Source organism: Mytilus galloprovincialis, chromosome 8 (genome assembly GCF_965363235.1).
Source record: "Mytilus galloprovincialis chromosome 8, xbMytGall1.hap1.1, whole genome shotgun sequence".
NCBI lineage: Eukaryota > Metazoa > Mollusca > Bivalvia > Mytilida > Mytilidae > Mytilus > Mytilus galloprovincialis.
This window is the reverse complement of record NC_134845.1, coordinates 34,340,795-34,463,128: the sequence shown is the minus strand read 5'-3', so window position 1 is coordinate 34,463,128 and position 122,334 is coordinate 34,340,795. Positions and strand designations below refer to the sequence as shown.

At 32.5% G+C, this 122,334-nt stretch overlaps 3 protein-coding genes across 9 annotated transcripts; 2 read left to right on the top strand and 1 right to left on the bottom strand.

The window, feature by feature from the left end:
- Positions 1-15,278: 15,278 nt before the first annotated feature.
- LOC143085631 (uncharacterized) lies at positions 15,279-43,129 on the top strand. 5 transcript variants are annotated; one of them, XM_076262099.1, is made up of 18 exons: positions 15,279-15,412; positions 20,535-21,407; positions 23,612-23,682; positions 24,814-24,955; positions 26,351-26,425; positions 26,931-27,019; positions 28,111-28,184; positions 28,688-28,776; positions 29,302-29,319; positions 34,228-34,379; positions 34,927-35,004; positions 36,027-36,087; positions 36,586-36,691; positions 37,072-37,169; positions 37,982-38,281; positions 40,570-40,704; positions 41,925-41,993; positions 42,556-43,129. In XM_076262099.1, exons 2-18 carry the CDS (start codon positions 20,589-20,591, stop codon positions 42,781-42,783), a joined length of 2,604 nt encoding a protein of 867 aa, XP_076118214.1. In that variant the 5' UTR covers positions 15,279-15,412; positions 20,535-20,588; the 3' UTR covers positions 42,784-43,129. The 5 variants fall into 5 exon arrangements, with proteins under 5 accessions (XP_076118214.1, XP_076118213.1, XP_076118215.1 ...); XM_076262098.1 differs by having other exon boundaries at positions 36,586-36,703; XM_076262100.1 differs by lacking the exon at positions 29,302-29,319 and having other exon boundaries at positions 36,586-36,703.
- Positions 43,130-55,468: 12,339 nt separating this feature from the next.
- LOC143085630 (uncharacterized) lies at positions 55,469-78,252 on the top strand. The gene is made up of 5 exons (XM_076262097.1): positions 55,469-55,548; positions 59,764-60,415; positions 62,452-62,490; positions 76,316-76,358; positions 77,271-78,252. Exons 2-5 carry the CDS (start codon positions 60,368-60,370, stop codon positions 78,056-78,058), a joined length of 918 nt encoding a protein of 305 aa, XP_076118212.1. The 5' UTR covers positions 55,469-55,548; positions 59,764-60,367; the 3' UTR covers positions 78,059-78,252.
- Positions 78,253-96,119: 17,867 nt separating this feature from the next.
- LOC143085629 (E3 ubiquitin-protein ligase RNF181-like) lies at positions 96,120-106,415 on the bottom strand. Of its 3 annotated transcripts, XR_012981391.1 has the most exons (10): positions 106,329-106,409; positions 104,647-104,790; positions 104,149-104,269; positions 103,556-103,627; positions 100,456-102,540; positions 99,686-99,841; positions 99,041-99,169; positions 98,418-98,529; positions 97,857-97,925; positions 96,120-97,595 (listed from the first exon to the last, which is right to left on the bottom strand). XR_012981391.1 is itself a non-coding variant. In XM_076262095.1 (5 exons), exons 1-5 carry the CDS (start codon positions 106,332-106,334, stop codon positions 102,440-102,442), a joined length of 444 nt encoding a protein of 147 aa, XP_076118210.1. In that variant the 5' UTR covers positions 106,335-106,409; the 3' UTR covers positions 102,082-102,439. The 3 variants fall into 3 exon arrangements, 2 of the variants coding, with proteins under 2 accessions (XP_076118210.1, XP_076118211.1); XM_076262095.1 differs by lacking the exons at positions 96,120-97,595; positions 97,857-97,925; positions 98,418-98,529; positions 99,041-99,169; positions 99,686-99,841 and having other exon boundaries at positions 102,082-102,540; XM_076262096.1 differs by lacking the exons at positions 96,120-97,595; positions 97,857-97,925; positions 98,418-98,529; ... (1 more) ...; positions 99,686-99,841; positions 104,647-104,790 and having other exon boundaries at positions 102,082-102,540; positions 106,329-106,415.
- Positions 106,416-122,334: the final 15,919 nt, after the last annotated feature.

Here is a 122,334-nt window from a genome sequence, read left to right as displayed (position 1 = left end):
GCCAGCATGTCCTTTTTTTATTGAAAATATTGAATCGTAAACAAAATTCAGGAGTTTTCATACCTCAGACTGACTCATATAATAAAATTATTTGTCCACAACAACCAAAACTGACCATATAAGCATTCTATTATGTAAATTTATATAGCCGCATAGTAAATGCCATTAAAGTGCGAGGTTTGGCATGCCATAAAACCAGGTTCAACCCACCACTTTTATTCCCCTTTAAAAGTGTCCTGTACCAAGTCAGGAAGATGGCCATTGTTATAATATTGTTCGTTTCTGTGTGTGTTGCATTTTAACGTTGAGTCGTTTGTGTTTTCTCTTATTTTTTAGATAAGACGTGGCACGGTACTTATCTATCCCTAATTCTTGTATTTGGTTTTGATGTTATATTTGTTATTCTCGTGGTGTTTTGTCTGTTGCTTGGTCCGTTTCTGTGTGTGTTGCGTTTCGGTGTTGTGTCGTTGTTCTCCTCTTATATTTAATGCGTTTCCCTCGGTTTTAGTTTGTTACCCCGATTTTGTTTTTTGTCCATGGATTTATGAGTTTTGAACAGCGGTATACTACTGTTGCCTTTATTTATATATCAATGTAAAGATAGCAATATTTGAACATTTTAATTGACGAGATGGTACAAATGAACATACTTATATTACACTTTATTGATATCCCTTTCAATATACTGTTCAATTTACGTTTTTTTTTATCATTTGTCAAAACAGAATCTTATCATGTTAATCCAAGGCAAACAAGGTGAATTTCGATTAAAAATTAATGTATTAAATACACCGAGTTATAGTTAGGAATTCGAAGAGACAATTATAAACGGGGAACGAAACAACGTAAACCATGATGTTTATATCCCATCATATAAAAATATTCTCCCGATGTCTCGGACAACCTTTCTTTCCGAATCAATATTTGCACATGTAACTTTTGAAAGGAAAATATAGAAAATCTGCCAATCAGTAAAGTTAATGGACTTTATGAAAGTGATTTTGTGTAATTTAATATTTCGAATTAAAAGAGTTTTTGAATTGTTCTGGTTTGAAACACATATACGTGAAATATAAAGACTAAAGGTCGCTTTTATAAAATAAATGTGCAAATGAACTTGAAGTTTATTTCTAAATTTACCCAATCAGTTAACGCGAAAAGTATACGTGCGTTTACTTTCAAGTGCACGTAAAAATACACTTGTAAAATCTGTACTAAACGCCCGTTTACTTTTAAGTGCACGTAAAAATAAATTTGAAGAATTCTGAAGTAAACGCCCGTTTACTACTGACTAAACGGACACATAGTAAACGCCCGTTTACTAGGGTAGACATTAGAAATTTCCATTTCGACCACGTTAACGTAATTATAGTAAACGTGCGTTTACTAGTAAACGGGAGATTTGAAGTTAACTAACGAAATATGTGCAAGCGGCGTTAACTTGCGTTTACTTTATGTAATGCTTGGTCTGCACCCAACTGTAAGGCTTCAAGAAGTGTTGATAATAAACATATTATTATCAATGATATACTTTATTACATTTCTCATCCTGATGGTGATTAAGTTAAGGCTTTATATTCCATTACAATTACGAAATGAGGTCATCATAAGTTATCATGTTAATCTAAGTCATTTAGGAATCGACAAATGTCACGATTCAATTAGGCAAAAATATTTTTGGCCAAAGTTATATAAAGAACTTAATTCTATATTAATTCCTGTGTAATTTGTCAATCTCAAAGTGCAGCTAAAACAAAACCTGTATTACAAATATCTGATATACCACCATTTCCATTTGCTAAGATAGGGGTAGATTTATCTGGACCTTATCCTACATCATTGTCAGGAAATAAGTATATTATTAGCTTTGTTTGGCATTACAGTGGGTGGCCTTTGGCTTTTCCTGTTCCAAATAAACCTAGAAGGAAATATGTAGGTGAAGATCCGCACAAGATTTTGTTAGAACAACAACAAAAATCGTTCATTTTAGTTCACAGAACTTTGAAAAAGTCTAAAGAAAAACAAAAACAAAACGCAGATAAAAATAAACAAGAAATTAATTTAGAAATTGGGGATCAGGTATATTACAAAAATCATTTAAGAAAAAGTAAATTAGACACTAAGTGGAAACCTTATTACAGAATAATTGAAAAAACTTCCCCGGTAACATTTGTCTTTAAAAACCAATTAGATGGGTCTGTCGCTAAGAAAGTCCATTTAAAACACCTTAAAAAAGCTAAGATTGATGAATGGGTTATTCCAACCAATCTAGAAGGTATGCAATTAAGGAAAACAAATTATGTTGTACCTCCCGAGGATAGTGACGATAGTGATAGTGAACTTCAGGTCGCTAATCCTCAAGAAAGACTCATAAATCGTTACCGACAAGAACGAGAAACATCTTCCGACGAGGATGATATTCCGCTCGCTGAACCTAAACAAAAAATAGCAAATAGAAACCGACGTGAAAACGAGGAAGACAAATCTTCTGTCACTTCCGGCTCAAGCGAAATGTCGGATAATAATAGTTCCGATTGGTATAATTCAGGCCGCAGTCAAAAAATGTCTGTTGATGAAGTTAGAATACCAAAGAAAACTAAGCAAACAGTTAAAAAGTCTGAAAAGAAAGACGAATTAATTTTAAGTTTTCTCTTAAACATTTCTTGTTATCTTAATAAAATAAACGACTAACATGTCGTAGACGTAGGCTTCGTGATGATTGTTTTTAAATTAATATATGTGTATATCAAATAATTTTGTTTTGATTAATCATTCTAATTCTCGCTTCAGATGGATCGCTGAAAAATTGTTGATTGTTTAGAAATCCTATAAATATCAGTAATCTCTGAATTACAGCTTTGTTTATGAAAAAGGAAGGAAAGTGTTGGTTGAATGTCAAACCTTTTAATTAAATAATTTTCCAATCCTTATACTAGAGACAAGTTTATATTATCAGTTTATTTTTTTATTTGGGTTTAATTTTTTTGGTTCTTATTTTTAATAGATAACATATCGATAATTTTAAATTTAATGCGTTAGAATTGAGTATGACTTTGAACTGTCGAATTTAGTAAATGCATTAATTCATTTTGTTGCTATATTTATAGGTATTTTGTTATTAATATATTCTTAAGTTTAAGAATAGGTGTTTAGCCAAGAGAATTTAGTAATGGAGAGGTTCAAATAGTCACACGATACCTTGGTGGAGATCAAATGGTGTCAACTAATGTTGAGGGCGATGGTACTGCCTCCAGAGATGTTTAAATAGCTTCTGCACCATTATTAGAATCAACCACTAAGAAGCATTATCCAGTACTCAATTTGTCAACCAATGATTAGTAGCAATCAAGTAAATTAACTACAAAAATGATGATTGGACAAGAACACTGGATATTGGCTTTGATCATTGGACACAACGCAGACGTTTAAATGTACATAAAACTTTACGATCACATAACTTTATATTGGTAGAGGGAATCGTTCTACAGCATCACCGGTAGATTTGCCTGTAATGTTTCAGCCGGTGATAGCTGAGCAACCTAGTCAGGGACTCTGAATTAACAGAGTAGGTAAGCTAGGTCAGTTAGGAGTAATATCAACGACAGATGGTGGATCACATGCAGGTCGGAGTTATCAACGACGGATGGTGGATCACATGCAGGTCGGAGTTTTCAACGACGGATGGTGGATCACATGCAGGTCGGAGTTTTCAACGACGGTTGGTGGATCACATGCAGGTCGGAGTAATTGCAGTACTTTTAAATGACGGGAATTGGCGTTGCAGATAAATAAATGGATTGTTGGAGTTGACAACGACGATCAGAGGAGCAGTTAACCGTGGATTCGGGGTTATGAAGACGGTCTGCAGTTGATGGTTGCGCCTTTTTCTAGAAATAAGAAGTTCCGATATTTGATGTTACGAACTTAGTTATTCACACAAGAATTGTATGAACTATACATTGCTGAACATTTAGATGTTGTTGAACTTTTGAAATGATTTTGTTTGTGAATATTTTTTTGTTGTTTTTAGGGAAATTTGCAAGCATTCATATTGTCACCGATTTTAACTTAAATATAAAATTATATTTCTTAAGAAAGGGAGGAATGTGACAATATGATGAGCTTAAAATATATATATAAATATATATTATATATATTTATATTTATATTTATGATTATATATTCTCAAAATGTTTATTAAATTGAATAAAATAAATACAGGGGAATATCTATTAAGAAAATCATGACCTTGTAAAAGGTTGTTCAATTGACCGCTACGTTGCACATAACATGTTTACATGCAGACCAGGTGGTGACATGTAGCAATAACAATTAGTTGTAACACTGGACATACGTGTATTCTTCAAACATCAATTTCCAGGTTGGTCAAAACATGTCAATTAGAGTCAACTTAATAGATATTCATCCCTGTATCTTTAGAATTAAAACTATAATGGTCAAATTAATAGAAACCTTGACACTGTTTATATTCTATATATATACTTGTGTATTTTATTGTATGGGACACATCGGCCTATGCAGCGTTAATAAATTTATAGCAAATTCCATCTTGTTATATTATTTGTAGATCTTACTTTGCTGAACATTATTGCTGTGTACAGTTTATCTCTATCTATAATAATATTCAAGATAATAACCAAAAACGGCAAAATTTCCTGAGAAGGATAACTGTTACTCTACCAATTTGTCTTTTGGTTTCACCATTGACTTTAAAAATGAGTCATTTCCTTTTGGTGATTTTTTTTTAAATTTTAAAACCATCATATACCTCCCAAATCATTAAAAATGTTTGTATGCATCAAAATGCAATAAAAAGTGATAAATCCTAATAACAAATGATATGAATAATAGTCATATTTCAGGTCTGAAAGGATTTATAGTAAAAAATAACAGTTGATTCTGGCTATATCCAATGGTTCAAGAAAACGTTAAGAATGTTTTTATAACATTTCATACTGTAAACTGTATATAGTGTATCATAACACATTCATATCTAACATATTCAAGTGTTATTGTGATACATTTTGATATATTTTCATGTCTTTTGACTTTAACATACCAAATAACATAGTTTTGCATGTTTTTTTTTATAACGACCCATTATACATATGACTTGTGGTCCGTTATACTGTTATCATAGAGTTGAGTGCCTTTTCTTAACTATTTTTTTTTGTATGTGCATCTATGTACCTTCGTAACTCAATTGATAGAGCTATATATAACAAGGGATAAGATTGGGACGTATAACATTAGTGTATGTGCCTGTCCCAATTCTGGAACCTCTGATGTGGAAATCATGTCAAAATTTGTTTACAATAGGAGTATCTTTGGAATTATTGATGCGATTTTAATTCACTGTCCTAAAAAATTGTATATGTTTGGTCTGCACGAGAGAATGACTTTTCAATAAACTGTCTTCTGTTGAGCCATTTGATAATGTAATGTATCATCCTCGTATTAACCAATCAAAATCTGGCAATTTAACGAGCCGTATAATAAGGTTAATATATGGCTATTGAACATTGTTACCCTTGGTGTATTTTTTTTATGTCGTTAGATTGCTGTCTCAATAACGTTAACCAAACATCTCATTTCGTTCATACTAAATAAGGATAACAAATAAAATCAAGAACATAAGGACTTATAGTTTAACTGCTGCTAAATAATTAGTTGTTACCGTAAAGAAAATTAATGTTAATATGTTTCAATTTTGATAGATATCCATAGAATCCTAAAACTTAAAGAATCGGACCGTTGTAGCATTCGCAGGTTGAAACCCGTGAGACAGTATTGGAACTATGTCAACGATAGCCAATAAATGGTTTATAACAGGAAAGATCACAGTCAAATTGCACTGTGCTTTTTATTCTAATCTAGGTTGACATTTTATAATAGATAAACTGTCTTTTGCACAAAACTCATACTTTGACCTCTAGATATTGTTACAGTCAATAAATGGTTTAAATGCAGATGTTTTCTGACAGTACAGTATACAGTCGAATTGCACTGTGCTTCTTCTCTTTTTTTTAATAGCTTAACATTTTGTGGAGATAAAATGTCTTTTGTACATATTTTGACCTCTAGATATGTTTTTGGCTACTTGTGTTGTTAGTCTGCTCTATCGTAAATGCTAACACTTTACCCGACATTTATGTTTTTTTTAAAATAAGTCGATCGAAAGGTTTTGTGAAAATGACCCCGAGGCTCTTTTGGAAAATAGGTGCCACCTTCTTGTGACCCTCATGGATGGAAATACAGGACTTGTACATTTGTTTGAAATCTTATTATTTTTAAGTATCTCTCCGTCAACATTCGGCCGTTTTCTGCAAACAATGCACATTTAAACATGAATGACAGTCTTCGTCGTTTCAATGGTAAATATCATCATCAGACTTTATTTCCTCCAATATGAGACCTACAAAATAGAACATAAAATTGAGAATGGATATGGGGAATGCGACAATAATACAAAAATCCTACCAAAGAGTAAAAAACAGCCGATGTCCACTTTTCATATATTGTGTACAATTATAAAGTTTTGGTATCATTAATTGACAGAAGTCACTGAATATTTTCGAAGGAAAACTATTTACATTCTGCAGAATTTAGAAAAAGAACTTCATTGAGGACTACCAAACAAAGGTCTAGTGTTCAAATGGCCCAGATCCGACGCGATATTCTTGAGTGCTCACGTCTTATTTTAAACACAATAGATAGTAAAAATCATTGTATTTATAGGTCTGTACTACGACCTTTCACACTGAAATAAGAGCGTTTTCTGATAAAAAGTATTTTGTTAGTTACATACGATAAATCAAGTCAATAGGGTGTGGTTGTTTTGGCGAGGGGGTAGGGTGGTTGAATAATTTTATACACATGTATATGTCTATATATGTCTAAAAGGGCGGTTGAAACTTTATATGTATATAGATATAGGAAGATGTGGTGTGAGTGCCAATGAGACAACTCTCCATCCAAATAACAATTTATAAAAGTAAACCATTATAGGTCAATGTACGGCCTTCAACACGGAACCTTGGCTCACACCGAACAACAAGACCGAACAACAAGCTATAAAGAGCCCCAAAATTACTAGTGTAAAACCATTCAAACGGGAAAACCAACGGTCTAGTCTATATAAAAAACGAGAAACAAGAAACACGTATAAATTACAAAAACAAACGTCAACTACTGTAAATCAGTATCTGACTTAGGACAGGTGCAAACATTTGCAGCGGGATTAAACGTTTTAATGGTACCAAACCTTCTCCCTTTTTCTGAACCAATAGTATAACATCATAACAAAGAAATATCAATAGGAAGGCTTAACTCAATCAAAAAACGTAGATTAACACACTATGAACGAATAAATTTGATCTGTCTATATAATGTGTTTAAGGTGGCGAATTGACCTATAACAGTATGTCTATTTGTTTTTTCTGAGTTTCAATCACCCCAAGTCAAGAAAAAAGTTCATTTTATCTAAGTTTAAAGGACAGGGTAAGCTAATACACTATTTAAAGGTACACAAAAATTAAGCTATTAAACTGTCATCCGATAAATCGTTCTGTTCCTGCTTATAAAATATAATAGTAGGTTATGTCAATTGTTTTGTCTCTAGCGAACATTAACCTTTGACCTAACGTCAGATTAGATTATGTAACATTTGTGTTTGTGTCTGGATGTACCTAATTACGGGGCGCCGTTTGGGACTCTTGTGGTTTTGTACAAAATTCAATTCTGTCATAACAAAATCATTTTTGTCTAACAAAACTTGTTTTATGAGAACTTCAATTTTGTGATGACAAAATTCATTGTTGTAGACAAAATTCATTTTTGTAGACAAAATTCATTTTTGTAGACAAAATTCATTTTTGTCATGACAAAAGTCAATTTTGTCAAAAACGTATGCAAATATAAACTATATTGACTTTTGTTACCTGATATGGAATTATTATGAACTGTTTTATGCATTTCAACCTTCAATGTTTGTGTTTTGGACAATAAAGTGAAGTTACAAGCTACTACATACATTAAATTGGGAAGTACCTCTGCCGCAGCAGTAAAAAGAAGATATGTTTCAGAAAAGGAAACATTTTCCGTGTAAACTGCCGGTTCCAAGTCCGAATAAAGGAGTATGGAAGTCATTTTTCTGCTAATTGGCGCAATCGTATGTTTTATTTTTGGCGCAAATAATACCATGTAGTTTTTTAAAACATGTGGCGCAAACGTAGCATTGGAGAAAAAAGTTGTGGCGCAAAAGGACGCATTTTTGGTGGAAATGGATCTCTCCCTTAGAAACAGTGCTATTCGTTACTTCATATATATAAAAGAATATGTAGTATGATTGCCAATGAGAAACTCTTCACAAGCGACCAAATTAATCAAGGGAGACGGATTTATATAAGTTCTTCTTGTTTCCAAATTCTTACTTTTTCTATGTTAATATAATTGTATTTTATATTTTGAAAATAAAATATTGTTTAAATCAAACTAAGAGACCAAATGACACAGAAATTAACAGCTATATGAGATATGACTTATTTGTTGTTATTATGATTGAGAACAAATTAAAGATAGTAAAACTGTAAATAGATTCTATGAACAAGGTTTTCAAAGTAGTATTTTGCAAACTGTAATTTTTTAGTCACCAGTTCAACTTCTAAACGAATATTCCTGTCCAAGTCAATTGTAATGAAATGTTTACTAGTTTCTCTGATGGTATGATGTACCCGGAAATGCCTTAATATGTTTAACCTTTACGGAAAATAATTATAGAGGTATTTAATCTTATTTTCGGAATTTCAACATTAATGGTTATTAAATATTCAGTGTAAAACTATTCATTTTCTCTACTTGTTCACTGTTTTTCAGTAATGATTTGGAAATTGGATTTTTAAAACGAATTAAGTTAAAGTTTAATTTGACTCTTTAATAATGTAATGTAATGCGGGGTTCACACATTGCCGATTATTGGTCCCGTTTGAGATCAGACAGCGATACGACTCGAAAAGTGAAAAAGTCGGATTACTATCCTCAATTATCTGGAATGTCTTATCATTGTCTGAACGCAATCGTTTAAGGTCGTAACAAATTCCTACGGGTCGGGAGGGATCCGAATAGTTCGGCGACTCACCCCGACAGTAAAGCTGGGGTCATACATTCACGATTTTTACTGCCGTCCTTGACAGGACCATTCCCGATTAAAATTTGTCAAAAGTCTGATCAAGATCGTGTGAATCGTGGATGGAAATTCGATTTGTATCTTTCGCCAGGTAAAATTCGACCGAGTCTGTCACGACTGTGTCCCGATTCTACCGAATGTAATCCGACAGAGATCAGATAGTGACAAGACAGTATACCGACGCTGACGGAAGTTATCCGTTCGAAAACTGTCGGCATAATCGGGATGATCGGGTACTGTCGGAACGTAATCCTATCACGGTCCGCTCTATCGCATTGCAAACGGCTTTGTCTGGTCTCAGTCGTATTGTATTCTGTTATTGTCGGGACTTCTCCAGATCATTCCCGTTCCACAGGACACCGTCCCGAATACACAGAACATTGTTAGGAATTCGATCCGATACAGCAGAATCTGTCACGACATAGGCACGATTGTAATCCGACTAGAAAAAATCGGCTGAGTTTCCCCGAATGTTACGGGACGCACCTAACTGTCGGGGTGCTTTGCCGAACTATTCGGACCCTTCCCGACCAGTAGGAATCTGTTACGAACTAAAACGACTGCGTTCAGACAATAATAGGACATTCCAGATAATTGAGGATACTAATCCGACTTTTTCACTTTTCGTGTCGTATCGCTGTCTGATCTCAAACGGGAGCAATAATCGGCAATGTGTGTACCCCGCATTAGGTCCGGGGTCTAGTCTTTGTCTAGATTTTGTCTAGTCGGATTACAATCGTGACAATATCGTGACAGATTCTGCTGTATCGGATCAAAATCCTAACAATGTTCTGTGCATACTTGACGGTGTCCTGTGAAACGGGAATGGTCTGGAGAAATTTTTCATTGCTGTTTTTCTGTCGATTGAGTCCAGATTGCATCCATGGCCAGATCTTGTCGATTGCGAACCGTTTTTGCCGAAACCATTACGGAACAGTCCCGTTATTAATACGAAATTCGTCAATGATATCCACGTCAGAGTCCCGACAATTAGAGAATACAATACGACTGAGACCAGACAAAGCCGTTTGCAATGCGATAGAGCGGATCGTGATAGGATTACGTTCCGACAGTACCTGATCATCCCGAGTATGCCGACTGTTTTCGAACGGATAACTTCCGTCAGCGTCGGTTCACTGTCTGGTCACTGTCTGATCTCTGTCGGATTACATTCGGTAGAACCGAGACGCAGTCGTGACAGACTCGGTCGAATTTTACCAGGCGAAAGATACAAATCGGATTGAAAGCGGATTGAGAACGGGATAATCGGGATAAATTCGCTTGGAAACGGTTGAATATCGACGCTTCCTGAACAATATCTGATTGTTGTCGTAATTAAAATTTTATTTTTTTAAATTTTAATTAAAGTTTGAATTTCCATCCACGATTCACAGGATCTTGATCAGATTTTAGACAAATTTTAATCGGGAATGGTCCTGTCAAGGACGGCAGTAAAAATCGTGAATGTGTGACCCCAGCTTAACGTAAAGGTTAGGTTACAACCAACTATAAACAAGCACAAAAAAAATCTACTTCTGATAAAATGTCGTGATGAGGTCTTCAAGATCGTGATGAGCGTCGCCAACTTTGAACATGTTCAAAACAATCGTGGTGCGGTCGTGGCGAAGTAAGGTCGTGGTAGAAGCGTAGTGAAAGCGCACTAAGGTCGTAGTAAGATCGCAAAGGTCGCTGTACCATCGTAGCGAGAGCGTAATTCTATTCGTAGAGACTGCACTACGATCTCACAGCGACATTATTACGACCTCACTACGATCATCACGTTCTCACCGCGACACAACTACGCTTCCACTACGACTATACCACGTTCACACCACTCTGTTCAAGACCATATTACGGTTCTAGTACGCCCTTGTCGTCCTCATTACGCTCTTCTTACGACCTGCCTACTACGATCACCATTCTCAGTCAAATTCATTTTCACATAGAATATATTATATATCTCCAGGTTTTGTTTGTCTGTATGTAGTTCTTGTCTATTTTCTCTAACGACTCAACCATGCTTCTCGTTTTGTTTTTTATATAGATTAGACCGTTGGTTTTCCCGTTTGAGTGTTTTTTACACTAGTAATTTTTGGGGCCCTTTATAGCTTGCTGTTCGGTGTGAGCCAATGCTCCGTGTTGAAGGCCGTACCTTGGCCTGTAACGGTTTACTTTTATAAAGTGTTATTTGGATGTAAAGTTGTCTCATTGGCATTCATACCACATCTTCCTATATCTATTGACACATCTGTGTCATCTCTGCTGTCGTTAACTAAAATCTCGTCATTTGAGCTTTACAATGATCGCAGTAAAAGCTTGGTCAGATCGTGTTGCAATCGGATAAATCGTGGTGTGGCGTAGTTAGAACGTGATGAGCGTAGAAAGATCTTTATAAACGTAGTGAGGTCGCAGAATATTAAAGAACATTTTTTTCGTGACACCCCTTAGGGATTTACGCTTATATTTCAGCTCCTTCTATCTACAATTTTATACCTTTACACACATAAATGTAGTTTAATAATTTTCAATCGATTATATCTCGCATGCGAGAAATTCGGAAATACAAGCCAGAAAATAGAGATGGATTGGTCACGCTTTTAGGAAAGACCACATAAAGTTTACTTAACTTAGTATCACAGAAATAGTCTCAGTGCAGGCGGTGTTGTCAAGATATCACAAAAGCAGGATTCGAACCCCGCAGAGGAAAGAACAAATATTTGCTAACACAGTAGGCTGTAAAAGTCGAATGAAGAAATCTAAATATTTGCATAACTCGATTGTTTATATGTATATCTATTGTCATGGTTTCTGCGCTGCTTATTTTTGTTTTTATTATTTTAAGTGCAATTTCAAATTTTAATACTCAGTAGAGAATATCTTTTTTCTGTGAACTCAAATAAAGAAGGCCGTATTCAAATATACTGTTCCTACAGGCTACTTTTATTCTTTAATCGATATAAGAGTCACTTATCCTTACAATGCATTTATACATTTATGAAAATGGTATGTTTTTTTCTTTCTTTGTTTATTTCGAGATGCAATTATCATGATGAATTGGAGATATAAATGAAAAACGTCCTCTTCCATTATGTTAAATCGAATAAAATAGTCGATGGTTGCTTTCAATTTTTGAAATATATTGTCCCGGTATTGTTTGTTCTATGACATTGGAATAAAGCTGATCGATTAAACCATTTTACTTTCTATACAAAAATGATTTTAAATCGATTGCAAATTAATATGTATATATACAAATAACTGAACTAAACCACGAAATATTGTTAAATTCGTATTGACTTAATAGTAATACCAAATGAATACGGAGACTGAAGAATGTGAGATTTCATAATTCTCGTGTGGTTTCACATTAGAAAGGAATAGCAATTGTTATAAAAGTCAAAGTCAAAGTTTAATTGTAATTGCATTGAAATTTGAATATTTTTCCTGTGTAAATTATCAAGTAAATTAAAGGTAAGATTTTTTTTTACAATTGTATTTCTTCTTATCTTAAATATTTCGTAAGTTTTTATTTGACTTGATACGGAAATTGACTGGTTTTCTTAATCTGCCGACGATGAAGCGGCTTGTTTCTAATAAAAGGTAATTCTGAAATAGCTTGATCCAATAGACATGTTTTGTTTGTAAGTGAACCAACTGTTACATTTGTTTATTATACTTGATAAAATGCTTGAAGACACATTGCTTTTCTTGGATGCTTCCACTCGCCAAATAAATGAACAGGAAAATATTTATAATGATTCTTCCTATAGCCATGCCTATTTTGGATCGAGATTGAAAGCGATGAGTACGCTTCTAAGTCCGAATGACAAAATGAAATACAATATGTATTATATATTATAGATAAGTTTTATAAACTCGTGTAAAACAAGAATTAACGAGATTGTGTAACTGCTCTGACAGGTCCTTACTCGTTTTGTTGGCGTGTGCTGATTTTTAGACGTCAGTTTTCTTACGTTGTGATCTTTGTTTAATAATAGTCTGATCAGATTTGACATTAATTTTGTCTATTAGCTGGTCTTAAGATATTGACTGTATGGACGTTTCCTCAAATTAAACAAATATATATTCCAACTTTATGAAAATAAGGAAATTCACGTGGTATAATGCATGATTGCTAATTACACAACTATCCACCACAGTTCAAATGAAGTAAATATATAAGCAATTTTAAACCACCATGTGGCCTTCAACCATGAAAAAAACAATTCAATCGTGAAAACTAGTGGCCTTATTTACAACAAAATAATTAACGAAAGTATGACAGACACGAACCAACGACAACCACTAAACTACAGGTACCTGACTTCACTTGGGACAGACACATACAAAATGCGCCGGGGTTAATAAAAAAATGTGAAATTTGTAAATTTCGTGTGTTTTGTAGAGCTTTTATGGATTTGCTTCCATCGGAAACGTTGAAACCTATAACAATTGACGAAAAGTGATAATAGTGTACAGCATATCGAAGTCGACGCAACATTTTACTTTAAATCACCTGTTACAATCAAGGGTTGTCATGTACTAAGTTAATTCCTTTCTATTACTTTTATAACAAAACATTAAGCAAAAAGTACTAATATGTTGTCAAAATATGACAAAACAGAAAGAGATTGTCAACATTTATGATACTCTCAATTCACATAATGTAAGCTTAATTGTCTGTATATAGATAATAAGCTGATTAACACCTTAAACCCTAGAACGACAATTAGCATTAAGAGTATTGACTATTTTTACATGACATAAATCATAATACATTTTTTAAAACCTAACATTCAAAAAAAAAAGAAAAAAAAGCTAAACAGAAAATTACTGCTGTAACCATATTGTGACTATTTTACCGATTATGTCTGTTTTGTTCACGCATCGTTGTAAAAATAACGGGATTTGATGTGACTGTCATAAAAGTGAGAGGTTTAGCGCTATAAAACCAGGTTCAATCCACCATTTTCTACATTTGAAAATGCCTATACCAAGTCAGGAGTATAACAGTTGTTGTCCATTCTTTCTTTTTATCCTTTGATTTTGCAATTTGACTAGGGACTTTCCGTTTTGAATTTTCCTCGGAGTTCAGTATTTTTGTGATTCTACTTTTTACAATAATGCGCTAATCTACACCCTGACACAATGAGGAAAAATTACCCGAATACACAAGAAGTTCTACCAATATCAATTGAAAAAAAAATAATCCCTATTTCATATATATGCTAGATATTATCAATGTCGTACTACTATCATATGCGCATTGTTGTTATAATACAATAATACTTTTTGCGGATTCTGTTATGATACAAAAATCTTGGAAGTGAATTTGGCTTGATCATATTAGACCATTAACAAGATACAAAATGTAATAGTCCGAAGAAGAAAATATGTGTAATATTATTAAATTGCAAATTCAAGATTTATTAATAATCTCTTTTTGTTTAAATCTTACAGAACAGCTTAAAAGAGCTTGATAACAGCCTAGCAGATAGATTTAAGAATATTTATTTGAATTATACAGTTATCACATGATTTGTGTTGTTCAATACTATATAAACAGTAGAATAGAATCAAAACTATTCGCATAGTTAGTGCACTCTCTTTCAAATACCTATGTTTCACATTTATAACCAATCGTCTTAAACTATTATTGAGACAACCACAAAATACTAGTAGTAATAATTAATACACGAACAAGGCTATAATTTATAAATTTAGTAATCCTCTCTCCATTACGATATGACCAGAACTTTTAACGACAGGAAAATAGAAGACGTCTTTACTCTTAAAATAGTGCCTATTTAAATCCCTCTTTTATGGTCTTTAAATCTGAGATAATCTTCTGTAAACCTCGATTTCTTAATTACGTTAATAAAAGTCCACCATTGGTTTCATTCATTATGTTTATATGACTTAAATTCTATTGTATTGTTATAAAAAAATCGACGGTATTTCGTTGTCAATGTTGAAAAATAAACGTTAATACCCTTGTGTATAGAATGTATATACTCATTGATTAAACTTCTTATAGAAAATGCTTTCTTTATGAATTTTCTCGGTGTACAATAAGACATTTTTTGTATTGTTATGATAGAAGGATGACATGTGTTTTCAATAGTATTTTATTTGGATTTTTATTATAAGAAACACGTGTTAAAGGATATTCATTTGCTGTTTCTGGGATGTAGTGTTAAAATTGAGGTAAGTAGAACAAGATTAATTTCATATGGAATGGAGGGAAAAATCTGGGCAAAATTCGAAACGTGATGTTACATTTTAAAAGTAATTTTCCTCCCACCGTTTAAATTGAAAATCTTAGTTCAATACGAAATTTGTGAAGTTGGAATGCACATAAGGAGGAAATATATTAAGTGAAAGACACTGAGAGTAGGAACTTTGTCATATATGAATAAGTGCAAAAATTCTTTTTTTTTTGTACATCATAAAAGTGTTCATCTATTGATTCCATGTCTAGTTTAAAACATTTATCGTCGCTGGGCTTCTAAAATGTCGTATATGACTTTTTTGGCTAAAAATACTTTTTGACACCAATGGTGTGGGCGGGAGGAAATCTTTGGTATCACAAAATAGCATACAGTTAGACCAATCAAAATGTGTGAAATAAGACATATTACAAAATTGCCAATGTCAGTTGTTTGTAAAGTTTGCTTCCAAAATGTTGTATGAAAACTTGAAAATCGTTGTAGAATGGCTTTGGGGGGAAATAATTGTACATTTCTGAAAATAATTTAAGTTCTTGGATAATCCAGAAATGTCAACGTTTTTATTTCACTGCTATTTACAAAAATGTTCAAGTTCACATATGACATTTTGGAAGTATGCATTTCGCGAAAGTTTTCAAAGCCTGTTTGTGAGAAATTTTTTTCTTGAAAAATTTGTAATTTACAACATTTTAGAAGCCCAGCGACGTTATGTTTATTCAATAAATACCATGATACTTATCTAAATTACAGATATTTCAATATAATAAAAGAAATTTTGATTTTTATCCAAACTTACTGAATCCCGCTTAGAGTGTTTGTGTTTAAGTCAAGTGGTTTAAAATAAAACCAATACAAAAGCTGAAGCTCTTATTAAAAGTAATATGGAATATATCACATGTACATGTATAACGTAAGTGTTATAACATTCAAAAAGGGGAACTTCGTAAAATCTGACAACATCAACACACAGAACGACTGAAAACAACTGACGCTTCAGACCTAAATATTGAGCAGACGACAGCAGAGATTTTACCATACATTTTGATCAGAACACTTGCAGTATAAACTGTATTTTTGAAATCAATTACTATCAAAACAGATTCGTTTCTGATTTCTTTCTTTGTAATATTAGCTGTTATCAAAATTGCTCTAAACATCACGTAAAAATGGCTATAAAATATGAATGAAAAAGTAATCTCTCAACATTGTTTCGGGTATTGTAATAATATTATTACTTTGAAATATTTTTGTTTAAAATATAGTATTTGGTATTTTTAATTTATTTAGGGTAAATCTTCAACAATGACATATGATATATAAAGTACCAAAGTTGTTTAAAACTTCAAATGAATTTGGTACGCTATTTAACTAAAGTGTTACTAAGATGATATATCACTCTGATTTTAAGTGACTCTTGGATTAGCCTACTCTTACCCTTATTACGTTGCCTATCTTTTTACTCTTAATCATCTAAGTTTGACCTCTGTAATTCAGTGGTTGATGTTTGTTGTTGTTTATATAGAATGTGTTTCGTTTGTTGTTGTTGTTTTGTACAGTTAATTTCTGGTTTTGTGCTGTTGCACGACTCTCAAAGGTTAAGAAGAGGGTTTGATACCAGCTAACATGTTTAACTCAGCCGTATTATGAATGCATCTGTCCCTAGCCAGACACCTGTAAATCAGTGGTTGACGTTTGTTTCTGTACATCTTAATTGTTTTTCATTTATAGTAGATTTACATTAACCAAGCCATAAGTTTTCTCTTTTGAATAATTATTCATTTGTCAATTCGTTTTTTTTAGATGAATTTCGATGCAGAACGTGTATTTGCCCATTGTTGCAGGAGTACTTTTATCTATAGCTTCTAAATTCTACGTCATTTTGTCTCTGGTAGAGAGGTGTATCATTGGCTATCATACCACATCTTTTTATATTTATATTGGTTACTTTAACCAAATTTCGAACTAACCGAGTTTATTTCTGATTGGCATCTGAAATACCGGTATGCAGATAATCGGTGCAATTAAGGTACGCATATTCGCTAGAGGTCGTCAACCCTTGACAAGTCTATACTTATCATTCAAAACTAAATGTCAATCTGAAAATCAGCCCCCCCTCCTACCAGAAAACCCGCACGAATTTTCCAACAACATCCAATTCCTGAATTGACAAAATAATATCAATTACTATGCGTTTAGACAAAAACAATAAAATTAGTTTGTAAAGCAAGCAAATTTGACTTATCTTCATTTTATAGAGTCAATGGACAGAATCCGTTTCAAGTTTCTTAAAATATAGCGATATATGAATGTATATGTCAATTGACAAAGGAATTAAAACCTTTTATTAATGAATTATAATAGGTGATTTATGGTATAAAAAGGATTAGACGTCTTTAGTTTGATAAAAAGGACTAATTGTTATATAATCATTTTACGTTAATCTTGAAACGTATAATAGGTGTTTAACAACGCAACTTCTGCTTTGTTTATGATTTAAATGATAAATAATTTTCTGTTTTATTACATACCTAATATCATTATTGTAGAAACTTTACTTATTATGCAACCTAAGTCCTTGTTCGATATCTTATTACAAAATGGATTAATTTAAAGACCTCAAAATGAAACTTATTTGGAAATAAGCATTGAAAGCAAGATGTTTCAAGCCCTAAAAAATGTTGGTTAACATTTAAAGAAAAACACATCAATAATATTTGACCAATGTCTGCAGAACATTTGGAACATACGGTTTTATAGAGTTTTATTACTGAATTCAATTCAAAGCGCAAAAAATCATTCCACCTTTTCATCATATCTCCATTCATATCAAACATATACGTCCGGTCGGAATTGGGACGTATAGCAAGGTCTTTTGGCATGCTATTAGACCATGAAATTGGAACGATAGGTTGATGGCAAAGCTAAACATCTTCCCCTAACCATTTTCAACCTACCATTTGCTATGGGAATCTTGCCGGACTGCCTACTTTTCAGAACCTTCCTTTTATTTGACTGGTTATTGTTAAAAACTAAATTGTTCTCGTCGCCTATATGCATGACATAATTGTAATTGATGGTTAAACAAGCAACAATAAATAAATCAATCATTTAGGAAATTTACATGTATATATATATCGTACAAATTTTTGTTTTATTGACATAATTAATGTGGAGTAATGTGATTTGATATTGGCCAACAAGAAAAAAAAGTTTAGCCAATTTGAAATCTTGTTATTTCACTTTCAAATATATTGATGATGTTCGACAAGTGAGTACTCACATCGTATGTGTAGCTGTGGCATAGCTGTGGCATAGCTGTTGAAGATACTTTACAGCGACAACTAATGCCGTGTCGTATCTAGGGGTTTGCCAACCGCGTGTCTCCATTTAAATGCATTGATCGGGAAAAAAGGGGGGTCTAACCCCCTGAACACCCCTCCCCCTTGATCCGCCACTAGTATCTCAGTTTAGAAGAATTGCAAGAGAGACTTAGTTTTCTCATTGTGGTCATTTCATAAATAAATGTACAAATATAAATATATTTTGGTTTTTTTTATTGACTTTTATTCACATCTAAACTCAAAACCTTCTACTATACCTCTTTTATTCTATACAAAAGTCGTCAAAAACCGGAAATATCTTTTTTGTCTGCGGGAATGCCGATTTTCGTTGTAATGGAAGATTCTTTGACAAATTATGTCCGAAAAAAACCCCATGTCTACAAAACAGAAAAGGAAATTGAGAAATGTTGAACAGCATGTTTATCAGGTCACATTACTCTGCTTATTAAATGACCCTGTTAAATTTAAACCCCTAACTTTTATCAACGAATAGATCTAAATGCACCCGCTTTATAATTATATCTTCGTTTTTACCATCCATCAAACTGGTAGTTTAAATGCCCAAAACGTATGATTATCTCTTTAAGAAAATGAAAAGAAATTAATGTGAAAATTTGAAGTAAATAATACTCATAGTTGACATGCTTTATGTTGCATTCGTATAATAGGTTACGATTTCGGGTATAAAAGAAGTCTGATATATAACTCGAGGTCTAAATAAATAGTTAATTTCAAAAATGTTTTTTTAAGATACAAAAACATTAATTCAATAAGAAGCATGAATATTACAAGTACATATTATATGCATTTGTACCTCCCTTAACGCAAACAAAACAATACATATATACAATTGAACGAACCGTGTGCATTTTGAGTGCATGACAAAACCGAATGTATGTTTGTTGAATAAAACGTAGCATTAAGGGTTTTTTTTAGTATTTCAAAAGACGTTTCTATAACCTCCACACTTAATGCTATGATTCTCATGTGTTTCATTTTATCCATCGTTCTTGTTTAATTGTATTTTTAAGATTCGTTTCTCGTGACAACATATAATGTGCTTTGTCTGGCATATATTTCAATGAGAGCAAACATGTGCTATAACTAGGCTTTGTAAATTTGGGTTTATATGCGATTAAAACCTTTCTCTTTTTATATCATTAAATTCTCACTGCAGTTTCCTTCGAATTTTTTTTTCATCTGCAGGTATTGTTTCTGTCGTAATCGTTGTCGAAATATACGAAAAATACGCTATTTTTTTTATGAAACAAGTGTGGACACAGATGAGTGTGGATAGTATGTTTTAAGAAAATATTGAGAAATTGTATGACTGACAATGAGGTATCCACCAACCCAAAAAAGAAAGGTTAAACATGTGAACAATTTCAGGTAGCAATACCACCTTCAACAATGATAAAAAAGTTCGTACCGTATATCAAAGTATAAAAGTTCCCTGGATGTGACAGAGTTTGAATTGAAAATTCACAAGAGAAAGACAGACTTTTTCGAATGAAGTCATAGTCGACATTGAACCTGTCAATTTTGAACATACTTTGAAGATATGATTTTTGTTACATAGTTTTATCTTTATAAATACGTCTAATTCAGTAATTAATTTTTCGAATTGAAATTATAAATGTTGCCAGTTGTACTATTAGATTGATTTAAATAATTTATTTCAATATAATCCAACTAAGATATTATCTTGTCAATTTTTCTTGACCTTGTTATATTGATTTTAACCTCTTTCGTTTTCAGGGACATAGTAAAGATTTTTTAATTTAAATCATATATTACTAATAAGGTTAAGCAATGGATATATTCAAGGATGGTAACGAAGAGACTTTTGATAAAAGATCAAGAATTAAGCAGAATGTTCGTGTTGTGTCACCGTCTATCAAACATAAACGCATACTGTCAAGACAACATAAAAGTTCCCATTATCTGAACAATCGCATATCGTCAGCTATGAGTTCTGATTCTAATAAGATTCCACCTAAAATAGACAACTTAAGAAAAGAAATTGCTCGGCGTGCATCTACAGTGCCAAACTTTTTAGATTGCTATGACTTAAAAACAGTGTATGATGAGGCTAATTTACGGAAAAAATTCAGAGAAGTTGTCGGAATCCGAAATCACACGTCTCCAGCAGTACATCAACGTATAGACCCAGGTGCGCATGTGAAAAATATTTACAAACACCTAAATATATCTCAGTACGAAGTTGAGGATACTTTGAATGGATTATCAGAAAAAGACGAAAAACAATTCGTAGAATATATGAAAAAGAAACAACATGCTTCATTATCAGGTCTTTGGAATATGGCGGCATGGTCTGTCTTTGAACACAGGGCATCACGAGTGCACAATATAGACGAGTTGACCATGGCTATATTATCTAAACAGATGGCAATAAAAAAGATGAGAGAAAAAATATCACGAAAATTAGAGTTACCAGTTGACAAATTTAAGCGGATTGCTCTACTTCGTCAAAATGTAAGCTTTATAGAACAAAAATTTGACAACATGAAACAGGCAAGACCCAAGAAAACACAATTATTGAAAACAATGCATTTGTTCGAACAAGCTGGTACCAGCAATATGCCATCTAGATTTACAAAACCAGGAGAGGTTAGTATGTATTTGAATAGGCTTTTATTTTCAAGAGGGTTCTCCCTGGCATGCATTACAGCTTTCTCCATTATCAAAAACTGATCCCACGAAATAGCACAATAGTACTAAAAATGGCGTTAAACACAAATCAATCAATCATGATTGTTTCAAACCTCTGATTATTTCACCTTATACCGTTTGCGGTAAAAATACATACCTACGCATGCTGCATCTGCGTATTCTGTGTGTGTGTATAAAAACATATTACCCCAAAGTTGTATAGTTAAATCTCTTTATAACAAAAATATAATTTGCTTTTTTCAACTTTAACTGCGTTCAACTTTGTGTTGAAAAAAGAATCTAAATATTGAAATAGATATTATTGAAAGTAATTCAGTTTGTCATAAAAGTTTTAATTCTAGAATGTTGATTGATTAATTCGAGACTAAACGGTATGCCAAAAAAAAAAAAAATTCATACAAAAGGACTACCTGTTTCTATTTAAAAAGCACTTTAAACAGAGTTTTCTATTCATTAGGTAATGAATTTATAGTCAAAGTCAATGTTTTGAAGGTTGTACAAACTTATATAAAGTTAAAACGCTTCACACAAATAATCACGAAAGAAGGAGGGAGTACGATAATATGAAAAATGTAATGGTTTTCTATGTGATTTTCCTTTTCAGTTAGGTCGTGTTTGTTTGGCTTCTTTTGTCTCATATCAAACATGAATTTCCGATAAAATCATCATAGACAATATGAATATGAAAAACTGAGAAATCCCAACGACTCGTTAATGATGCTCGATTAAAAAAAAAAGGTTATCAGGTCCAAATATAGTAACTTTGTGGTGCAGTTGATAAGTAAACAAGTGACCATCAGTTTTTAGTTAATTACTTTGAATATTGACTTTTATTCAATGATTAGGCTTTATACGCATACCGAAGAACCCAATGCCAAATTGGTTATTTTAGTGACATATATTTTACAATAATGATTAGATATAGAAGATGTGGTATGAGTGCCGATGAGACAACTCTTCATCCAAGTCAGACATTGTAATTTGTTAAGGAAATCATATAACATTTTTACCAATCAGCTATTGTTAACAAATAAAGCTTTAAATTTTGTTTAAAAATACACAGAATTAGTTCAAACATGCCAAGTACATGTATATAAAGAAAAAACATCTTTACTATTCTTGATCGATAATTTAACAATTTTATACATTATATAAGGGATTTTAATTTTGCACCTTTCAACAATGAAATTGAATTTGAATCACAAAAACAGCTTCCGAATCAGTATACAAAAATCGTAATTGTAATGTAATGAAAACGATGAGTAATCATAAATTGATAACAATTATGATATGAAAATGGAATCTTAACTATAACTGCGAAAATAATTACACGTTCAAGAAAGTTTGTAATTAGTGAAAGAAGCTGTACGTTTTTTATCTGCCGATGTAGAACAAATGCCATGTCCACTGTTATTTGCTTTTATAATTGTCTACCAGAAATTATTCATATTTTTGCATTTAATAAGTTGTTCGGATTTCATTCATGTATGCAGTTTCATCTAAATAAATGTAAAATTTAAAAACAAAACAATGTTTTAAATTCATAAACTTTACGAAAAAGGAACAGAGAAAATATCAATAAGATAACGAGAAAATATAAAGTTAACAGAAAAGACACAGAAAACTGGTGACAATACCATATGTTAAGGCATAACATACATTGTATCACCAACATCGCCCCCAACTTGTTATTAATAATTTTAAAAGAAATTTCGATATGCATAACTGATCAAATCAAACTATTCAATACCTTATCTTATGTTTACTGTTATAGTTTATTATTACAAACTTTTATGGACAGTGATACCAGTATTGCAATAACTTTAGTCTATTTTTTTATCAAAAAAAACCCAACAAAACATGCACAATATTAAAAAAGTAAGATGATAACAAGGGGTGAAAACAGAAATTAACAATTGAACCAACACATTTGAAAATAGCACTGCACAAACATTTATAACTAAACCAATGAGGTCTAAAATTGAAACTCAAATCTTCGAGGAATTCAGGAGCTCCAGAAGATATAGCAGTTCCTGCATTGTTGTAATTTCGTTATATTTCGTTACACTTAAGACATTGATAACTATTATGGTAAAACATTACAAACATAGTTTTCATCCATAAACAATTTTCTCTTACAGGCAAAAGCTTTTTTCAGGAAATTTGGAAGGATAGTTTTAATCGTACTAAACTGGATCTTTCTTATCATGGAGTAAGTTGTTTTCATATCAGTATTGTTGCAGAATATTTGTACATATTATCACTGTTTTGCAACCATTTTGATGTATTAAGGTCAAACAAACCCCTTTCAATGATATTTACCTACATGTAACAGTGTTTTACATCTTTCCAAAGTTTTTATAAGGATGCTTTAAGATATTTTGGACATTTAGAATCAGGTATAAGCGAACAAAATATTAAATAGAATGAAGTTACCTTGCGTCAAGAGAAGACAGTGCTTAATACAAGGATGATAAATAAACCTTTTCAAACAAAATCAGGCTCATCTATCATACATTATAGTTTTCTATAGTCAAATGAAAGGAAATTGTATTTTATATGTTGAAAACAGCGGAGGTTTGGTTTTTTGTGGTGTTGAATGTCATATTATACGCTTGTACAAATTAAAATCAAAACAATTACGAATGTTCTAAAAACTGCTTTATGCAGCTTGACGCTAGATTATATGTGATATTTAATTAGTTTATTGGTTGCAAGTTTTTCATGAACTGTCTTCGTTTATTTCCTTTTGGTATTCAAGTTAAAGTACTTTGGGTATGAGTTATAGACGATTCTTCTTTTTAAAATTTATTGATGCCCAGAGGTGGTATTGCTCTTGAGTTTTAAAGAGTGCATCATTGTGGTATTACTCTCGGTGCTCTGATAACTGGATGTTGTGTAGACTCTATCTGATAACTGGATATTGTGTAGACTCTATCTGATAACTGGATGTTGTGTAGACTCTATCTGATAACTGGATGTTGTGTAGACTCTATCTGATAACTGGATGTTGTGTAGACTCTATCTTATAACTGGATGTTGTGTAGACTCTAGACTTGCTTTTGCATCATCGTATTGTTTGTAAAACTGTGGTTGTGAGATCGAACTTTGCACGTGACATGTGGGTTCGATTTCACGATTAGTTCGACGGGTTTTCTCAGTTTTACCATTTTCCTGCACCAATAAGAACTGGCTACAACAAAATAACCAATACTGCTGGAAGTTGCATTAATCACATAAAATCAGCCAATCAATTATTTACTTATTTTGATACATAGATATGCAACAAGATACTTTTTGGCACAGATACAAAATGACACACATTTATTTTTACAATTTGCAGTAGCAGCGAAAGCTCAAGGCTAGAAAGAGAACTGAAATCCTTTGTTGACATAGCACAAGAAGCGGTGAATGCAAAGACATCACAGGCTATGGTAGAACAAGGACTATCGTTTGACAAACAGGCTTACAAGGCTAATAAAGAGGTAAGGTGTAAATAAACTAATTGTTTTACATTGTCATTTCGAGGCATTTTGTACCTCGCTATGCGGTGTGGACTTTGATCTTTGATCGTTGTAGGTGACATAAAGTTGTCATTTTCTGTGTCATTTTGGTCTCTTGTGGACAGTTGTGTCATTGGCAATCATACCACATCTTCTTTTTTATAATCATTATAGATACCCGTCTCAAAAGTTTCTTCAATGTGTATAATGTCGTAAAACCAAACACTTCAACTATACCAACACAATAATACTAGGAGAATTGCAAATATCTATACATTTTATGAAAATTAATTCTCTGTTTCAACCAAAAATTAATAAAAACACTTATTCTGTTTTGTATGTGTTACATTTCATATTTAAAAATATGCAGGTCTGTTATTAAACTAAATTTGATCAATTTGAAAAAGAAAGCTGTTAAAACGAGATTAAATATTTTTTGAAAACCATATCTTGTCACCTCTAAAGTTTGAGATGACAAGTATTGGGTAACGCTGACAGGTGTGTTTTGTTACATTGTATGCAGACCAAAGTTTTGTGAGAAATAAAGTCATTAATATAACAAGACGTTTTGCATATGATTGGTCAAGTTAATGCATTATTTAACAAATAGAATAGGCAGATCATATGGTGTAATAAAAGTTTAAACACATAATCACTTTGAATTCGTTTTACAGTAACGAGAAACAATTTAAAGAGAATACTTTTATGAAGTTTTTTTTACTGTGGATATGAAGACGCTTATTCCTGTTTTTCCTCAACTTTTGATCACTATTTCTCATGTCCCTCTTGTGATTTGAAGATTGTGATTTGTTAGAAAATGGTTATCTAACTACAGGCTTATGATACTAAAACTATTAATTACAAGCTCCAAAATCTACTGTCGGTCATTTAAGGCATGTGTTGCAAAATATTTGCAATATAACAAATTGTGCTTAATAAATTATTTGTAAGTTTAAATGTTATATTGATTTCATCTCCCACATTTGTAGGTATTTTAAGTCACATCTGATTATATAGTCTTTGGAGATTATTGTGTTATAAGAATTATTGAACTAATGCATGTACCATATATGAAGCTAATTCCTCTGTGGACGGGTTTTATATTTATTACGAGTCAACAACGTCTAATCGACAAACAAATGTTTTATTTTTTAATGATTATTCATTTAAACTCTTGTTTTATAATGTGTTTTACAAACAAAGGGCGTCATATTAGAGTCCCTAAAATAGATAGCGACGACATGTGAGCGATAGCAAATGGCATAGCACTAAGGATTTTTAGGAATTGATTATTATTATTTTTAAATAAACGATTATTGAATTTCGAGGTTCGTAAATAATTTGTCTAACAACAGCATTTTGTATTTATAATTGTAGATATCTTTAACAGTAGAACATAGAAAAACACTGACAACGAGAGCCAGCTTCAGGTCACCAGATATGATCAAACAAGTAATATATTTAACTATTTTCAAAATGTTAAGAGATATTTGGTAATTTTGAATAGAATATTGCATCTTCATAATTCGTGTATGTTTAGAACTCACTTACAATGGATGAGACTCCCGCTAAAAAAAATCCAAACTAACCAAAAACAACAAACAAACCAAACCAAAAACACACATACAACCATGGTGGATGAGACTAAAAAAAAAAAAGAGAAAAAAATATTCTCGAAGAAAAGTAATTTCGATTTTAGGTACAGTTGTACATGTAGTTAAATTAGAGACCTAGAACAAAAGACCTTAACTAGTATGTAGAATCTATGTTTTTGTCTTTACTTGTCTGAATGACGCCTTCCCAATATATTTTTTCATATATGGTGGTAGGCAGAAATTAGAAATAATCAAAAATAGTGAAAGACAAAATAGTCATTAAAGTCGAAAAACTAACGATAAAGAGCGAGAGCGTGGAGCAATTTTATAAGAATATGACATAGATTAATTTTTACCAACAGGTTATGCATGGTTTACAAGCTTTAAAATCATTGGCTGATTATCCTCTTCGAACACAAGAACGGCTATGCCAAGTCGCATGGTATCAAACGTATGTACTTTATATATTTTTTGGATAGATTAGAGCAAATAAAATATATGAAGATGTAATCTGCCTTTAAGGTTTGGCTATGGAAACATTGTTTTTCATTAAATGTTATTATTTTAATCGTAGAATAGATTAAGAGTAGATTGTAAACGGTTGCTTGTGCAGTCTAATGAGTCTAAAGAAGTTAGTTTCATTCGGTATTCACGCAACACGCAATCATGAAAATATTTCTTAAAAACACCTGTTAGAATTAGTTGTCATATGAGATGACTAATTTTCTATCAGCTTGGAATAAAAAAAATGTCCTTCAAAGCAGATAATATTAGATACAAAACATGAGGAGTACAAGTCCATCATAGGTTATCATGACCCGATCATTAATTGTGGATTCATGTCGACGTAATACTGAGAAGCACTCATTACCTTTTAGAAAGGTAAAAAAGAGGGACGAAAGATATGAGAGTGACATTCAAACTCATTGATCGAAAATAAACGGACAACGCCTTGGCTAAAAAAAGAAAAATACAAACAGACAAATAATAGATCACAAGATACAACATAAGATACCAAAGACAAAGCAACACGAACACCACCAACAACTGGGGGGTGATCTCAGGTGCTCCGGAAAAGGTAAGCAGATGTCACACTTGTACTTGTCTATAATTAACAAAGTTAAAGACAGCAGTAAGGCGATGGAGTATAGGCCCCGTACAAGAGGCAAGCAAGTCCCATGACTTTTTTTATATATTTTATGCTAAGCTCACAGTGAAGGTTTTAGGTCATTTTAGGTCATTTAATTTACCACATTTTTCGCTTGGATAGCATATTCAAATGAATGTATGAATTTAGTTAATCTGTTATCTAATTTAGGCTTTTATTCTGTAAAAGTAGTAGTTTGTCTTGGATTTTCCCGCTCACAGGCAAATACAAATCGATGATTTGATAAATAAAAAGGATTAATGGTCACAAAACATCATATCAAGTAAAAAGTTTCCTTATACAAAAAACATATATAATTTTAATTATAAAAGGGGATGTTTTGGCTTGAAATTTCTAACTCATGATTTTAAAATAAAAAATATGATTATTTTCAGACTTGGTCCAAAGAAAGTTATATTACGAGAAGGCCACAACGCAGAATCATTTTATTTCATTTTAGCTGGCACAGGTTTGTACTGTATATCATTTCAACTGAATATGAGTGACATTAGTTTATTTCTGACACCACAAAGTTGTTCAAATAACAAACTATCTATATTCCTTAATAGAAAATTACATGGAATATGTACAATATCTTTGCTATGTCCATAATATATTAGGGTAAAAGTTATAAGCACCATTTATGTAAGTTAAAAATTCAATTCAAAATTTCCAATTTCTGTATAAATTCTTAATATTGATTATATTTAAGTATAAAACTGCTTCTTATTTTCTTTGCAATGACTTTTTTAATTATTGTTGTGTTTAGAGAAATAATCGATTTTGAAATATAAAATAAACAGAAATTTGTTGCTAATCCTTGTTTTGTAAATAACGATGTAGTTGTCATATAAGTAGCAAAATACTTTTGTTAATTGAAAATCTAGTTCTAAGCTTCCTTTTGTATATATATTCCATAAAAAAAAAGATTTAAGATTTTGATACATTTATAGAAATTCCTTTTTTAAAAAGCTTTCGTGAAGAAGATGGTGAGAAATGAAAGAACTGGGGAAACAAAAGTGCAAGTGGCAGCCAGACTGACTAAAGGACAAAGTTTTGGGGTAATGTCAAGATTTTACACACTCATTATTTTCACCTGATACTAATATATCTCTTCCACAAAGATATCATATATTATTCTATTCGTATGTCTTATAGAATGTTGTCAAAATATATATCCTTAACTGTATATCAGATAATATTTGATTTGTAAGTCTTTGAAAATGCGGTCAGACAAATATATCCTAAACTGGTTATCAAATTATATTCGATTTGTATGTCTTTCAAATGCGGTCAGACAAATATATCCTTTACTGTTTATCAAATTATGTTTGATTTGCATGCCTCTCAAAATTCAAGCAAACATATATAAAAAAGATAAAGTTTGGGTAAATTGTTTCATAAGTTAAACATTCAGCACATTTGTTAAGACTTGAATTGAAAGCAATAAATTACCAGCGTACTTCTCATCTTTAGATCAATAGACCAAGTATAACTTGAGAACGTCAGCTGATCAGGACATTTTATTCAAAAGTAAACACACGTATTATAAGTCTAATTCGTTATTATTCATTTATTTATTACAGTTTTCTTGGGAAGATGGGGTAATGTTATAACACATCCTTAGACTGTGTAGTATTTTTTTATGTTGTATTCTTCCTTTGATTTTGTTTATTTGAGTAGCACATATAGAGCTCGTACCAAGATCAGTAAAACCATTTTAATTGTATATAGGCGACTTATTATATGCTGAAAAGAATTTTATTAATTTTATTATCAGACTTTAAAACTCAAGATTCGAAATGAAAGATTTACTATGCCTTATCCGAAATACTCTTGATATAACTGAAGACAGGATCTGAATGAAGTATCAATTAAAAAATATCAATTTTTATGATTTGCCAAAATTAGGTTCTACTATCGAGTTATCTTCAAAAATATGTAATACACGTATAAGTGTCATAGTTTGTTTTCAAGATACAATTTGTTTAAAATTGACACCAGGAGTATACACGGAAATGAATTAGTGTGTGAATAGAAAAACACTCAATGACATGATAATGAGATAAAGATAAGGACTATCGCATTCAAAATGTCCGTTCGATAATGGTTAGTTTCTATGGAAAAAGTATGGTAGTCTCACTACACCATTTATCGGATTAAGCGTAATAATTACCTTGGTTATCTCCTTATATCATAATTCACTCAATGTCAAATTTCAAATATTTGATTATCTCTTTATTGCACTTCTGTAGCTTACATGCTATACGAATGTAACGGCTTGACATAAAAAATTGAAATTGTTTTTAAAGAATTTGATACAGTTTAAAACTTTTCAATGTCCATTTTAATAAAAAGTACGAAAAGATAAAAACTCCTGTTTTTGACATGAGTTTCACAAGAAGACAAAATGATCAGTACTTTAATTAGCTTGCTCTTAGTTTATTTGATTTTATTATCAATTGCTTTGTCATTTAGAACGTTGATTAAACCGCATAACCTCGATTTCAATACTCGGATTTCACATTTCGTCAACTGTGAAGGGCAGTTAGGTAATTTGATGATAATGATACATGTCGGTATTTAAATGCTTCAATTTTCACCAATGATATCTCTTTATACATATACATATATTTGTATCAATGTTCTGCCGAATAGGTAATAGTTCCAACTTATAACATACCAGACAAAACGACCAATACATGATGAATAATCATATTTCTGTGTGTGTTTGAATGTCACCATCACGCTAGGTATCTGGAAACGTATTCAAAATTCCACTTCATAAATTCATTGCTAGTAATTCCAACTACTAGAAAAAAGTAAAATCACATAAATACTGGACTCCAAGGAAAATTCAATCGGAAAGACTCTAATCGCTAGCAAAATCAAATGACAAAACACATGGACAACAACTGTCATATTCCTGACTTTATACATTTTTTTTGCATGAGAGCATCTTAAGAATCGTGGTAATTTAGCATGATTAGTATCAAACAGAGTACAGTATTATGCAACATGAAATTTAAAAAGGAAGAATAATTTTTATTGCATGTAAAATGCAATGTTCGTACAAACCAATGGATCAAACATGTGTGTACGTTTGAATGGTTAAAGCCAGTGATGTAAGTTGTTTCGCAAGATTACTTTGTTGATGCTTATTGTTAATTGTTTAATTCCTTTCCAGTAGCTGTAGTGTCGTAGATTTAAAGAATTACAACTCGTAGATTAACTCCAATAGTAGTTGATTTTTAATATTATTCGTTTAAATCGACGATCTGTTTTTTTTTCTAGAATCATTTTCGTAGACGTTTTATTTAAATATCGACACGACTATACATTAATTTCTGCTATTTCATTCAGATAGCTCCATGATGTTGGACTTTCAATTTATTGTTTGGTCCGTTTAATAGGTTACTGCGTGCAGTCACCGTCGATTTCATTTGTTATTAACTTTGGAAATACCAGATTCATTTTAAAAGGGTTTAACCGATAAGGAGCTGTTAGTTACCCATCAATCATTTGAGTACGTTAATATTCTTAAAGCTTCAAGAACATTAAACAAATTATAAGAAATGATGCTGTGATTAGCACATGACGTGTCTTGATTACCGACGATCACACTTTTAATTGACTGATTCAATACAGGACTACATTATTGTTTTCTGATAATATTAGATTCTAAGTGTGCGGCAGATATCACTACATTAATACACTATTATGAACTATTAAAATATGAAATATGAAGAAACAACCTCATCAAAATTGATTATTTCTACTTAATTTGTCAAGATACAAAGTATTTGTCTACATTTCTGTTTTAAGATGAAAAGTACTTGTCACATATGAGTGCTTTTTTTTAAAACCTTCATATGGCCAATCATATGTAAAGTATATTTGTAAACATATATCTAAAGCCTCGGTCACACCTTAAGGGATAGCTCGAACGGAATCCTAACGGATAACTTTTATTCAATCCGTTCATGTTCGTTAGACGTCCGTTCTTATCCGTCAGACGTCCGTCCATATCCGTTGCATGTCCGTTAAGCGTATGTTTTATCCATCGACGTCCGTTTTGTCCGGTGGAAAATGTTGATCATGTTCAAAACTTTGAACGGACGTCCAATGGATGAAATGTCCGATGAACGTCCATTAGGCGTCCGTTTTGTACGGAACTCGTCCGTTTCATTTTCGTTTTGTATCCGTTACGTGTCCTTTATACATGCGTTGGAGGTCTGGCAGATAAATTCACCTACGGACTTCTGACGGACGTCTAACGGATCAAACGGATGTTGAACGAATGTGAAACGGACTTCAAACGGACGTATAACGTATAAAACGGATGATTAACGGATCTGAAACGGATAAATGCCAACTGAAAATTTCGCGTCAGAAATACCAATTAGATTTTTCAGGTACATGAATTCCTATTATTCATAATCGATCTTAGAGTAAGGGCACGTCTTCACAATCAAGCAGTTCTTATTCAGGCCAGACACAGCCCTTTGGCAGCATTATGAAGAAAAAACCAAAACCAGTTACACTGAAACATTTTGAATATTTATGCGATTTACAAGTGATATTATTGTCGCCTTTAATTTTTCCGTATATCTTGTTCATCCGTTTTATCCGGTACGCTTCCGTTAGGTGTCCGTTTTATGCGGAACTCGTCCGTTGGATGTACGTTCGACATCCGTTCTCGTACGTTGCATATCCGTATGCATTCGTTACGCGTCCGTTTTATCTTGTCAGTACATCAACGGACTCCAAACAAATAACATTTGTCAATGGAATTTTTTTATTTTCATCCGTTAGGCGTCCGTTCGTCTTATCCGGTAAGGTGTGACCAGGGCTTAATGTAAACACATTTTCCATTAGTTAGTTGTTTAATATAAAAGTGAAATTGTCGATTAACAGATAGCAAACATTGACATTGAAATTGGATGACCAAATGTTTGTACATTCGATTTTTTTTAATTTATGATTTTTTGTAATGACTCTTTTGATCTTAACGTCATCTAAAAAAATTTGCTCTCTTAAAAAATACCGTTACATCTTTTAAAGAATCTAAGTTACTTGAGCCTCAACCCAAACTAGGGGATCCTCATGTGCATCGGTTCTGTAAGGCGAATCTGCTCTACTGATGTAAATCTCTTATGGTGTCTGTTAAAGTATCGGCATGCATTTTCTATATATACATATAGCAAAGGGAAATCTTGAATACTCATAGCTGTGTTCCTGATTTTATTTCCATTAATTGATACTTTAGTTACAAAAGTGTCCGCTAACAGCATTATGATATATTACTTGGTCTTTCAAGTCTTTAAGAATTATTTACATCAATTCTATCAGAAATCAAAATCGGGCCTTACGCGTTTATAAGAAAACACAATGTGGTTGTCCGTTATTCAATATCTGTTTTTACAAAGACGACGAATATGTGTTTTTTCGTAAGACAATCACGCCCTGTTTTCGTCAAAGTGACATAACAGTATAAGACTTGTCAGCCAATTTGTACTTACATACGTAATAAAAACGGTGTAATGTGTAGACCAGGATCTGCTTTCCTTCCAGATCAGATATTAGACTCACCCCGGTATTGGTGGTGTTTGTGTTGCTCAGTGTTTCGTTTTCTTCGTTTTGTTCAATACACGTTTTGTTTTTTGTTCTGTATTTTTGCTATGGCGTTACCATTGTTAGTTTGTCGATAATAAATTTAATGAAAAAAATAATGCTTATCATTAAAGGGGCACTAACTACGAGATATATTAAAAATAAAGTAAGATTTGTTTTTGTTCAATCAATAATGAAAGTGAATAAGTGAAATAATAATTCGCTTTCAGCAGCCAAAATAGTTCAATTTTGTCAAATTAGGCGAAGAAACATTGATAATTACTCATTCACTTGCAAGTGAATAAGTCGACCTCATTAAATCCGTATTCATGTGAACTTCAATTTAACCCCTTGCTAGAGATTGACAACGCATGCATTGTGCGTGTACTGATTATTTAAAGAAAAAGAATGTCAACAATGAAAGTGAAACTACGTTAAATCATTTGATTACTGATTCGATCCATATAAAATCATTCTTATACGGTTAAAAACAATGAGAAACATATATTTTTAATCTATAAAATAAACTCAAACATACCTAAAAAAATCCAATTGCACGTGTTGGTTTAATCTATTCATCTATTCATATCTTTATTCCTGTTTACATCGCTTATATGGTCATCTGAGGTCAAATCGATACTTAATTAGATGGCGTCTGGACTAAAATACACACGAAACGAACCTACATATTATATACCCCATGCTCTGTAAACTGTTTATTTTATACTTTTAGTAGTTTGGATAAATGTTTTACATTATTATAAATCAAATATGAGTATTTGAGTCAAATCGGTGACCACGAATTTAACAGCTAGTGCCCCTTTAAATGTTTATCCTCTATGCAGATATCATATATCTTGGATAATATTGTAAATAATTTTACTTTCATTTCATTAAAGGAAATTGGTTTGATATTCAACACAAAAAGAACAGCAACTGTTGAAAGCACAACGCCAATGGAATTATTAGTAATCGGTAAAGAAGATTTCAATGCTATATTCATGCATGCAGATGACCTAGACGAAGAAGCAGAGCATGTCAAATTTTTACGGTAAGATAACTGCACATTTGTCATAAGATAGTATATGCTGTCTCAAATCAGATGCTTCAACACTTAAATTATCAACCCATGTTGACACTTTTACCTTATTTCCGTAAATATGGCTTTACTTATTATCCCCGATGATATATAAAAAAAGAAGATGTAGAATGATTGTCATTTAGACAACTCTCCACAATAGACAAAATGCGACAGAAATTAACAGCTATAGGTCACTGTACGGCCTTCAACAATTGGCAAAGACCATACCGCATAGTCAGCTATAAAAGGCCCAGAAATAAAAAAAAGTAAAACAATTCAAACGAGAAAACTAACGGCCTGATTTATGTACAACAAATGAACGAAAAACAAAATTAATATGTATCACATCAAGATTGTATATTAGATATATGTTTCATTTCTTCTATGTAGTTCAGATTTTCTTAAATAAAGTTAATTGGAACGTTTTATAAGGAAATATTCTATGAATTTCATAAGCATTTAGCTCCGTTACTGATATTTGAACTTTTAATTGTATTTAACATTTTTTTTTTTACAGACAAGTTCCCATTTTGTCACAATGGCCAATTGAATGTTTAGTCAATGAACCGGGGACGTGCATTCTGCATTATTTCAAGTAAGTCATTCATTGTATTATAGAACTGTTATTTCTACTTCGATATTTATCTTCTCCATAGATTCAAGAGATTTGAACATCGATAAATAAATGTCGCCTTTCAACAATATAAAAAAAACATGGCATTCTTTGACGACATAACATATTTTTATTTTTAGCAGATACATCAGTCTTTCAGCAAATTGACATCAACATGTACTGTAGTAGAAATCATTTATAAAGCAGATTTGTCAAAATAATTGTTTATTAAACCGGTATCTTAACCTTATATTGTACAATATCGCTTTTTGTTTCTGTCTGTCATTACATGGGTATAGTAATAGGACCAAGATCATATTCCTAGTAGTTACTATATGCATAAGTTATTTGAAAATTGACAAGATTTTATTAATTACAGAACAACTTTTTGTTATTATTATCAACGATAATCAAAGGCAACAGTAGTATACCGCTGTTAGAAATTCATAAATCGATTGAGAAAAAAAAAGCCAAAAACAAATCCGGGTTACAAACTTAAACTGAGGGAAACGCATCAAATATAAAAGGAAAAATACGACACACAGAAACACAACATTAAAATGTAACACACACACTTAAATGTAGAAACGAACTATAATATAACAATAGCCATTTCCCTGACTTGGTACAGGACATTTTAAGATTTTTTTGGTGGTTTTGTGGCATGCCAAACCTCCCGCTTTGGTGGCAATGTTAAATATAACATTAAAATTACAACATAACATGACAGGATTACAATAAAAATAAATGGGAGAAAATATAAGACAGAGAAACACACGAGTAATAGCTAAAAAAAGGTATCAGGTTTAAAATGCCATATACAGGTTTACAATTATGTCTATTCAACTATAGATATTGTTTAAACATTTTATCCATTTAAGTTCTATGCTATTATTGTTGATGCTTCTAATTTCATGCAATAATTTGTATGCGCTAAAGATTATGTATTAAATTTTTTAAGGTAAAGTTAGTGTGATACTTAACATTTACCTATATTTTAACAGGCGAGGGAGTCTGATAACACCAAATGGTAGAACAAGCGAATGGTTATATTGTGTGAAATCGGTAAGTATCGACATATGACAAAAGGGAAACAAATCTTTCACATTTAAAAAAAAAGTAAATACAAAATTTCAATCCTGGTATATTTAATGAGTTTATTTATGCAATGCAAAACAATGTGTTTTAATTAATAAACTGTCCGACTATGTAACCACGCAGTTTCCATTTGTTATACATTTGAATTTGTTTTCCTTTGTTGTTCATTTTAAGTTACTGCAATATAATAAATTAATGCGTACAGTTCATTTAGTCCTTTTAGCCCTTAAAGCCTATAGGTTCGTTATGTATTTTGCATTTTTTTTACTCGAGCGGCACAGATGAGTATTTTGTGGACGAAAGATGCATCTAATGTACACTTTGTTTTTATCCCGGTATCTTTGATGAGTATTGTAAATGAGTTTCACGTCCATGATTTTGAAAATCGATACTGATAGAAAACATTGTGATACCCTGAAGTGAACATTTATAACTTAAATTATTCATGACACAATTCATACACAGGGAACCTGTGAGGTGATGAAGGATTTGAAAGCAGCAAGAGCTCGGAAAGCTGGCCAGAGCTATATCCATCCTGATCCTGTCAGTGATATTATATTACCTGAATTAGGTATGGGTGCATGTAAGTGTTTGAATGTCTATTTTAAAGTGTTGATAGTTGTTAATTTATATTCCTGATTTATGTTGAAAATTGCAGTTATATACTAAATATAATATAAATTTGATACAATAATTAAGTTTCGAAATTATATGAACGAAACTATTCAACTAAAAAAAAACTAAAAATATTGATACTTAATGAATTTTGATAAAATATAACAACCGATACAATCATACAGACAATATCATCATTGCTATTTCTCTTAACATTTACATTTTTTCTTTCTGATATTATTAAAAAAGAAAACATCTGCATGAAAAGATACCATCCATAGTACTAATATCATTATGTTCAGTAATACATATCCAAACTTTTTCTTATATTTTCAGCACCAAGAGTAGACACTGGCATTGCACATAAACGAAAGTTTGTCATGACTCCAGAAGTATTTGAAGAAATGTCAAAGTATTATGAAAAATTGAAACAGGTAAATGGCTTAAAAGTCAATTTTAGATTTAGCTGCACAATTTGAACAATCAAAAAGCTAGATTCCCGATTAGATAATCACTTATTGCATGCTTCAAGTTTGAATCCAAATCCAAATATATTTTGAACCCCTCAATAAATGTATTGATATTGTAGTTGTGTTTTAGTTTAGCATTTGTTTTTATTGATTAGTTTTAGAGTTATTCGTATCCTCGGTCAATTAATACGAGTGTAAATATCATGCATGAACATTGTAACAATATTCCTGTCCAATCCCAATTTTAACACATTTTAAGTCGATATAAGAGCTAAACAAAAATAGGACAGTAGTTTATAGATTTTCAAATCTGTCGATGAATTTGAAAGTGTCCTATGTTTCCCAATTCGATGCATAATAGTTTAGGAAATCCTGAAAGTCATATATATGTTAATAAGAATTTTGATTTACAAAAATAATTCAAGAATGGGGGGGGGGGAGGTGAGTGGGGTGAACAGGGGTAAGGAAACATAAAAAAGATCGGACAGGAAGAGGGAGTCTGAAAGGGGAAACGGTGTAAGAAGGAAGTTGAAATAGAGGTTCCAGTCTTGGAGTAAGGGATACGGAAGTGGGACCAAGTGAAGGAAGTGGAAATTAGGGGGCTAATACATTAGATTCAGAGAACCCAAGTCAGAAATTGTAATATTGTTCTTAAATAAGTTCATACATGTATAAACATTTTTAGTATGTTTCAAATCTATATTTTGTCATCGTTTATTACATATCCCGCTGGTTCATGTAGTTACATTGTCAAATATATGACTTAAAATTACCAGACTTTGAAAGAAAAGAAGACAGGTGATCAGGAAGAAGAAAGAGATCGACAAATAAAACAGAAAAATGAGAAGAAAAAGAAAGAACAAATGGCAGCTTTACCTAGACTTGAGCTAAATAATCAATTAACTTGCATAAAAGACGAAACTGAAGACAACGGTACAACATATATAACTTCTGTTAAGAGTAGTGACGTTTTAATTATGCCTCCAGTACATTCAACAAATTATGGATCTAAAGGAGTTTCAGCTAGCACGTTTAATGACCGAATGTTATCAATGCTGAAGATGAAACCACACTACGTAGGTGCATAAGTATTATCGTGGGGAAATCTAACTAACCACGGTTAACCACTTTCCTATAACAAGGCTAGCATTTACCTGTAATTCCAACTCAAATCATCGTTTACCTCGTATACCATATAACCTTTAACAAATATTTAAGGATGTTGCATTTATTTGATTTTGCTTTATAATATCTGACTGCATGCTTACTAATTTCTAATTGCTTTATAGATTTTTCTTATTTTTTGTATGACTATCTGTTATGTTATAAAATTCTTAATTCTGTCGTGAAACTAATACGTTATTTCTTTAATTAACACATAATCTTATTAACGCACGCATTTCAAAATTAAGAACATGACATTTTTTTGAACTAAAAGTAAGTATATATGCTTTATTGCTTTTGTCGAATTATAAGGTACTGTACGAATTTATTTGATGTTTGAATTTATAGTTTTGTATTTTTTCTGGTAAAACATTTGATGTAAGGAGTCTTTTCAGAAACGCTTAAACAAATTAAGAATATATAAACGTTTCTAGTTCATTTAAAGATTGACATTACGATTACCGACAATTGTCACTTAGCACGTTAAGAAACAAAAAAGAAAATAGTTAACATAATTATTGTTTATTTTTCCAAGTTCTTATCATTGACACATCATACATGCATTTAAACCGGTTAAAGTCTGAAAAAGGCAATACTTGTAATCGATTGTTCTGAATTTTACTAGATCATTCTGAATTGGTTGGAATTGTACTTGATTTTCCCCGACTTTTGTTTATAACCATTCAAAACATCTAAACTATACACAACCAAGTCTGGACCATATTAGACCACGTCTGGACCATATTAGATCACGTCTGAGCCATATCCGACCAAGTCTTATGAATCCTCAATATACTTGAAATCTATCTCTCCAATTTTGGTGTCTTGTTTTCCGTTGGCTAGAAATTTCAGTAAGCTATATTTTTTATAACAAACTTCGAACAAAAAAGTGGTTTAGTGATGAATAAATTATAGTTATACATTTAAGATTGATAAAGTCAGCTGATTTGTCAAGTAATGTTCAATCTTTTATCGAGTATGATACAAGCGTTGTTCGAATTTGGTTCAGACTTTGGCCGAGTATGTTTCAGACATTTGAGTCCTTTCAAACAGTCGAATATAGAGCGATAGTGGTTTCAACCCACCATTTTTTTCTAAACATCTCATGTACCATGTCAGGAAAAAGGGCATTGTTATATTATAGTTCGTTTCTGTGTGTGTTACATGTTAATGTTGTGTTTCTGTTGTGTCGTAGTTCTCCTCATATATTTGATGCGTTTCCCTCAGTTTTAGTTTGTGACCCGGATTTTTTTTTTCTCAATCGATTTATGAAATTCGAACAGCGGTATACTACTGTTGCCTTTACTCAGCCTAGTCGAGTATGCGTCCAGACTCTTTAGTTTGTTGAAGATTAGGGTCAATTTCAAGTACGGACTGTTTTCTATGTTTCAGACAACAGTCGAGTAATATCGATTAAAATCCCGACCTATTTGAAATGGTCGGGAATTTGATTTGATAGTCGAAACAAATTGTGCATGTTTCAAACGTTAACTGTAGTGTTACTAGTAAGATACCGATTGTAGTCACCTTCAAAGTTAAGGTTAAATAATTTTCATTAATAACGCTAATGGTCGAAATTTGGAAAAGTCTAACTATTAATACAAAATTATAAGATACCAAAGTAATTTGGATGAAGATTGCGCACAAACCAGTAACGTTTTTCTGGGAAGCAGTGTTAGCAAATACCTAAAACTGTAAAAATATGCGGACAATTATAATTTGAAATAAACCAATAGAACACCAAAAACGGTTTTACGACAATATCTGATTATAGGAACTACTACTACATGTTATTAAAATTTGTATGCACCCGTCTTCTGTTGAAGACAGTGTGTTGACGTCATCAGATTTTTGTGTTGTTGTGATGCTGTTTTTTTACGCATTCCCTGTCTTTATCTCACGACTTAAAATTCTTTTATATTTCTTTAATATGTCAGTTTTATTAATACTCTTCAACGATGTCATTATAAGAAAGAGAGTTGAAATGATCCGTTCAAGTTCAAATGTGTTATACATCAAGCATTCACATTTTACATCTTGGTAATATTCTGATAAGGGAAATGCAATTACCTGTGTGGATACAAATGTATTTTAATAAATGTATATATTTTACATCATACTTGTTTCTTAATAAGGGTGTGTGCATAGATTAGTTTGAATACATATATGTTTTACATCAACTATATATTTTTGGTATCAGATGTTCCCAACAGCTTCAATGATTGAAAAAGAGGCTCCTTTGAAGAAAAATGTTCCAGAATCAGAGGAAATTTGCACAGTCAGAAAGAATTCTGTTTTTGTACATGTACAGTTACTTCAGGCAAAAGATGTATTTGTGAGTACTATTATTTCAATAGTGGGAGGTTAAAGAAACCCTCTTCAAGCAAATATATGTAGTAAAGTATTGATACCAACCACAAAATTACATTTATAAAGTTCTCATACTGACAATTCTCTCATATAATGTAAAAATCAATATCTAAACATACTGAGGGGGAGGGTTGAGATCTCACAAACATTTTTAACCCCGCCGCATTTATTGCGCCTGTCCCAAGTCAGGAGCCTCTGGCCTTTGTTAGTCTTGTGTTATTTTAATTTTAGTTTCTTGTGTACAATTTGGAAATTAGTATGGCGTTCGGCGTTCATTATCACTGAACTAGTATATATTTGTTTAGGGGCCAGCTGAAGGACGCCTCCGGGTGCGGGAATTTCTCGATACATTGAATACCTGTTGGTGACCTTCTGCTGTTGTTTTTTTCTATTGTTGGGTTGTTGTCTCTTTTGGATCGGAGTACATGCATTCACTAACTTTTAGTTCGAGCTCCCAGAATCAAATATTTAAAGATCAAAAGATTGCTAAATGCAAGCGCTGATCCGAACGTTGAACATTATTTAACAAATTTGCAATAGAAACATCTCGATAAAATATTGTGCATATTTAAATTGTTTTTGTATGAAAGTATTGCACTTTTCAATATCTAAATTAAAGTCTTAATAGTAAAACTGCTAGGTAAATCACTGCTCAGTGAAGGCATCTTATCCGACATTGGAAGGATATTTTACACCTCTGTTTGGATCATTCTTTTGTCTGTTTTCTTTTTAACATTAATTTAACATTCATTTCCACAAACACCATATTAAAATCATATTCGTACAATTTCTGCCCTTACTGGTCGCACTTATAAGTATTGACTGTTAAGAACTTGACAACTTATAACGTTCCTTGCTAATTTCAGTACTGTCATGTTTTAGTATCGCATAGTTCAAAATATCTGCAATAGAGGGGTTTCAAGCTGTTGAGACTTTACAGGCTTCTAAAAACCCAAGAGTCTTGCGCTATTTTGCACATGGTATCAAATGCCATCTTCTACTCAATCTCTTATTCCAATTGCTTCTAATTAATTTTGTGTCCATATACCATTAGTTTGTGACATTTGATATATTATGATAGCCATACATACACTCATGAAAATAATTAGTATTACTTAATAAATGATATGGATTCTATTATAAAAATATGATATCGACTTCATTAAACATTACATATATCTTCAGGGACTGAATACTTTATCAGGTTCAGATGACGTTGAGGATTTGATGAATGAAACGCCACCTTTATGCTTGGTTTGTACATTACTATTTATAACAGTTATTATGCTGTCGTACGTGTATTCAAAAAGTGACAAATTTCAAAGATACTAGGCTTATGAACCTTTGTACGCCATTTAACATATTGTTAACAAAGGTAACCAGTGACGTTTAACTCAAATTAGCGTAACAACTAAAGAAAAGCTTTTTCTTGGGTTGAAAATCCTTAGTGTTTGAACAATGCAAATTTTTGTAAACAGTTGAATTTTAATAAGGACAAATTAAAATCAATGATATTTCGTGTCGATCAACACTGAAGTACCGTCTACTGATATAACAATGAATTGTTCTAAATATTAAGAAAAAGAACAAAAATAAAATGCCAAACACACTTTCAGAAATTACTACAGTGTAAATTCATAGCAACGTCAATTCAATATCATGACTTTCAGGCGATAACTGTTGTATCACATAAAACTGCATTTTACCAAAAATAGTTCCAACATATCGCAAATAATACTTAGACAAATTATGATAGCGGTGATCATTTAAGAGACCTTTCAATATTTAGATAACATGTTATTTGTTTCATTGACAGGTCAGCCGAGGTGCTGAGATAGTAATGCTCTCAAAGAAAGTTTTCTTGAAATACGCCAATGACAGATTTCGAAGAACTCTCCGAGAAGAACTAAGGCCGTACCCAACGGAATCAAAGCTCCAAGACACATTTCAGACGAAGGTGGACTGGGACAAATATAAAACTACACTTTTAGAAGACGTTCTTAAACAACAATGTAGTCTAAAATATGCAACAGGATTGGTTTAAATACTAATTAATTTACATGAACAACTTTGAAGCAGGACATGATCAAATTCAATCTGCAGTTTGTACCCCATTAAACATATCATTTACTCTTGAATATCAGTGAAGTATGAGATCATCAACAAGCTAGATTTGTTTAATTTTCTTGTATGTTTTGCCATTTCAGAAATAATATTTTTTTTTGTGTAATAATGCATCATAAAGTATTGTTCGAAATATTTTGTTCAACAAATACGATTATTTAATTTTAGTAATCTATTTAAATTAACTATCTTCTTGTATTAGTTGTCGTTGATAGTAAGAATGTTAATCATTTTGTAATTATCATTAAAACAAACCTTTTTATAAAGCATTTGTTTCTTCAGACATAAACTTTTGTTAAGAAAATTCAATGAAGTAAAATCACTGCAGCCGAATCTATCATACATACTAATACATATTACAGACTATGATTAAAAATTGTTTTTAATATATAAGTATATACATTTTGATACACCGAAAACTCCTTGCACGAGTTCGATTCTTGTACGTAACTTCGTGTCTAAGAGATTTTAGTGAATTCATGATACTATTAATTCAAAATACAAATTATTCAAAGGCTAAATAGATATATATTTTTTGTTTACTGAACTATAATGAGCAATAACCCGTTTTACTTCTTCTGTTACAAGTTTTGAAAATATATAAATATATTGAACACACAGGAAATTCCTAATTTTTAAACGACAAAAATATATGAAGTTGTGGTTTACAAAGCTATAAAGAAGTGATTGATGATGAGGCTTATCTGTAAAAATGGACGATTCTAATTTCCCTTGTCGCTACTGACTTGTGTTATACAGAACATAGTACATAAAATATATAGAAAAACTTGTTAAACACGTTCCATTTTCAAGTCGCGGTGCTGAACGGGTGTCACATGTGGAACACGATATGCTTACACTCCAGAGCACATGAGACCACCCCCATTTTTTAGTGGCGATCGTGTTGCCAAGTCATTAGTTTTCAATGATGTGTCCCGTGTAGTATTTTTTGTCTGTTTGTCTTTTTTCTATTTTAGCCATGGTTGTTGTCTGTTTGTTTTCGATCTATAAGTTTGACTGTGCCTCTGGTATCTTTCGACACTCTTTTACTGGTTATATATACTTTGAAAAGACATTCTGGTTGCCACTAACTTACCACTGTGTCGACGGTTGAATTTTCCCTATTGGTTTTCAAATTGTCTAATATTGTTAGATTTGGTATTCGTTGTTGTTTTTATCGTTTTTACAATTAATTCGTCGTATGGCACATTCGTTTCCTACACAATAAATTTTTTTTTGTAAATGATTGTCTGATTTATGCTCAATGAAAGAAATAAAACATTCGTTAAAAGAGGGCCGCAAAACCCCAGGGGAACAGTCAAACTCATAGATCGAAAATAAACTGACAACGCCATGGCTAAAAATGAAAAAGACTAAGCAACACGAAATGATGATATAAACTGCATATGTCATGAAAGTTATCAAATACCAACAGTCGTCCTAGTAACAATCGAAATCGGAATTCGATTAATATTTTTAACTTTATTCAAATGTACAAGAATCATTTACAGAACTTAGTACGTAACAAATCGTAATTTTATGGTTATGATGTGTTTCGGAGGATTTCCCATTAATATCCTTCTAATCAGGGATGAACACGATTAATGATTGTTGCAATCGATTATTTATCGATTATGTACGGGATTTTGTGCAATCGATTAATTGATAATCGATTACTCTGAATTTTGTATGTAATCGATTGTAATTGATAACTTTAATTACTTTTCGAATACTGTCGATTACATGCTATAAAACAACGAAGAATGTTGTTAAAAACACAATAATATTACTAACTTATTTAAAATGGAAATTTAGAACTTTACAAAAACACCTCTAAAAGCATAATATTTCAAAATGTTATTTTGACAGTTGTTTTCTAGATGCATGAGACCATTGTTGAAATGACTTCGACCACTTTACTAATTGCTTCTTTATATTGTAGTTTTTCCAATTTATTTCTGTCATACTGACCTACGTTTGATATTTACATGTACTCGTTATTAACAGGCATATTTGAATATAATTTTTTAAAAATGTGAGAGGTTTCCTTTGAAAAGAATTATATAAAAAAAGAAAGAGAATCAGTTCAGCTAATTTTAAAAGATGGAAATTCAAAATTTATTAAAACATGAATAAATTTATCCTTTTGTTTGGATAATACCTCTTATAATTACAGGCTATACAACTGCCAATGGAGGACAACTCATAAAAATGAACTAAATCTTTCACTTAATAAGACCTAACTGAAATCAAAACAAAGTCTGTGTCTCATTGATTAAAAGTCTTTGTTCATTTGACTAGTAAAACAAGAAGGTTGTTGAGAATTCTTTCTTCTCTTTTCAAAACCATAAACAATATACATTTTAGTATCAAAATGAGATACATGTATCTATTACCGAACAAATATTTCAATGCATTGGTTGATTTTGTATTCCTGATTGTAATGTCATACCATTATGACAAATCAACATATTATCTATACAAAGCTACAATTCTAACTCTTATTGGAAATTTAGCCTTAATGAATTGTTTCTCTGTCCTATATTTTCTCCCATTTATTTGTATTTTAGTCCTGTCATGTAAAGATGTCATTTTAATGTTATAATTAACATTTCCATTAAAGCGAGAGGTTTGGCATGCCCCAAAACCAGGTTCAACCCCCCATTTTTATCTTAAAATGCCCTATACCAAGTCAGGGACATGGCCTTTGTTATATTATAGTTCGTTTATGTGTGTGGTACATGTTAATGTTGTGTTTCTGATGTGTCGTAGTTCTCTTATATTTGATGCGTTTCTCTCAGTTTTAGTTTGTAACTCGGATTTGTTTTTTTCTCTATTGACATGAATTTCGAACAGCGGTATACTACTGTTGCCTTTATTTATTATAAAATGATCATGATAACTAAATGCATGCATTTGTCTATTTTCATTTAAACTAGGTTTTATTTCATTTAACTATTTTACTTAAAGTAATCGAAATGATACTGGAAAGTAATTGATGATTTCATCATAAATTTTACAGTAATCGATAAAATTACGATTTTATGTAATCGTAAATATTGTCGATTACATTTAACAGTCGATTCATTGATAAAATGTAATCAATTACAATCGATTACGACTACAGATTATGAATACCCAATCCCTGTTACTAATAAAACTTACAATTGAGGCATGTCAATGCAACAATCCAGAATAAAACGTAAATTAATAACCCGAAAAAAGGGAAACAAAAAACAAACAAACAAAACTGAAAAGACCCTTTAACCCTTCTCCCCTCGACGAAATCCATACAAATAATCATATAAAGTATTCACAACTTTTAGGTGTATGTTAAACATTTTAACTTGTCTTAAAATGAAATAAGAAAATGGGATATTGTCATTGAGAAAACCCAATACCAAAGACGAAATAACATAGAATTGAGAGACCAAAGGTCAACGTACAAACTTTACAAATCAGTAAAAACTGCAACCGGATAGCAAGCTATAAAATGTTTTTGTTTTGATTAAAGACACTTTGTATGCATACCTGTTCTTGAAAGCTGTGTTGTGGTTGCTTATACATATAAAACCGGTAAGGCCTGTTGATTCTCAGTTGTATGATATCTCATTTTAGGCTTTCTGATTTCTGGATAAATAATTGACTATAATAAGAAAACATTATCTAGTAGAAGGATTTTTTTTATGTAAATTAAAATAAAGACATTGTATAAAATAAAATGGAAAATGGAAATGGTGAAAACGTCATATACATATATTGGAGTATGTGATCAACTAAATGCATGAATTGAAATCTTGATCTAGTATATAAGAAAAACAATCTTTTCCTGGCACCATTTTAACAATATCATAGTTCTTAGTTATAGTCAATGTCCCGCTTATTGATGCAGGACATTACTATTTACTATTCCTGTCTAAAAAAAAAAAGACGAAAATAGATACTCGTTAAGTTATCTAATTTTAGCGAAAAAATTCCAATTCTTAACTTCATATCGTTATATTTTTTTCTTTAAATTCCGCTTTGGTTAAATAACGTATGTTGAATATAGACCAGGGAATCTAACTAAAATTTAAGCATACTCAGTGAATCGAATTACTGACATCAAGCTGTTTTCTTTTTAGTCATTACAATGATAGTTTCAAATGTTTCATTTGTTTACAAAACATTATAAATTTTTATTCCTCATATATACATGACATTTTGAAAAATAAATTTAACTCCCTCTTAAATATAGCTATTTTCATTATACTCTTTTCGGTTATCCTCTACACTGCTTAATGTCACGGATCTAGGACCGTAACATTTATATTTATCCTTCAACATCACGTTTCGCTATATAGATGAGGTTCTCGTACCACGTACAATATAATTCAAAAGTTGGTGAGTGTGTTAAACTCATTTATCCAATCGAATTTGAAATAAAAGATACCGTTGATAAAGTTAAGTCTGCTTCATATCTCGACTCATATTTAGAAACTGACAGGAAGGGACTGAACTTAATGGCACAAGGGATAATTGATAAGGGACTTTGCGTTTTGAATTTTTGTTGTTTTTTTTGTTGTTGAAGTTTTACATTTCAGCTACCCATTGTGAGTTTTGCACTTATATAAAGCTATCTTTCAGCAGTATATACGATGTAAAAGACTTTTCTTTCCTATCACGAATTCTTTGATAAAAGAGTACACAACAATATCGGACTCGAAGATACATACAAAAATGGAGCAGTCCAAAAAAAAAAAAAAAACCCTACAAAATAAAACGATACTTTATCAACCAATGAAAGGTTGCTGCTTTACAAGGAAGCTATTGAATCAAGGATTTTTTTATTTGTTACCGGAGAGTCATTGCTTTTAAATTTTACGGACATCATGATCATTCGATTAGTCTTGATGGCATGTTTGTGTTACCTATACCAATTGTCGATGTTACAATTCCGTTCTTTTTCCATTAATCTTAACATCACATAATGTGACTTATCCGCGAATGTGTGCTAGAAATGATCAACAAAAGTTTTACTAGTCTTGATCAACACATTGTTTACTGTCCTTGATCAACACGATGGATGCTGTAATAAATGCAGGTTTTACTATTTTCATATGGCACATGAGATCATTCTCTGTTTTGTTTGGGTTCGTTTTTATGAGTCTTTAAATTTCTGTGTGTGTTTTTTTTTAGGCCTCCGTACTTCCGTGTGTTTTTCGTCGACTGATGGTTTTTGATTGTTGCTTTGGTATCAAATTAATGCACATTTTTATACAAGTTATATTATAAATAAAAAAAATAGTTGCAATTGATATGTATGAACAATTAGTTTAAGAAGAATAAAATTGAGAAAGGAAATGGCGAATGTGTCAAAGCGACAACAACCCGACCATAGAGCAGACAACAGCCGAAGGCCACCAATGGGTCTTCAATGTAGCGAGAATTCCCGCACCCGTAGGTGTCCTTCAGCTGGCCCCTAAAAAATATATAAAAATAAACAATACGCACATTAAAATTCAGTTCAAGAGAAGTCCGAGTCCGATGTCAAAAGATGTAACAAAAGAAAATAAATAAAATGACAATAATACATAAATAACAACAGACTACTAGTAGTTAACTGACATGCCAGCTCCAGACCTCAATTAAACTGATTGAAAGATTATGTCTTCATAATATGAATATCAGGCACAATCCCTCCCGTTAGGAGTTTTGTATCATACTATCATAAAATATATGAGAAGAACATAACCCGTGTGATGCCAACAACTGCTTTTAGAAATAAATGTGTTTAGTTCCGATGCAAAGACCCTATAAGTGAATCAATAAAGTCTGTTTAAAGTTTTAACTTATGTAAATGTATTATTTGCATAATTGTGGATTTCATAATGCCAACATTAATCTTTTAGTACAACATAACGGTAAATAGAAGAGAAGCAACCGGAAAAAAGTGATGCAAACCTTAACGAATATTACAGCATAGGCCATGTAAAATAACAACAAATCTATATGTTCACGTGTACATACTTTCTATATGATTTGGGAAAAACCTTGTCTAAAATGTATATTTATATCGTAGTCATGGGTGAACACATCTCTATATGTTACCAGACAATTACAGTTTTAACATTTTAAGTGGGAAGTCAGTGTCTGTGCAGTCACCTTTAATTAGGCGTTATCAAGGTAAATGCATTTATATATTTGATATAAGAATGTTATAATTGCTTGCAGTTTTGATATAGGTTGTTAATCTTTTTAATATCAAGTGTAATGAAAATGACATGCAAGGCTAGGAACACAAATATTTAGACACAAATCGTAAAAATAAATGTCAAAAAAGCTAACATTCGACGAATAGTTATTAATATCTACTGGAAGTTAATAAACGTCAACTACAAGCCTCGGTATCTACGTTATAATGTTTTGCCAATTTTTAGTATTTCTTAGTTTTCTATTGCACAATAGAACACAATTGCAAATGAACTAGTTCTTTATAAGAGTATTTATGGGTATTTAATTTGTACAAATTTTAAGTACAAATCTCCAACCTCAATTGTCTATAGTATGTCTACATGCCATTTTGTTTGTCTTTGTTCACATAGTTGTTTGTTATTATAGTTATTAAAACTATAACAAGATTTTGACTGATGTACCCTAATTGTGTCTTTATCTTTTATAACTCATCTTCCTATATTTATATAGGAAGATGAGTTATAAGTGCCATTGAGACAACTCTCCGTTCTAGGTCAAGATAAAGGTTTCAACACGGATCATTGGCTCATACCGAACAGCAAGCTAAAAAGGACCACCAGCGTCTTGCGCAAATATAAAATGTCAATCCTGGTATCTATGATGAGTTTATATCAAACATAGCGGTGTGTTGATGATTATGAACATCTAAAACTGTAAGTGCTTTATCATCTTGGTCGGAAAATCGCGTTTTGATTTACTGAAAGATTTAATTGAAATCAAAAACGTTTCTGAGATAAACTTTTTTTTAAATAGTTCACAATCTTAAGCTCATGTGGGTCGTTACCGAATATGGAATACATCTTTATTCAGTTGATCTTTGTTCCCTTCGATGTTCTATTTTGTACAAGATATCTGATGATTTTTAAGAAGTTATTGTGGAGCACCTGGCATTTAACTGCTTCTGCAAAAACCAACAACTGTATTTTAATGACATTAATATAACACAGCCGTCATTGTTTTGTTATTATGAGCTACTCATCAAAGTCATAGAGTCGCGCAAAGTTCTATGAATAGAATTTATCATATTTATACCTCTGCTACCTATTTCCAAATATCTTAGCTTATATCAAATTTGTTCCGCCACCATTATGAAATGCTTTACAAAAACGCACAATTACACGACAGTTTTTCCTTTCCTTGTTGCGTTTGAGAAAAAAATCGATAGAGCACACAACTTCATCAATGGTTTATTAAAAGGGTAGAAATCAAAATTTATTTACTAATTCTAATTTTAGTTTTCAGTGCATGTTATTAAACTCTTGGTCAAAATTGAAGGGAAATGTATGGATAATATACTAACATTTATGCTTGGACTAGACTATAATTATAATGATTTGATTAGCTATCTTCTCGGCACGAATATAGCCATACCATCACACTAAACCCAGTTTTGAACACAAACTTAGCTCCAGTTTATTGAGTGATTTCCATTTCAAACTACAGTTTGTTCCTATATTGTGCTGCTACACCATTATCCAAAGTTAGTGGTGGGATTGACAGGTCACACACAATTGTAACCCTACGGTTGGCTATACATCAGAACGTCAGATTTCTTTTCTGCATTATTTGATATTCTTATACCACATCACTTTTTTTATTTTTCAAAAACCTAGGCATTGTAAACGAACTTTTCTTCTTTTATCACACGTTTACTCAAACTTATGGAATAGATTTTATCATATTTATACCTCTGCTACTTATTTCAAAATATTTTAGCTCATACCATAATTTGTTCCGCCTACATTATGAAATGCTTTACAAAAACGCACAATTACACGGCAGTTTTTCCTTTCCTTGTTGATATTTTATTGTGTGTTTTCTGTGTTGTGTTGTTATACTATTGTTTCAGAAAAAGGGAGAAGGTTTGGTACCATTAAAACGTTTAATCCCGCTGCAAATGTTTGCACCTGTCTTAAGTCAGGAATCTGATGTACAGTAGTTGTTTGTTTATGTAATTTATACGTGTTTCTCGTTTTTCGTTTTTTATATAGGTTTTCCCGTTGGTTTTCCCGTTTGAATGGTTTAACACTAGTAATTGTGGGGCCCTTTATAGCTTGTTGTTCGGTGTGAGCCAAGGCTCCGTGTTGAAGGCCGTACATTGACATATAATGGTTTACTTTTATAAATTGTTATTAGGATGGAGAGTTATCTTATTGACACTCACACCACATCTTCCTATATCTATTAGACTTTTAACTGCTTGAATTTTGTCTAATTTACATTTTTGACTGACGCACTTATTACTGTTTTTTTTCGGAATTGAATTCCTTTCCTATAAATAGTTTTTCATATACAAACATGCATTATTTCGGTCAAGGTATTAACCGACCAGTTTGCGTCATAATCTATACATACATATTTATGTGAGTTGTAAAGGAAAGTTTTTTAAGACATGCATTAAAAACCCATTTAAACTGTATATTGTTGACATGGGTGAACACTTTTGTACATTTGGAAAGGTATAAGTTACTAGACAGTTTTAATAATTAAACATTTAATTCACTAGTCAATCACTAATAATTTGGCGTTGACAATTTTAATCATTTTGATATATGATTGCTGTGAAATTCATTATCATCGATTTTTCAAAGATTAAGTCAACAACACTGATAGAATAGAGGTGCTTTCAATATGTCAGTAACATTTTGTAATAATAGCAAAAAGTATGACCGATTGATGTTTAATCGTAATAAAATGAAATAAATTATGAAAAAATATGATTGGAATGTTAAAATCATATGAAACGAGTGGACGGTGAAAAATAATGTTAATCCAATTCTTGAATTAATGCGTACATATATCATAAACTTAGTCTTCTGTGCACTATTTCCTCATTTTTGAAGCATTCATTTTGTATTATCGTAAAAAAAACCCAATCTGTCAGTGTTGTGAAAATATGGCAACTAATTAATGGTCGTGTTTTAAAGCCGAAGTTTATCGATTATCACTTTTGTAAACAATCTATAAAGAAGCATGGATATTCAGGTAAGCACGCGTACTCATGTACAGTAAGATATATTTATTTCGATTACGGATTGATGTTAAGATTTGGTTTTCTCTTCTCCGGTTTTTTACGAGAAAGGCCATGCTGTATATGGATATGTGTCTGGGAATTGTTTGCTGTAAGCAAACAATTAAAAAAAAGTAAATTTATTTTGAATTTGGACAAATAACAGAATTTTCTGCAGGAAAAAGTTTATGTACATACGTTTTATAACAAAAACTAGACATTTAGTTATTAAAAAACATATGCATCATTTTTTTTAATTTGAAGTTTTATATGACTTTAAATACAATACATTTTCTCCCTACTAAAAGTAAACTGTTTTGCTATTGAGCAGTTATTTTTAATGAATCCTTTGCAATTCGATTCCAAGTGTAAACACCTCGTGTGTCTGAACAGAAAATTTAATTCAATCTTTTTATACAGTTATTATTCCAATTGAATTCCAATGGTATGATTGTGCAAATGTAGTCGTAACAGAACTATTTGCCTATTCTTAACATAAAGAAAAATCTATGTTTAGACCAGATTCGTCCCTTTCACAAAATCTTCTCAGGCTACACAGTCCTATTAATTCTCCATGTTAATGATAATTCTTTTATTAAATCAAATTGTATTTGTTTACCGAGTGCAAATATATGTAAGGACGCAAACCCTACATTTATTTCCAATTTTATTAGAATTTAAACCAGCATATATTCTATGGAAGTTGCCGAATCGGTTTCAGATTTTGCTGACTTTTAAGGATGGTCAGACAGATTATTCCCGCAATTTGTGTAATAAAAAATTTTATAGTTTCGTATATAAATACCAATAGAGGGTCACAGCTTTTCAAAACAAGCTTTGAACTAAGGGTTTTTAATTGATTCATTAAAATCATCTCTTTTAATTTTTTCCGACGCCAAAATTATTTGGTTAAACGTTATAGAATATTTGTGTCACATATTCAATGGTCGTTATCATGATCCCTCTTTACCTCAAATATGACATCACCATGCGCTATTATCATTGATTATTTACTTCCTTAATCAACACGATTTTCATTAACCGTTATCAACACGATGGGTGCCATTCGAAAAACAGGAATTGGTTACCCTACTTTACCACCTCTTCAGTTTAACGTTTAGTGTTATAGAGACGGATTTTTGCCCTTCGTTGTTTATATGTTTATGGCGTTGCATTGTCTTTGTTTTCCGTCGATGTATGATTATTGGTTGTTCCCATGATATCACAATAAAGCTAAAGTTGTATCGTATGTAACATTCCAATCACTTTACGTAGTAAACTTTTATTTCTACCATGTAGATTTTAGAAGTCAGTCCGAGAGAAAGTTAGCATAATATATAGTTGACAATGATTCAAACTAGAACTGATAACTAAACATTATATTGCATTTTAAAACTTAATCATTGTCCGTTTTGACGGCTTTCAACATTTCACACGGTTGGGATCTGTTTGGTTTCGGATTATTCCATCAAGAGACGTAGACAAATATCAACCAACAGTTTAGTTTTTTGTAAAGTGACCTAAATCATAGTTTAGAGGTATTACTGGAAAGACAAAAAGCGTTTTATTTTCTATAAAAGTTAGAGACTACCTCCTTGTGCATTCAAACAATCGTTAATTGGCGTGATAACTTATTTGTTGAAACGATTGTTTGAATGATGAAGGATCATTTTTCTTATTATTAATTATCTCCCTTCATCTAATTATTTTTACTGATGTTTCATCTAAAATACTACAATACATCTTATAAGCAAATGGAGTTAAGATATAACCTTACCTGTATTTAAGAATGGAGCAAAAAATATGTCGTACATTTCGAATTAGATATAAGAAGATGTGGTATGAGTGTCAATGAGAAAACTCCCCTTCCAATACACAGTTTGTAAAAGTAAACCATTATACTAGGTGAAAGTACGGTCTTCTCCGAGCCTTGGCTCACACTGAACAGCAAGGCCCAAAAATGACCAGTAAAACCATTCACACGGGAAAACCAACGGTCTAATCTTTAATTAAAACCAGAAACGAGTACACTTGTGAACCACATCAACAAACGATAACCACTGAAGCTCAGTCTTCTGAACAGTTGCAAACAAATGCAGGGGGTTGAAAGTTTTGATAGATACCAACATTCACTCTTAACAGAAACAATAGTGTAACATCACAACATAGACAGACTCACTAAAAATTTCGATTGAAATGGCGTAACTCAATCAGAAGACATACTAACACAAGTGAACGTTCACTGAACGAATAAATGTAACTAGTCTGCATTTTCATTTGTGTGATTGTGATCATTTGTATTATTTTATATTTTTCATATTGTGGTCTATAGCTGATTATTTAGTATCGGTTTTTCTCCTTGTTAAATGCCTTACAGCGACATATAATAGTAGTTGGTAATTTCTATATCATTTGGTCTCTTGTGGAGAAATTTTTCATTAGAAAGTATACATCTTCTTCATTCAAATGTTTTCATGCCTGTAGAATTTGTTCATTCTCTTTCCCTAGTTTGCGTTTTTCTCCATAAACATTCTTTTAACTGCTTTGTGGAATCTAGTTGATTCTGACTGTCCTCTTGTTTGGTGTATAAAGTCTCGATTTCCCCATGTCCACGTTTCAAAAGGTTTGATAATTCCGAAATCACTGCAATTTAATTTTTACTTGTATCAGTTCAAATTTCAATGGTACTGTCTTATCGAAAAAATAAAAATCATGATTACCGAATTTTGTACATTGCCGATTACTAAGCCACACACTTGAATAATATTTAAAAGAACGCAAATCAAAACATGTTGTCTGTTGAATTAAGAATGAAATTGTCTGAAAAGATTAAACTGAAACCGTAAAAATGTTAGAAAAAAGTCCGAATATCCGCTCATAGCGTAGGCCTTTTATGGGAAAGTGCAACATACATAAATAAAAGCGCGGTTCCTTTGCTATTTACGTTTTTGCCGGTGATGTACACATTATGAGTTATGGATGGCTACATCTTATCCTTTTATTTGCTATCATGTTAGAACACAACTGTTGAAGTCAATTGATAAGAGGTTCACTCATCAGATTGACACAAAAATTTGCAAAACATATTATACCTCGTTATATTAACATTCTAGATAAAATTTAAATATTACAGCTATGCTAAAATTAAAAATAAATATAGGTTGCATGAATCATTTCTGCAATATATAAACGATTTAATAAGGCGAACTTGTTGTATAAATAGTCACATAAATGAAATAGTATAGTTTTGAAAACTAAATTTGTTTTATGATTTGACAAAAACGTAACGCAATACAAAACGTGTGTATCTCGTAGTCATGGATAAACACAATGATCTCTACCTATTTGACTTGTATATTAAAGGCAACCTTCAATTGAAGTATTTAAATATTCAAGAAAAAGTTGGTATATGTGCAATCACTTATATTATACATTATCAAGGTAAATACACTTCTATTATTGCTGTAAGAATGTTGTAAACTTTCTAGGCTTGTTATTATTTTTTAAAATTAATGGTAATCAAGATGTTTAGTAAAACATTCGATGTCCAAAATAGTATTCACATTTCTTTGGACAAAAAAAAAGCAAACGGTATAATGGGAATATCTTAGGAACAGTTAGAGTAATCTGTTATAGAATTGTCAAAATCAGGTGTAGAACGTAACTGTTTAAATATTATTTTACGGCACGACTGTAATTTGTTTTCAAACGTAGAACAGTTCAAATGACTTAAATTATGTCATTTAGTCGATAGTATATGGATGAAAACCAAAGGAATAAAAATGATAATAGATTTTCATTTTTACAATACCTAACAAATTGGAAATATATTAAACACAACACCTATCTGTTTGATTAAGAAATAAACAAAACGACCATGTATAGCCTGGATCAAAAGGATTACACATTTTTTGGCATTAATCTTAAACACAAAGGTCTATAACTGCAAACTTTTGTACAAATCTACAAATAGATCATGAACCAATTCAATGTGTTATGCATGACGAAACTCGATAACTCAGAACCATAATTCATGATCAATCGGACGAAACTATCAAACATATCACATTGTTGTTTTGTTGATATATTAAACAGAGAAAGGGAACTAAAGAGCCCTGAAAGTGCATTATTATCTTGGTACAATGATCGATAAAATTGAGAATGGAAATGGAGAATGTGTCAAAGAGACAACAACCCGGTTTGGTTTGCTGATTTTCTTCAAGTTCGCTATAATTGTGATCATGTCTATCCGATTAAAAATTTAAAACCGTCTAGAATATACACATTCAGACCATACGCGAAGGGGCGCAGTTGTATACATAGATTTGATCCCATGAAATACGCTGCTACTTAATCCTGATTTAAAAAAAATCTTAATGCATACCAAAAGATACTGCCGTATAAATTGAAAAATGCTAAAAAAAAAAAGCACAAATACACAGAAATATCTTCGTTTCCTTTTCTCAGACATAATTCTGTTATTTATAGCGCACAAAAACATCAATGATTAGTTACGCAGTAGAACTGTGATAGTCATTTTTCAAATATAAAAGAATCTTGTATATGGTACAATGTTTATATGAAGGTATAAGGAATAATTTAAAAAAATTCGTCGTGTTTTCGTTGAATTTAAGAAATACTAAAGTAAAATTTGCAAACATTTTTAATTTACGTTTTGTACAAAGACAAAAATCCCTTCTTGGACGAAGTTTTATATTTTTGATCGGCAATCATGACTCTGATGTCATCGAATGAGCAAGGAGTTCTGTTACACAGCTGTTTGTAATATTGAAATTTTAATACTATAAAACGAAGAAGAAAAATACCAAAGGAACATTCCAAACTAATAAGTTAAAGACAAATTGATATTCCATTAGAGGAACAAATCTACAACATGCTACATGGAAAACTAGGTTAGTTAGTTTAACCATATTTATTTATAGTGGATTGGGAAACAAGTTTTGTAACTTATATTAATCCCTTTCCACTTTGCGGGTGCGAGTGCTGCCTTGTAGCGGCATTAGCCTGCTCTTTTTCGAAATCTACAAGAGTGTCTTTAACGTGCAAGAGATATGGCTCTCTCTTAAGACGGGTCAGCCATTTATCGTCCCCGTCCGACGGATTATCATCGTTTCCTCAAGACCATACTCGCAAATGGTGTCAAGGGAGAGCCGAAAATTCAGTCCCTGAAATTTTCATCCCAGAAAACTAGGTTGAGCAATACGAAAACTCGGGTGTGAACTCAAGTATTCTGTAGGGTATGTAGTTCCTTCTCACATTTGGCATCCACCAATAACATTTATTTTGATTTTTTTTTATGTAATATTGTAGAGAAAATAAACGGTATTCATCGGGTAAATATACAATTGTGTTGTAATGGATCATTAGATGGTTCATTAAGCATTCCTTTAAAGTACAGGAAAACAACTAACTCTAAAATAACGATATGAGTGATAACAAAAATACAAATACAGTGAAAATAATAAATACGAGTTCAATATCAAATAATTCTCGCAATTATCGTTCAAACGATCACAGATCTTAATTGGCTGATATTAAATGTATCGTCTAATTTTTCAATATATTTCAATCTCATTATGTTGATATGCTTTATATCATAAGATGCCAAAATCCAGCTGTACACACATAAAAGAAAGTAACGATCATGTGCAATGTAAAAAACAATCTCTATAGAATAATTATATAGAAAAAACACCCATGTAGGAATCTACCTGCTTTTTTAATGCTTCTTTATAAGGTCTAGCGATTTGAATACCTTACATGCTCCTCGCAAATGCTGCCGATTTTATGAGAAAGCGTTTATTTAATCGTCCAAGCTGTATTGTTATGGATTTTATTTTCTAAATTGGCAGTTTTCAGTCTACCATTGTAGCTACCTTGTCTTTAACAATACAAATGTTACAAGAAATTACCACAAATTGTGGAGAGCAAAACATCACAAACAAACAACACCCGAATACTCTGACATATGTACAGTTACACGAGCAACGGCAGCTTTCTATATCAACAAATAATCTTTGATTCTGCTTCCAAAATATTGTGCCGTAATGTATTTCCTTTTTTAGCTCACCTGGCCCGAAGGGCCAAGTGAACTTTTCCCATCACTTTGCGTCCGTCGTCCGTCGTCGTCCGTCGTCGTTAACTTTTACAAAAATCTTCTCCTCTGAAACTACTGGGCCAAATTAAACCAAACTTAGCCAAAATCATCATTGGGGCATTTAGTTTTAAAAATGTTTGGTGTGACCCTGCCAACCAACCAAGATGGCCGCCATGGCTAAGAATAGAACATAGGGGTAAAATGTAGTTTTTGGCTTATAACTCTAAAACCAACGCATTTAGAGCAAATCTGACATGGGTAAAATAATCTTTTAGGTCAGAATCTATCTGCCCTGAAATTTTCAGACAAATCGGACAACCCGTTGTTGGGTTGCTGCCCCTGAATTATTAATTTTAAGGAAATTTTGCAGTTTTTGCTTATTATCTTGAATTTTATTATAGATAGAGATAAACTATAAACAGCAATATGGTTCAGCAAACAAAGTAAGATCAACAAATAAGTCACATGACCAAAATTGTCAGTTGACCCATTAAGGAGTTATTGCCCTTTATAGGCAATTTTTAACCATTTTTCTAAAATTTTCGTATTCTTTTAGAAAATCTTCTCCTCTGAAACTACTGGGCCAAATTTAACCAAACTTGGCCACAATCATCATTTGAGTATTTAGTTTCAAAAATGTGTGGCGTGACCCTGCCAACCAACAAAGATGGCCGCCATGGCTAAAAATAGTACATAGTGGGCGAAATGTAGATTTTGGCTTATATCTCTGAAACCAAAGCATTTAGAGCAAATCTGACAGGGGATAAATTGTTAATTTTCAGACAAAACAGACAACCTGTTGTTGGGTTGCTGCCCCAGAATTAGTAATTTTAAGGAAAATTTGCAGTTTTTGGTTACTATTTTGAATATTATAACAGATAGAGATAAACTGTAAACAGCAATAATGTTCAGCAAAGTAAGATCTACAAATAAGTCAACATGACCAAAATTGTCAGTTGACCCATTAAGGAGTTATTGCCCTTTATAATCATTTTTTAACAATTTTCATAAATTTTTGTAAATTTTTGTAAATTTTTAGAATATTTTCCACTGTAATTACTGGGCCAAGTTCATTATAGATAGAGATAGTTGTAGCAAGAAGAATGTCCAGTAAAGTAAGATCTACAAACACATCATGATCACCAAAACACAATTTGGTCATGAATTTATCTGTGTCCATTGTTTAATATGCACATAAACCAAGGTGAGCGACACGGGTTCTTGAGAGCCTCTAGTTTCAAATTAGTGTTCATTCTTATGGTATCTGGTATTCTAATAATGAGTTTACTTTTTAAACTCATGGTTTTTCATGGTACGTAAAAATAGTTAAATCCGATACCATTGTGTGTTTGTACAAAGAGAGACTATCTCGACAAAGTGTCATTTAACGATATTTGACGTTTTGTAACTCCAGCGCCTATATTCGTGAAGGAAATGTTTTTTTTTATTTTGTTCATTTTTTGTTTTAGATCTGTTATGTGTAAATAAACAGATACAAACTAAATCTTTATAATGATAAACGCTTTATTTATTCACAGAAACAGTAATGGATAAGGAAGATAAAAGACGCTTTTTCGTCGTTATATCAGCATTTATAGAAGTTGTTATGCCAGCATTCCAAAATTTAATTAAAAGAGAAAGTAACACATTTGGATCATTCGAAGACTTCTTGAACAGTAAACGTATTCTCCACACATTATTTCATCTATGCTTTCGAAGAACGAGTTGTTGCACTAATGCAAGAAGCTGCTTTAGTAGAAGCACCTGTCCGATATACACAGAGCAGTGGAACACACTCTTTGTAGAAAATGCATCTGGGTGTATACGCCACTGTCATTGCAAGTATACAGCAAAGGCTATTCAGCTAAATGACATTGATATAACTCTGGCGGCGACTATTCTCCGAAATTGTTGCATTCTGTCTAAAGTAGAGGAGGATTCAGTAGATAAATTGAGAAAGTATAAGAATACATTTTTAAGTCACCATACAAAGGGCACTATTACTGAAAAGGAATCCATCACAATATGGTCTGATATTGATAATAACATTAAAAATATAGATAATACAAAGCGTGACGATCTTGACACAATACGTAGAAGACCGCTTGATGAAGCACTTTCCAGAAGTATTACATACAATGGATGGATTTGAAAAAATGCGTGCTTGACGTTTCTTTAAGCATAGAAAAGGTTAGACAATTTATAAAATGATAACATACAATAAAAATGAGAATGAAAATTGGGAATGTGGCAAAGAGACAACAACCCGACCATAGAGCAGACAACACGAGTTTGCCTTACCTCATGGTGTTCTCTTACTAAATAATTCAAAATTTGGTGACTGTTGAACGCATGTATTCCTTCGAACTAGATATAAAGGATACACCAGATACAGTTACGTTTGCTCCATATCTTGACCTACACGTACATCTTTTTACCGGATTTGTAATCACATAAGCAACACGACGGGTGCCACATGTTGAGCAGGATCTGCTTACCCTTCCGGAGCACCTGAGATCACCCCTAGTTTTTGGTGGGGTTCGTGTTGTTTATTCTTTAGTTTTCTATGTTGTGTCATGTGTACTATTGTTTTTCTGTTTGTCTTTTTCATTTTTAGCCATGGCGTTGTCAGTTTGTTTTAGATTTATGAGTTTGACTGTCCCTTTGGTATCTTTCGTCCCTCTTCTAGAAATTGACAAAAGATATGATTTTTGCTTCCAAATTGATAATTTCCATTTCTATGTAGCAACATTCCAGCAGCACCTGCATACATAGTATATGTATCCCAATTGATACGATATTCCCGGGCTTGTATTTCCTATCATCATTTTGTTGATAGAGGATTGCTGATCACATGGAAGCAACTAAACCAAGAGTTCCAGATGGTGAATTTGAATTCACTCCTTCGTTAATTTTACGGTCGCCATCACGAGTTTATTGACCGTTATGGACTTACCGTTTCACAGATGATATTGGATATGTTCCTTACGTCGTAGCTATAATCCCATTCCTTTTTTACGAATGTGAACTCCCGAATTAGACAATATCCGGGTTTGTAATAACATTCATATAATCAACACGACAGGTGCCACATGGAGCAGAATCTGCTTACCCTTCCGGAGCACCTGAGATCACCACAGTTTTTGGTGGGGTTTGTGTTGCTTAGTCTCTAGTTTTCTATGTTGTGTCTTGTGTACTATTATTTGTCTGTTTGTCTTTTTCATATTTGGATGGCATCATACTTTATTGATAAATTAGACATTTTTGGTCTTCTGGTACCTTCTCCCGCCCTCGTAAATGATTAGTGGTAAATACTACTTTAATTTCAAATTGGAAAATGTAGTTATAAACATAGACAAAACAACAAAGATTAACATAAAAAAAAAGAATAATTAAAGACATACAATGGATATCTTGACGCTGATAAGTGAAAATGAAAAGGTAGAGCTGGTGTACCTAGTACTTTAAAATACAAAATATACTAGTATTGCAAGCAAAGGTATCCCAGCAAATGTATGGCCATGTGAAAAGGTTATTCTTCTTTTCTAGAATTAAACAATCTTTGAGGTTATTTTTTAGTCTTTTAAATTGAAATTAATTGATCAAAGTTTTATTTATAAGTATTTTCTTTATCTACTTTAATTATTTCCTGTGTTTCCTAAATTTCCAAACAAAATGAATCCATGTTGAAATTAAAATTAAAAGTGCATCAATCTTACTGTTACATGAAGTTCAATACATTAAAATTTGAAATTTATCTTAAGTGCCCGTGTTTGTAAGAATCCGGCAAGTGAATGTAAAAAATTGTCAAAAAACAAGTAAACAGCCTACCGAAACATCAAATTTTGAATTAACCTCCATCCCGAGTTACACATTGTAGTCTGCTCTATGGACGGGTTGTTGTCGCTTTGGCATATTCCCTATTTCCTTTCTCAATTTCCTTTCATGTCTCGATTCCAGGTGATGCGAGCAATTTCTATATTAATTTTGGTAAGAATAGAAACAAAATTACGTAGATATCCCTCCTTAATTGTTAATTTCCAATGCATTTCTACCAAATTATATCTTTGAATACCAGATCAGGAAAAGGAACGTATGTGTTATTCGTGCAACATTATATATTTGGAACTCCAACTTATGTAAACTTGATCGGGTTTCTGTTTTACTCTAATCATTTGCTGACAATTAACAATGATTTTAATATAATTGTTATTTTTAAATTACAGATAGCAGAGAATCAAACACAGATGAACAAGAATATGAAAGTAAGCCATATGTCTTTATATAAGTACGTCTGACCCGTGACAACTCTGCGACATATTTTATCAATCGAATTGTCAGTGATGGTGATACAAGACAAGGCTAAACACACTTTATATAGATATAGGAAGATGTGGTATGAGTGCCAATGAGACAACTCTCCCTCCAAGTGACAATTTATAAAAGTAAACAATTATAAGTCAAGGTACGTCCTTCAACACGAAGCCATAGCTAACACCGAACAGCAAACTATAAAGGGCCCCACAAAGTAAAAGTGTAAAATCATTCAAACGGGAAAACCAAAGGTCTAATCTATATACGTATGAACTACATAAACAGACGACAACTACTGTACATCAGATTCATGACTTGGGACAGATGTAAACATTTGCAGCGGGATTAAACGTTTTAATGGTACCAAGTCTTCTCCCTTTTCTTTAACAATAGTATAACATCACAACATAGAAAAACACACTATAAAATATCAATTGGAAGGCTCAACTCAACAACAAAAAAACGCAAATTTACACACAATGAACGAATAAGTTTGATCTGTGATACCTGACTGCAAATACATAGTTAATAAAAATAATTAAGGAAAAATGTAAATCAACAGGTTTAAACAAAGTTGAAGTATGATACCATTGTGAAATGCTAAATAAAATTTGGAAAACCTTAATTTTTGAAAAACATATACATATATATTTATATTTTGTTTAAATAACAGCCTAACAAGTTTTGTGCTGTATTTAGACCCCTCTACAAAAAAAAATGTTTTGCACAAACAATAAAATCACAAAAACACTGAACTCCGAGGAAAAATCAAAACGGAAAGTCCCCTATCAAATGGAAAAATCAAATGATAAAACACATCAAACAAATGGAAAACAACTGTCATATTCCTGACTTGGCATCGGCATTGCGTGCACACGTATAACAGTTGTGTTTTTTTTTTTTTTATCTAACGCAATCATAGGTTTGAACGTTGTTTTCAATTTCAAACATGAGGTAAAAAAAAATGAGATGAATTGATTTTTTTTTTAAAGAAGACTAGTCATTTTCAATTACACGTTAGTGCTTGTGAAAAATATATGAAATTCTATCAGGCGGGTCGGTCGTCTTATCTTTTCATAGTTGATTTGATGCATGCTTTATACATATTTCGGTATATTTTTAACTTTGTAATTTCGTGTATGTACGAACTTGTGTAATGCGCTATAAAAATGCCTTGTAATAATAATCTTTATCTTCCATGAGGATCTTTCGAAATATTTCTTGGGCTTTATAAAAAGTTTCTGAGATATTGATGTTTTTGTATCCTTTTGATTTTAGTTGTTTTTTAAAGTTTTTACAAACGATAGGTAAGTTTGTATTCCGAAGAGCAAATTCCCTCGAGTCTGACGGATTGACTGTAAGAAATGCTGATGGAGCAGTGTTTCGGGTGACAACTTTTTGGAGAGAGAACCTGGTGTTTATCAGTTTTCTTTGTGTGGAGATCAGTTTTCATCAAACCGTTTATTACAAATGTGGTTGTGTCAAGGAAAGCAATTTTCTCGCTTGAAATTCAGATGTAAATTTTATTGAATGATGTAACTGGTTTCATTGATATAAAAAGATTTTTAAAAAATCTTGTAGATGTTCTGCAGAATCTTTTCAATTCATGTCATTATCATCAAGAAAACAGAGCCAAGACGAGGGTTTACATGTATATGGCACACTTAATAAACAGCTGCGCCATGAGCGCATGATACGCCCGTCGTTTAATGCAATAATCATAAATAGTTTCTGAGATGCAGCGTGACATGTGAAAACACACCTTTTTTTTTTAACAAAAAACTCAATATTTCTCCTATAAAATTTTGAATCAAAACCAAAAAGTATAAAGATCTCTTAAATTTTTTTTTGAATCATCACCAAAAAGTATACAGATCTTAAGATTAATATAATGAAGAAGTGTGTAAAGTTTTAAGCGATAGTCATAAATTGTTTTTTAGATACGGTGAGACATGTGACCCCCCCCCCTTTTTTTAAAACAAAAAACTCAATCTCCAGCATAAAATTTTGAATCAAAACCAAAAAGTATGCAGATCTTTTGATTAATATAACTTAGAAGTGTGTAAAGTTTTAAGCAATAATCATAAATTGCTTTTGAGATACGGTGCGACATGTACCCCCCCCCCCTTTTTGTTACAAAATACTCAATAACTCAAATATAAAATTTTGAATCATCACCAAAAAGTATACAGTTCTTTAGATTAATATAACTGAGAAGTGAGTAAAGTTTTTATCAATTATCATAAATCGTTATTGGGATATAACGCGACATGGAAAAAAAAAACCACAACCCTCTTTAGTAACAAAGTCCCGTAACTCAAAAAGTTTTAATTTAATTTTCACCAAAAAGTATAAAGATCATTTAACCATCATAAGAAACAATAATATTAAGTTTCATGAAATTTGGACAAGTCATTCTCAAGTTACGGTGCGACATGTTTACGCCGGACAGACGGACGGACGCCGGACATTTGTATACCATAATACGTTCCGTCAAAATTTTGACGGGCGTATAAAAAGATGCGTTCTTTAAGATCCCCAATGAAAATGTTGGGAAGGTTTAGTAGATCATTATAACCAGTTCCATCATTCAATAAATTCATAAAATTTACATCAGAATTTTTAAGCGAGAAAATTGCTTTCTCGACACCACCACATTTGTAAAACACGGGGTCATGTGGAATTTACGGACCCCATATATATCTTAGTAGAGCTTTCTTACAAATTGACGAAAGGTACGAACGAACGTAAAGGGAGCACGCATTTCATTTCCACAATAACAGTTAAAAGAGTCTTTGTTTTATCCAGTAAAACAGCATTCTTTTCTAAATCAAGTTTATTTTTCAAAAATAATAATATTGCAAATAATACACGATTTTAATATAATCAAACAGAGAAAAATAGTGTCAAATACACTTACGTCCGATACGTTACTTCCGTAATCCACGAGTACACACATTTCAGCGCGACTTTTTTAAGCACGAGTTTCACGATTAACTTTTCAATGGCATTTTGAAGTACGTTAGTCTAAATTTAACGACAAGATTCACATTTATTTTTATATTTTGTATAGTACACTTTCAGCAAATTGTCAAAGTGGAATATCGAGATTTGATAAAAAAAAAATATGATGCTACAATGTTTTTAAAAAGTAATGTTGAATAAATCTAGAAAAACAGATTTTGTATATCAAGAAAATAAATTTACAATTTTGCACAATATACATTGTGGATTTTAATATAATGACGATTTAACAGTACACATGTTTGGAAGATAGACGCGAAGTTGTCACTTTTAGGGGGTGCTGAATATTACCAGAGGAGAGGCGATGATTCAAAAGTTATTAAACGAGCACCAGCATATGGCAAAGTATGAAGATAATCTTTTTTGTTCATTTTCATTTTATTATTTTGAGCGTTGAAAATTTTGAATCAAGGAAGAATTTGTGTTTTATTTTTTTCTTATTTTTCTTTAAGTGAAGAAGACAATGTATTTGCTTTGACATTTTCTGAGGTTAAACAGAGCAACATTGTAATATTGAAGAGTAGGGGAGCGGTCGGTTTTTAGTCTTTTAGGGACATTTTATTCATTTGACTACTAGATGTATTTAGGATATTTTGTAATGTTACCTCCTCCGACCTGGTTGTATCATATTTTAACCTATCGTACGTCCCGAAATTCTAAATATATCTCAAGAAAAGTCCAATTTAATAAGTGTCGTTGCATGTAGGATAATTGTCCGAAATTCCACGACTATTATCTAAATATGTCAAAATAAAGGATCCCTAAAACGAGTCTTGCGTATGATTCGTCAAGCATACGTACCTTTCGTCAATTTGTAAGAAAGCTCCACTAGGTCACTAACACACCATGTAACTAATAAAATATAAGCTCTATGGAATTTATTGAACCTTATATATCGTATAAGGTCACTAACAACTGTGTAACACATTTACCTTTGTTACCAAATATCTTAATACTATGGGGTATTTCTACGTAGTAGTTAACCTTGATATTACAAATAATACAAAGAATTAAATTGTCATCGTGTCAAGGACAGGTTTTGTCTAAAAGCATGTAAACATATGACTTTTGTAAGATTACAATTTCTATGTAGTATGTAAATTAGAAGACTACACCTTGTTTTAGGAATATAACTCTTCTACCAACTAAACGCGTATTATAATAAAACTCGTTTACTGACCTTAGACTGTTTTTCTTATTATCTCTACTCTTTCGTCACCTAAAATGATTTGGTCGTATTATCCCTTCTCATCAGAAAGCTTCTAAGATATCGACAAAATTTTTTTTTTTTATAAATTGTTAGCTGCAACATGTGTAAATAAATGCAACAGTAGTATACCGGTGTTCAAAAGTCATAAATCGATTGAGAGAAAACAAATCCGGGTTACAAACTAAAATAAAGGGATACACATAAAAAATAAGATGAAAATAAATACACAACATGACCACTGAAGTGCAACAAAATAAATGCCAGCATATTTAGAACCGAACTATTTGATAAAAACTGCCGTAATCCTGACTTGGTGCAGGACATTTTAAGAAAAAAAATGGTTGGTTGATCGTGGTTGTAAAGTGAGGTAAACGTCCCTATGACAATGACAAATAACAATGTCACAAAATATCGCATAAAATGACAACACTAAAGGACAGAAATGCAGCACGCAAGAAAACTCATCACTGAGAAACACACAACAAATAATATAATGGTCGATGCAACATGCAAACCGCAGGACAACAACAAACATATCACATTAAACTTAGTAATACATTTTGTACATTTTGTACATACGTAACACATACATTTTGGTTGAAAGAGTACGTTGGCATTTTATGGTAGTTTTGCCCTCTTGATTATATAATTAGCTATATAGTAGTATATAACTCATACATAGAAGACCTAATGTTTTTTAATTTTAAAGCCCTGCTTTCAGACTTTGAAATAGATGAAACTTAAGGGTCAATGATAAATTTGACGTTCTGGTTTTGGAACTTTATTGTAACTGCTTATTGGTACGTGATAAATTCAAGGATACGTGATTTAGTCATAGGGTCTTTTACATCGGATTGCAGACATATGTTCCTAAAAGACGTGACCTTTTGTAACCGAAAATAATATTTTTTATAGTTTTATTCATCTAAAAGTTCCTCTTTTTCGAACTAGTGTGGACGAGTTCACCACTTGAAACTATCGATTCGACGTTACATGTAGAGTTTCAAGAGTCTCACGTGAACGTAGCCGAGTTGCTATTTGGAAAAACTCAGGGTAAAGCCCCGACCAAGCATACAAAATTATAGAAATCTGGTTTTACGCTATTCAAGGGTTACTCTAGATGAATCCTGACTCAGTGCGGATTGTAACTGGGCTAACTTGAGAGTTTCCCAAGTAATATCGGCTATATAAGCCACAGGTGTGTTCTAACGTTCAAATAAAACCGGAAGAAAAAGTTTGTAAGCTTGAAGTATAATGTGTTCACCAAATATTTTAGCGGAAGTATATTATCACCATATAGGTTTGGAATTAGCATACATTCGGCTTTTATTGGACACCTTTAATGACATTTAAAAACTGAAAGTGAGTATATGCGCATTTGGTGTGGAAAGACATGCCATTGTGCTCTGCACAATAAGTGTTTATTCTATGGGAAATCTTTTAACGTTAAAAACATGAACTTGCTATAATGTCATAAGATATTTTTTTAAAGTACCGGCATATACTAATTTACGTTTTGGCGATATTAAGGATCTCGATAGTTGTGTCCCTATTTATGAAATGGTCCGAGACCACAATTGTCGTCCATTGATTTTCGTTGTCCACGAATATAGTCCCTAGTGTTGACAGTGGGTTACTTCCCATTAATTTTTATATACCTTTGCAAATTTATTTCTCCATGTTTAATGCCTCAAACTGCAAGTAGGGGGGAATTTGGGTCCAGTATGTTAAAGGAAAGTAGTGATTTTGTCCAGCTGTAAAAAGATTTCAAGACGCCTTAAACATAAAATTGTCCATATTTTGAGTTAGAGCCGATGAAGTTTTCTATAATTTTGATATAATTTGTCCAGAAAGTAGTACAACACACTGTAAAAATTTCATTGAGAAAGCACATGTGGGATTTTTTAAATTTTCAGTTATATTCTAAAAGAAATGCACTACGATATAATTGTGGTCTCAGACCAAATTGCCTTTAAAAATGACCAAAAGTACTTATGCCCTAGACCCATACGAGTTTGTCAGCAGAGGGTTAAAATGGGAGGTAGAAACCCGGTTTACCTCGAAGAAAACTAAGGATTCTCCAAGTTGGTCATTACAAAGGGAAATGTAGGCATTTTCTTTAAAGGGACCATAGAACTTATGCCCAAGACCCTTACGAGGATGTCAGCAAAGGGTAAGGGGGTATCCTTATATATCCGAAAGTCGAAATGAACCATTGCAGGCTGGTCAAGGTCCGAGTTTCTCCAAATTAAACACGAGACAAAGGTAGTTATAAAATAACTAATCGAAGAATTCAAATAGAGAGAAATTTATTCAACGCGTGACCGAACAACACATTAATTCACGAATGCGCGTAGCGCATTAGTTAATTATCAGTGTTGTTCGGTCACGAGTTGAATATTTTTCGATATTGAATTCTTTAATTAGTTATTCTTTTTATTACATTGGCAAATGGCTTTTTTTTTAAAGAAATTAATGTTAAACATGTAAGGAACTATATCTTATTCTACGCATTCACAATTTGTTTTGATCCGCCGTTATTGGCGTCTTGACAACGCCTATTGTTGTATGACGTCAGAAAGTGAAATAACCACGTTTGTGAAATTATCTGTTTTTATCTAACTGGGAAATCAATGTAATTCATTGCAACCAATGTAAAGCCTGGGTCACACCTTACCGGATAGCTCGAACGGACGCCTAACGGATAAAAAAAAGTTATCCGTTGACAAAATTTTTATCCGTTGGGAGTCCGTTGGTGTACTAACGGAATGTAACGAATGCCTAACGGACACACAACGGACATTAAACGTACGTGAAACGGATACGTACCGGACAGAACGGACGTCGAACGTACATCCAACGGACGAGTACCGGATAAAACGGACACCTAACGGAAGTGTAACGGATAAAACGGATGAACAAAATAATCTGAAAATTAAAGGCAATAAACCATCTAAAAATTAAAGGCAATAAACCATCTGAAAATTAAAAGCAATAAACCATCTGAAAATTAAAGGCAATAAACCACATACACCTGACCTTAAAATGATTAAAAAGTTTCCGTGTGACTGGTTTTAGTCTATTCTTCAAAATGCCACCACGAGGTAGAGGGGGGGGGGGGGGGAGAGGAAGAGAAGAGGAAAAAGGTACCAGAGGAAAATTCTAATAACGCTGCCTGATAATGATTCGGATGCTGCGTCAAATACAGAATATGATGCCAATATATTAAACACACAAGAAGACATCCCTCCACAGGGACGTCCCTGTCCTCCATTAGAACCGAGAATAGAAAATAATGAAATACGTGAGGATCCACCCAGGGCAGAAACACCCATCGACGACGAGGAGAATCGCAGAACTCCAATAGAAGAGACTCCGTCTGATAATGAGGGCAATACTACAGAACAGAAATCAAAGAAACAAAAGAAAAGTTGCAGATTACGAGATGACCAAGAGGAAGCAGAAGTGCTTGAATGGGTTGAAGAGCATCCAATATTGTGGAACAAAAAGCACAAAGAATATAAGAATAAGTCGGTAAAAGATAGAATTTGGCAAGATAAAGGCAGATGAAATCGATACTGATGGTTTTATCTGTAGTAAATGAACTTTGAGTAAACGTGTTAATTGTGTGATACGTCAACATTTTCATTATGTAGAATGTTTCTATGCTCATTTAGACAGCAAACCAGGAATAAAAAAAAACTAATGAAAAAACGATTATCAGCATCAGGACTACGATGCGAAATGTACCCAGCAAAAAATGAGAAAATCATTTTGTTGCACTTCATAATGGACCGCTTTTTCGTGAATCAGTTTAGGTTTGCGTCGTCTTTCAGGACTAAGCCATGGTCGTGTCCACCATCTCCTTTGTCTTCTCCTTCTTCTCCTTTCGACAGCTATAAGGTTTATATTTGCTACATTTAAGTTGAGTCTAGCCTGAATAAGAGCTGCTTGGTAGCGAAGACGTGCTCTTACTCCAAGATCCATCACGAATAATAAATATCATGACACTCAAGAAAATCTGATATACCAATTATTGGCATTTCTGACGCGAAATTTCAATTGGCATTTGTCCGTTTTACATCCGGTAGGCATCCGTTTTATCCGTTATCCTTCCGTTAATGTCCGTTTCACATCCGTTTTATCCGTTAGGCGTCCGTTAGGCGTCCGGTAGACGTCCGTTGGTGAATTGCTCTACCGGATCTCCAACGGATGCATAACGGACACGTAACGGATACATAACGGACACGTAACGGATACAAAACGGACGAGTACCGTACAAAACGGACGCCTAACGGACGCCTAACGAATGTTCAACGGACATTTTATCCGTTGGACGTCCGTTCAAAGTTTTGAACATGCTCAAAATTTTCCACCGGACAGAACGGACGTCAACGGATAAAACGTACGCTTAACGGCCATGCAACGGATATGGACGAATGCCTAACGGATAAGAACGGACGTCTAACGGACATGAACGGATTGAAAAAAAGTTATCCGTTAGGCGTCCGTTCGAGCTATCCGGTAAGGTGTGACCGAGGCTTAATATAGGTAGTTATTACCTTTGAAATGGCACCTTGCACTTATGCCCTAGACCCTACGAGTTTGTGAGTAGATGCTTAAAAGGAGGATGTAGTAACTCGGTTTAATACGAAATCGAAATAAACTATAACTAGCTGGCCAAACTAAGAGATTTTCTACGTGGGCCATATCAGAGAAAGAAATAAGCATTGCCTCATCAATGGCCCATAGCACTTAGGTAGCAATACACAGTTAGGAGTTTAGTTTCGCATTTTGGCCCCGGTGGATTTTTCAAATAGGAAAGTTAATGTGTAATAAAATTCATTTTTAGAAAGCTGAGTGCTAACTTAGCCTTCAAAGGTGGTTTATAAGAGCATCAAGATTATTTTTTACATGTTTTATGGGCTATTTCCTGTTTGACAATCCGTATTTTCATAGCTAGACCGGCTATCGGTCCAGAAATTAATGTAATGTTTACAAACACGTTTTTTCTACACGAACTTTTTGACGCAATTTTACAAAAAAATGAGACGAAAGACATATGATTTTCATTGGATTTGCTGAATGATGTATGTACACAGGTTCAGAAAAGGTATTACTTCAAGCGATTGAAATTCTACTTTTAGCCAAATTTTGGGGAAATATGTGACATCTTTTCCCCCCTTTTTGCAATATTTTATAACAAATAAATGCAGATTGTTGCCATGGATACACCCAAAAGAAATTATATTTTACCATTGTATATACTGGATATAAAATCTATGGAAGATTCTGATTACATACATATGCACATATATGACACAAACAGCTAAGCTTGATATATTGCAAGAAAGCAATGAAAAGGGGATGGTAAAATCTATAAGGGCAAATTTTAATATTTTTTCCTAACTGTTTATTGCTACCTTATGCCCTATACCCGTACGAATTGTCCGGCAAGGGTTAAGACGCTTATGACCAACTTGGGTGCTTATGTTTAGTAGAATATTAGACATTTGCGGAAACTAGGTCTATACCTAGGATTACACTTTTGACTTACATTACAGGTGACAAAAACAAGGGGTCATCTCAAAAAACAAAAACAAACCAACAATACAGATACAAAACGGCAAATGGTGTCTTCCATAAAAAAATGAAATGTAAGCAACACGTTTGAATTTCATGTGTCCGAAGCGCTTTTCTGGATTTAATATCAGGACCGCACAAAACCGAATATTTGAAGACAAGGATTTATAAGGACCGAACGTGAAGATAGGTGTATGATATATATATTATCAGCAGGAGCAATAGACTTTCCCCGCAAAACAGGGTACTTTAAATGCAATGGTTAGTATACGAAAACCACCAAAAATATTGTTCAGAGGATACTCTACAAACTGTTTCATCTGAAATTGTGCTGTTTGTGTCGTTTTTGTTTTGCAAGATTACAACTTCGTATCCGCAACTGCAGCCTTCCCGCCTTACTTAGATTGATGTTTATTTAAATTACTTCTCGCCTGCTATACTCTCGCAGTTTTTATCCCTAACAATCAATTGAATAGATTTGCGTATATTAAACTTTGGGTTGAAGTGAACAACGTCGCAGTTAGGGATCACGGGCTGTTCCGGGGGTTGGAACACCCTTTTTTTTTTTAGCAGATCAGTACTTTTGAATAGGGACATATCATGGTCAGATTCCTTTAAAAAAAAAATCTTAGGTGGTAATCCCCTTTTGAAAATGGCTGCGTCGTCATTGCACTCTATATAACAATTCCATGAAAATAGTACAAGTGTCGGAACATGGTTATTTAAAGATAAAAACAAACGCGTAACAACATTCAGGATCGAAATTCTTTTTCATAAATTGATGTATTATTTTTTTATAAGTTGTTTTTGGCTTTGAACTAGCTGTCAGTAATTGCGAGTACTCTCACATCTGTTCTTAGTGTCTGTTTGTTGTGGGGATATAAAAGTACCCATCACGTCCACTTTGTGTTTGTGTTAGATGTATTTCTTTTTATATCCATCTTATGAGTTAACCCTTTTCAACCGATTTTTATAATTCGTTCTTATGTTGTACTGTAACACCACTGTCCCATGTTAGGGGAGGGTTGGGATCCGGTTAACATGTATGACCCCGCCAAATTCTGTATGTATGTGCCTGTCCCAAGTCAGGAGCCTGTAATTCAGTGGTTGTCGTTTGTTGGTGTGTTACATATTTGGTTTCATTATTTTTTTGAATATAAATGAAGTCGTTAGTTTTCTCGCTTGAATTGTTTTACATTTGTCTTTTTGGGGCCTTTTATAGCTGACTATGCGGTACGGGATTTGTTTATTGTTGAAGGTCGCACAGTGACCTATTTTTGTTAATTTCTATGTCATTTGGTCTCTTGTGGAGAGTTGTCTCATTGGCAATCATACCACATCTACTTTTATATATGTAAGCTTTCAATTTCCGTTTAACTAAACCTTGAACAAATTGGAAAGAATTTTTTCAAAAGAGAATAAGATACCGTGGCCGAAATCATATCTTTACTTGAAAACGAACCTTATTTAAACATTACAGTTTCCATTAACAATGTGTAAACATGGAAAATGTGTGCCTCTGCTTGTCATCATGATGAACATTTATCGTTAATTATAACTTGTAAAATATAAAGAATATATATACAAAGCAAAAAGTAAAATTACTAAATTATTCAATTTTTGGATCCTCAATGTTCTGCAACTTTGTACTTGTTTTGATTTATTACTATTTTGATAAGATCGTCACTGACGAGTCTTATGTAGACGAAACGCGCGTCTGACGTACTAAATATAAATCCTCGTACCTTTGACTGAAAGGGTTCGTAGACTTTGAATGGTGAAAAAAAAAAACACCCCAAAAAACAAGGTCAAGGTCATGTGATAAAATTTGATTTTGGCTTATTTTCAATTCTTTTCAGAAACCGTAAAAGATAGCGACAAATATTTTAACTAAATTGTTAGTTGCGACATGTTGTAACACATACATTTATGCTGAAAGGGTTCGTAGACTTTGAATGGGAGTTTTAACCCTCTAATATTTAGAATTATGTGTATAGTAATATAACTCATTAACAAGTATAATAAATAAAGATCTAAGGTCTATGGATTTGATGTCCTTGGATTATGACCTTGAAAACGGTCAAGGTCAGAGGTAAATTTGACGTTCTAGATTTTGACCTTTGCTTTTACTGAATATGTATGCGTTATAAAGCTATTGGACTTTGTGCATTACGTTGTAAGCCATATGACATAGAAAAAGGAATCGGAAGTGACCCTGTGTTAACTAGAAGTAGCTATTTTTTGTACTTTTAATTGTAAAAGTATATAGAACCATATATTTTGGGAATCAGTGTCAACTATCAAGTGAAACTGGAAGTGACATTTTCAAACCGGAAGTAACGAATTATCTCCCTCTTATTTAGGAAAATTGTAGAGAAACCATACATTTTTTAATCACTTCACAGTTAGATGTCATCCGACTCTGGAAATGACATTTTAAACTCGATTTTAATATTTTCGTATTGAAATTCATGTTTTTTGGTGGAAAGACCTTTAGTTGTTCTGTGAACAATTTGTTTTTAATTCTTTAAGTTATTGTAGTTCAAGTCTTCATTATTTCACTAATCAAAGAATTATAATAGATGGCTTATGGGTTTCATGTGTAATAATTCATTAACCTTTTTATTAACTTTCATTTTAAAAGACACGGACCTTGCAGAAGACACCTATTGATTTAAAATTTTATATTGCTACATATAGCATAACCATATGGGATATTTACAGCAAATATATTGCATTGTCACAATCTTTTAATTACCGACACCAATTCATCGCACGCGGTCTCATCTCATGAATATTATTGACGGCTTTGTATGATAGTTCAAATAACACAGTCGTGCTTGTTTAAATTAGCCATTCAAGAAAATATAGATATAAAAAAATGTGCTCCTTTGTTGTAGCCACAACCCAATCCTCCCTTCCTATGTTATGACAAAACCTGATACGGTTTGCACCGGATTTAATCATGAACAGAATTTGCTCACTTTCCGGAGCACCTTAGTTGATCTTTAGTTTTTAGGTTCGTTGTCTAATGATTATTTTTACTTGCTGTATGTTTAAGAATGTCTTTGTTAGGTTTGTTTTTCATTTGATTATTGTGTTGTCTGTCTGTCTTTTCCCCGCCCCATCGAAATATGTACACGTATCTTTTGTTTAAATGCATAAGACGCATGACTTAAATAGCAATAAAATATGAATGCAAGTATACTTTTAAATTGAAAAATATTACAAAAAATACAACAGAAAGCAAACGCGACATTCCAACTCACACTTTTAGTAGAAAGTCGTGTGAAGAACTTTTGGTTGACGCAACTGATCCCAACATGGTCGTCGTTATGATTGACGCTTGAATAACCCTCAGCTCTCAAATAGAATATTAATGACACAGTCAATTTATATATACAACCTGCTAGTAAAAAAACACAAGCCATGCATTTAAAAAAGATATGATTGGTCATAACATAAAAGTCAGTAACTACTCAACATTTTGTAAACTATACAACAAATTAGAACCTGATAAAAATGTTAGCGATCAAAAGATATATAACGGTTCATTTCTGAACGAATAAATTATTTTCCTAATTTCAGACAATAAAATTCCAGTTTTAATATTTGATTTTTATTTACTTAATATTCACTTTATTTAATTGTTTATTTATTCATTTCGGTGAGTTTCATGAAAGGTCTGCTCTTCTAAACTGAGAGGGTCAATTAAAATGAAGCCTATCATTTGAAATCATGGAAATGTTCAAACATATTTCAGAAACTCAGAATAAGTCAACGGTATTCATAGTTAACAGGTGAGCGAAATAAGCTCCTGCGAGCATTTAATATCAAGTAATTATAAGTAGAAATACATATATGATTTCATTCATGCAGGATCTATATATTTGAAAAAAATTGCATACACTATTCTTTTTTTTCTTTTTCTGATAGACAAATTATTTCATGTTTTGAAGGTTATGACACAAGTAATACTTAGAGGAATCCCACGGGATGGAGGTAAAGTACTTGATTTTCTTTACAGCCGACAATATACTTGAATTTATTGCATTTCGTGAGAATGATAGCTTATATTAATTGGCATTTGGGAATAGCTGTGCCTAATTTAACATAATTTCGTCAGAAACATCAATGTTTCTTGTCTAGAAAATGCATGTGTATCTCCGCAGACTCCGCCTGCCAACAAACATGAATTAGAACATAGGGGTAAAATGCAAGTTTTATCTATTGTTTTGAAAACCTTTATGAATAGAAAAATATACCACTGAGTAGATATGGTCATAATATTGAGTTCTCCAAATTGCCCATATACGCAAAAACTGTGAGATGACTTCTTGGTATCCTTAAAAGACAAATGTTATTTATTTTCATATACCAATTTTTGCCTATTATCTTGAAAACTACAATACTGAAGTAGGTAGAGCGAATTTTCAACTGCAAATATGATCAGCAAGATAAGTTATAAAAACGAATCTTTTGGCCGAAATTGTCGGTCGACTCTTTATTAGATCTAGAGTTGTTGCATTTAAATGACGATTAATTTATCATTTTTTGGCGTTTTTTCTCTAAATGTTTAAAATTGGAATAGATAGACACAATTTATATAATCAATATGATCAGCAGGACAAGATCTATAATTGAGACTAAGAGTGAATCGTCCGACGGCTCTTGTTGACGTAACCATTTGTTTGCGTTTTACCTTAATATAACAAAAATAGGATAGATAAATAGACACATTAAATCACAAAAATGACAAACAAGGCAAGATCAAGTAAAACGTTTTTCGATAAAGTTAATGGAGCGTCACTCTTTAAAGGAGAGTTTGTTCTTAAATGAGGGTTTTTGTTCCTTCTTTTGTGTTTTGATCAAAACCACATCTATATATATTTAATTTATAAAATTTATTTTCAGACAATCGTCGGCCCTCAATTAAGCATGCAAAGCTGTGTTTTGAACGGCATATTGATATATCGACACAGCTACAACGGCATGTGATTGCAGCTGGGTTGTTGAGAGATGATGGCTTAATAATTTTAGCGTCATCCGAGAAAAATACAATTATCACTTTCAATATGAGTGGAGCAGGGATAGATTTTATACCAGTTGAATTTTCCCCCTATGATATAACGGCAACGGATACAACGACTGTGGCAATAACATTGCCGGAAGCTCAACGAATTGACGTGTATGAAATTACAACCAAAAGTACAAAAGTTAAATCAATTGACATATCATATTGCTGCTTTAAATTAACTTGCATAAAAAACAAACTTATTGTAGCATGTAGTGAAAACATACTTCTCTTTAAGGATTTGATTCGTGATGTTTCTGTCCCCTTCGAAACACCGGTATCAGCGGATGACTCTCTGAGTTCTTCTGGCGACCGAATATACCACTCAAACTACGTTAGAAATACGTTAACATGTTACCACGATGATGGGATAAAACTTTATCATGTGGATCTAGGAGAAAAACCTCAAGGAATGACATGTATTTTCGATAACAGACTGCTTGTTTTAATGAAAGATGGCAAATTACGTCTCGTGTCATCAGATGGACATACCTTTAAACTTTTGCAATATGAGGATCATAAATTGAAAGATCCTCGTATAACCAGTTACAATCATAAGTTAAAAAAAATGTTTATTGCTAATCGTCATGGATTTTTGAATAGATACTGCGTAGGCGACATCTTATAAATACTACTAACTAAGATTATTTTATGCATATCAAATAAAAAGTTCAGTTCGACCTAACTTGGTAGCTACACAAATGTAGAATTAGCATAAGTGTGGATTAAAAGGCTCCCAATACGTAGAATTAGTTGATTTTTCTGGCATGCAATTAAACAAGTAGCTTTTGGAGCTCTGAAAGGGCTTAATTTATTTTAAAAACAAGAATGTGTCCCTAGAACATGGATGCCCCATTCGCACTATCATTTTCTATGTCAATGGACTGTGAAAATGGGGTAAAAATCGAATATGGCATTAAAATAAGAACGATCGTATCATTGGGAACACGTGTATAAAGTTTCAAGTTGATTGGACTTCAACTTCATCATAAACTACCTCGACCAAAAACTTTAACCTGAATCAGGACGGACAAACGAACGGACGCACGGACGCACGGACGCACGGACGAACGAACGGACGCACAGACCAGAAAACATAATGCCCATAAATGGGGCATAACAAATCGTATGAACCTTATTTTTTAAAATTACAAATATAAAGTCCGCTGATAAATATTTGTTTTAAAATTCACTTTGTCTACAAAAAAGTAACTTTAGGTTGAATTTCAAAATTGGTAAAATAATCATGCGGGTTTGACTTTTTTTTTAACCATTTAGAAAGATGTTTTTTGTCACAAAATGTTTAGTTTGAAAACCTCGATGATCGTCAGAATTTGATATCTCAGCAATCCTGAGGTACACAGACTGAAATTCATTTGACATGGGTTTTCATGTGCCTAATGCATCTGCTGTCATGATCAAATTGCGGGATTCACCGTTCCTGGCGATTAAAAATCCATAGGTGCACTTTGGACAAACCTTTAGAAAGAAAGGTTTTCATTTAGTCATATAACATGAAAGTATCTTAAAGATTGTACAAAATTTTTCTTTAAACAGTATCTTTTCTCTCTATCGATATATGACTTTTAAATGGCGGTATACTACTGTTGCCTTTATTTTGGACTTAACAAAATGTTTCTAAACCTGTTTGTTAGAAAATATTTTTTTTTCGGGACTAGCACTTCTTAAGGACTTACTACCTAATTATGTTGCTCCTTGGTAGAGAATAATCCACATGTCAAGATCATCCACGTGTACCCACTTTCTCCATCACGGCTGCAAAGTTTTTTGTAGGTGTATCTTGTAACGTACTTTTTACGCTATCCTTCTAGGTTCTACTGTAGGACTTGCTTTGTAATGATGTAATGTGGCTTCAACAGTGTGTGGCCTATCCATCTATACTTTCTCTCAACTGGGGATTGGTTGGTATATTGGCAGGCCATCTTATATTGGGGATGTTGATGAAGACTTGAAGTTTTTGAAGCAGGTTTGTTTTTGATGTTTTCCAAGTTTCAACTCCATACTAGAGTCTAGTTTTTACATTGTTTTTGAAAAGGCATACTTTGGTCTTTACATGACGTTCATTGCTTTCCAAATTGTACACCACACATTACATACAGTTGTAGCTTTGTTTATAAATCTGTCTCTCCTTGTCTTACAAAAGTGTTATATAAAAGATCCCTTTAGTTAACTTCGTGGAAGATCTTGCTCTGTATTCCTGTGTAGGTGTTTTTGATAAAAGAGGGACGAAAGATACCAAAGGGACAGTCAAACTCATAAATCTAAAACAAACTGACAACGCCATGGCTAAAAATGAAAAAGACAAACAGAAAAACAATAGTACACATGACACAACATAGAAAACTAAAGAATAAACAACACGAACCCCACCAAAAACTAGGGGTGATCTCAGGTGCTCCGGAAGGGTAAGCAGATCCCGCTCCACATGTGGCACCCGTCGTGTTGCTTATGTGATTACAAATCCGCTAAATAGTCTAATTCGGTAGGTCACATTCATGAAAGGGAAGGGGATTGTAGTTACGACATAAGGAACATATCCGATATCATTTGTGCAACGGTTATTCCATAACGGTCAACCAACTCGTGATGGCGTCCGTAAAATTTACGAAGGGATGATTTCAACTTCACCATTTGGAACTCTTGGTTTAATAGCTTCCTTTTGAGCAGTAACCCTCTATCAAGAAAATCATGATAGGAAATGCAAGCACGGGAATATCGTATCAATTGGGAGATATATACCCCGTATGCAGGTGCTGCTGGAATGTTGCTACTTAGAAATGGAAAGTTCACAATTGGAAAGCTGAAATCATCTCTTTTGTCGTAAAGTTTTGTTTTCAACCGACCATCATTGTCAATTTCTAGATGTAAGTCAAGATATGAAGCCGACTTAACTGTATCTGTAGTATCCTTTATCTCCAATTCGATGGGATAGATACGTTCCACATAGTCACCAAATTTTGAATTGTTTAGTGAAAGAACGTCATCTATATAGCGGAAAGTAGAGTTAAAGGATATTGATAACTTCTTATCTTTCTTCCTAAGAAGTTCCTGCATGAAGTCAGCCTCATAATAATAAAGAAACAAGTCGGCAAGTAGAGGGGCACAGTTTGTTCCCATTGGGATGCCGACAGTCTGTTGAAAAACACGTCCTCCGAACGTTACAAATATGTTGTCAATCAAGAAATCAAGCATCTTGATAATATCGGTTTCAGAGAATTTTTTGTTTGAATCAGAGTGATTCTTTACAAAGTATGATTTATCCCTCCCTAAGACAAGATACTTGTATCTACGTTGGCCATTCTTTTTTATGAAGCAAAGTAATACCAACTCTTTCAATTTGTCTTTTAGTTTGGAATGTCGAATACTTGTGTAAAGAGTAGAAAAGTCAAATGTTTTAATACTGTTACAAGATGAAAGAGAGTTAGATTGTATGTACTCTAAAAGATCTTTGGAATTTTTAAGTATCCACATCTGATTCACGCCACCTCTAGAATAGGCAGTTTCACAATAACTTTGAAGCCCGTCTTTGATTGCTGATAAAATAGATGTTAATAATTTAGAAAGAGGTTTCGTGGAGCACTTGGAAGACCCAGCAATATACCGTTGTTTGTAAGGACACTTATGTAGTTTAGGTATCCAATACAGTGATGGAAGATCCAGTTCTTCATCTTTGGTTGAAATACCAAAGGAACAAAGAACAGACCTATGATTATCCAGGATTTCCTCTTTGGTAAGTGTCGTGAGGGTATATGTTGAGTTTCCAAGTGAATTGTCTATACCTAATTCGTTTATCAAACAATTAATGTAGTGACTTTTACAGACAAAAACGATGTTATTTGGGGCTTTGTCTGCGGGGACAACAACATATTTATCATGGAGGTCGGATAAGTGTTTAGCAACATTTGGGTCTTTAAAGATTGACGTAGCATGGGCATTGATGGACCCATTCAGTTTCTTGATTCTGATTTGTATTAACGACCTCACTGCCTTAATCCATTCGGATAGAGTGTCTACGTCTTCCTTTTCACGTTTAGCCCATTGCCTGGCATAATCCTCGACTGAGTCCATCAAAATTTTAAAGTTGTATTTCCAATTGATGGATTTAGGCTCACGATATTTCGGACCTTTCGATAACACATTTCGTAGAGAAGTGTTATTAACAATGTTAAGGTCACCGGTAATAACGTGGCCAGCAGGATTATATATGAATTGGGAACTAGCACAAGTGCTATCAGGAGGTTTAGACTTGAAGTCGTCAATATCGAGATTCTGCAAAACGCGTTTGTAATTGAAAATTTTAGTTGCAATAGGTTTGGTATAGGTATAAGAAATTATTGGTACAGACTGGTCTTTGAAATAAGGAGGTATTTTCGATTGAACTAATTTATGATGAAGGATATTGCCTAGGTTGACGCCATCGAGACCTTTGTTGGCAAAGGAAAGATTTAGAAAAGATCTTTTCTCTTTTTCATCTTTTCCAATGCGAACTGGCTTGAAAAGTCTGTGACTTGCAATATCCGAAATTATAGCTTGAAGTTTGTATTGGTTTGAATGAGGGTTTGTAACAGTGGATTCCAAACATAAATTGAACAGAGAATGAAGTTTTGAAAGGGGTAATGAATAAAGTTTCGTGCGAATGTGATGAATACCTAACGGCTTTTGTATGAATGACAGCAAGTCATTAATAAAGACATCATGCAGAGAAGGTGATGTATAATGACGATGACCATGACTGCGTCTACGTCGAGGAGTCGAGTCGAGTTGAAAATATTCATCACATTCACCGAGTTACACGAAGGACTAGATAGAATACCTATACCATCAATTTTGTCATTGCAGCCATACGGTGTTGCAGTTCCCAATTGTCTAATCCAGTAGTCTTCTTTTTGTCTACGGAGAGTCGTTGAAAGATTAGGAATGTTAGAGCTATGGTATATCTTTTCGATAATGCGAACTGTCATAGAAACGATGGAATGATCGGGCTGATTGAAATGCTGGTATAGAATGTCGTTAGCATTGAGGTTAATGTCTGATCTATGACCGCACATACGTTTGTTTAGCCTTCCTTTCGTTCCACCGACGTATACCAATCCGCAAAGGTTGCACTCTAATTCGTAGACGACATTTATCGATTTACAATTCAGATCATCGTAACTTCTGGTAAAATATTACTTCTTGGTCAAATTGCTAGTGAATTCAGCATCTGTAATTAAAATAGCACATGTTTTGCATCCTTTGGTCTCACATTTTGAAATGCGACAGTGTTGTACTGTGTCATCAAAAACCAAAATGTCTTTAAGGAGAACTGAACATGGCTGTATATGTGTAATATTGCTATTGTCACAGGACGATGATCTGAATGAGTCGTGTTTGAGATATTTGTCATGTCTGGTGATGAGGGGACACCTGCCATATCAGACGACACCGTGTCCATGGTGACGTCTGTTTCGGACCTTTTTATACTGGGCGACGTCCGAGCCAGTTTCCTGTTTGATCTTCGTAAGTTCATGCAATTGTAGTTTTACTACTGGGCGTATGATGTCCTCGGGGACAAAATGTCCACCAGCAGAGATATCAACCCAGTGGTAATAAAAGAGGGACGAAAGATACCAAAGGGACAGTCAAACTCATAAATCTAAAACAAACTGACAACGCCATGGCTAAAAATGAAAAAGACAAACAGAAAAACAATAGTACACATGACACAACATAGAAAACTAAAGAATAAACAACACGAACCCCACCAAAAACTAGGGGTGATCTCAGGTGCTCCGGAAGGGTAAGCAGATCCTGCTCCACATGTGGCACCCGTCGTGTTGCTTATGTGATTACAAATACGGTAAATAGTCTAATTCGGTAGGTCACATTCATGAAAGGGAAGGGGATTGTAGTTACGACGTAAGGAACATATCCGATATCATTTGTGAAACGGTTATTCCATAACGGTCAATCAACTCGTGATGGCGTCCGTAAAATTTACGAAGGGATGATTTCAACTTCACCATTTGGAACTCTTGGTTTAATAGCTTCCTTGTGAGCAGTAACCCTCTATCAAGAAAATCATGATAGGAAATGCAAGCACGGGAATATCGTATCAATTTGGAGATATATACCCCATATGCAGGTGCTGCTGGAATGTTGCTACTTAGAAATGGAAAGTTCACAATTGGAAAGCTGAAATCATCTTTTTTGTCGTAAAGTTTTGTTTTCAACCGACCCTCATTGTCAATTTCTAGATGTAAGTCAAGATATGAAGCCGACTTAACTGTATCTGTAGTATCCTTTATCTCCAATTCGATGGGATAGATGCGTTCCACATAGTCACCAAATTTTGAATTGTTTAGTGAAAGAACGTCATCTATATAGCGGAAAGTAGAGTTAAAGGATATTGATAACTTCTTATCTTTCTTCCTAAGAAGTTCCTGCATGAAGTCAGCCTCATAATAATAAAGAAGCAAGTCGGCAAGTAGAGGGGCACAGTTTGTTCCCATTGGGATGCCGACAGTCTGTTGAAAAACACGTCATCCGAACGTTACAAATATGTTGTCAATCAAGAAATCAAGCATCTTGATAATATCGGTTTCAGAGAATTTTTTGTTTGAATCAGAGTGATTCTTTACAAAGTATGATTTATCCCTCCCTAAGACAAGATACTTGTATCTACGTTGGCCATTCTTTTTTATGAAGCGAAGTAATACCAACTCTTTCAATTTGTCTTTTAGTTTGGAATGTCGAATACTTGTGTAAAGAGTAGAAAAGTCAAATGTTTTAATACTGTTACAAGATGAAAGAGAGTTAGATTGTATGTACTCTAAAAGATCTTTGGAATTTTTAAGTATCCACATCTGATTCACGCCACCTCTAGAATAGGCAGTTTCACAATAACTTTGAAGCCCGTCTTTGATTGCTGATAAAATAGATGTTAATAATTTAGAAAGAGGTTTCGTGGAGCACTTGGAAGACCCAGCAATATACCGTTGTTTGTAAGGACACTTATGTAGTTTAGGTATCCAATACAGTGATGGAAGATCCAGTTCTTCATCTTTGGTTGAAATACCAAAGGAACAGACCTATGATTATCCAGGATTTCCTCTTTGGTAAGTGTCGTGAGGGTATATGTTGAGTTTCCAAGTGAATTGTCTATACCTAATTCGTTTATCAAGCAATTAATGTAGTGACTTTTACAGACAAAACGATGTTATTTGGGGCTTTGTCTGCGGGGACAACAACATATTTATCATGGAGGTCGGATAAGTGTTTAGCAACATTTGGGTCTTTAAAGATTGACGTAGCATGGGCATTGATGGACCCATTCAGTTTCTTGATTCTGATTTGTATTAACGACCCCACTGCCTTAAACCATTCGGATAGAGTGTCTACGTCTTCCTTTTCACGTTTAGCCCATTGCCTGGCATAATCCTCGACTGAGTCCATCAAAATTTTAAAGTTGTATTTCCAATTGATGGATTTAGGCTCACGATATTTCGGACCTTTCGATAACACATTTCGTAGAGAAGTGATATTAACAATGTTAAGGTCACCGGTAATAACGTGGCCAGCAGGATTATATATGAATTGGGAACTAGCACAAGTGCAATCAGGAGGTTTAGACTTGAAGTCGTCAATATCGAGATTCTGCAAAACGCGTTTGTAATTGAAATTTTTAGTTGCAATAGGTTTGGTATAGGTATAAGATAATAGTTATCAATTTTTCAGGAATACGATTATATTGAAAACAATTTTTACGACAAAAGAGATGATTTCAGCTTTCCAATTGTGAACTTTCCATTTCTATGTAGCAACATTCCAGCAGCGCCTGCATACGGGGTATATATCTCCCAATTGATACGATATTCCCGTGCTTGCATTTCCTATCATGATTTTCTTGATAGAGGGTTGCTGCTCACAAGGAAGCTATTAAACCAAGAGTTCCAAATGGTGAAGTTGAAATCATCCCTTCGTAAATTTCACGGACGCCATCATGAGTTGGTTGACCGTTATGGAATAACCGTTACACAAATGATATCGGATATGTTCCTTACGTCGTAACTACAATCCCCTTCCCTTTCATGAATGTGACCTACCGAATAAGACTATTTACCGGATTTGTAATCATATAAGCAACACGACGGGTGCCACATGTGGAGCAGGATCTGCTTACCCTTCCGGAGCACCTAGTTTTTGGTGGGGTTCGTGTTGTTTATTCTTTAGTTTTCTATGTTGTGTCATGTTTACTATTGTTTTTCTGTTTGTCTTTTTCATTTTTAGCCATGGCGTTGTCAGTTTGTTTTAGATTTATGAGTTTGACTATCCCTTTGGTATCTTTCGTCCCTCTTTTATATGTTATCAACAGACACTTTTCTATCAAAGCTGTAAACGGCTTTGGTAAAAATCGACAAAAACAGAAAAAAAAACGAGGCATTGAGTTCTTGCAATAGTTCGTGGATAATGCGAAAAGGTGCTGTTTGATCTTCAGATAATTTGTTTTATTTTAATCAGCTTAATTTGTTGTCTATTGTGTTTTTTTGGTCGATTTATCATGAAACTGAGAGTAGCATTATGTCTCTGTATTGGTCACAAATACTTAAATTGACCTCTTTCGAAGAATTAAAAAGCTTACAATATACACTTTGTTCTATTCTAATGGGAAGTGTAGAAAGAAAATCACAAACACACTGAACTTCGAGGAAAATTCAATCGGAAAGTCGCTAATTGCATGGCAAAATCTAATGACAAAACACATCAAACGATTGGACAACAACTGTCATATTCCTGACTTGGTACAGGCATTTTCAAATGTAGAAAATGGTGGATTGTACCTGTTTCTGTTTTATAGCAGTAAACCTCTTACTTTAACGACATTCTCATCAAATTCCGTTCTATTTACAACGGTGTGTGAACAAAACAGACATAATAAATAAAATAGTCAAAATATGGGTACAGCAGTCATCACTGTGTAACAATCTTAAAACAAACAATTTTACAAAAAAAGAACACAAGCATCTATCAAATTAAAACCACATTCGCTTCGCGTGTCTGCCGTCAGAAAATGTATACGTCACTAGGAAGACATTTTGTCATTCAATGTTTACCCAAAACAATTTATTATTTCACATGGGGAATGTTTGCATACAGGGTTAAAAAATCAAAAGTATGTTAGAATTAATTTCAGAAAAAGACCGAGATTTAAAATAGTCCAGAGGTTCTTCAGAATTTCTTAGAATCAACAAATGATTAATACAGTACCACTACTCGATTAAAATAATTTTGTCGTTTGTCGTTCAACGTATTTCCTAATTTATAATAGAACTATAACATAATGACATATTATAAAAAAAATAACATAATGACGGGATCTTTTAAAGTACAGAGTCGCGTTATAAGAACCAAAGAAACACAAAAAGTCGCATATATAAAACTACCAAGCAAAAATGAAAGATAATATAAACACATTGACGCCACGTCAAATGGATATCACAGCAGTAAAAGTAATATTAAAAATAGAACAATAATAAATGAAAGAACAATATAACACGTTGTTAAGATGATAACAACGTCAGTACGCAGAATCTATACATCAAGACCATCATGTATTATTTGTGAAGTTGATACGGAATATTTATCAACAAGGTCTTGGTACCTTCCGACGAACTTTTTTTAAGGAAAAGGAGGAAACGTTCTTTGACATACCCCTGGTTCATCAACTTTCTGCTCAGACACTGGTGACGTTTTACAAAGTCTGAGTAAGAGCTGCAAGCTCTTGAATATCGAATAAGTTGGGAAATGTATATCCCATGTGGAGGTTAAGTTGGTAAATTGCTACTAAGGTGAGGAAATTTATAATTTCAAAATTAAAATCGTCTCGTTTGTCATAGATTCTGGTACTGAAATGACTGTGAATGTCAAATTCGAGATATAAGTCAAAAAATTGGTGACATCCCATTAGTCCGACAACCATTATTGCGACAGCCCATTACTCCGACATCCCACTATTCCGACAGCCCATTACTCCGACAGCCCACTATTCCGACAACCCATTACTCCGACAATGCATTTTTCTTATGTGTATGGGTAAATTTTCTCTAAAAAAGACCAACTCCGTTCTCTGTAATATTTGTGGTTGTCCGTTTTGATCCCAATTATTCTTTCCGTGCAAGATATAAGTCTCAGTGTATTGGAGTTGATACACATGCTTATTGCAACTGCTCAGTCCTTAATCTTGTTCCCCTTTTTTTTACGTGTCTGGGTATTTTCTTTTTCTTTACATTTCATCGTTTGTGTGTCCACTGTCAGTCTGTGCTGTTCTAGTTCGCTGTGTTTTGTGTGTGTCTTGATCTACCTTCCGCGTTTAAGGGGAGTGAGGTTTCATCACTATTAACTATATAAAGAAATATATCGGAGTTGGATAATACTACCCGCCCTCTTTGGTCCACTTGTATCACTCATCTGAGTTTTATTTAAATTAATTTTGTCGCAGAAATAAGGGACTAATGTAACGTCAGTCAAATTGAGAAAAGCAAAGAGACAAATACATACCCCGATCCTTAAAAATAAGATGACAACTAGGACGAATTATGTGCTCAGAAAAGATTGGCAATTCCAATTATGAATACGGTATCATGTTCGGGAATGTTAATCCACGAAATACGGAGACAGTACACAGCACTTCCAATACCGATCAATCAGACATAGTCTGAGAGATGACACTCAATTTATTTGTAGTGATACCAATTTTATATCCCGAGCTTATTTCAAAATCTAGAAAAATATGCCTCTTTTACAATGGTTGAAGGAAGTGCAGGACTGATGATTTACAACAAAACGAAAAACAAATATGACGAACATGAACATTTCGGCAACTTCTTTTTTTTAAAATATTCATGAGGAAAAGTGATATCGGGTCGGTTACTGTTTATGACATAGAAACATACAGTCAACGTATTTTGACTGTTCAAATAGAACGAGTGCAGTATAAAAGCCAATTACAACTAATAAGAAATCTAAGACAATATGTGACATTCTTGTACTGCTTGTGTCTTTCTCAAATTGTCTAATTGTAAAAACTTACTACATTATGTGTTTTGTGGCAAACTTGACACTTATTTTTCATTTAAAGATTGTTTTCAAGGAGAAAAATATGTAGATATCATTGATTTTAAGAAAGGAAGTTCAAATGTTAATTAAGAATCGGTGCTCACCCATTACATTAAGAATTGAAAATGCCAGATATTCAAAAAATCGTATTGTACAGCTGATAAAGTTGAAGATGAGCGTCATTTTTCAATCGAATGCTCACATTATCAAAATTTGAGGGAGGAACTCTTTCAACATATTCAGTCTAGCACATGTGAGAACTTTGAAAAGTTAGATAAATATGATAAATCTTCGATGTAAACACAAGAAAACTTTACTATTATAGGGGAAACAAATGCTGATTATATTGTTAGTTCTTTTGAACTATGTAGTACATGGTTTGATACTGACTGTTATTTGATATCAATGTGCTAGTTGGTTTTTTTTCTATTTTGTTTTGCCTCCGATTGTGACTGAGGCTTACGGTGTTATAAAGATAATTATATCATATTATAACTATGATATTAGTAATGTAAAGTCTTAATGTTGACCCAATCATTATACCGTCGCTTCGCAAAAGTGGGAATATACTGTTTTACCTCTTCTGTCCGTCCATTCAACCGTCCACTCGTCAGTCAGCCAGTCCGTCAGTTCGTCCGTCCGTCCCATGGATATTTTCGTTGCATCTTTTTCATAAACGACATTACAAGGATTTCTGAAAGGTTTATTGAAGTCGGCTATATCGTGTGATACGTTTTCAGATTCATTACTCAACAAATTCCTGTTTACCGAACACTTTTCACATGACAGCCAAATTGAAAATTTTCGTCACAATATTCGCAGGAACTACAATACAATGATTTTTCAAGGTTTATATAAGTCAGCTATACGGTGTGAGGCTTTTTAAGATTCACAACTCAAGAACGAAGTATTTGTGCGGGAGCATCATCAGTAGCACGCACCATCACTGGTTGTTCTTGATTAATATGCTCTTTATATACCCTTTAATCTGGAAAGTGAAATAATATTTTCTGTTCTATTCTATATACAGATTTCGAATTGAGTGTATAGAAAGTATTGGAACTATCTCAGCCTTATGTTATATATACGGAGTTATTTCTTAAAATATTTATTTTTATTTTACCCTGATACCCTAATACTTGGCTTGATAAGTGTCGGACTTATGGGTTGTCGGAGTATTGGGCTGTCGGAGCAATGGGTTATCGGACTATTGGGTTGTCCGACTAATGGGTTGTCGGACCAATGGGCTGTCGGAATAATGGCGTGTAACCTAAAAATTAGACAGAGGAAGCCGTGTCTGTTGTTTCTAGTTCTGGGGGATATATTAATGGACTCAAATCAGAAATGTTCGGATTGTTTATGGAAAGAACATCATCAATATATCTGAAAGTGAAAATAAATAGTCTGGCTTCTTTGATCTTCTTGTTTTTGACAAGTGTCTGAAGGAACTCCGATTCATACGAAAACAAGAAAAGGTCGGCAAGGAGAGGCGTACAGTTCGTTCCCATAGGAATGCCGACAATTTGTTGAAAAAGTCTACCGTCAAATTCAACAAATATGTTGTCGATAAGAAACTCCAGCATACTGATGACTTGTTCTTCTGTGTAGCATGTTTTACCCTTTTGTTTTTCATTATTAACAAAATATGTCTTATGATATTCCAAAGTAATAAATTTATAGCGTATGCTACCATTTTTATGTGGAAAGGCATTGTGGATTATTTCTTTCAGGCGATTTTTCAATTTCAAATGGGGAATGGTGGTATACAGGGTTGAAAAATCAAAAGTTTTGATAGAACTAATTTCAGAATAAGACCGAGATTTAACATTATCATGGCCAGCATGTTGATTAGAAAGAGAGTACTTAAGTACAGTGTTCATTTGAGTAAACGGTTGGTTCACTTATAAAGACATTGTTTAATAACATAATATCTGCATGCACAGATCTGATAGTGTTACTGAATGTTGCTAGTTGGCTTATTTTGCATTTTATGTATTGGTATTTACTTTTGATCAGAATTGTTACATTTTCATTCCGACATAAATATCCTGTTAAGATTCATACAGCTGTTCTAATGTGGTACCCAAAATCTCCAAATTCCACTATTTTGCCTCAGACATTAAGTGGATAGGTTTGGACACTATCATACTGAGGAAAATTAACCTTTAGCATCAAGTTCTGGTAGTTATCGTAAGGTGTAAGCCTTGGATCTAGTGTCAGTATAATTGTTCAATATTTGATGAATATTCACTTATAACTTGTACAATAAATCATGGTTTGCACTTTGTAAATACAGCTGTTTCCCAAACAACGACTCTTTTGAGGAGATATACAATATTCATAGATAATTAATTTTGTTTACATACTGATTCCCAGTTATGATCCTTATTTTGCATCGCATAGAGACATAACTTGAGAATGTTACCAGTAATATACATAAGTATATTGTTTATATTGAAATATGTGGTTATCCTAAAGCAGAGGTGAGGATAGTTAAGAAATTGAGTGTAAGTTTAAACTCTTAGAAGTTTGGGGCACATAAACGTTGAAAATATGCCGCACAGCCCTATATTTTGACCTTTAGAAAAAAAAGTTGTGGATATGCACTTTCCATTCTAAGATGTGATTTTTTTTCAAAACTTCATAGTAAAAGTGGTACAGTTTTAGCCGTAAAGGGAGTTCCTTTGGGAAAATGCATAGTCAATATTTACAGAAATGCAACCTATAGACAGTAAACCATGGATTTTTGGTGAAAAAAGCATTGATACACACTACAATAGAATTGTTATTAAATAGCCACACAAACACCTTACTTACAATAATAAGTTGCCTAAGTTATATATTCTAGGTATTATTATTTACACTATTTAAGTCATTTACTCAGTTGATGTACTAGTAAAAGTGTAAACATGGCCGGCAGTGTTGATTAAAAAGAGAAATGTGTCCAAAATGTCGAAGTAAATGTCACTGCATCAAGACAAATATTAGCGAATTAGGGTCTATGATGTCAATATAGGTACGTTATGAAAATGTTGTTAAAGTTTACGTTTACGTTTTAGTGTAAGATGCAGAAATATATTAAGATAAAGCTTACGAAATTGTCAAGAATAATTATTTAACATGATATATAACATATATAGATACAGCAAAATTTTACATGAGTGTCAATGAAAAAAGTAAATCGATTCATTATAGGTGAAGGTACGGTCTTCAACACGGAGCCTGGACTCACACCGGACAGCAAGCTATAAAGGGCCCAAAATACTAGTATATTGAATGCAAAGACGTGTTATGGCAATTGTTATAGTTCGTTTCAGTGTGTGTTCTTTGTTTTTTGTTGCATAGTGTTTCTACTGTTTCGTTGCTTACCTTTTATAGTTGATGTGTTTCCCGTGGTTTAAGTTTGTTCTTAATTGATAATGACTTTCAAACAGCGGTAAACAACTGTTGCCTGTATTTATAAGCATGTTTATAGCTTGTTGTTCGGTGCGAGCCAAGGCTCCGTGTTGAAGGCCGTACATTGACCTATAATGGTTTACTTTTTTAAAATTGTTATTTGGATGGAGAGTTGTCTCATTGACACTCACACCACATCTTCCTATATCTATGACGTTAGGAGAAAAGCATATCACACTTTATAACTTTATTTTTTTTTACACAAATGATATGTTTACAACATTATCTGATCAAGTTATTAGTTATGCATAATAAGTAGAAGTTGGTTACAAAACAAAAGAAATTAATAATGAAATGTTAAATATAAAGAATGAAAAGTAATGGGCATACAAAATAAGAGAAAATGGTAGCATGGATTTCAGATTGCAGAAATGAAGACACTCTTGCGCGTACCATTTACCCCTCAGATATAATTATTGGTTGCTGCCTGCTTAACGTCTATAGTGGCAGTTATTTCATGAATATTAAGGGGGCTCGCTGGTATAAATCATTTTTTTTCTAATTTAAGTTTTCGCTTTATTTTTCTACAAATGAACTTTATCTTATAATTAATAGAAAATAAAATAAATAAATTGGGTCACCGTTCATTTAAGCTCACAATTTGCCTTCGAAAGAAGTATACATTTTTGTAAAGGTACTTATTTTCTGTTGAACTAATAGGAGAAATAAAGGTAATATCGAAATAAAAAAAGAACTAAATTACAGAAATCACCCCTTTACAATAGATTAGTTTAAGTACAGCTCATTTGAAAATGATAATAAAAATATTGGTCACCGATGTACTTTTATACCACTGTCCCAGGTTAGGGGAGGGTTGGGATCCTGCTAACATGTTTAACCCCGCCACATTATTTATGTATGTGCCTGTCCCAAGTCAGGAGTCTGTAATTCAGTGGTTGTCGTTTGTTTATGTGTTACATTTTTTTGTTCGTTCATTTTTTTTTTTACATAAATAAGGCCGTTAGTTTTCTCGTTTGAATTGTTTTACATTGTCTTATCGGGGCCTTTTTTAAGGGACGATTACATATTTTCTGAAAGTTATGTCGACTTTTAGGCAAGACAGTAAAATTGAACTGTTAATAGAAATGAAATTATGTCAGATGGTATTTTTGTCTCCTAAAGGCCACATATGAAGGCAACAAAAGACCATAATATATTTAAAGTAAATAGACTATTGGCATATAGAGAACGGACAGTAAGTTGTGAGTTTGAATGTTCCTCTGATATATTTTGACCCTCTTTTACAAGTTCATTTTTTAACGGATTTAATGTTTAAAAGATGTGAGCAGATAATACGCATATAATTTGTAAAATACCTGACACTGAAAGAATATTTCCGTGCGAAAATGGCAACAGATTTCAGTATATAAGTCGTCTTAGCAGGGTATGAAAGCTACTTACATGATATAAATTGACCGTTAACGACCCTATCAAATAATTGTTATATACAAGAAAGGTGATTTTGTCGAAAAAATATAGAATAAAAAAAAATAATAGAATTAACTGTTCCAACTGACTTGATTTTGTTTCCATTATTGTAACGCATATAAGTACTATTATAGTATTGTATCCTATAAAGTATATATATGGACTTATTTTGATAAAGAACTAAACGTAACGATTTTTAATCAATGAGACAGACTTTGTCAGGAGACTGAAATATATCACTCAAAATGCGCGTTGTGGCACCGTTAAGGTCCACAATTCCTCTAAAGTCCACAACAAATTTCCACTAAAGTCCAGAACGCTGCTAAAGTCCACAAACCTTCCGCTAAAGTCCACAAAATGACCTCCGCTTAAGTCCAAAAGAAAACGCCGTTAAAGTCCACAAAAGCAAGTTCCGCTAAAGTCCACAAAAAAGCACCGTTAAAGTCCACACCATTCTTTTTATTGTTGAAAAAGTAGTATTCGTTATTTTTATCCCGTTAGTAAAATACAAAGCATGGGCCTTTCTTCTCGGTAGTATTTTTTTTATCAGTTTGATACATGAAAAAAGTACAGTATCTGTATATGATTTTGTTCCATTAATTTTGATTTTTGTATTATGATGATTAAGGCCAATTTGGACATCATTTCTAAAAAGTTTGTAAATTCGTTAGTTATTATTACTGCATTTTACAAGTACTTTTTTTCTCTTATTCTTTGCATATAATCACTTTTTTGACATAATTAATGTGTTATATTTCCTATTTTGCAAATTGGAAATTTCAAAACATATGTACAAAGCAAAGGTGCCTTCAATCTATATCATTTGAACGGCATTCATTCAGGCAACAATCTTATTTATATCTTTAAACAAAAAAATACTTAGTTTTGTTAATTCCCAAAGGTCTCCTGTCGCAAAACTTTTAACCAACGTTTAACGTTATTAATTTCGGTGTTCGTTATAGAAAACAACGAAAAATAATGTGTTATGATTTTCAGAACGAAAAAATTAAGCCAGTATGATAAATTCTAAATAAAAAAGAAAATATTCTATGCTTTAAATTATATTTTATCGATTAGTATATCTGATATCGATGCGTTGAATGGGTTTCTACCAAAATGTCACAATAAAACCTGATTTGGTCGATATAGGAAGATGTGGTATGAGTGCCAATGAGACAACTCTCAATCCAAGTTAACGTTTATAAAGTAAACCATTATAGGTCAAGGTACGGCCTTCAACACGGAACCTTGGCTCATATCGAACAGCAAGCTATAAAGATCCCCATAAATTACAAGAAGGGGGGAATACCTTTTTGTGTTAACTTGCTATGGGCCTTTTTAAGGTGTTGTTAACTATTATCTGAGATCAATTTAAGCTAACTATTATCAGCACTTTTGCATATTTTGTTAACTGTTTTTGCCAAAATCGAGGTGTTGTTAACATGTTAACAGACCACCTAGTGCCCCCTCCCCCTTCTAACAAGTGTAAAACCATTCAAACGGGAAAACCAATGCCCATAAATGGGGATTAAAAAAATATACATGTACATACACTTGTTGTTTAAATTGGTAAAGTGTTTTAATCACATGTAAAATTACCCACAAGAACAATATGTATAAACTCACAAAACGCTCAATCTGTTCTACAGTTACCAATAAAATTGTATTGAAAACAACAGAAACATTCTTTGATATCCCTTACAGAACTGAAATGTTTGCAGCAGATCTGCTGCAAACTTCATGCAAGTCTGCTGCAAACAAAAAGCTTGCAGGAACCCTTTGAATAATGATTGCAGAGGCTTTTTGCTGCAAGCTTGCGGCAAGTTTGCAGAAACAAATATGTTTGCAGTAAGATTGCAGGAAAAACTAGAATATAAGGGATGTTCGAAGCTAGATTGCAGAAATCTTTGACAATTTTATATGTTTGCAAGAGCATTGCAAGAAACTAAATAAAACGACTGAGCATGTCTATTGGTAATTTCCTGCAAGAAAGATTTGCAATTTGAAAATGTTGGTGATGTTTGTGTCATGATATATATTAGTGTTCAGGGAGGCATAATAATTTGAAAAATTACAAGATAAGTTTTCAAAGACATTATTTGTAAGTACAAATTCATCATAGAATGTAAACTTGCGAACTTCATTCCCTCCACAGATATCTGCATGGAAGGTTAAAAATACATTTTCAAATATGTAACCATGCAATATACAGTACATCTCAAATGCTCCGAGATATAACTTACTAACTGTTTTTTTTTCAACAAATACTTTTGACCATTATACTTTACTGGCTTGACGGTTTTTGAAGGACAACGTTCCTAAATGTTCTAAAAAAACGCATCTTCCAAAATATAAATGTATGTACTTCCATAAATTCAATTTCAATTTGAGCATTTGAACTCAACTTCATACTTAAAAATGTAGCGTCACTTTTTTATTTGGTTAAAGTTTTTATTTCATTTTCTGACTCTTGATAAATTTGACAAATGCACATGTATGGTCGACCTCGTACTAAACCGTACTAGTATACTCATACAGTACGAGCATACGTTTGAAGGTATACTTATATGGTCCACACCGTATGCGTACGGTTCAAATACTCATATTGTCTGGAAAATATATACATGTAGCATAGTTCAAATATTTTTTTTTATACTTGTACTCATCATGGATAATACACAATACAGAACCACATCCGCGTATAATTTATTCAATTCATCTTTCATTCTGAAACAAATTCATTTTCCTTTTTGAAAACAAAACAAACATGCAAACCAATGAGTGATGGAAATCTACTGAGCACCACAAAATGCATGAATGTGTGGTATTCTTTATCATTATTTTGATTTCAAACAAGAACATGATGGTTCAAAGTCTATTTTTGAGATTTACGGACCGTTTTGGCTGCTGTGGAGCCTAACAGACACTGAATGGAAATCTTACTTATGTTTTATAGATATTTGCAAAGGAAACTTAAATGTCAAATATAGGCTCCAAATTATTTTTGGTGATAAAACAAATACTATATATATAATCTTTTCATTCATCAAAAATATAATTTTTGCTGACAAGATATACTTTCTAAGAACAAATTTAAAAGTCCATGCTTTTAATTAGATCTATAATATCGGGTGTAAACAGAAAATTGATCTTTTGATAATAAAAAAAAATTGTTTGGACTTTAACTGTGCTTTTTTGTGGACTTTAGCGGAACTTGTTTTTCTGGACTTTAACGGTGTTTTCTTGTGGACTTTAGCGGAGGTCATTTTGTGGACTTTAGCGGAAATTTTGTGGACTTTAACGGCGTTGTGGACTTCAGCGGAAAATTGTTGTGGACTTTAGCGGTGTTGTGGACTTTAGAGGAATTGTGGACTTTAACGGTGCCACAGCGCGTCTCTGTTATTGTATAATCCCTATTTATTGCACTGTTTTTTACAACTGGGGAATTTTTGACGATTACAAAATATAGTGTTTCTTTTATTAGATCATTTCGCGTTTGAAATTTATATCAGTGTGTCTACTTACTTTTGAGATATGTCCAAAAATTTAAAAGGTTAATTTTACTGTTTATGTTACCGGTTTTTAAATAAGTACTTAAAACATAAAACTTCGACGATTTATACTTTACATTGATGACAGAAGGTTTTTTTTTATCTGATGTCTTCAAATGTATAAGATATAGTCATAACATATTTGAGTGTATATTTATCTTTAGTCCTGGTATCTATGATGAGTTTATTAGTAAGTTTTCTTTGATTGTTTTGCTTATGTTATCTCGTCCACACAGCTGAATCGTGGTGAAATATATGCTAATAACATAAAATATGTCTACGGTAATATTTAAAATATGTTCTCTAATGTCTTCTTGCTGTACTTGTATCATGTGTCCTTTATTGGTTTTTTTTGGTTGAACATCGTTTATTTTCATATGGACAAATATGTGACCACATTTAGATGACTAAGTTTGTGTGGTATTCAGCATTTTCGTCCAGCTGTGTCTTCGCCCTTCATATTTCAAATTTGAAAGGTATTGTGGTATCTCTGTTTCGTGTTCATTCTGTAGTTCTATACTACATTTTCCTTGCATGATGTATAAAGCGGTGTCCTACACACCGGACATTCTTGTTTGTTTTTTAAAGATTTCCTTATGCACGGTCCATGGAAAGCTAAAAAAAAAAGAAAAACATACCTACTAATACAAATATTTACCATCTATGTTAAAATGGGCTTTTAAGTAATCTTCCATTAATAAAGTTGTTTGGGTTAATACAAATGTGTGAGATCTTTGTATTATTTATATTTCGATCTTTAGAAGACGGATATAGTAGTCTGAACAAATAAGCATTAGGTGTCCTTAGAGAAAAAGCAAAAATATTTGACAATGTACACACAGTTAAATGATTCAAAAACGATTTTGAAATACTTACTGTGAGCACACCTTAGTGCGCTAATGTCTGCCTCTACCTTAGGCTCCAAACAGATAACGCAAGTAGATTCTATAAACATAAAAAATCATAAACATTTAAAATACTTATACTTTTCATAGTCGAAATAACTGTTTAGACTTTATTTAATATATTTTCTGGTCTGTCCAGTCGTCTTTGCGTCCGTCAGTTCGTCTCATGTCCATGTAAAATTGATAACTACTGTACAAGTTGACCATATTCAACTCTAAGCTTATTAGACATGTTCATTGTGAGTCGTTTTAAATGTATTGACATATCACGATGTGACCCCGATTTTACTGATCGTTGATGTTAAAATGTTCGAGCTGAGCATGATTTCCTATAGTAATGACATATATTCTAGTTTTATGGTTTTTCAAACCTTTTTTTACCATGGCCTTCAAATCATTTCTTCAACAATGACCAAACACTCTTCTGATGTACTAAATGTATAAGCATGGTATCGTTTATAATTTTTTATATATAAAATTTTAAAGTATTAAAGTTGCCTTATTTTCAGAGACATGATATTTATAAACGTACCCGTTCGAGTCAGTTCTATTGTAGTAGGCTTTGCATATATTGGGGCTAACTTTTGCGTCTCAGTCGAATGATGTTGTAACAATAGCCTGTTGAAGCCCGAATAACGAATTTGCTAAAACGAAAGTTTTTATTATTACATGTAAATCCACTACTGTTTTTCAATGAACAAATAGTTTAGATACTTCGAATTCATAGCTACAAAAAACTTAAAAGTACGTATCTGGTGTTCAGCTCCTGTATACTGAAGGAAACAAAATACAAGAAAAAATGTTTGATGCGTTAACAGAATAAAAGAAAACGCACAAATAAATAAGAGGATTTTTCTAATGTTAAAATTTCCAACCATAATATGCTTATTTTTAACTGCTTTCCTAATACATCATCCATTCTTTTTGTAGTTGAAAAAAAACAGTAATATACGAAGTTAACTATAATATAAAAGGCGTGAATTAATAAACTGTAACGTTTTTCATAAAATGTACTGTATGCAAATTCATCTTATTTTTTTTGGCCTAAAATGCCATTGGTAACATGAAAACAAATATGTATTTTTTTTCTAAACGTCTTCCTCTGGTTTTAAAAAGGTTTAGATTGATGTATGATAAGTGGAAAGGCAAGCTTACTTTTCCGTTGTTCGTATCCGTTCGAGTCAGTTTTATTGTAGTAGGCTTTGCATATAGTGGGGCTAACTTTTGCGTTTCAGTCGAATGATGTTGTAACAATAGCCTGTTGAAGCCCGAATAACGAATTTGCTAAAACGAAAGTATTTTTATTACTACATATAAATCCACTACTGTTTTTCAATGAACAAATAGTTTAGATACTTCGAATTCATAGCTACAAAAAACTTAAAAGTACGTATCTGGTGTTCAGCTCCTGTATACTGAAGGAAACAAAATAAAAGAAAAAATGTTTGATGCGTTAACGAATAAAAGAAAACGCACAAATAAATAAGAGGATTTTTCTAATGTTAAAATTTCCAACCATAATGATAATATGCTTATTTTTAACTGCTTTCCTAATACATCATCCATACTTTTTGTAGTTAAAAAAAACCCAGTAATATACGAAGTTAACTATAATATAAAAGGCGTGAATTAATAAACTGTAACGTTTTTCATAAAATGTACTGTATGCAAATTCATCTTAATTTTTTTGGCCTAAAATGCCATTGATAACATGAAAACAAATATGTATTTTTCTAAACGTCTTACTGTGGTTTTAAAAAGGTTAAGATTGATGTATGATAAGTGGATAGGCAAGCTTACTTTTCTGTTGTTCGTTCTTTTAGATCTACATCTAGCGTTCAAGTAAGAGCAACACGTACATAAGCTGGCACACAACGTCAAACAACATACACATGCAGCGATGAATAATACTATACCGATTCCAATTACCACAATACATATAATTATGTGTCCAGGCTGAAACATTCAATCAATAAAAAACCCCTTGAAAATTAAAAAAACTAATCAAAGCAGTATGACAAACAACAAATTACTTGTGTAATCGCGCATGACTGGTTAATTATAACGGAGATATGAGGCATTCGGCGATGAATAGTAGATATTGGAAGATGTGGTATGAGTGCCAATGAGACAACTCTCCATCCAAATAACAATTTATAAAAGTAAACCTGTAATTGTTTGGATTATTTCCTATTCTCTATTCACCATGTTCATAGTTTGGTTCAGTCATGATTTTTAATTGAACATTTCTGATTTTTTTGTTCTTCATCTTTGGTTTTTAAAATATTCTTCTTCTAGCGAAGGTAAACCGATCACTTCGGACTCGTGATATTTTATTTTTAAAGTGTTGTTTTCATTTTTTAATTCTAATTAAGTTGCCTTTTCGATGAAAAAAAAAACCCAATTGATAAATTTATAACAAACCTATGCATTTAAAATAAATAAGTACAACCTGTACAAACTACGCTCTTTAACATCATGTTATCATTAAATCTCTACAAATAAAAAAATATTTAAATGGTTGAATATATCAAAAAAGAAACTATGATTGATTTTTTTCTATTACTTACATCCATGGCTTTTTGTTAAATTATAACGAAATAACACCTGACACCCTTGCTTATTTCCTTCTTCTGGTTATTTTGGGAATTAGGCAACACTTTTTGTGTTAATTAAGGACTTTCCAATTTTAAAAATATCAAGGAGTAATTTTGTTCGTGTTACCTAAGTTTAAATCCCAGGAATATTACTTTCTGTTCTAATAATATATATTCCGTAAGACAGAAAATATTAAATGTCAATGCATTTTGTTGAATAAGTATAAGGTACGTTGAATTGTATAAACTAGTAGATTTAATCTTGTATTGAAAAAGGGTATTTACGTAATACGTATGAACGTTTAACTCATCTGGTCAGTTACAAATTCGGAACTGTCTTCAATAAATGAACTAACCGCTTAAATTTTATACATGCTACATTATATACCTCATTGAACATGTATGCATAAGTTCACAAAAAAACTTTTTACACTAGTGAAGTTCCTGAAAGGACCCGCTTTAAAAAACGTTATACATGTTTGTCAATCAACCAATCATTCATTTAGAAGTGTGATTTGTATAGAAATAGCAATTTCCTACATTTCAGCTTTTAAGAATCGACCAAGACTGCTAATATTGTAACTGCATATCCATATATCCTAATTGCATTGAATATAAGGACGTAATGCATGTCCGCATACAGGACTACATCTGACAATAAAAGTTAAAAGACAAAATTTAGCGTTCTCTGGACTGATATCTTGTAAGCAAAAAAGTGTAGGAACAATTCTGATTCTACATATAGTTTTAATATATCAAAACCGGGTTGAATAATTTTCCTTAATTTGGTATCTCACAACAGGGCTTTTTCATAAGTTTTGAAGCTAACTCTTATTTTCAGAATCTTTCCATACGACATAAATGTACGATGTGAAAGAGAGCGAAATCGATTTTTCAATAAATTGTTGAGTACTAATATGTTCATCAATTAAGGTTTGTAAACATGTTTATGATCCTACAGCTGTGTGTGGCACTTTTATCACTTTTGCTTGTCTAAATGCATCGCCGTCTGAATATTATTCTTATCATGCTGTTTTGAGAGCATCCTTCAATTTTGACGTAAGTGTATCCGAATATCGTCTTAGGTTATCTACGTTTGTTTCGTTGCAGTTTGATTTAAATTGAGAGTTGGTTTTTCATGTTTATTTTTTATTAGTTCTATATAGTATCAATTGAACCACCGCCGTAGCCGTCACCTTCAAGATAGTGTTTTTTTTCTGTTCTTGGCATCATGTTACAGTATATAGATGCAATATCGTATTCCAACCATTATTTTCTTGACACAAAATTATTACCTGAGATCTCAGGCAACCCTGAAGAAAATAGATAACGCGGTTGAACAAATTATTTGTTTATTAATTTGAAGGTTTTTGTTTATACATGTAAGATTTGCAAATGGTTTTCTCTTTCAAACGAAGTGTTCACAAAACTGGTACCAATGTATCTGCAACAGATGCGCATATCGACAATAAATATCTCTTCAGTAATGTTCTTATCTGTTTTGGGTTGAATGAAGAGGCACTAAAAGTATTAATGAAGCAAGCCTAGCATTAAATATTGAAATAATATAAGAATAAGTAAAAGTAATTAATTGAAGAGTAGATATACTTTAGTTTTATTTGACATAATAGAAAATTAACGAAAGAAGTTATCTTTCCTTTCACGCAAGTTGAATCTATAATATCGTCAAATTTATGTATGTTTATTATACGTTTCGTTTGAGTAATCCTGAGTGTTTACTTGCATGATCAAGATTTTTTACTCGTGAATGCGTGTAAAAAGTCTTTTTTACATATCAAGTACTTTCCACTTTTCTTTTTGATGGCGTTTTCTCAAATGTTTAATCCATTTTTCAAGATAATGTTGTTGGTAACGTATTTGGTGGTCAACAATAACACCAACATTTTCCTTCGACTTTTATTCTGCAGTTTTGAAAGTTTTTTCTCTCTCGATTATTTCACACACTATATTCCATGCATGAAGAATAAAGCTGTGTCCTACACAATGGACACTCCTGTTTGTTGTCTAAAGATTTATTGATGCACGATCTATGGAAAGCTGAAAAATGAAATACACACTTACTAATATATATATTAAATACAAATGGGATCAATCTGTCAGTTCAAGAATAATCGTCATTCCACCTACTTAGTATATGACAGATACATGGTCCAGGTCTCTAGAAATGTTTCGAGAGGTTAAAACTGATCCCAAAATGTTGCAATTTTTCCTTTTTGTTTTAGCACAGATGTAACATTGTTTTGTTGGGGCTATATTTAAGATCTTCGTTTTTTTATATCGATCGATAAAATTACTGAAAAGTATATGAATGTTTAATGCTCAAGATGACGACAATATACTGAACAATTACTGTTATTTATCCGGAGGAATACAGAATTAAAGTACAATTTTCATACCAAAGGAAATATTCAAACGGATGAATTTCATTGTAATTAATGAATACCGATAGATCATCGTGTCTTGTGAGGTTATCGTTGTCGCATATTCCGTATCTGTATTTATCCTGGAATTATGTGTCTTATCATACATATACAGCCCAACAGATATCGCTATATCTGTATACTATACAGATATCGCTTTAAAGCTCCGCCAACTGCCGGACTACGTTTGTGTATTGCTGTCGACTAGTGTTGTATGAACCTGCGTGCCCTCATAATGTATTGCAGTCGCATTCCAGTGACACATTTGAAATTAGTTGTTATGTTAGAATAGACATTTTTTTACTTGAAGTGATGTATTTTAGTTGACCATTCAGGATTCTCTTTTGCAAAACCCAAAACCATTTTCAGCTGAAAGTTTGATTTGAATATTACTACGCGGGCCTCAAGGGATTTCAAATCGAAAATAAAGGCAAAAATGTTAGTTTTTCTGTCTTTCAAAGCACAAACAATATACAGAATAAATTTCAAAACTCGGCTCGAAACAGGAGTTATAGCTCTCTAAAGCTGACATTACACCTGATTCTTAGCCTTGTACAAAAACAGTTGATATTTCAAAATTCTAAACAGTTATTTTCTCTGTATTTTTCATAGCGCTATTCTTTTGTACTTACTGTGGGCACACCTAAGTGCGACAATGTCTGCCTCTTCTTCTTTAGGATCCAAGCAGATAACGCATTTAGAATCTATTCAACAAACACTTCGTCGTTTAAATACTTAAATTTTCATTTTCATAACAACTGTTAAATTGATTCTGAAATAACTACATCTTCTGATTTTTAATTCATATAACAATTTAAAGTTTTTTTTTTCACAGTTTATAAATAGTGTTGAACTATGAATTAAGACGATATCAGTTTTTACTAAAGAAGAGACACGTATCCATTTTGAATTTAACAGTTAAGCCAATTTACATTGTTAACTGTAATGACAGGATAAGCTGAACTAGGACATATAAATATGAGGAAGGATATGAATGCTTGTGGACATCTTTATTTATGTTTTTTAAAATTCCGTTATTATTTTGGCCTTTCGCCTTTTTCTCATTTGAACGTCACTGATAAGCCTTTACTATCTAGACGAATTGAATATCTAATAGTAAATGAATAAGCCTGCTGTATTTCATAACTTATATGATATATAAGCTGAGTGCTGATTTGCAATTGTAATAATTCCTATTTTCAAGACAATTTCATAGTAAACTTACCAGTTCGAGTCAGTTTTATTGTAATAGGTATACATTGAACACATAACAATGGTACTGCCGTTTGTGTCTCAGTTGTATAATGTCGAAGTCGTCGCCTGTTGATGACCGGTTGAGGAATTGGCTACAATGGAAAGATCCTTTTATCAAATTTTTAGTTTAAGAGAGCATTAGTTTTTCCGTTTGGATTGTTTTTTCATTTGTCATTTCGGGGCCTTTTATAGCTGACTATGTGGTATTGGCCTCATTGTTAAAGGCCGTACAGTGACCTATAGTTGTTAATTTCTGTGTCATTTGGTCTCATGTGGAGAGTTGTCTCATTGGCAAACAGACCATATCTTCTTTTTTATATTTAAATTTTGATACTTCTTAATTCATTTAGTGTTTAGCTCCTATATACTTAGAAAACAGTATACAATACAAGTAAAACAAATTCAAAATCGAAATTAATTATTATTCGTGTCATGTCAGAATTGTGATAACAATACAAGTTAGGCTTACTTCTCTGTCTTCTGTGTTTCTGTATGCACCGTTCAATGAGTTATAATAACAGGATCTACATATCTTCCAACAACGGACACACACTACACCGAGTATGACTATACCAATAAGGATAAGCATACTAAGAACCAATAGATGCATTGCCTGAAATAATAAAATCTCAAAAATTTGAAAAAAATGAGGATATACCTAGACTTTGAAAAGAAATCGAGGTGGCAAAACAAACAACACATTGCTGATGAATTGTGCAAACTCTAATAGTAGTATTAATTAATTTATAAGTGGTAACAGGCAGCATATAATCTATATATGTTTTAATTATGTTCTGACCTCCATATTTTGACTGAGTCAGGAATCATAAGGGGTGAGAAAATTCACAGAATGCTCATAACTCTTACGGCCTTTTCAGAACTTGCTGACGCCAAGAACTGAACAAAGTCATTACCAGACAATCAGAATAGTCTCGGCATATGATTGTGCATGCATAGTGTGGAATGCTTACCCTGTAGACGAATTCATTCTCGATTTATTGTATAATGCCACCGTTGAATTCCCATATCAGTCTGTGTTAAATTTGCACTTTTCAAAAAATAGTGCAGAACTTATCTTTGGTTTCAAATGAAGAAATTTAGGATTATTTTCCCTACAACTGTCAAATTTAAGGGATTTTTTTCCACCCTTTTTTGTAAACACCCTGATGTGACGTATTATGATTTGCATGATTTGGTTGTATTACACCCAAAGCTGACTTTTTGATAAATAAACTGAAAGTGATTTTTTCCCTTTGTAATACTGCTTATAAAACATGTGACGGTATGATACGGAACTTTATTTCATGATGGCATGATACGGAAAAAGTTATTTTTGTAAAATTTATAATGTCATGAAAGTCAGAGATAACTGTTGATTTTCATATATATATATATATATATATATATATATATATATATATATATATATATATATATATATATATATATATATATATATATATATATATATATATATATATATATATATATATAATGACATAATGACACATGAAAATATCAATTTTTCAATCAGTTTAATAAGTCAGAATAACGGCTGGTAGTCTTTTTGTAAATTTATGTTTATTATTTTTTCTTCTGGTACCTATTTTAACACCGGCCTCATGTTACTTTGAACTGAGTGTTATTTTGCGTTTTGCTGTGCGTTTGTTGATCATACGCTGGCTAGCGGCAAAAAGAGAGGTTTGAGATCTCGAAAAACATGTCTGACCCTGCAGATTGTTTTGCGCGTGTCCTTTGTCGACTACCTCAGAATTTTGTTAGTCTTGGGTTTTTTGTTTTTAATTTCGGTTCATTTGTAAGTTTCTGAGTTAAGTGTGGAGTTCATTTTGTCAATGGTTATCAAAGGTTCCAGGATTATAATATAGTACGGCAGACGCGCGTTTCGTCTACATAAGACGCATCATAGGTGTATACAGCATATTAACATAACATAGGAAACTAAAGACTGGAAAAAGAAGCATAGCAAAACCTAAATAGAATATTTATTGTGCTATCTACTTTTAATAACGTAAAAGTAATAAGTACAACGCAAAAAGAACTACAATCATAACAACGTACATTTTTGGAAGATGAAACTAAAAGGTAAATATTGTTAAATATCGAAATAGAATATAGCTTGCTGTTACTTACATCCATCTTCACTGCGTATTGGCATCTGACTCCCTAGCCAATTCCTTTTTTATATAATGTATTGTGAATTCTTTAGAAATAAATGTGTTTATTTTGGAGTTCCAAATTTTAAAAATATAAAAACGTATTTTTATTACGTGTTTTTCTAAATATAATTTGTATGTATAAGGTATCAAATATCATACGTCTTTTTAAATACACATTTTCAAATATATTTATATATATATTTCTTAAGACAAAATCAATAAAAATCATGAACATAAAGGTATGTTGAATTGTATGAAAGACCTTATGTGTAATAAACAATGGCGTATACGTTCAATAGGGCATTTAATAATTGTAGTGTCATTGTGAATACGTTGATTGGCCGATCAAGTATACAAGCAGCAGAATTAAAAGACTGTTTAAGCCTGAATTTAAATATTTGCATAAATTCAGTAGAAAATAATTTACCACTTCAGAATAAACAAGTCGTTTACACATCTCTTTCAGTCTATCAAGTATTTTGTTTTAAATATTTAATTTGTATAGCATTGCCAATATTCTGGTAATAGTTTGTAGGAATCGCCCAATTGTTTTTCATTGTAACTTTATTCTAGTATTTGTTACTCATTGCATAAATATATATAAGGAAGAAATACAGGTCCACACACGATACGATACATATCGTCTTAAATTCAGAGAAGCAATAATAAAACGATACTCCTGTTCCTCCTGCACTCCGGCTAAATTTCACTACCATTGCGTGGTATTATAACTTAACTGAAAACACTGTTTTTGACTGTAGAAAAAACTTTCTTTGATTTATTAGAGTATTTCCTATACTGACAATACATGAATTTAAATACTGATTAAAACGGGGTTCATTTTTGAGTAAATTGAGACTTTTGTTAAAGCACTATACCGACACATCACAGAAAATTAACATAACTAGAATTCCAGTTATCTTTCAATTAACTAAATAGTTTGCATACTTTCATTTAATTTATCTCAACGTCACATGTATATTTTCCCCCATAAAGTAACGATCCTCGTCGACAATATTGTAGTAAAATGTACTCTTTGTCAATGTCATATTATCACAGCTTAGGCTCTTTTAGGAAATGAATCTTACAATACAAAATTTGATTGTTAGTTATACTGAAATGTTCGTGACTGACACGTTTTTTTTAAGAAGATTTTCGTTTAATGAGGGTAAGGACAACTACAATACACCTTATCGCTATTTGTCCGCCATTACTGGATATCACACAGGTTCCCGTAAAATTTTGACGTCATAAAGCAAAATATCTGACGCCACAATGGAAAAGTGATTGTTGTATGCGTCAAAAGTTAAAGCGGCCGGGTCAGCCGGGATTAGCGATAAGGTGTATTGCATTTCGTTTCAATTTTATATATCATGATTATTATGTTACCTCTTTTACTACTATTATTAACATTATCATTATTGTCACTTTTAAGTATCTATAATTTCATTAGGCTTTTTAATAGGACGTTTTTAAACATATTTATGCATAAACCGTTAACGTCAAACAAAAAGAAATCCATATAACTGATAAAGGCTCGTATATCTTTCTGTACAATGTACCATTATTGTACATTTACATATGTACGTCAACGTTTTATTGAATCGGAAAGTCAATATTATTCGATTAGGATGACATATAAAAAAAAACCAAATAAATCATTATTATCTAGCAAAAAAGAAATTCATTGTAAGTTAATTTTTTTACAATTTTATCAGGAAATAAACTAGTCGATCTTTTTTGTCCCATAAACCACATATATATAAGTATGTCAGTTGATACTTTCTAACAGAAACCACCAATTTGTTTCAATTCATCAATCATTTAATCGACCGAATCAATATATATTGATATAAGTGATGTATATGTTCAGTATACTTGTGTGGTAAGAAAAAAGTAAATAAAAATCTACCAAACTCAGAGGAAAATTAAAAACGGAAAGTCCCTAAACAAATTTAATGACAAAGCCCAAACACATCAAACGAACTGAAAACAACTGTCATATTCGTAACTTGGTAAGGCATTGTCTTATGTAGACCTCAAGTTTATAGCTCATCTTTAGATGATGACATTTAAGAACAGAATATAGGAACCATAATCCGATGAAAAAAACATGTGCCACTTTTAACTTTTAGGAATTATGGTCCTCAATGCTCTTCAACTTCGTACTTTATTTGGCCTTTTTAACAGTTTTGGATTCGATCGTCACTGGTGAGTCTTTTGTAGATGAAACGCGCGTCTGGCGCATATACAAAATTAAGTCCTGGTATCTATGATGAGTTTATTTTATTGACAATGGATTCTCTTAATAATCGGAATTACATTTTACAACTAAAATTCTCGAATACCTCAAAAACAAAAAGTTTCTTAGTATATGACCTGTTCATCACAGATATACATGTAAGAAGATTTGGTATAATTGCCAATGAGACAACTCTCCATCCAAGTCACAATTTGGACAGTTGAATGGACAGTTTTTGTCCATTCGTTTTTGATGCGTTTTGTTATTTGATTTTGCCATGTGATTATGGACTTTCCCAATTGATCTTCCTCTAAGTTCAGTATTTTTGTGATTTCACTTTTTTTTTGTAAAAGTAAACCACCGTTATAGGACAAAGTATGGTGTTCAACATATATTTAGATGACACATACTCTCTCAACAATCCAGATTTTTAAAATCACTCAATTTAATTTAAAAAAAACTCTTACAAAATCCAATAACAGTTTTAATGCTCTTTTTTTCAGAATACTATATTCGTACAAAGTAATGTCACTGTAAAAGTTTCCATTAAAGAGCATGCTCCTGTAGCTCCTTTTTATTGTGTGTTGAGTTCTTAGTTGGTTCGACAACCGCGTGACATCTCAGATGACAATGAATTACTGAAAGTGCAAGGGCTGTAAAAACATTCAATATCGTTAAAATCTTTCATTTGACAAAAAATTTATTTTATCTTTACTTTGAAATTCCTACTTTGACCTGTGGGATGTTAATATCATCAATTGGTCAAACCTTTACTGTCGATCTGCAGGAATTGATAACAAGATCATAAACCATTCACATAAATAAAGGCAACAGTAGTATAAATCGCTGTACAAAACTCATAAATCGATTGAGAAAAAGACAAATCCGGATTACGAACTAAAACTAAGGGAAACGCATCAAATATTAGAGGAGAACAACGACACAACAGAAACACAACACTAGGTACAGGACATTTAAAAAAAGTGGGTTGAACCTGGTTTTATGGAATGCTAAACCTCCCGCTGTTATGGCAATGGTAAATATAACATTAAAATGACAACATTACATGACAGGACTACAATACAAATAAATGGGAAAACATATAGGACAGAGAAACACACGAATTATAGCTAACAAAAGGTACCAGGTTTAAAATGTTATACCCCAGACGTGCGTTCTGTCCACACAAGACTAACCAGTGACGCTCAGATGAAAAAGTTCGAAAGCCAAAAAAAGTACAAAGTTGAATAGCATTGAGGACTAAAAGTTCCAAAAAATTGTGCCAAATACGGCCAGGGTTTCGGGCTGGGATATTAAGAACATCCTTATTATTAAGAATAGTTCATACGTTTGCAAACAGTAAAAGTTATAAAATGACTATATAATAGATATACATAATAAAACCGAAGGGATGACCAACTACAGAAAAAAAACCCCGGATACATTACATAAAACAACCTAATCAAGCACATAATAATACACAACCGAGTTATCCAAATCCTCAACGCACAAAAGTGACGTCACATTTAAAATTCTAAAAAACACACAAAGTGACGTCACATTTGAAATTCTATAAAAAAACACGTCACATTTAATTATCAAAAAATATTTCCCAAAAATAAGGTATAATTAGAATTGATTCCAGATTAGATTTGTAATACTGATATAACATTTATTAATAACAAAGAAAATTGCAATACTTATTAATATCAAATTGTGGTAGTAATTAGATAATTAATTGTATTATCTAGCTATGTCGGGTTTTTTTTTCTGAAGTCTGAAGTCTGAAGTCCGTATAGTGTGAACAAACACGAGAATAACGTATCAATTGAGATATGTAAAACCTTGTTATGGTTAAATTATCTTATAAATATTAAAACTGAAAGTTTTGTCTTTTAATTTATTTATTGTTGTTTTTGCAAATTGAATAATTGATAAAGGCTATAACTATTTATCTAAATGTTGATGCATTCAATTAAAGAAAGACATAGATTGATATATTCTTGAACTTTCGTTTTTTTGCTGATATTGTAAAACTGCTGCTTGTGAACTATAACAATTTTCTGGGGTATCTCTGCTTCGCAACGGAATACCCTAAGTATATGAAAATCATATGTCGTGTGCAAAATCCTATGAATTTTAACATTTTTTTCTAAAATTAGAATCTAACTTTAAGTATGGTCAGCTCTCTATCTCTAGGGTTCTAGACTGTATCTTGAACCGTTAAATAAGCGATCTGTTCTAAACAAATCTTTTTTTGTTTTAAAAAAAAATACCCTGTTCTCAGCAGCAGGGCATGAAAAAGCGACCCTGTTCTAACCAGCAGGACATACAAAAGTGACCCTGTTCTAACCAGCAGGGCACGAAAAGGTTACCCTGTTTTGCAGCACACTCATACCACTTAAAATATAGGAAGCAACCCCCCGGGATGTGGTTCTGTGTCATGTACATGAACCCGTCATGACCATTTCTTCAAACATAAAGACTCGATGATTGTGAAGTGAATTATAAAGTATGCAGTTTTGTGTTCCCACTAGAGATTAATCCAGGAAAGCGCTTCGAACACACCAAATATATAGTGGTATTTTCATTTTACATATTATAACATCGAAGTTATCGCCTCTTAACGTTCAGTAAGTATAGAACACATTTTTCAAGGTGACAAATACTGTCTATTGCAGACAAATATAATTCATCTTTGTTCATTAAAAATGTGATTTATGACTTTCAAAAATATGTACAACAGTTATGCTGATACAGTATAAAGGTTCATGACCTGTGATTGCATTATCTTTTTTCTATTCAGAGGTTGAACAATGAATTTGGTCTTTTTATTTATGTAAAGTTTATAACAATATTATTCACAACAGCTAACGTATGTATCTATTATCCTATAGAAGTTCTGAACAACATGTCAATAACAAAAAAACAAAAAAAAACTTGAAACATTCTCATATCCGCCGTTATAATATGTCTAATCGTCAATAAATCAATAAATGTCTATTTAAACTTTCAATTCCATTTAGTGAAACAATCATAAAAAAGGAACATTTAAGAAATAAAGATATATTATGTTGATGAAACTATTGAAAAAAAGAACCAATACATCATTGTTGATTTAAATCCAAAATAACAAAAATCAAAACAAATCAGAGTATATATCTCGTATTTGATATATTACTCCCGGGTTTGCATTTCCTGTTATTATTTTCGTGATAAAAGGTTGCTGCTCATAAGGAACCTATTCAACCAAGATTATTTAGTGGTGAAGTTGATATCATACCCACGTAAACTTTACGAACGCAAACACGAGTTGGTTGACCGTTATTGAATATCTGTTTCACAGATGCTAGGGGGTATGTTCATAATGACGTAACTACAATTTCGTTCTCTTTTCCTGAATGTGTTGTACCGAATTAGACTTATTATTGGGTTTCTACTAACATGAGGAACACGACGAGCACCACATCTTCAGCAGGATTTGTTTACTCTTTTGGATCAGCTGATATAACCCCCAGTTTTTATCTGGGATAAGTGTTGTCCAGTCTTTAATTCTCTATGTTGAGTTTTGTGTACTATTGTTTGTTGTCTTTTTTCAATTTGAGCCATGGTGTTGTCAATTTTATTTTCGACTTATTATAGAGATAAGAAGATGTGATATGAGTACCACTGAGACAACAATCACAATGTGTATAAAGTAAACTATCAGAGTTCACACACATAACAGCCAGATATAAAGGATCCCAAAAATGACTATACAATTCAAACATTGAAACAAATGGTCTTATCTATAAATATCTATAAATTTTGTTCGAGTTCACATAAACTAGGCCGTTAGTTTTCTCGTTTGAATTGTTTTACATTGTCATTTCGGGACCTTTTATAGCTTACTATGCGGTATGGGCTTTGCTCATTGTTGAATGCCGTACAGTGACATATAGTTTGTAATTTCTGTTTTGTTTTTGTCTCTTGTGGAGAGTTGTCGCATTGGCAATCATACCACATCTTTTTTTTTATATTAGAATAGCTGCAAATAATAAAGCAAATACACAAAAAAACCACATCAAAGTTTAAAAAAATAAAAATAAGGGTACACCAGTCATCATAGTATTATATTCTTTAAACATAAAACTTGCAGCTTTTGTAATTTGTTTTTTGTTTTGAATAAAGATGTTCACCATATGATAATTATATTGGCAAGACCACCTGTATGTATATTATTTTAATATCATTGTATAGGTATCACCTGTTTTTCATTGTTTGCCTGAAATGAAATAATCAATCAAAAGTCTTTATCTGTTTTGTTTAGATCAACATTTTCTTTTACTATTGAACAGATCAATCATGTTCAATACGGATGTTTTTCAGTTCATAGATTGTTACATTTCCTTAGTCCCAAGGCAAAAGAAATCCCCTTTCAAGACTAATATTTCAAAAATATCCCAATTAGAGATGATATATAAGTTTAAAATTTTGTGTTTCTTTGTTAGATATGACATGGCTCTGTACTCATACATGTCGGCATTGTGTTATGGTTAGTATATATTCTGGTCTTCAATTTTTACCTAATGTGCTTTGTCTGTATGCCTTTTTGTGATTCTTTGTTACATATTTGTATGTAATTGTTTACACTGTCAGCATTGGTCATTGGAGAACTCAAAAGCCAAGATATAATGTTTGTCCTGTATGAAGGTGAGTATAACGACAGCAAAAATAAGTTTGTTTGAGAGTACATCACTCAATACTTTTCACATAGAAGATGATGTTTGAACTAAAATAGGGTTTCACAAAGAATGTATCCTCTCTTGTCAAGGCTTTTTTTTTATTCACACAGTAATATATTATTTGTGTAACACTTTGTAGTATGTCCTTTAGTTATGAGAATAACATATACCGCCATTGTAGATTGACATTCACAGCATACGGTCACAAAATGTGTACCTACAGTGTTAGTTTAACGATACTGCCATCTCATTATATACATTTGTATTTCGAACTTTAATTGATAAAAAGCATGTTTCCAGTTTGTTATCGAATTTAAAATAAAAGGCATATATCGTTGCATCATAAGCTTCTTGTTATTTGCAGACATATTGAACTATCATATTGGGCGTTTTTCGGAATCATCATTTTTTGTGTCTCATTGAGATCGGTTTAAAATTATCATATTACCGTATCACCTGTGAATACCGCGGTGTCCTCAGCTTTCAGTTAAGTGATCTGTGGTTGACATATTCTGTGGTTATTGTTATAATATATGTGAAGAAAGACTTGTAAGTTGCGGCAAGATGCTGTCATTTAAATGATTTAATGAGCAAATGAGCATTTAGACAATTAATATCTCCTCAGTGATGCTCGAGACACTTTGTATTTGCTGCATACTATCTTGAAAACAACAATACAAATTCATAGATTATTGTCCAACACGCTTTTCTGGATTTACCATCATCAGTTACCTGATGAATATGTGACGAGCTTTACGCCTAACGTGACCTATAGAGGTGAGAAATAAACTCAGCATACCAGGATTAAATTTTGTATGTACACAAGACGCGCGGTTCGTCTACAGAAGACTCATCAGTGACGCTCGAATAAAAAAAGGTGGAATAGGCCAAATAAGTACGAAGTTGAAGGGTTGAGGATCAAAATTGCTAAAAGTTATGCCAAATACAGCTAAGGTTATCTATTCCGGAGGTAGAAAAACCTTAGTATTTCAAAAATTTCAAACGTTTTGTAAACAGTTAATTTATAGATATGACCTAATCAATGATAATTCATGTCAGCACAGAAGTACTGACTACTGGGCCGATGATGCATCTATGGTCAATCTTGTCTAAAGCAGTTGGAACCTGATTTATAGATACATTTTGTACAAGTTTCATGTACAGTGTGTTAATATCTTTATATGCGTTTAAGTGATCCATTAATTTCTTTGTCTATGTTTTCAAAGGACAACATGACGGTTTAATTATTTAAAATGAATATTACAAAAATTACACTTTGGTGTTGGTTGAATAACCGTAGCAGGTGTTTGAAAAGTGTTAGATTTAAAAAAAAAATTCTTATATGCCTTTTTTATATTTAAATTCATACTACACTAATTACCGCGTTTCTCGAAATGCCTGATGTTTATAGAAGTTGTAATACTTTTACCAGCTATCATAAATTACACATATATATATATTTAATATTAGTGCACTTTATACGGGGTTTTAAACAGATTTTTTTCTTTAACTTAAACATACAAGTAGTTTTTTAAATTGCTTACAAATAGCAATTTTTGGTATTCCAGAATTGCGAAAAACCTGTTAACGAAATACAAAAACTAATAAAAAAGGGTTCAAAACCTTAAGTGTCTCTGGGTAAACCAATAACTTCTTGTTGCTTGGTTCACTGAAAATTACTTGATATCATTGTCGCATACAACGAGCCAACAGATTGTGTATGTATGTATTTTGTCTTAACTAAATACACCCCCTGATGTTCACAAAGTTTATCATTTATGTTTTTGTATCATATGTTTAATCCTTACAATCGTTCCAGTTCCCTTTTAACGAATGTGACCAACCGAATCAGACTTATAACCGAGTTTATACTTACATGAGCAACATGGTCGGGTTCGTCTTTATTTCATGTGTTGCGTTCTGTAAACTGTTGTTTGTTCGTTTGTCTTTTTCTTTTTTAGCCATGGCGTTATTATTTTTATTTCCGATTTATGACTTTAAATGTCGCTCTTTTGCCTCTCTTTTACAAGTTTTAATTATGTACTGTTTCACTAAACTGTATAATTGTCCTAAGTTATGAAGAGGGTTTAGAGCCAGCAAACATTTTTTAATTTTGTCACAATCTGTATGTACCTGCCCCAAGCCAGGAAACTTTACTTCGGTGGTTTTTGTTTGATTCGTTATATCATTTTTTGTTTGTTTTGTACATAAATCTGGCTGATAATTTATCGTTTAAATTCTTGTACATTGTCAATTCTAGGGTTTTTAAAGTTTTCTCTGTGATATTAGGTTTTCTCACTGTTGAAGGCCGTACGGTGAACTACAGTCACTGTGGTTCGTATATATTATGTCATTTGTTCTCAAAGGGCCAGAAGTATAGCTAAACCCGGACAAGGAATCAGAGCTATGATGTTCTAAATTTCCAAAACGTATAAATTACATAAACATAAGTTCATTAGTTTCTCTCATACAGAAAGGACTCATTTTCGTTCTTTGTTTGTGAATTTGATGTAGTGTAATTTATAAAAACGGTAACAATCACGTGCATCATTTGTCATATCATTTTTTTTCTAAAGTATAAAACAACAAAACCACATGCGTATGTGTTGTCACCTCTCAATCTTGTTTCCGTCATGTCGTTATGAATCAAAGCAGATAAAACTAAATTCAAAACAAAAACATGACAGCTAATGAGAATTGGAGACATAGAAAGAATATTAAAATAAGTAACAGATCTTTACCTGCCCTATTTGTGACCTTAACTTATGTATCATGATTGTTCAAGTGTACTTCTTTTTGTTTTTCGAAAATTCATGATTTATATTAAAAGTGTTGCCTGAGTATATTTAGATATTTTAAGCTGCGTCTAGATTTTATTTATTATGTATGCAGATGTGTTTGCTATTAACAACAAAAAATATAGTTTTAACAATATTACACTCTTATATACTTCAATGATAAGAAACTGATGTCAATAGCATTGATACATAAAACCAAATATGCAGAGACATTTAAACTAGTATACATAGTATCTGCAATCGTAATCACTTAATGCTTTGCAACATTTGCTACCGCTGTTTGAAATACAATGCTTCTCCAATCTTTCTCTTGTTATCGTGAACTATCAGAACTTGAATAACATTTTTCTTTTCAAGTGTTCCCACTATCAAATTAACACTGACTATACTTCTCCGATGAAATTGTATCTGTGGTCATTAGCAGAACTTGTCAACGACGTCATCGTTTCTGAGGAGAAGTCATGAGCGACGTCACAAGGTGTGCGAGACTATCCGATCTGTCCATGCTGTCTAAAGGGTTGTAAAATGGAAAAGAAATAGCACCGTATAGATATGATAAAATATCAACGCAAGGTGAATCATTTAAGCTCGTTCACTACCCTTACTCGTCAGTCAAATTATCATCGTGGGTCGTGGCTTATATTTAACGGTTACAATGTACAATAAATACCCAAAAGTTCATACTTACATAATGATCATTTTGTTTTATCATTGATTGTTTTTACAACAATCAAAACATAACTACTGAGTATAAATTGCTATATATGTACGAAGACACTAGATCTATGACACAATGTAAATACAAAGTCAACAAAAACGGGTGAGATGTTAAACAATATTAGAAAGACAACCATTACCTTAACCAGCTTAGATAAAATACCGTCAAACAAAATAAAGTACACATGTAAATAAACATAATTTTGTTGTAAGGTATACAGTCATAGAGTACGGAAATATGAATAAATATTTTTGTTGTTCATAGTAAGAGAACAGAAATTTAAAATCATATCAAACACCTATCAAAGCTGATGATAGTGAGACGAGTATAACACTGAAAAACAAAACAATAAATATCAAAAGTGCATTACAAATTTTATCCAGAGGTCAAATTAACACGAAAGAAAGATTTGTGAGTACTCACAGTTAATAAAAGGTAGTTTAAAGCCAAAAACAATTGATAATAAAAACAAATCATACATCACAGACTATTATCAACGAAAAAACACATCCCAGTGATATCAATTTGGTATTACATAAGTTTCGTTGTGTTCCTACTTTCAAGCTCCATATGTTGTCGCGTCTACTACCAGTACCGTATGATGCTTCAAATTTTCAATTGCATTTATGTGTTCCTACCATCAAGATATATATGTTTTTAAAAGAAGATGTGGTATGATTGCCAATAAGACAACTGTCCACAAAAGACTAAAATGACACAGACATTAACAACTATGTGGTCACTTACGTGTATTTTTGGTCTTGTACGACATATGCCTGCATAAGTTTCTACCATCAATATGTATCTGTGGTCACCAACATCTACATGTAATTCAGTCTTGTATTGTGTGTGCCTCTGTGTGTTCCTTCCAAAAATATATGTGTGGTCATCTACGTGTACTATCAGTCTTATACTAAATTTATTATCACTTCCCCAACTTAACCTATATTACCAGACATGTACAATAATGTATGACATATATTTGATTACCTATATGTGTTCCAAACATCAAGGGATCTTGATATGTTCACTTAAAATCAGATATGTATGACACATAAGTATGCACCTATATGCGTTCCTTACATCAAGATCCCACTACATGTACATCAACTAATAACTGCTGACTAAAGCATAAATCATTACTATGAACTATGACAGATAATTACTTTAATTTGTACTATTGATTTACTACTGATATTTCCTGAATATTATTAGATCTTTAATGACATTTATTAAATTATATTATATATGAGGATGTATAATAAAAATCAAAACAAAATTGTGTGTAAAGTTCAAATGTGTAAAAATTCTTGTATTTTTAAATATGCTGATATTTTTCGTTCCTTCAATCTTCATAGCTTCCTAATACATTCAATATCAAACTAATAAACCACATGTGCTTTGCTTATATTTGATTATGCATATAAATGAAGGAGTGAAGCTATATAGTACATGTATCATTATCTATGTACTTTATCTCTATTTCTGTTTTATCTTTCCATTGCATTTTAAGTTTTATTTTCTGTATTTAGCTATACAGATGAGTTCTTTTCATGTGCCGTCATCTGGAATTATGGCCTATTTTTTGTGACGTCACAATAACAAATTCAGATATAATCATGTAAATTTGACCAAAAAAGAAATGAGAAGAAACGAACCGACATATTGTTTATGTAAAAAATAAATTAGCTGGTCACGAGAAAGTGTATGTATATACACTTAGAATGTGTTTATCCAAATTCTAATAAATACTTTATAAGCATTTGATTTTTGCAAGTCAATGTAAATTAATATCATTAAAACATTGAAACAGATGACAGAAAAGCATGTTCTATATGTTACATTGTACACTTGAATGCGGGGAAAAAAGATATATGCGTACATTCATTAACATATTTGATACAACTTAATTTGATTCAATTATAATTCAATTATAAATCACTAGACTCTCAAGTATGTATTTAAGTCCAATTATTACGACTATTTGATTTACAAGTTTCAACAATAATTGCTGTATTGTCTGTCAATGTTCCTATGAATAAAGTAAGATTCAGATATGTATCAATGAGACAGGATAAACTCATTAAACTTTAAAAAAAAGTATAGTTCGTTTGCTAAAGTATGGTTGGTTTGCTAAAATAAAAACGTTTCTACGTATTTATATATCCATGACTTTCATAAGTGGGCTAGTGCGTTGTTAATGATGATATATACAAAAAAGTGCTTCTTACAAAACCAATTTATAAAGTGCTATCTTAATTTATAAACTACAAAAGAAAAGGGAAATTGAATACTAGTATGTTGAACTTTAAACGAAGATTTGTTACTTGTACCTATGTTTGATTTGTTATGCTACTATTTCATGATGAATGTGTTCTGATATCCAGTTAATCTCGTCACTGTGGTAAAACGTGTATCGGATGGTCGATAAATACTACATGTCTTCCACTTTTACACTATTCTTTAACTAGTATAACAGATGAGTATTCTCTGACGTACTTTACTTTGATTGTCATAATTGTAAGCAGAAGAGACACAACTATGATAGATCCACCTGACGTCTTTTCTAAACTGATCTAACGACTACGCATTGTCATATTCTCTCTGTTGTATTTTGATAGTTTAGATATGAGAAAGGAGTCGTTGTGTAAGGGTCATTTGGCCCCTATATACCATTATTTAAAGATGGAAAGTGTTTCACGTCAATGAAAATAATAAAATGTAGAGTGCAAATTAGACATCTCTCCGCCCAAGTCACAATGTGTTAAAAGTAAAAGATGATAGATCAAAGTACGACATTCAGCACGGAGTCTTGGTTCAATGAACAGCTAGCTTTAAAGTTCCTCCGAAATAACAATTGTAAAACAATTCAAACCTCGATTCAAACAGGCAAACCAACAGACTGAGTCTAATTTATATAACAAATAGATCTACGAGAAACATTTAGGTGCCACATCAACAAACGACATCCACTGATTAGGTTATAAATACAATATCAATTAGAAAAATGTGTGGGAAATTGAAAAATAGGTTTCAAATTGTCAGTTAAGAAACCCGAAATTAGGTAGAAAATAGACATTCTTGTGAAAGTTTAAAAATATCGTCTGGACACTCACAAATAGGCCAAAAGAAACATACGGCACAAAGGTTGAAAAACTTAGTATTTAAGTCAGATAAATCATTAACTATAATAAAACATAATATGATCTAATCGTCTTTGTTTATGTTCAGGACCATATGAGTATTTGGACCATTTGTTTATGTTCAGGACCATATGAGTATTTGGACCATATGCGTATACTAAGTATACTCAAATGGTTAAACAATACGCGTTTGTTCCGGGTATTTAATATGATGAACGTTGGAAATTCACTATTACTATCAATTGAATATAATATGAATGAACCTTCAAAGTGTAAGAAATTGAGTGTTTCTAAAAATAAAATTTTGACTTCTTAATATCATTTGGTGATGAAATTGTAAAAACAGTTTTTGCATTGTCATAATTGAATTTTCCATCTACGTAACAAGATACATCTGTCCATTTCTTCTTTCGAAATTAATACATTTATAATGAACCAAACGACAAGAATCAGTTGTTTTGCTCAGAGACAATTGGGACTTTGAACCGCTTTTTTCTCAGTTTTTGTTATTCTTTTTTATAACTTTTGTTTTTTACATGTTATTTCAAATTATTTTATATATATTCAATTTGTGCATGCTCCTATTCATATGATTTTACAATGACAGTACTGTAACGTGTTGTCATTGTTTTGTTGTATGAAAAGGGATGACAGCACGTACAGACTACAATTATTACTAACAAGTATGTTAGTATAGAAAACCGAAAACAACAATTAAGTAACAATAAGTACAAATTAGAAAATAAAAAAAATAAAAAACTGAAAAAGGTCCATGCCTTACAGACGCATGTGTCTGGTTTACTAACTTAACAAAAGCCGACAGCAAAGAAAAGCTTTAAATCGACCCTGGAATAAATGAAGATAAAAAAAGATACAGCAACATTTATACAATGTGCATATGTGAGAGATAAAGGATTTTAGTTAGTAACTTGTGCCAATTTCTGTTTAAAGAACGAACGAACAGTAAGTCTATATGTATTTTTTGTGTTTCTTTGATACTTATGGCGTGGCTCTGTACTTATAAATCCTGTCATTTATTAAGGTAAACCATTATAGGTCAATGTACGGCCTTCAACGCGGAGTCTTGGTTCACACCGAACAGCAAGCTATTAAGGGCCCCAAAAATCACTAGTGGAAAACCATTCAAATGGGAAAACCAACGGTCTAATCTATATAAAAATTATGTTTGTTTGTTTTGTTCACACATCGTAATCAATATAATGAAATTTTATGCGACTGTCATACAATTTAGAGGTTAAGCTATCTAAAAAACAAGGTTTAAATAAACTCATCATAGATACCAGAATAAGCCATCATTTTCTACATAATAAAATGCCTGTACCAGGTCAGGAACATGACAGCTGTTATCCACTCAATTGGTGTGTTTTAACTTTTGATTGTGCCATTTGATAAGGGACATTCGTTTTTGAATTTTCCTCAGACTTCAGTATTTTTTGTGATTTAACTCTTTCCTGTAACGGAAATTTGAAAATATTCGTATAATACCTACATCTTCTAAATACGATCCGGCATGTTAACAACCAAACGAGTATATACTCATATGGTCCAGCCATAAGGGTTGGTCGGAACAAAAAAGTATATACATATGGTCATGACCATGCGTGTATGATCCAAATACTCATAAATCTGATCCGAAACATTTACACATACGATATATATTATTGTCCAAACAACCTATTGCAATTTGCATGTCATTGGAATTGGTGGAAAATGTTTTATGGCAATTATATAGGCATGAAAAGAGCGCTGCTGTGTAGATTTTCAAGCAAATACAGTCATGTATACAAATTTCTGTTAAAAATCTGAATTATATATCAAGTAACATATTTTGAATCTATGTACACATGTAGTCTTCTGGTTAACAAAAAAAAGGATCCACAAAAAACAGTATTAGCTAATAATACTCAAAACTAATCACATGCTAATCCAAAAACTGGCTGAAGTTTTTATGAATTGCTGTTGCTGGTACATGTACGCTTACGTGCCAAAACTAATGACAAGATATTCGGTAGCAGAAAACAAGCAACAGCTATTGCTTAATTGTTTAGCTTCCAGTGATAGCGAGCATATTTTTACTATATAATTGCTGTCATTGATTTTCTTGTTAATGTTGGTGGTCATCCTACGGGCAGCAGGAATGTCAAATTGAGAATAGAAATGGGAAATGTGTCAAGGAGACAATAACCCGACCGAAGAGACGTAAGCAGCCGACGGCCACCAACGGGTCTAAAACACGGCGAGAAATCCTGCACCCATAATCAGGCTTCATCTTGCCCATAAACAAAATGTTTATTTTAAATTTTATAAATCACTTTAACGACTCTGGTCTTGATA

Excerpts from the sequence above, each read along its gene's own strand:
- LOC143085631 (XM_076262098.1), top strand. The coding sequence starts at position 20,589 with ATGGATATATTCAAGGATGGTAACGAAGAGACTTTTGATAAAAGATCA. Across the intron at positions 34,380-34,926 it reads GAGCATGTCAAATTTTTACG|ACAAGTTCCCATTTTGTCAC; the intron begins GTAAGATAACTG and ends TTTTTTTTACAG. Across the intron at positions 36,088-36,585 it reads GGTTATATTGTGTGAAATCG|GGAACCTGTGAGGTGATGAA; the intron begins GTAAGTATCGAC and ends ATTCATACACAG.
- LOC143085630 (XM_076262097.1), top strand. The coding sequence starts at position 60,368 with ATGGATTTGAAAAAATGCGTGCTTGACGTTTCTTTAAGCATAGAAAAG. Across the intron at positions 60,416-62,451 it reads TTTCTTTAAGCATAGAAAAG|ATAGCAGAGAATCAAACACA; the intron begins GTTAGACAATTT and ends TTTAAATTACAG. Across the intron at positions 76,359-77,270 it reads AGGAATCCCACGGGATGGAG|ACAATCGTCGGCCCTCAATT; the intron begins GTAAAGTACTTG and ends ATTTATTTTCAG.
- LOC143085629 (XM_076262095.1), bottom strand. Across the intron at positions 103,628-104,148 it reads AATAAAACTGACTCGAACTG|ATTCTAAATGCGTTATCTGC; the intron begins GTAAGTTTACTA and ends TTTGTTGAATAG. Across the intron at positions 102,541-103,555 it reads CGCACTTAGGTGTGCCCACA|CTTTCCATAGATCGTGCATC; the intron begins GTAAGTACAAAA and ends TTCATTTTTCAG.